This window comes from Leptonotus elevatus, chromosome 4 (assembly GCF_054856555.1).
Source record: "Leptonotus elevatus isolate MCC_2025b chromosome 4, RoL_Lele_1.0, whole genome shotgun sequence".
In the NCBI taxonomy this organism is placed as follows: domain Eukaryota; kingdom Metazoa; phylum Chordata; class Actinopteri; order Syngnathiformes; family Syngnathidae; genus Leptonotus; species Leptonotus elevatus.
This window is the reverse complement of record NC_141242.1, coordinates 23,960,308-24,104,486: the sequence shown is the minus strand read 5'-3', so window position 1 is coordinate 24,104,486 and position 144,179 is coordinate 23,960,308. Positions and strand designations below refer to the sequence as shown.

General features: G+C 38.5%; 6 protein-coding genes across 13 annotated transcripts in view; 1 reads left to right on the top strand and 5 right to left on the bottom strand.

Annotated features, from left to right (window-relative positions):
* ppp6r3 (protein phosphatase 6, regulatory subunit 3) overlaps positions 1–27,262 on the bottom strand; it is a 36,932-nt gene extending 9,670 nt beyond the window's left edge. The window contains exons 1-19 of one of the 4 annotated variants that reach the window (XM_086074937.1): positions 26,881–27,262; positions 25,002–25,160; positions 23,162–23,395; positions 20,710–20,896; positions 20,487–20,624; positions 20,169–20,234; positions 17,703–17,815; positions 17,102–17,215; positions 16,509–16,635; positions 16,224–16,376; positions 15,759–15,908; positions 13,675–13,739; positions 12,495–12,610; positions 10,112–10,197; positions 9,181–9,267; positions 5,967–6,013; positions 4,156–4,210; positions 1,597–1,727; positions 113–228 (exon numbers count right to left, since the gene is read on the bottom strand). In XM_086074937.1, the coding sequence (XP_085931063.1) occupies positions 113–228; positions 1,597–1,727; positions 4,156–4,210; positions 5,967–6,013; positions 9,181–9,267; positions 10,112–10,197; positions 12,495–12,610; positions 13,675–13,739; positions 15,759–15,908; positions 16,224–16,376; positions 16,509–16,635; positions 17,102–17,215; positions 17,703–17,815; positions 20,169–20,234; positions 20,487–20,624; positions 20,710–20,896; positions 23,162–23,388 (1,978 nt within the window). In that variant the 5' untranslated portion in view covers positions 23,389–23,395; positions 25,002–25,160; positions 26,881–27,262. Of the gene's footprint in view, positions 1–112; positions 229–1,596; positions 1,728–4,155; positions 4,211–5,966; positions 6,065–9,180; positions 9,268–10,111; positions 10,198–12,494; positions 12,611–13,674; positions 13,740–15,758; positions 15,909–16,223; positions 16,377–16,508; positions 16,636–17,101; positions 17,216–17,702; positions 17,816–20,168; positions 20,235–20,486; positions 20,625–20,709; positions 20,897–23,161; positions 23,396–25,001; positions 25,161–26,880 lie in introns of all 4 variants that reach the window. The other 3 variants (XM_086074935.1, XM_086074936.1, XM_086074938.1) reach the window with 3 other exon arrangements.
* A 1,620-nt stretch (positions 27,263–28,882) lies between these two features.
* On the bottom strand, positions 28,883–58,277 carry LOC147176320 (septin-7-like). 3 transcript variants are annotated; one of them, XM_086073146.1, is made up of 13 exons: positions 57,982–58,277; positions 55,479–55,578; positions 46,189–46,295; positions 42,153–42,253; positions 41,896–42,030; positions 39,404–39,521; positions 39,185–39,277; positions 38,591–38,687; positions 33,024–33,075; positions 32,660–32,785; positions 31,905–32,040; positions 31,365–31,510; positions 28,883–31,200 (listed from the first exon to the last, which is right to left on the bottom strand). In XM_086073146.1, exons 1-13 carry the CDS (start codon positions 58,018–58,020, stop codon positions 31,161–31,163), a joined length of 1,290 nt encoding a protein of 429 aa, XP_085929272.1. In that variant the 5' UTR covers positions 58,021–58,277; the 3' UTR covers positions 28,883–31,160. The 3 variants fall into 3 exon arrangements, with proteins under 3 accessions (XP_085929272.1, XP_085929270.1, XP_085929271.1); XM_086073144.1 differs by lacking the exon at positions 57,982–58,277 and adding an exon at positions 56,036–56,174; XM_086073145.1 differs by lacking the exon at positions 57,982–58,277 and adding an exon at positions 56,036–56,174 and having other exon boundaries at positions 38,591–38,684.
* Positions 58,278–65,841: 7,564 nt separating this feature from the next.
* On the bottom strand, positions 65,842–66,564 carry LOC147176319 (monocyte chemotactic protein 1B-like). Its single transcript, XM_086074055.1, has 3 exons — positions 66,469–66,564; positions 66,164–66,281; positions 65,842–66,075 (listed from the first exon to the last, which is right to left on the bottom strand). Exons 1-3 carry the CDS (start codon positions 66,533–66,535, stop codon positions 65,961–65,963), a joined length of 300 nt encoding a protein of 99 aa, XP_085930181.1. The 5' UTR covers positions 66,536–66,564; the 3' UTR covers positions 65,842–65,960.
* A 7,303-nt stretch (positions 66,565–73,867) lies between these two features.
* smpd3 (sphingomyelin phosphodiesterase 3) lies at positions 73,868–126,175 on the bottom strand. Its single transcript, XM_086073970.1, has 10 exons — positions 125,945–126,175; positions 103,868–104,528; positions 101,533–101,784; positions 100,049–101,429; positions 87,117–87,192; positions 84,321–84,482; positions 82,338–82,427; positions 81,182–81,245; positions 80,702–80,870; positions 73,868–79,902 (listed from the first exon to the last, which is right to left on the bottom strand). The coding sequence occupies exons 2-10, from the start codon at positions 104,167–104,169 to the stop codon at positions 79,801–79,803; spliced, it is 2,598 nt and encodes an 865-aa protein (XP_085930096.1). The 5' UTR covers positions 104,170–104,528; positions 125,945–126,175; the 3' UTR covers positions 73,868–79,800.
* Positions 126,176–133,188: 7,013 nt separating this feature from the next.
* On the bottom strand, positions 133,189–138,941 carry LOC147176317 (olfactomedin-like). Of its 2 annotated transcripts, none has more exons than XM_086074051.1 (5): positions 138,803–138,941; positions 137,966–138,127; positions 137,648–137,860; positions 135,938–136,070; positions 133,189–135,376 (listed from the first exon to the last, which is right to left on the bottom strand). In XM_086074051.1, the coding sequence occupies exons 1-5, from the start codon at positions 138,839–138,841 to the stop codon at positions 134,529–134,531; spliced, it is 1,395 nt and encodes a 464-aa protein (XP_085930177.1). In that variant the 5' UTR covers positions 138,842–138,941; the 3' UTR covers positions 133,189–134,528. The 2 variants fall into 2 exon arrangements, with proteins under 2 accessions (XP_085930177.1, XP_085930179.1); XM_086074053.1 differs by having other exon boundaries at positions 137,966–138,124; positions 138,803–138,913.
* Positions 138,942–140,425: 1,484 nt separating this feature from the next.
* Positions 140,426–143,588, top strand: olmf4l1 (olfactomedin 4-like 1). 2 transcript variants are annotated; one of them, XM_086074013.1, is made up of 7 exons: positions 140,426–140,577; positions 140,656–140,778; positions 140,866–141,084; positions 142,060–142,228; positions 142,411–142,638; positions 142,793–142,961; positions 143,080–143,588. In XM_086074013.1, the coding sequence occupies exons 1-7, from the start codon at positions 140,524–140,526 to the stop codon at positions 143,531–143,533; spliced, it is 1,416 nt and encodes a 471-aa protein (XP_085930139.1). In that variant the 5' UTR covers positions 140,426–140,523; the 3' UTR covers positions 143,534–143,588. The 2 variants fall into 2 exon arrangements, with proteins under 2 accessions (XP_085930139.1, XP_085930140.1); XM_086074014.1 differs by lacking the exon at positions 143,080–143,588 and having other exon boundaries at positions 142,411–142,540; positions 142,793–142,933.
* The last annotated feature ends 591 nt before the right edge of the window (positions 143,589–144,179 follow it).

Here is a 144,179-nt window from a genome sequence, read left to right as displayed (position 1 = left end):
TGGTGTTTTTCTAGATGCCCAGATTATCATCATATCATCATTCAATAAAAAATTGTACATGATATATCTACACAGAGATACAAATTGAATACAAAAAAATTATGTTACCAACCTGTTTCAACTTCCATAAGGTCTTCAGAGCTAGGATTAGAAGCTTCAAATGCATCTTTCTTGGAATCGTCTTCCTCAGAGTCAGTGCTGTCCTCGCTGTCTGTGCTCCCGGCACTCCTAAGATGTTACGAGACGTGCTTAGGTTTCGAAGCGGGTATCGAGTAATGAAAAGGGCGCAACAAGAACACTGTTAAAACTTCTGGCAAACACCTGGCGAATGTTTGCGACCTACGAGAAATTTCACCTTCAGTGGGATACGGGCTTAAGATCTGCTGTGATGTAATTTTGAGAACATTTATTGTGCACACTTTTAAAGTCAAAATTTAGAGTCTGGACTATTTGTGAAAACAACCAAATAACATTACTGATATTATAAATATTTTATACTTTATATACTTTAACCTTTGTAGAACACTTTTCCTGGCTGATGTACAGCATGAGTGAACCATGATTCATTTGTGGTTTCGGTTCCGTTTAGCGAGTGTTAATTTCTCTCAAGAGTTCAGACACTTATTTGCCTGCTCTTTTGGTGTTCAGAATTGAATGTTCTCCGCTTTAACGCGGTTCCAATGAACGTCTGTGAGAAGTCTACTCCATCACCCAAACACTTAATTCCGGTGTTTAACAGGCCAACCATGTGAATGTTGGGTTAAGTTAAAAGTCAAAATTTTTTATAACTATATCGGACTGTATTATTTGGGACTAAATATACTAGAGGGAGTCCTCAAATTAAGGTGGAGTTCCGTTCCTACGCTGGCGATGTAACCTGAATTTCGACTTGAGTCGGATTTCCCCGTTAAAGTTGATATTTACAAAATACTTTGTGCAGCAAATTTAAAAAACATATTTGCACCACCCGGAAGAGCTGGAAACAATATTTTGTGCTTCCGCACGGACATTCATTAGTGACAGATCGGAGCTATATAAACACGGGAACGTGACACGCATGATGGCGAGCCGACCTGCTGATTAGACGTCTGTTGCTGGAGGTAACAACACAACTTTAAATAACTTTAAAATGGCCTGATTACTGTGGTAAATTAACAAAAAAGGAGGTGCTACGGACGAGGCACGGGCGCCATGAAGTTGAAATGACGTAGGTCGCGTACGACGTAACTCAAGTACTCCCTGTATAACACTGGCATCGGCCCGAAAAGTATCAATTTGGCAAATGTCCTTTAAAATACAAATTTAAAAATCTATACTTTTGTTCAGTGGGTGTCTTTTTTACAAATGTTTAAAATGGCTTGCTATCTTTTATGATGCAGTGGTAATGGTTGAACAAACATGTCGTTTTGGGGATTTCTTGAAAAGTGACGATTTTGGAGGTGCAAGGTTTTGGCCCGACGCCAGCGTTAAGCAAGTTGTTAATAGAGATGCTCATGCATGAATATGTTATGAACAATTATATGTGACAATAACATAAAACAGTTTAAGATGTGCAGTAGCTGAGCCCATGTCCAAATCCATGTGTACTTTTCTGACCTGGGGCGCCTCTGTGCTTCCGGTACAAAGGTGACATCTTTTTCATCCCAGATATCCTCTTCATCCGAACCAGGATCCTCAAACTGCTGGATTTTCTCCCTACAACGTGCTTCAAACATAGCTACTTTCACCTGGGGATATGGGATCATAGAATTAGAAAAACATTGTTCACTAATTATGTGTATTTATTACAAATCATGAGCTGAATGACATACAACTCTAAACTCAACGAGCAGAACTACTGGGAAGGTTATCATTACATTAACATATATTGTATCCTGTTTTTTTGTTTGTCAGTTTACATTCTTCTAAGAAAATATTCAAAATCAATATATTTCCAATTAACATCACTCCAACCTCTCTGGGTGCCAATTGAAATTGAGACATCGTAGTACAATTAATTTTTTTTCGTGACAATTATTTTAATACTTTTAATAACCTCAACAACAACAATGAAGAAGTATATCCATCCATCCATCTAGCCATCCATTACTGTTGTCAAATACATTTAAGAAAAATCTTTAATTTATATACACATACATTTTTAGTTTTTTTTTTAGCATGAACACAAACTTATTTTTTTGTTATAGTTTATCGCATACAAGGACCATGGATTATTTTAAAACTTCAACCTACAAAATCAATTCATTTTTACAGCAGCTCATTCATACATATGGGCAGATAGTACTGTATTTGAACAGTAACATATTTTGTGATATTGCCTTTTCCACCACCACAATGGTTTTAAAATGAAATAACCACAATGTGACTAAAATGTAGGTATTCACACATTTACCAGTTAGGTCTTACAGATATTTTATGCATTACATACAGACTTATACTGTAAAAAGTAAAACTTTTTTTTTTTAAATGACTTAAAAATCCACATTATAGCAGGGATTCACTGACTGTGCAGGTTTGATTGTAAATAGACTGCCATTTTTGAAACAGTATAATTTTCCTTAATACTATGTGATACATTCTCCTATGTTTTGATTTGTAATAGAATGTACAGCTGTGTTCCTGATATACTTATGATCAGTGATCTCAGCTTTACACACTATTTTTAAGCAGCAGTATTACATATACACGCCATACCAAAAATATTGGATCAAGGGCTAATTCCTTGTTTGATGGCTATGAGAGATCAATATTTTGTTTCCATATATTTAAGTGTGGATCAGATATACATCTGAGATTGAACCTTTTGCTTGAACACAGCCATTTATGCCAAACGTATTGGATAATGTGACAAACGGATGTATTTTGTTGACAAGGTGTGTCCTATTATATTGATTATTTACAAGCGATGAATGTCTACACCCAGTCTCAGGCCCTGTGCACACAAAAATACATTTCAGTGTATTTATTCACTGTTATTGACCATTTGGGCAGTTTGTCCACATGGACGCGGTGTTCAGGTGCCTGAAAATGATCGCTTTTATAAACGGGGCCCCAGAGTGGAGAGATCTCAATACGCCGCCGTTTGCATTTCAGTGTAGACAGCACATATGCGTATATTCCTTACATGATGCGTAGTTGTTGTGAAAAAAAATGTGCGGACCACCATCACTGACAACAGTGGAGGATAACTACAGGGTCAAATGAACCCACAACCTTGAAGCTTGTGTCCACTTGTGTCGGAACTTGTATCGTTCTGCTAATATCACGTAACCAGTTACGTTTGAGGCATCATTCATACGTCACAACGCGTATTGACGGCTACAAACTGTTTGCTAGCTGTCATTGGTTTGATAGGTTAATTAGGCGCTAACTTGTGTAATAAGCACCAAACTATTGAATGTGGGGGTTTTGTGCATTAGAAATGATGACCAGTGAAAAGCAACGTTCAAAAGTTTGGATCATTTTAATCTTACACCACCAAATAAGGTTTGTGCTTCCAGCATCGTAAGTGTCACGTGGACAATGCATATTTTCCAAAGCCAGACAAATGGTGAGCGTAAAGAGGAGCCACCTAAAACCATCAATTGTGGAGAAATTTGTATTTTTGAAAAACTAGTAAATACATCTGTGCCCTTTTCTGTTCACACATACTCTCTTTATACTAAAGATGCACACGTCCAACAAATGTACTTTGTTTATTAAAAATGGCAACATAATCTACAGTCTTAAATGTAATACATTGATATGTATCATATTTATGTTACCATTATTGCTAAAAGATAAGAGTGAGTGAATATTTCAGTCTTTAGTGACATAGGTTGCTTTGACTGCCCCTTCGTCCACTTGATGTCCCTAATGTTGCTTTCACTGAAGCACCAAAGCTCCGAATCTATTTAGGCACAATTTGAAGGGAAGACTTGACGCATCATGCTTTGCCCGCCTATTGCTACAGCTAACTGTGATGACCTGAAGCGAAGCTCCACCTTGACATCATGCCAAACAGACAAAACTTTCCTTCTGTGATTGTGTTGAATTACCGACCGTTGTTTCAACTACTCTTCTTGACTCTTTGATGAAGTAAAATTGATTGAATACAACTGGAAATGCACTTTGTCATCTACATTAATATTCAAGATGAATAATGAAGGTACTTACACTTTCATTTGTATTGAGTGAAAAACTGATGTCTGATATTCTGTCAAAGGGAATACTGCAATGTTAAAGGAAAAATGGGTTAGTTAAAAGCTCATTATGTATTATGTTCAATGTGTCTACGGAAACTAAAATATACAGTGAAATGCTTAAGGTTATGACCTCAGCATTTTCATATAGTAACAGTAAATGATCAGAGAAATAAAAGTTTGCATGATTATGCGAGAAAAAAAGTAATGATTTCAACAAAACTTAAATGGGGTGGCACAAAGAACAGACAAAATGTTATTGTAATGTTGATTTAAAAAAAATAAAAATAAAAAAGCAAGTCAAATTCATTTTGAAGATCCCTTGTCTTAATGAAAAAACTGTTGTTTTTCTCTCCACAAGCAGAATTACTCACCGTTTCCTTGTTGAATTTGAATCGCGAAAGGCGCTTCCTGCATTTTTATCTGGTAAAGATGTCCGTGCTTCCCCCCAATCAATCTGGCTTGCGAGGTTAGCGAAATCTACCTGTATTTATCCATCCCAGGGGGCGGCCATTTTGCCATTTCATAATCCACACACACACACAATATCAGACTACTGTATTTAGCCCATAAAGAACTTATTTTTTTTACTTTATTTTCCCTTTAAAGGTCCCAAGCCACTAACATTTTGTTTTTTGTTCTTAATCTTTGATGTTCTTTTATCGAGTTTTCAAGATAATTTAGGTTGTAAATGAGCAGGTTTTCCTTTTTCAAGCTATAGTCGTTATTGACGGGGGATTGGAGCTATGCCAGCCTCCAAGTTATTATTATAATACATGTTGTCTATTAAAATGCATATTGAAGAAAAAATTATATTGAAAAAAAACTGGGAAAAAAAGTAAAATATTAGAAAAGGAAAAGTTCTTAAAATCTACAAATATGCAAATCCACAGGTGTCAAATTGCGAGTACGCGGAGTCCAATGTATTTTGGTCGACCACAAATGTCTAAATGAGACGTTTTCTCAATAATCAAGAATATTCAATATGTAGTGGCCACTATGTCAATTGCGGTGTTGGCTCATCTGAAATTGTTCTTTTTGTCTCCATGATGACGCCTGACAACTTTACAGCCGCACAGCGAGCACCCTGAGATAGGTTGACCAGCTCGGAAGCCGTGGTCTCCGGTTAATTCTCAATTGTGCTCTGACTTCTTTTGTTAAATCCACCTTTCATGGAAACGCCGTGACAGATTACTATGACGAAGCCATCCTCAATGCAAGTGCCCAAACACAGTACAATACTGGTTCTGAAATCAGATCCGCTTGTTTTCGAGGCCTGTCGCCATCCAAATGCTACTGCACGCAAATGACAAACCGCAATATAGCATGCCTCAGGCTCATTTTCAACCCTGTTATTCACAAAATAATGGAAAAAATGACTTTGCTGGAATGGGACCTTTAACATGAACGAGAAACATTTATGGTGTATCAGACAAACAAGCATAGAAGTTATGATGGGTCTGAAGATGGAACCACAAACAAAATCAAAAGGATTCCTATAACACTAAAACCAGGTTAAATTAGGTGGGACAGCACACCATTGACTTCAAAGTGGTTCTGTACTGTCTGGATACGTTGAAATACATCAGACAGAAATTCTGGTAAATGTTTTGAATGACCACAAAGACTGACAGGCAGAACAAAATACAACAGTTTGTCAGCGTATAGGGTTATATTCGCATATGACAATAAGTTTGCCAGCTTTGCATTGTCTTCAGTGTCTTGTCCCATCAGTTTGATTCATTTATTTATTTATTTTTAAACATGTTCAGTGATTGTACTCACTCCAAAACATCATCTGGGTCAGCAAACTCTTCGTCATTGAAGCCAAACTGCTCAATAAAATTGGACGTCATTTGTTGCATCTGATAATCGGAAAACGCCTAGCAAAAGCCAAGACCAATATTGATTAATGATGTACTCTCTAGAGCAGGGGTCACCAACATGGTGCCCGACGGCCTGTTCTAAATGTAGCTCACCAGTGATTCGACATTGTGATTTCCTAGGAATTTTTTCCAAGTCATTATTTAAAATATTTCGAAATATTGCATTTATCTATTTTCTACATTATTAAATCACTCTTGACAATTGTGAAAAATTATTAACATGATCCAAATCTATCTATCATTCATAATGAAAAACAACAATTATATGTGACTGGAGCTAATTTGTCATCTCACAAATGTCTATTAAACTGGTAGCCTTCCGCATTCATCAGTACCCAAGTAGCTCTGAGTTAGAAAATGGTTGATAACCCCTGCTCTTGAGCCTACACAAAGCTAGCCAGTATTTACAGAATTTGATGACTGCACATAGGTCACACTATGTAACACAATAAGATGAGTCATATAACTGCATAATGGTGTCAAAATTATTTGGTAAAATGAAACTCATGTGCAGTTTGTGGAGGAACCGTATTAAATATGTGGACATTTAAAAACACTGCCCCTATTGACAGACATGTTTAGTGTCTAACTAATAATACAGTACTACAAGCTGAGTGAAGCTGCAGCCAGACGTTTACATAAACTCATAAATTTAATAAGTATCACGAGCAATGCCTGTATTGTGGCCATCTTTTGGGCATGGGTTGTTTAGAGTGAAGATTGGGCTGCTGTTAATAATTGGAATCATATTTCATTTTGGTGGTTGTGTGCTCAAAGCATCAGCAGGACGCATACCGATTTAACTTATTTCAATGTATTAATTAAAATGTAATCTAGCTTCAACTCGCACTGTTCAAAACGTTTGTGTTACACGCCACAGAGAGAACCAGATTGCAAGCATGCAAATAGAGACGTCAGGGGGAAAGGTTAGAGTTATGTTGCACCTCTTGAGCAGGGGGGCTTTGCTTAAAGGTGTATTCAAGGATCTTCTCGAAAAGTAGAAGCCAAACGTCCGTTTGTCACTTTTTAAAAAATGTGCATGTGGGAAACCATCCTACTAGCGCTCCTGCTCGTCTGGGGGAAACGCCTACACTCTAAAAATGGGGAGTGATAGTTACTTGAAAAAGCTTAGTAAAGGTTGATGCACTCAGAAGACTCAGAAGGAGTTTAACTAGAATTTCTGATGTGAAAAAAACTACTAGATTTTTTTCAAGAAAATCTCGACTGTGCAGGCTCATCTTTATCAGTCTCTGCAGTCGGCCTGACTTCATAGACGGATGTCCTCTTGCGGCTCTCAGCCATTTTCAAAGTATACGGTGAGATCGGTGGAGCTACAACGATGAATGGCTGAATCCGAGCTCAGCGGCTACATGCTACAAACACTCGAAGTGCGCATGCACAGCGAGGAACGAGCACGCACGACGCCGTTACCGCAGACTGATTGACGGGATTGAGAACCAATCGTTAAGATGATCCACCCGGAAGACGCAGCGACAAAAGATCCTTGAGTACAATTTTAAGGGCACCTAAAAGTAGTCAGGAAGCTGACTAACGTCTCTCCAACAACTAGTTGCCATTTTACACTCTGCCCACAGCAATTCTAAAGCCCAAGTCCTTACAGTTGAGCTGAATAAATGCCTCAGTAAATATTAGAAAAACATTTCATGTTGTGGTATATTCTCATCTTTTATCCACAACATTTAGTTCCCTGAAAACTTAAGGAGAGCAGCTTTGTTGCAAACAAAGTAATAGCACTAGTCCGTCTTGTGATTAAAAAAAACAAACAACTGATACATTTATTCAAACTCTCCCACTATACTGATTAATGACCAAACCAAACAAAGAACAAAGAATGTTAGTGCTTCTTTTGTTTCAATTTTATGATGGTAGGTGGATGGAGGAGAGTTTTGTGTTGAAGAGCAGAGACAAAGCTCTGTTGCAGCGTCATGCTAACTTTAACAAGCATTTTAAGAGGTAGATTGAATGTCAGACATTAAATAGCGGCAAATAGTTTTTATAATATTCAAGCAGTGGTCAAATTTGGCTGGAGGTTCTAGACAGAGATACTCAGGCCTTCAAATTAACTAATTCACTGCCATTGATGGCTATAGACGTAAAAAATTAATGTGAACTATTTCTATTAGTTTAACATTTTTTCATTTCATTTTTTTATGAAAACCTACAAAAAAATGTTTATTGTACATTTATAACATAAAATTTGTGATTAATCGTGAGTCAACTATTGAAGTCATGCGATTAATTACTATTAAGAATTTTAATCGTCTGACGCCCCTAATATTTTATTTAATTTTTAATTTTTTTAATTGTAATGAATCCCATGACTTCACTAGTTAACTAACGATTAATCATACATTTTATATATTTTCTAAATGTACAATACATTTTTTTCTAGGTTTTCATACTCTTGTTAACAAAAGTGGGAAAAAATGTTAAACTAATAGAAATAGTTCAAATTTATTTTTGACGTCTATAGCCGTCAATGGCAGTGAATGAGTTAAAAGGCCCCTTGTAACTAGTGTTGTTCCGATACCGATACTGGTATCGGCAGAAGCCCCGATACTGCATTAAAACAGTGGTATCGGTATCGGTGAGTACTAACAAGCAACATGCCGATACCATTCATTCTGACGCTAATACAGGACTTTGGATGCAGCATATTGTGTCTTGCTCATGCACGACATTCACTCATGTGTGACATGTTCACTGCATGCCGAACTAAGATATCCTTTTGGCCCTTGAATGCTCTAAACTAATGGCAGGACAGCATTTTCATGTTGAGAAAAAAAAAACTTAGGTATCGGTATGGTATCGGCATTGGCCGATACAGCAAAGCTGGGTATCGGAATCGGTATTGGGGGCCAAAAAACGGTATCGGAACAACACTACTTGTAACCTTTGACTTCAGAATATTTCCCTTAACGAGGTCCAGCCCAGCAGTCCTTCCCTGCTTTTCTGAGACTAATGTAACATTGAGTGTATGTTAACGTCTGACCACAACTGTAATATTGTTTGTTTTTGTGTGTGACAATATAATGTACATGCATGCATGCATTAAAGTTAATTGATTGTCAGCCTTAGAATGAGAACCTTACTTGTTGTAGAGACGAGTCATGTTGAAAGCTGCTGTCTTTAAAGTCAATCTCATCATCAGTAGAGGATTGGATCTGGTGTGTAGTCACCTGATGAGAATAAGTAATGACATTGATGAACAAGCTGTGTCCCATGTAAAATATGGCATCACCATTGGATGTAAAAAATTAAATCAAAAATTAAATCCACTTTACGTTTAATATTTGGACAGTGAATGCAAACGTTTGGTGATGACAATCAGTCACAGGCTTGATGCAGGTATGACAAGCTACAAATTTAATGTACAGCTACATTTTATATCTTATTCTCTTTAACTCTATTTCATCTGTCTAGCTGTTCCTGTACTTACACTCACCCAAAAAATGTGTTTTGTGTATTTGTTTTTCAAATAATGCAATCCCTTTAAGTTGTTTATTCAATCCAGACGTATTTACATCTGTATTTACATCCCATTTATGAAATTAATGATCCTCAAACGTTTTTTTTAAATGGTCACCTTACTACAGTTCTGGGCTCTTGTCTCATAATCATTCTTAGTTGTCAAACCCAAATTATTTCAGACTCCAGCAAAAATAAAAATAAAAATACAAAAACGAATTTGCCACACTGTCCCAAGACTTTTGGATGAGAGTGTATACTTTGGAAAGTGAGAACAACTGCTCAGAACAAGAGCCAATCGTCGTTACTTTATTTTGAATATCCAAATGCCGACAATGAACTTGATGCTTTGAGCTGATGATCAACAATAAATAGAAAATTTTGCTGAACTGAGTATCATGCATAGAGTAGTAATTTTGTCACTTCCGAAAATAGACAGAAATTCAACATAATGTCAACAACAACGCTACTTGAGTTTACAGCGATAACAACAGACAAAAGTGTTTGTGTGCTATTAGTTCAAAATTGCACCAAGTGTGCTCATTGATAACTCACCAGGTCAACAGTGTTTCTCTTGTTTGTGTCAGCCAGCTGCCCAGATATGAAGGCCTCCCATTTTTCTCTGTCCTCCACTTTTAGCTCTGTCACAAATATCGAGTTCATCTTCATAAAGTGTATTTTGCAGTTGAATATCACATACGTTCACACACACATATGCATACAGGTATACACAGCGCACAGAGAATGTGAGACTAATTTTGAGGTACAGTGCACAGAAAAAAGTGAATGATACAAAATATAATATTTTAGCTTCTATTTCCGTGTACTGTATTTTAAAAACCATCTAATACATACGTATTTTATTATTTTTAATTTTTTGTTGAGCAAAATGAATAAAGACTAAAGTAATTTATGGATTATAAGGCGCACCTGACTACAAGCCACACTTGATACATTTGGGGAATACTCAAGCTTGTTACACATATAAGCCGCATCCGACTGTAAGCCGCAGGTGTTTTAATGTTACCGCACCGGGTTCCCACTACTTTCTTTTCCATAATGAGGGCGCAAATTGTCTCGCTCTCGTTCTGTCTCTCCTAGTGTATTTGGGTTAGTTTTGCTCTGCCTGACGCTCTTGCGCGTCCTTTATAGTGCGCCCCCTTGTGAGCTGATGGATAAGCCGCACCTTTGTATTAGCCGCAGGGTCGAATGCAAGTAAGAAAAGTAGCGGCTTATAGTCCAGAAAGTAAGTAAGTAATTTGTTACAATTTTGCTGTGAATAACTGCATCAAGTCTGTGACTTATTGATTCACATCAGCAAATTTGGATGATTCTCTTGCAATACTATTCCAGGCTGTCACTTTCAGTTTTGAGAGTTACTTCAGCGAGTAAAAGGCATTCATTAGTGTGTTTATAAATGGAGAACCAATCTGTACTTTCAGCAGCTTGCTCTTCATATTCTTCTTGCTAATAAAGGTTTTGTGTCTTCTGTGAACAAGAGGCAATAGCTTTAACTCCTCGGTTGTTGCTTTAGTCACTAGCTGTTGTCTTAGGGTCTTTTACAGATTTCCAAATGTCAGTTGTTATTTCCCCTGGGTCTACCCGTTTCTTAGTACAAGCATGATTTCTTAGCCATTGCTTTTCATGTTCAGAATTTGATATCAAACCCAAATGTTTTCAATTTACAGCAAAAACAGAGGAATGGGCCTTACTCTTCCAACACTTTTGAAAGGGAGTGCATCTATACATACATAAGTCTAACTATTTTAAATATATATATTTTTTTGTTTCGAACATGCATAAAAAAAATTGTGAAGCAAAAACGTGGGGGGATGAGAAGAAAAAAGGAATTGAAGCAAACAAAAAATATTGTGATTCATCGTATGAAATGCCTTCTGTAGATCAACAAACAGTCCTATTGAGTCAGTAATTTCTCCAAATAAGTTCTGCTAAAGCTAAAGCTGTTGACCGGTTTGCTCTAAATCCATATTGACCGTCAGAGAGTAGTTTATATTTTTGTATGAATTTATGTAGTCTATTATTAAATCGTTTTTCTAAGGATTTTGGAGAATTGTGGAAGAGCGGAGACATACAAACAATGTTTAATAAAATTATTATATCACAATGTCATCATTTATGCCAGAACGGCCTGTTCTGGTGATGACCAAAGTAATTTTTTATCTTTCTTTAAAGGGATACTTGACTCTTGCGCCATTTTCAGCAATAAAAAGTTTGTATTTTGTTAAAAATTAATTAGATAACTACATTATTTTTTGTATAAAATTAATGCCTTTAAAAAAAAAAAATGCAACTTGCTGTCGACCGAGGATGACATCACCTGTGCTGAGGAAGTAGGAATTGACCAATCATGGCTCAGTTTGTGTGACCGAACCCAGAAAACAGGTGAGTCATGACTGTCCGTTACCTACTTCCTCAGCACAGGTGATGTCATCTTCAGTCGGCAGAAAGTGGAAAAAATAGTTTTAAAGGTATTAATTCTACATGAAAAATAATAAAGTTATCAAATTCATTCTGGACAAAATATTAACTTTTTACTGCTGAAAATGGCTCAATGAATCAAGTATCACTTTAATGTAAATACACTAACATATATAACCTCTTTAACCAACTTCATTATTTCTGATGTGAAAACAGTTGGTCATCCATCAACTTTTAAATTTGCCGAGGAAATCTTTGGAGGCTGAACGTAGTTCTTGATTAATTTCCAGTATCCATTAAGCTGGCTATAATTTGGATATAAGGCAAATTCTTATTCCAGTTTCAGGATGCTTGTGGTAGTACGATAGAGGTCGAAATGTGAATGTTTCAGAAGTAATTGGTTCCCGAAGCCCGGAATGCCAAAGGAGGTGTTTTTTTGTTTTTTTTGCCGGCTCGATGGAGTGGCGGCAAATAGAGACATAAACCCTGGTGTACTTACCAGAGATGAGCTGTTGTATCTGCAGTCCGTTAGGGCCTTTGTCACAGTTATGAAGTATTGAATTAGCTATTCTAGTAAGGTGACCCATGTAGCCTCGCCGCCGACCACCTTCTACCCTGCAAAAGAAAATGGCATCAATAAATCTTGGGCAAACAGAGAACCCAAAAAGTAAACCATCCTTTGACCTTTCATGTGTTATATTTACCATTCGTTTGATCGTTTTCTCGTGTTTTAAGATTTGTACTCTCGAGTGCCCAGAAAGCTGCCTCACTGCCTGCATGGAGTCCTACCACGACCATGTAAGATCATAAGAAGCCCTCTCATATGCCCAAAAAAAACAATACCAGTTGAAGCACATTAGCAACTCAAGGAGCTTTTTCTCCATCTCCATCCTGCACCAAAAACGACCTCCTTATTTATCAATGCTGACGTGACATATCAGTATCCTCATCTCCCTCAACATCTCTCTGCTGTTTTTCTATGCCCCGAGCACTACCACCAGGGTTCTCACCTGCTCCTAGCCCTGGCGGCATATCACACCCACCCTCATTACCCTTCACTGGGCTCTCATCAAGTTCACGGCCGGACTTTTGTTGGCTTCCTGTCGCCTTCCTGCCTCACTCCTACTGGCTTCACCTGTCCTCCATTTTAACACACAAAACAATTTCCATGACTTTCCCTTTGCAATGAAAATGAAGGCACACATCGAGAATCCCACTCTGAACTCTTTTAAGGGAACTAGGGAAATTAGTATTGCGAGGAATAGCAATATCTTATTCTTCACACAATAAGAGTAAAGGAAATTTGAAATCAAAATCAAAAAGTGAAGTAGAAAAGATTTTCCAGAAAGTCTGTTCAGTAAATTCATGATGAAAATAGCAACCCCATCAAGTTAATATCTGGTAATAACAGTGGTTCTCAACCCCGGTCGTCAAGTATCCCTATCTAGCCTGTTTGCCATGTCTCCCTCAGCCAACACAGCTGAGGATCGTTATCAGGCTTCATGCAGAGCTGGCTGATTAGCTGATCGTTTGAAACACCTGTATTGGCTGCTGGAGACATAGAAAACAGGCTGGATAGGGGTACTCGAGGACCGGGCTTAAGAAAAAGCAAGAAATAAATATTGCACGTAATACTCCAAATAAATAAAAAATAAATAAATAATAAAAACAATACTTACTGCTCCTTCTCATTAGTGTTCCAAGCGTCAATTATTCTCTGTATGAAATTGCAATTTTGAAACAACTGTTGGAGAGAATTACAAAAAAAGTTAACTTCTAAATTCATCCAAAATATAATTATGTATTGAACACCTTTAGTTAGATTTGTGAAATGAAATGGGAATTGGTTTGGTTTTAAAGGAAATAAAACACAAAACCCCACAAGCAGAATTTATCATCAGACTCTGCTTAAAGGGATAGCGTGTAGAGATGATTTTTCAATGTTCATTCAGTCATAAAAAAAACCCCACATTATTAATTTTAATAATATATAGTCCTATCACATCAACATAAATTTTTGTATAGGCCTATAATCTAGGTCTAGTAAATCGCTAATAATATTGCATAGGTTGTGCCACACCTTAAAGGAGGCCGACATGTTTTGCCGTCACCTTCCTGCTAGAGAAGAACTTTGTGTACATAGTAAGTGGTGTTAGGCTTGCCAAGTGTGGTCTCTCTGAGACACCGCAGTGCACATGCTTCAAAATCCGCGTGCTACAAACTTAGGTCATTGCATTTTATTCACCACCAGAGGTAATGTATACAGTTCACTCCTTGCGATTAATCTATTCAACTGAAGTATAATTCGGAAAGCTTAATCACTTTTCAATAATTAAATATTAATCATCTACAGTACGTAATACATGTAAATCACCTTGTAAGTATAAATGGCAAACACTTAACAACAAATAGAACAGATCTGTGTTAAACACATTTCATTTCTGATAAGAACACATTTCATTGTGGCCTATAACCTGCACAATTCATTTGAAAGTAAAAAGTACAAATAACTTAAGGCACCAACGTACTTACCTTTCAGTGTATATATTTTGCAAATACAAAAATGGAATAATTAACCCCAAATAAAGTGCTTTCTTTTTCTTTTTTTTACTCAGCTGCAACCTTAAGGAAACTATAGTTTGCAGAGAGATAAGTGATAATCAAAAAGCAAAGGCTGGGTTCTGGTGTAAAGCTATGTTGTGATTATATGACTTCTATGCTGCCATTTTATACTTTAATTGTGCAACTTGAGTACTAAAATGTCTCACTTTAAACCGTGTGGTGTACTCTTAGCCAAACACAATAAAACAGCGCAAAAAAACATACAAATAAACAAAGTAAATATATTCAAGATAAAAACGGGGAAAATAGGAAAACGGAGTATCTAACAAATGTTGGATGCTCTTTCAAATATGAATAATGTATAATAGTGACTTGGGCCCAAAACATTTAAATGTCTGGTACTACAGAAAGCTGAAGCTGAAATGGAATTTCATCTTTACGCATGACAACGATCCCTTGTAGGCCTATATGTAAAATTCCATTACATGAAAATAGAAGTTTAGGAAAGTGCCCGCTAGAATAAAACCTTAATTCAAATTAGAAATGCAGCGGTGACCTGAAGAAAGGTACACACAAGTGAGGCCTTCAAAAGAAGTGCCATGTTAACAGACTCCTACCCAAAATAGACGAAAAGCTGAATCAAACAATGTCACAACATGCATAAGCTATATTTAGGATGTGCACACATCAACCATCTTATTGTTGCGCCATGCCACTAAGAGATTTGTTTCCTTTTAAAATTATTATATGACACATGGGAAAGAGGAATTTAAAAATGTATTTTCTGGTCTAATTTTTACATCAGAAAATGAAGATGTTTTTCAACATGGGTTTGCTCACTTATTACTACCTACAGAATATTTTCTTTATACTAATTTTGCCAATGCCCTTCACAATTCTGTACATTAACAAATAGGTATAAAAAAAAGGAAATCTGAAGAGACAGTAAGGCTTAGAAACACATCAATTTAAAAATAAAATACAATAATAAATTTAGCATGGGTCAGGGTAATTTCTTTTGTATGCATCACCAAACCAAATACCAAATACCACCTATGAGTTGCAAAGTTCAGAGTTGAGGAGGCACTCTAGAGACTATTTGTAAACAAGCAATTCAAACTATTCATAATCTGTCCCATTTAAGGCCATATCACACATTCCCACAAGACAGTAGCCCGGTGTAAATGTATTTTAATCTTACATGTCTGACGAGGATGCTCTCTCTGGCATTTTCCTTTTCTGAATCGAGCTGGACTTCAGAGGTGAAAGGAGGCATGACCAAAATCACAGCTGTACAGATTTCCACCTGTATGTGAAGGAAGTTGTTCCAGATGTATCTGAAATACATATCCTATGGAAAAAAATAACAGTGCTATCGTTATTACCCAGTATTTGTTTTTCTCTTGATATCCTAAAACATTTAACTGTGCATGATTAAGTAACATTCCTAACTGTCATTCAAATGTTAAAAAAAAATTAAAATAAATAAAAAAGGCTTCTGTCCCCTTTCTGGGAATCTGACGACAACTTGATACACCTTAAGACCCCCAACAGGCCATTGATGAACCAGATGGCAGACCAAATAAGGACTGTGACAGTTTACTTTAAAGTGGGGTCAAGGGATTATTAATCAGATTTGAAGTTACGTTGAAATTGTAATACTCACAAGTATTACTCCCAAGGTGTTCAGGTGAATGAGCTCTTGACTGATGCAGGGAGTGTTGGTTTGCAACAGACTGACCACTAGTCTGACCACATGGAGCCTCGTGTTACCCACAGGAGGATCAAGCACCCCCCACGTTGTCCTCATCATGTCATTCTGTTTGAGAAAATTCACAAAATAGGACATTTTTCAATCAGTCTCACTAACATTCACAGCCGTGAACAATTTTGAGTTCTGAATTAAGCTAAAATTAGCATAAACTACAATTCTGTCTCTATTCAAATGAACCTTTGGGGGATCCAGCAGTAGTTGATGAAAGTCTTTGAGTCGTGGTCTCACAGCTTCCAAGATGCTATGGTTGACTGAGAATGAAGGGTTGGACATTCGAGGGGAGCATTCCATATGGCCCTCAAACCTTGAAGAGAGACACCCATATCATTCTCAGTGCAGCTGGGCAATATGGCTTTCAATTTATAGCAGAGTTAACAAACATGTTAGCGTCAAAGTCAGTAGCATTTTGTAGAAGCATGTATTTTTTTTTTTTTTTTTATAATTTCTCCATCAGATATCAGGGGGCTTTTGCTCATTTGGTTGGCTGCCACAGGTATTCTGTAACTACTAAAACACTTAACATCAATTTCACACTTCTGATTTTGATATAATGTAATTGTGATGTAATGTTTAAACTTAAACTGACTTTGTATCAAAAGTAGCAGTAGCCCAAAAGAAAAGTGGGGAGTTGCAAGACAGCTTCACCTCACTTTTAAAATACTTACATGGAACTTGTTTTTTTTTTTTGTTTTTTTTACAATGTCTCCAATTAATCTATATGAAATGTCTACATTGAAATAGAAAAGGATGGGAAAGATCACAGGACATACGCTGGTCGTCTTGTCTCAAACAATGTAAGTAGGATCTGGATAACGCTGACAATAGCAGATTCTTTCTTCTCCTTATCGAAGATATGAGACAGCAGCTTCTCCACTGTGGTCTGCCTGAAGACAGAAATGAAGATCCATTACATTTATCACTCCACAGAAATTCTTATAAATGTTTAATTTACTGTCTAACACACTGCTGGAATTTTGGCCAACTCCTTTTTTGCCAACTGCTCCAGGTCTCTCAGTTTTACCAATAATTTTGACTATTTCATTTTTGGAGTTCTGTGTCCAATGGTCAGATTTGGCTTTTTTCCTCAGTTTTTTCTGTGTGTTGTTCCAATACAAACAAAAGAACTAAAGGCGAATAGCAAAGAAAATGTAAATGAGACAATTTTCTGGTAGCAGTGGTCCATTATCTGACAGAAGCACAGGGGTGCCAATGTTTTTGGCCATGGCTGTACTTGATGTGGCTACACCAAGATTATTAACAAAAACAAACAACTTTTCGTTTTGATTGATGAGACAGTGTCATTGATCTAACACGTTTGCTAAGCACTATGTATTTATTTAAAAAGACAACAACAAAAAAACACACACATACTTTTCAAGTGTAGCCAGTAATGGGTCTGGCTGGGGGCACCCCTGGACCTGGAACATCTGGTCTCTGCTCAGTCTGATGATCTCACACAGTGACTGAGAGGCATTGGAGTGTCTCTGTGTGAATAGTACATTTTATAGGAAATACTACTACTACTACTACTTCTAATACCAATAATAAATTATCACATTTTGTCATGCCATACACTAAAATAAATAAATAAATAACTGTGCCCCTAAAATTTCAGGGTAGGGACCACTGAGACCCAAGACAGTAAAAAAAAAAAAAAAAAAAAAAAAAAAAAAAGGTAGAGCCCTTCATTTGAATACACTACAACGACAAGATTTTATGCCCAAATTGATTGTTACTGTTTTGGGGGATTTTGTGCAAATATTCTCCTCCTATTTTGAATTTGCTAGACGCAACATGTTCAATAAATAAATAAATAATTAAAAATGTAATGACAACAAAAGACTGCGAAAGTTATGGAATGCTTAAAAAACACACACACACACTGACACTAACAGGAAGCAAATGAAGTATTCAGCACTCAGGACAAACTGAACATGACAAAAAGCAGGCTCACAGGCTCCCAAAGTAAAGAGTGTTATACGAGTTAAGCAGAGTTGTGATGGGTGGAAGACAGAAAAAAAAAATCGAACTTGGCATTGCAACAACAAAAGCATTGGTCATCAAAAACATAAAAACTGAAAAAAGCTAGCAGTCGAAACATAAAAATACAAACATTTGGCCATGTTACAATTTTGTCATAAGATTTTTGCACTTATTAGCATTAGAACAGACTGTTTAATTGCATATTAACTGGAGCTTTCTTGCTGTAATTTGCTTATACTGTATTTATTTATATCACCAATGTCATGTCGCAGAATTTACAAACCATTCAAAAACTCTTGCAGTTACTAGTTTATTACATTTTTATTAAAAGAAGCAAAGTAGGTTCACTTGAAAACATGTCAACAGAATGTTGCATTTGCATTGACACTAGGGATATACCGAATTTTCGGCCAATGATAATGTTCGACCGAAAATGGCCAAAATTTTGGGCATTCGGCCGAAATAAAATTAAAGCCGAAAGAATACAGTCGAAATAGGATGTTGTGGTGACTAAAGCAAATAAAAACGCTGTAAACAAGCGTCTGTTTGAATTAACAGACGCTGATAAAAATTATACCAATATTTACTATCATTGCTTTTATTATAATTGAAATGCGTCCACACCGCAGACAGGTTGGCTAATGCTACATTAAACACCGAACCGGGTAAGCACACCAAACGTGGAGGTGAGTGTCCGCCTCACTACTCGCTGGCGTTTCACCATGTGAGTACCGGCAGCTTCATTGCGGTTGGTAAAAGAGAGCGCTGCCGAGTACTGCAAAACAGTTCAGTCACTCTTTCGCCTGCAGCGCCTTCCTTTTTTTCTTTGATTCAAGCTCCTCGAGCCCTTCCACTTTTTCACTGGCATTCCGGTGGCCGTGCTAAATACTTTTGCTAATGCTAGTAGTTCAACAGTTTTAAACAAGTAAACACTTACCACTATCTCCGGGTGACTACAGACCTGAACCGGACACGTGTGTGACTTTGCAGTCTGTCCCCAGAGCAGATAAGCTTTATTTATTTATTTTTAAACGTTGGTGAATATGTGAATGTGTGGATTTTAAGTGTGCCGCACCGTGTCCCGCTCCAAATACAAACACATCATCCGAGTCGCACACAACCGTGCCCGCCCGTGCGAACTACATTGACTATAAAGTGCAATCGCACCGCCAGAAAATGCTCACCCGGTTCGGTGTTTAATGTAGCATTGGCCAACATGTCTGCGGTGTGGACGCATTTCAATTTATATTGTGCTTTGTTAGAATGTCAGTGATAAATCAATATTTTATAATAATATTATAATTGTAATTAAATATAATAAAAGCAACGATAGTAAAAATTGCTATAATTTTTGTCAGCGTTTTTCATTTTCAGTTTGGCCCCAAATTTTAATTTCGGTCCATCCCTAATTGACACCAAAGTGAATGTTTCCCAGTGTGAAGGCGGCAAAGTACGGAGCCCCTAAGGTGAGATGGCAGGGGGAAAGAAAATACTTTGCATTCCAAATCCCTTGCAAAGATTGCGAAATAACGCAAACGTTCTTTGTAAGAGGACGCTTTTTAAATTTTTTATAAACGAGTTCATGTGCTTCTGGGTCATCTTCTGTGTGACCAAAAGCGACGAGGATGGAGCGTGTACAGCAGTGGGAACGTTTTCCGGAAGCAACGAGGATAGAGCGTGTAGAGCAACTGCACACGCTCCATCCTCGTCGCTGATGATGACCCGGAAGTACATCAACTCGTTTAAAAACTCGTTTAAAAAAAAACATCTGCGTTATCTTGCGAAGGAACGCAAACATTTTTGCTACTTTTGCGAGGCTCCGTATCAAAGAAATATTGTGGTGAAAGAACTTACATCCTCATCCTGAGATGGTTGTACCATGTCCACAAGCCTCTGAATTATATTCTCCTGATTCAGCCACTGAAGCGAGAGAAGAAAAAATAGGGTGAACAAAGTATTCTGTGACCTATAAGCAAATATAGGGGGTCTTCGGTTTACAGAGCTGTGGTTGTTGTTGATCATGTGCGGCACAAATACAGGTATGACTGCCTGTGGTGACTCGCATATAACAGGTGGTCTATCAGCACACACACTACTATTTATCAGGTCTAGTTTCATTTACGTGAACACAGGAAGAATCAAGAATAATTCCTGGACAATCCTACTACCCACATTAAGGACATCCTGTCGCAACAGTTGTGGTTCAATGCAGGTGAGCATTCTGAGAAGCAGGTCCATGATGGCTGATGTCCCGATGTGTTTGATCATCAGGTCTACAAAGTCCTCCCTCTTCCGGAGGAACTCCACTATCTAAGCAAATAAACACATCACATTGTTCTGGTATGCCCTAACGCTCTGTCCATCCACCCATCCCATCATTTTCCCGAATGCTCACCTGTTCAGGTTTGCGTCCTATAAGAATAGACAAGACCTTAGAGAAGAAGCTGGCCAGAAGTGGATTAAGAGGTGACTCATTCTGGAGAAAGCTATACAATTTCATCAGCAGTTTTTCATCTTCCACTAATCTGTCATTAATTTGGCTCACATCTGACGTAAGCAGCTCACATGATATGTTGGGATACCTGTATTAAAAAAAATATAATAATAAAAATCAGGCAAAATTATTAAAACAGACATGTTGAAGATACATTTTGACAGAGTCTGAGGCATGCCCTGAAAACATGTAGCCAAGGCAAAGGTATGGACTATGTAGTAAGGTTTAGAATGATTGCCAACAAAAATATATATGACTTGATGGCTATTCAACTTCAAGCCTGTCACGATGAAATGTAGAGCAGTGAATAAAATATCTTACATAAATGAAAACTGTAAATAAAATACTCAGGCTTGTTTGAAAACTATAAATAAAGTAGACTAAGGCTTTGTTCCCAGAAATTGCACTGAAACAAATGTTAACACATACAACCACACATCTTTAGTGGCAGAGTAAAATGAGATGTCTTATCTCCTTCAGAATGTCCTCTTTCACATGGTCGCACAAGGCTGGAATAGCTTTTTGTCAAATCTTTGTGCGTGTTTTTTTAGGCAATTCGTAGTGCGTATCTGCAACATTTCTTTAAACGCTGTTTTCTCAACAATATTGAAGGGCCGCATCTCTTTTGCTATGAAGTGAGTAACACTATAGAGAGGTTGTGGTTGCAAGCTGTCGAGAAATGGATGGCCCTCCATGTCCTGTTGTGTTATTTTGTTCTCCGTTGAAGAAAATGAGTGGCATAGTTCGATTAATTAGAGATAGACCGATTATCGGCGGGGCCGATTATCAGCGCCAATATTCAGCATTTTGATGAATATCAGCATCGGCCATTTTGAAGAATCATACAGCCGATAATAGATCCATGTTAAAAAAAATAATCAGGGAACTAATAATATTTAAATTTTCATAGATGCTTCTGACCCTGGGAACTCTCTGCGCCTTTTGTCTTTGTTTGAAATTAAAACTAAGAGAAGTAAAATTTCAAGGCTTCAGATATTTTGACATTTCAAAAAACTTTATTTACAGTAACAAACAATAAGGAGCTATACTTAAGTTTTTTTATTTAACTTTGGAAGACATGTTACTGCCCCTGGAAGATCACTGAACTTTTTGTTAGATTTGTAAAACAAAAATGTCTATCTAAGATTTTTTTTTTTTACTTCCATATTTTATGAACCCAAAATGTTGTTCAATAAACATATGCTTTAAAAAAAATAAGAGCTGGAGTTAGTATTTAAAAAATGTTTGATGGCAATATTTTCCCTCTGAGTGAAAATGAATATCGCCACTCAATATCGGTTATCGGCGTCCTTGACTACTAATAATCGGTAACGGCCCTGAAAAAAACATATTCTCTATCTCTAATTTTAATGGACTTTGAGGTTTGTTGTATAGTGATTTTCTTCATCTTGGCTTGAATCAAAAATGTTCCCTAGTCGCCACAGCATTTGGGTTTGGAATCATTCCATGTGTGCATGCAACTTCTTTTTTTATATGCCAGTCATCAGAAAACTGTCAAAGTTGGTGGCATAAGTAAACAAATGGTAATTCATTAAGACAGGAGAAAACTATCGTGTGACCACTTGTTCTCAAACAATGAGTAGATATAGTAATTTTTGTGACAGGCCTATTCAAGTTAAAGCAAAAAAAAAAAAAAAAAATCTATATTTTTTGAAATTACATTACAACAAATTGAAAGCGGACCAGCCAGTGTATATGCAAGTTGCTTCTCTAAGAACATTTAATTGAGAGGTAAAATGAAAAGTAAAAATAAATTATCATCCATACTTTCTATTGTTTGCACTTGGGCTGGGCTAGTCTAAATAAAGAAAAAAAACATTTTTTAATCCAATTTTAATTGATTTTGCCCTTTTTAATAAAAACAAAAAAATGACAATGACAATTTTTTTTTGTCAAAGCCTAGCAGAAAGTGGTCCTTTAAACACAACCCTTAAAATATTTTAAGAAAATATTTTTAAATTTTGACAATTCAGCATCAATAAACTATTCCCTGAGAAGGAAATGTGTAACAAAATGTTACTATAACATTTTAAATTATATGGTCACTAAACATAAAATGAAAAAAAGGTCCTACTTCCAAACAATTTCACTTTTGTCCCTGAAAATATTAACACAATCCTGCATATAGTACATGCCAGGTAGGTTGCCATGTTTCAGTAAACCTTTTGTTAAGCAAAGGCACAGTCAAAGGAAAAGCTGCTAAGGGGGAAGAATTATAATATATTAATTTATTTTTATGAATAAGAAAAAAAATAAGAAAAGAAAAGAAAATTCTAATAACTCAATGAAATTGATTAATTGCCCAGCCTTAGTTTACGCAAAACAGTCTTACTTGTATTTAATGTTTTCCTCAACATCAGCACTCGGTTCCTGCGTGATGAAGGTGACGAGATCCTCCATGCACTCTGGTCTCAGGAGGAAGTCAACCAGTTTGTGGTTTTGGGCTTTGCACTCTTGCAGAACATCCTCCTCATCCATGATGTCTGTTAGTCTTACATCATCCCTCTCTAGCAGAGTGTCAATGTGAGATGTGGCGTGGAGGTCAAATTTCCAAAACATTTTTGCCCTACAAAAGAGAGACATTTATAGGTGTTTCACATTGCTCAGCAGAAAGCCAGCCGCCATTCCACGTCACTACGCACTGAATGCGTTGCGACGTAAATAACAATGGCGGTGTACGTCCAAATAAAGTTTATACAAAATGTATTAAACTTGAAATGATTTTGGAAAATTAATTGCATAATTATGATAGTAAAAACCAAATAATTCATATAGAGCAGACTTGTCATTACAGTCAGGGTTCCTTTTAAGCTTTGACTTAACCCATTTTGGGCCAAGAGCACATTACCGCGTTTCTACCACTAGAGCTGGGAGCGCTCTAGCGCTCTACTACCTTTATAGCCGGGAGAGCGGATACATCATTTTGTTTTGACCAATTCTCCGTCTCTTAGCCGATAAAATGCATCCAAATATACACACATAACTGACGTAAGGGTGAAGTGGGCCTCGTAGCGTGTCCTGGAGTTTTCGAGTATTCGAGCATTCATGGCTGACACTGTTTCGCGGGAGTTGTGAAATAAATGACTGTGATGACGCGCTGAGTACTTTGAACCAACGGAACCAGTCGACAGTGATTCGATACCGATTAATCCCGATACGAATCTATAAATTGATTATTGCGATTTTTTTTTTTTACTCAAAATTTGAAAATACTAATCAGTAAACATGTACATGTACACTGTAAGATTTGTATGCAAATGTCTTTATTTATCTGAAAATTCAGGCTTATAACTGAGCCACTGCATTTACCAAACAGGTTGCAGTCTGTTTCATGTTTGAACAGCACTGAAATAAAATATTAAGGCTTAATGTACCATTAATATAACATTCTTCCATGCTTAATGTGTGAATCGTAACCCTAAGTAAGACATTTTGTTGTTGTTGTTGTTTAAAAATTGAATCGATACGAGAATTGTGTGCTGTAATATCGCGATATATTGCAGAATCGATTTTTTCTAACACCCCTAATATATATATATATATATATATATATATATATATATATATATACTGTATAATAATAACTTTGTGTGAAAGCCACAGGTGTAAGCTCTCAAATGTTTTTGGAATTATGTTTTCATCTGCTTCAGGGGCTGAGATATCAATTATTAATTGATTTGATCACTGATGATGTAAATGACTTAATATAATTTGTGTAATAAGAAGCTTAGTCAACCCCTGCAGGTTCGCAGTTCAGCAATTACAAATTCACCCAAATATGGATTTTTTCTTCTCACAATTATTAGCAGAAAACCATGCCTACCCATTATATTATATTAAGTGTTAAAAAATTCTGATTTTTTTATGGGTACTTTCATGGCAAAATACTATTTACAGAACAGATATGTATTACCAATTCTGAAGTTATAGCTGTTTAATGTCCCCTAATTCCATTAACAAAACAACAACTTTCGGCTTGTTAGCCACTGGCGGAGCCAGAGGGGAGGCCTGGGTGGCATTCCGTTTAATATCATACAGTGTTCCTGTATTTTTTGCGCTTTAGTAAAAAAAAATTAAGAAAAAGAGAATATTGAATAACAATAAAACATTGCAAATACTTGACTTGTGCATCATACTTGTTGCGTAATACATAGCAACCTTCATCTACCTACCTTTTTGTGGGTAGTCCAGACAGCGGAGCTCAGGTTAAAAAAAAGGTTGTTCTGGGGTGTGATATTTGTAGCCCATTCCAGGTTACTCAGAACTTCCAGGTTAGTCAGCAAATTGTAAATGACTATCACAACAGTGGCGCATATCAAGCAGTACACCACCTATAAACAGCAATGGTAAATGACAATCAGTGTATCACACATCAACATGCATCACGTGAGATCATATTAACGTCGGAAGTGTTGTCACGTGATGTTAATATAATCCATAATATGGCGAGTTTCATTCTATTATTTTCAGACTATGATTATCATGTTTGCATATGTACACATACATTTTGGCGACAATCAGTCACATTTTTTTTTATATATGCCACCATAATGGACCGGTTGCACAACGCTGTACAGTGAACGGGTTGGCTGTGTTGGCCAGTCACTTCCGCAATAAAAAAATGTTCACCCTCTTTCTCAAAGGAAGAATATGAAACTGAGATCGTTCGTAGTGCCATCTAAATTATGCCAATACTGTACTTAACGACGCTATACAGCATTTTACAGCACAAAAGACCAAGAAACAAGTCCAAAATGAACAGTACCATGTGGGTGTGACAATCAGTGGTACTTTAACTTTAACGAACACAACTCGTCACAGCGATGATGTGGACTGGACAAAAATGTCCAATATGGCAGCGTATGGCGTATATTGTCAGCTTCAACCTTTTATTCATGGAATCAGAAGCCAGTGTTCAAATTCTTCACACATACTGCCTCATACATTAAAGGAAAGGGGAATTTTGAGTCGTGTGTTACTTAACTGCAAACTACATGTTTACATATCATTTGTATCATGAAACATTAAAAGTTGAATAAAACCAATAGATAGAAACAGAGACAAATAGAATTGTTTGCATAAATGCTTTATTTTTTAATTTATACTTTATTTATTTATAGAGTTGTCTTAAGTAGAACGCTAAAATCTCTGCAGGTCAGTGTTTTATAAGTTAACAACTGTTTTTCATATTAATTTATGATTGATTAGTCTAACTTATAACACCAAAACGGTCATGTATAATAAATATGTTAATGTTTATTGTAATACAAATCAAATTAAATGCATTACTTGTCTTTGTTCAAATAAAAATAAAAATACATGGGAAGAGTACCTTGAAAAAAAATAATCACATGAACTCACAATATTTGTTGGTGAGCGCAAAATTATTATTATTATTATTATTTTTAAACTGGTGCAGTCATAACAGGTGATCTCGTTTAATTTCTGTGGTGCTTTTCTCGTGGCAGTGCATATGGATGAGAAAAATATAGGTCTAATTCTCAAGATGTTTCAATGTTTTGATTTTGAGCTTGGAAAGGTAAACATTTTTAGAACCTCATGGAGTGGCCTAAAATTGTGCTTTTCAACTTCCGCAGATAGAGATAAACAATAATACTTTTGCACGGCAGAGAAAGGCCAGCCAAATGAAAAATGCGACAAGCAGGTTCAGTCGTTAATGGTTAGCAAGATGTACAGTAGTATAATGTGCAGTGGGCTGGACACTACAGCCCCCACGAAAATGACCATCTTGCTCTGTCATTACAGCGCAAGCTTCGAAATGGTTGTGCAAAATCTTATTTCGCATTGCAACAAGCATGCATTGCTGAAACCTAAAACACAACTGTCAAACTAGCAACAACGAGGATAATCATAAACAAAGCAATTCGACCATCAGCTGCACTAGTCATATCCACAAAATTAACAATTTTACCCCCAATACGTCATTAATTCTGCTTGATTATTAACATATAGTAGGAACATGCATGCATTTTATGTTTGCCGGCTACAGAATCACTGCTGACAAGTCGTTCCTGTAGCCAGTGGACCTACCAACAAATTTGAGAACGGCGAGTCTCCAGTATGAATATTTTCCCACTAGTCCAACAGCAATAATCGGTTCCCAATACAAATACATGTAAAAGGTGATGGGGAAAATCAAACATTTAAAACTGACTGGATGTGACAACGTAAAATAGTTGGCAATGGAGGACACTTTTCAAGATGGCGTTACCCTCCAGTCAATAGCATCGATCCCTTCCCCCACAGCATAGAAGGGGTTCGCCACTCAGGCAGTAACAGAAATACTATTGGTTTAGAACCAAATCACTCAAAAAGGCCTTTGCGTTATATTGGCTGCCATGCTCCGCGTACAAAAATAAAATAACGAATCAAAATTACGCTTGCAGTTTGGTTTTAGATATACCCAAGCCGTACAAAACAAAATGTGACATGCGCCGGCGCCATATTGTCACCCAGTTTTACGTGACGTCACTATGCAAGGTTACGCAGTGGGCTAAATTTCCAAAATGTAACATATGTAAGGTATATTTTTCATAGAAAACTCAGAAATTTATTTTAATATCATCATGCAATGTGGCCAGTTAGTGAACTATGAAATCGAAATAGGCTAAAATTATTAGGATAATTGACCAAGGCTGCCAGAAGAGGGCGGGGTTTGCGGTGGTGATCAACTCCTTTTTCCAAAAAATGCTAATTGTTGACATTGACAATAAATTCATTATTTAACTGTTTAAACTAATGATGCTAGGTTTTGTTTAGTTGATTAATATACTATAGGATTTGCATAGCTTTAAATTTTAATCTGTCATAGCCAGCTGTCTATGTTCACGGTTAGTACCGTATTATCAAACTATTGTAAATATGCGCAGCTTTTCCACCTGAAAGAGATTCAGTCATCCACACCTTATTTTATCTGGATTCTGTTCAATGATCAAGTAATGTTTTACTTTTGTTTCTGTTTATTTTAACATTCAATAAATCCAGCTCATCTAGAAAATGTATTCCATACACGAGGCATTATAGCAATACATTTCATTAAATACATTGGCATTTGCATTAGATGTAGAACTTTGAGAAAAAACTAAACAACTAAATAAATACAAGATAAAAGGGTAAGGGTTCGGATGTTGGATAATAACATATGTGCGCATTTTAAACCTTTATAAGAGCCTTATACTCGTTTCACTTTTCTCCACAACAGGCTGTTACGTTTGTTTTAGCTATTTAGCTTAACATTAAAACATATGTTCTTACTGGCCTTTGATATGAAATAGGCCTATACACCTACACACAAATTTGATAAGCATTTAATTTTTATTGACCATTTCAAGTGCAAATACCAAAATAATACATTTAGAAACGTAGACTACAGCAACTAACCCGGGAATTCAATTCAGCACAGGTGACGCACAGTCCGTCAGACGCTGCACTGCCAGGGGACGAATGCTGATTTTAAATTAATTCACCTTGCTCGATCAGCACAAACCAAGGAGGGAACTTCATATACTGTATTTGTATTCAGTTTATTATTTTAGCACATTTATATCCTCACATTCAAAACACTTGACATATCAATGGACTTCATTCTAGACAGGACATCATTAATAGGAAGTACATAATCTACTATTCACATAATTTTACTATGAGGAGACCTGAGAGTGCCTTTCAAGAAAAGAACACAATTTTGTAGTCAGTCGGAGGCCGCATGGTTTTCTCCAGAAACATGCATACTGTCTGTCAATGTGTGCATGTTGAAGAGCTGCTGTATCAAAATGATCTCCTCCCACATAAATTTGGATCACCATGTTATGTTTACGACTACAATACTTTTCTCATGTGTTGTGGCTCATCACCTTATCAGATTTGGCTTATTGGTACTTGGTAAATGCTCCTCCAGCCCCCACGATCTAAGCACAGCAGTCAAACATCACCCACACACCTTAACTGTGGTACATTTAAAAAATCATTGCAAAGCTCTCTGTGTACAAACTGTTAGTATGAAAAGTTGCTCAAAAAGGATACTTTGGACAAGTAGGGGTTAAAACATTTGTAAATTTTAATATTGTCAATGTACAGTAACAGACAGACCTGATAAAACAAGCTAGGAGAAAACATAAACAGAAGTAAATTTAAAAAAATGAATTTGCCAGAATGTCCAGCAAATTGTAACATTTTTAAGCATCAATGGAAAATACCTACAACTTTTGTAAAAATTGATGGATAACTTGATTGATTCTCTCAGAAAATCAATCATAATAGAGAGGTGTCCTTGGATTCATCAATTCAGATGTGTTAACCATATTACCGTTAGTTATTCACTGACTTTCAAATAACATGTTCAGTGGTTATTTCTGGCAGTAAGAATTCTGTAAAACAAATAAGCAAAATAAACACCACAAACTTGAAAAGGCAACTGAACAGCCTCCAATATGTACACAACATATGTCATCTATCATGCCCAGAAGCAATAGATAATATTTACGTGCTAAGGTTTAGGGTATGTCCCTTTAACATCTGGTTTTAATGCACCAAGAACACTCCATGCAGTATGGAAAACTATAGTAAGATAATGGATTCATATAAGGGTTACTTAGGAAAACTACACGGGAGCGGTCCTTTTCCATTACATATCATAAACACGGTCATAAGAAAATAAAACATGAAGACTCTGGGTAAGAAATAGTAAATGTTGAAAGTATTTCCCTCTGGCCTAAACTTACAATATTCTATTTGACAAGCAAACCTTTGTTGGTTATGTGGAAGCATTTTCATACTATATTACAGTAATATCAGAGATAAGGCTATATGGACTTCTCTAAAACATCTTTACTTTTTTACTTTGCAGTACAGGATGGAGGAAAACTTACTTTTTTTTTCTTTTACTTTGTCCAGTCCTTGACAACAGTTGTCAGTTACATCGCAATATAAAAGCTTTTTTATTTTATTTTTATACATAATAATCATGGTCATTTGTAAACTCTGTACTGTATATCGACACCAATGAGGCTTTTGCATAATACCCAACTTGGAAACACACAAAGTAAAGACAACTTTGACTGCAGTTAGAGATCCTTCTGGCCCTCTGAGCTGTCTTGACTTTAAAACACAATTTAATGTAACACACTGAATACCTTTAGACCTAATCATGTAAAACCATAGAATGTCATGAGTGGGTGTTAAGTAATTCACTTGTTTTTCTTTTTAAATTCTTATTTGGTAAACAAATTATTCAGCAATTAGAAGAAAGAAACCAATACCGTACACGTGTTAATTATCAGCACAACATCAGTTTGCTAACTAACAGTTAACCCAGATGGTGTCGGCTCTTTCGATGATTTCTCTCTTCTATTAGACGACAATACTTCAACCATATGTTTTGAAAAGTTATTGGCTCCAGTCTAATGTCTAGTTTAGAAGTGACCGGGTCTTACTTTCAACCTGACTTCTGCAGCAGTCCCCTGAGTCAGTTAACTTGTAGTACTTAACAAATGTATTAGACCACCACGCCAATGTACAATTTATAATAGCTGCCCAAATTACCAGCATAGCAATATAAAATATCCCAAAATTGTTTTTTGTTTTTTAGGTACAGTATAACAGTAGGCTCTTTAAATGTCATACTTTTTTTTAAATGCTAAAATACAATGGTTATTATTCCTGATTAAGATGTCAAATTATTATTCCAGAGTAGAAGGAAATTGTTTGGAAATGTCTCATTTCTGTTCAAATTGCTTAACTACTTACTGAAAGCTCAATTAAAGAGTACATTACAGTATTTCATAATGCTTGACAGTCTTTTTTCATTATAATGAATTGGTGGTCTAATACATTTTTAAGCATTGTACATACACCAAGCATTCTTCCAACTTACTCCCAAAGACATTTAGTGCTCTAGGGTGGAAATAGTTACAAAGAGTATAGAAGAGTGGATTCAAAGACTATCTTGAGAGCACAAATACATGGTCCCCACCATGTTTTACCGCTAGACTGTAGCTCAGAAGAACTCGGGCTTCTCCTCTTTGTCTGGACAAATAAGGGGAAAGACAAATTTACAAACACATGAATTCTCCAACAAAATCACAGGTGCTCATCAGAATTAAAAGGTAAATATTTTGTGTGACTATGTGTATATGGAATGCATGTCACATTTGAAATGACAAAGAATAGAATGCTATGCTATATTAGTAACTGTGTGTGTGTGTGTGTGCGTGCGTGCGTTTGTTGAGTGTGAAAGAGAGAGAGAGAAAGCGAGCGAGCGAAAAAAGGATTTTAGGGCCACAGCTGGTACTTGGGAGGAATAAAACTAGTCTTCAAAAGATTTTTCCTTTCTTTTTGTTCTTCTCCATTGTCCTAGATGAAAACAGGAGAAGTTGTTTAGAAATCAGGGCCACATTTCTCCAGTTCACACAAAAGTGCACATATGCGCACTTTTGTTTTATGCGTATTTTCCCGTCCACACACACCTTGCATATGTTGTTAAAGAAAATAGATGTTTGAGTGTGTTTGTTACTTACTTAGAGGCATCCAATTTCTGCTGCTCAAGGATTCTCTGCTGAGCCTCCCAGTTGGCTCTCTCATCTTCAAACACTCGTCTCTTCTCCTCAAGCTCTTTGTACTGCGCCTCCAGGTTCCTTTTCATTTGTTCATGACGTCGCTCCAGCTGAAAGTTGGAAAAGCAGACTCATACAGTATAAAACCACAAACTTGACCCCATGAGTAGCCCACAGACCTGTTCTAAAAAAAAAAAAGCTCACCAGTGATGGGGCAGTTACATTTTGTAGGAGTGTTGCAGAAGGGAACGTTTGAAGATGTAAACACTGGCAGAGATTTATAGACACAGTATAAAGTGTTGTCTATTGATTTTTCTCTGTTTCCCAATTATTGTTCTCATGAAGAAAATAATTAGTTATTAATAACATTTTTATTATTAAAGGTGATTTGAATGCTTTTGTAGTTGTGTATCAAATTTGTAGACCTTTACATCAATCAATACCCAAGTAGCGCTCACTTTCAAAAAGGTTGGTGAGCCCTGATATATAAAAACACACTTGTACCTCAGCCTCTGAATCCTTTAGTTTCTGCTTCTTCTCCTTAACCTTCATTTCAAAGACTTGTTCCATTTCTGCCTCCATCTTCTTCATTTTCATCACATGTTCCCTCCTCTCCTCTTCCATCTGTGCCAAGGGACTCCTGTTGAAAATGACATCAGATTTTTTTTTTTCCGAAGTTGCATCTGGGGGTTTCTGGTCTACATGTATACTGTATAGAATACTGTACTTTATTATACACTGTTTGTCGTGTTAAATTAATTAAAAAAAAATCACTATAAAATATTTTCTACCACGCACTAACTTTAATAATTTGCCCCTGTATCTTAATTGTTGTAGTACCACCTCCGTGAGCCAAATGGAATCTTCTGATACTAGTAGATGTTGCTCAATATTAGTAGAGCGGCCTAAAGGTTTTTTATTTTTTTTTATTTTGTTTTTTTATTTTATTTTGTCCAACGTAATTTATGCAGTGTGAAAGAAAGCACAATTGAGCATTACTGGGAATTCCGCATGAATGTCAGGAAGCATAGGTCGTAAACTTAAAAATTATTTGCCCTAACAATTTGTAAATCGATTTGTGAGTGTACCAAAGTTTTACCAAGAGGTTCCACATTAATTGCTCCATTTTGTACTTTTGTATTATACCTCAGACAGTGGATGGCAACACGTAGTCACGTACAGTATTATAACGTTTATTATATTAATTTAGGGCACATGAATAAGCAGTGTTTTAGCTTAAGAGAAGTTATGAGTCCTACTTAGTAAGTTGTCCTTTGGCCTTGGTGTTATCCACTCCATTACAGGTGACGGCAGCAAGTTTCTTGCTGCGGTAATTCTCATAGTGGACATTGTTGGTAACATCCTTCAGATCCTGCATGTGGGTCCTGTTGATAGGGGGGAGGAAAGTCGTATATGAAGATTCAATGTGATCCTTCTCATTGTTGTGCAAGAAGACCAAAATCAAAAGGAACTGGACTTTATATAATAGAATCACCTCCCAAGCATGTGGGCGTGGGCTGTTCTGAACTACTTGAGTAGTTTGTGTGTGAAACTATAAAGTGATGTATTCTTTAAGGGAAATTTTGCTTTGACCAGTTTGATGCGGAATCCACAACTTCTCACCTGATTAACATGTTGCGCAACACAGTAAAGTCGCAGTGCTCCCCATTCTCCACTGAAACACAGAAAAACAAGTGGGGATACAATGATCACACTTTTATTAAAATGATGGTGAGCACGTTTTTGTTGTTGATTGTAGTCAGTGAATAGAGAATGGGCGGGGAGAGAGTGTTTTTAAGCTTTGGCTTCACTTTCGCAATTAGGGTTAACTGTTGCAGTTAATGTGAAAGAAAAACATTTCACTCTGTTTTTGGTTATTGATAACATAAGTAAAAAATATATTAAAAAACAGGTTTGTGGTGGTGATTAATGCAGTTTATTAGTTATTTTGACTGACATATGAGTTACTCTTTATAATGAATTCATACAATTGGTTGTAGATGTGGATATCATTGAGATGATTTACCATGATAGCTTGTCAAAGCGAACATACAACAAGCTTTAATACGAGGTTACAAATCTATGGGCAAAAGATATATTCAGGCACAATGGATTTGAAACATTCTTTAATGTTTTTGCAGATTGTGCATCCTGAAAGCCTGCATTTCTAAGATGATGATTGTAAATATAGGGTCCTTAAAGTGTTATTAAAAAATCATATTCAGAAATCTGCTAGCCGTCTATTACAACTTCTGATCTGTTAACGTAATATCCAATATTTCTGATCCTTACAAGTTTATTGATCCTCAATGGTTCTAAAGTCTGCACTAGGGAGTCATCGATACAGCTAGCCGATGCTCTATGTCTGTACTCGTACTCGGGAAAATGCTCAAATACTAACAGACTGGCACCACCACTTCAGTAGCCTGACAACTTCCAAGTAGGCAGAGTAGGAAACATATTAGCTGTGTGAAGACACTTCTGTAGCCCCAGATCAACACAGATAAAAACTTTTTATTCACTTAGTTAGCTGACTGGAAATTATGCTCCACAAAATGGATAACCTCCATTTGTAGGGTGAAGGAGGCCATCCGGTAAGCCCCACGTTTCAAGCCCTGTCACTGGCTCCGCTTGGCTCAAGGCCACCAGCTGCGCTCCTGTCACAAAGCCTTACACACTGTCTCGGCAAGTACTCAAATGCAAGTACTTCTGCAAAAAGCGGTATCGGTAAATCCCTAGTCTACACAAAACAGGGCTCTATAGAATAATACTCCATTTCTTTTCAAATGTAATTGCACACCTCGTTCCCTTTAAAGGTGCATTAGTTCAGTAATGATTTATCTTGGTCTGTGTTTATGGAACAAGATCTTAACAGGGATGTGATGTGTAGACCCTCCTAAATCCAGTGTGCAACATACATTTTAAGGACTTATGTTGAAATATCAAAACTAATTGCACAATGTTGGTTGCTAATCTAAAATAAATCCTCCCGTATCCAAGTTGTGCCTTTGCATATCTAAGAAGAACCCATCTACAGTTTGACCACACAGATAAGATTGTTATAATAAAAATACTTTTTGTTCCAAACAAACAGTTTCATGATGGGATAGTTAGTGAGGTTGACTACAGTTTAACTACATAGCCATGGTTAATGATCAGATGGGATTCTGGAAAAGGACTGCAGATAAACTGCTGCTAAGGATGAATGATGTGGTAATATAAAAAACATACAATCTCCAGCCTCTTCTCCATTAAAAACGCTGCTCCTTATTGGTTTAACTTCCAGTCCACTGGTAGTCAATCATCAACAGGACAGCGAATAAGGAGGACACCTTACCATTGATGAAACTTAAGCAGTCTCGCCCCTTGGCCTCCCAAGCCAGCCATTGACCTCCTGTATCTTCTAGAGGGAGCTCTGACGAAGGGGAGGGGTATGGTTTTTCGGTTACACTCTGTCCCCATCGGGGGCAAAATCTGGGTCTGGAGTAACTGGGGTTTTAAAATATCAGATGCCGATTCTGGCCCAAAATCAGCCCAGATTTGGCCCAGGTCATCATCATAACCTGCATGTATCCAAGTTGACTGGCTTAGGAGTGCAGGGGTTATAAAGGGAGTGGGATAGTTGGGTACTTATAAGAGGATTTGTGCATGAGCAGCTGGGGGAGCAATTTTAAGGAGACAAACAAGGATCTCATGGATTAAAGGGGAGAAAACTAAATGACTTGTCAATAATAGTAGTCTAATCCTATAGGCAGAAAATACCTGATGAATTATTCTTAACCCTGTATATATCTAGTCTATTTGTCAATCAGTGATCATTTTCAAGAATATTGTCACTGTCCATCAGGTGTTTTGGGCCTGAGGGGTCAATGTGTAGTAATAGGTTTGTTTTTTTTTTAATGTATGATGATAAACTACAATAATGTGAGTTAAAAGTGTAAAATCTATTTTTTGAAACATGCAAAAGCATGCCTGTTTGTGTGTTTTGGATCACCCAGGAATGCAAATGAATGAAAATAATGATAAAGCCATGTTACATTAATAACTTACACAGACTGCTACAATATGAGCTCATGAGCCTATTTACAATGTATGAAGATCATGGATCCCAGCTTTGTTCAGTGATAACAGTCTGGCCAGCATTTTAACCTGTGCATGTATGTCTCTGTTTGATCCAAACACAGATAATTGAATCACATGATACATCAGGGAGAACTGTAGAACTGTACAACTTATAAGCAAAGATGGGACCCACGGTGTTAGTGCAATGGATTGCAGCTTCAACTTTAAACAGCTTTTTATTTTCTCAAAGACTAGCCACAGCATCAGACCTGGGACAAAAAAAACCTGATGTTGCTTGAAATAACATATCTCGAGAAGAACGGACGAAAACAAAATACAATACCATTTGCATGAAAAATATTCTTGTCTGATTGTACTTAATTTTCCAAATGAAAGACGCCAGTAAGCATTTATATGACCTTGGTATACAAAAGGCTCTTTTTCCTCATTGCTATTACATTTAGCATCAACTAAATATAGGTCAAATGCCAGGAACAATAATTTGCCACTTCTTAATACCTGATAAAAAACAAAACAAAAAAAAACATAACATTTGCTCAGCTAAAAGTTGCGGACCATCAAGACAAATTTAATATCTCACAGAAGTCAACCAAAGTAATTACAAGATGTATTTTCAAAACGCTGATTTTATTTAGTAAGGGAAAGAAGTCTACGGTAAGGCGGCCATTTTGCCACTTGCGGTGAAGTGAAAATGACATCCCAATTTTTCAGGTCTTGAGTAACAACCAATCACAGCTCAGCTTCAGAAAACAGATGAGCTGTGATTTGTCATTGCCTGAGCCCTGAGCAACTGTGATGTCATCGTCAGTTGACAGCATGTGGCAAAATGGCCGCCCCCTAAGATGGATACAAATTGCTGGACTTTGCTTCATGATTCATATTCCACAAATGTAATAATAATCAGAATAATGTTTAGACTATTGAGTTTAAAAAATATATATAATTGAATTGTATGAAAGCAAGGAATTTTTCAATATTTGAATGTTGCAATCAATATAATGCCCAAGTCTGATAAAAGCATCGGTTTGATCATCAGCCTAATGAGGTGGAGAGGAAAGGATGGTGATGGAAAGATTAAGGTCAGGGATGCTCTGATGGGGAATTGAAGGTGACAAAATGGGGTTAAAATAAAGACAAGGCTGGATCTGTTTACCAAATATGCCCTCTGTCAGTCATGGAAAAGAATGAAAGAAAAAAAACAGAAAAGGGAGAGAAAGGAAAGAATGAAAATGTGAAAAACTAATTAATTATCATCTTTCAGACAACTCGAGCATAAATAAAAAACATGACGAATATCTTGGATATCAGCTGGATGCTTAGTGTAAGAAATATATTTCAAGACACAGAAGGTCCAGCCTCCTTTTCCAGAATCCCTACCAGGACAAAGCCAGAAGGAATGTTCTGATTTGGTTGGGGAGAACAAAGTGGGAGTAAAAGCAAACAATGTATTAACTGACATGACTAAATCAAACTAACTCAAAATGCAATACTATTCAGAGAGACATTCTGTCTGCAACTAGTATTTTGCAAAATGCCTGGACAACTAATCAAATTCAAATCAACATCACAGAGTAGTAGAATGCAATTTTCAAATTGTAAAGGCTGCAATTTTGAAAATAATTCACATCGCTGGACTTCATAAAAAAATAAATTATATATATATATATATATATATATATATGTATATATGTGTGTGTGTGTGTGTGTGTGTGTATTTTATTCTGAATATGTTCAGTGCTTAAAAAGTGTAGTCCACACATTTACAGTACATAAGATTGTTTCATGTTTTGTTAATGACAATCACTTGTTCTGGTAGAATTGTGTTGTCACAGTGAACGTTTAAAAGACTGCGCATCAAAATGTTTAGTAACTTCTAGGGGTGTCAAAATGAGTGCGTTATTTTTGAGTTAATTTAAAGTTCCTTTAACGCCACTTTTTTTCAACGCATGATTAAAGACCGTTCCTTACTTGGAAAGCAGAAGACACGTCCACATCAAAATTTAGCAGTAATTCATTTAATAATAATGCATAGATTTGTGGAGACTGGGGTCAAGTTGTATTTTAAGTGCAGAATTTCAAAAAGTTACTTAATGTTAAAGATTATATAGCTCTTAATATGAAAAGAAACATCCACTGAGCTGTCACCGTCTTACAAATGCAATTATGCCATCTAGTGGCAGAAAAATTACCTCAACACAAATCAATATTACACTCATTTTTTACAGTATAGTACATATTTTTAATTTGTTTTATGAATTATGAAATTACTGTATCAATGGCTAAAAGATGCAGCCATATTTCTATTACTTAATTAATTGCAAATATTATCTGTTCTAAATGTACAATAACCATTTTTCCCACTTTAAGAGTATGAAAACTTAGGGAAAAAATGGTTATTGTACATTTAGAACAGATAATATTTGCAATTAATCATGAGTTAACAAAAGTCATGCGATTAGTTACAATTAAAGATTTTTAATTGCCTGACACTTCACAACTCTAACTTAAATAGATCAGATGGCTGGGCGATTATACAAAAAATTATCACAATTGCTTTGATTGATTGATATTGAAATCACAATTAATAAAAATTATTATTTATTGATTTCAAAAGTTGGTATTTCTTCAACTATGAAAACTCAACTACTCAAAACTACCATCATAGCCTCATGCCCATTTATCCCTGCATGTTGAACATGTTATTCTTTAACATTTTTTTTTATTAAAAAAAAGAAGAAAAAAAAAGATTATTTTTCAAAATCATTCAGCCCTACTTTCCAATTGCAAAAACTCAAACGACAGTTAGCTAAAACAGCCCTTATATCCATAAATCTCCTATCAGAGGGAAAACTGAAATGATCTGAACTGACTTTAATAAACATATTTTTCCAGATCACATTTTGCCAAGATTTAATTTATCACCTGGCAGTTAATACATTTTGAGAATACAAAGGGGATTTGCGAACATACTGGTATAAGCATATGTTCTGGAACATCCTATTCAGTGAACCTACAAAAACGCAAATTCTATAACATCCAAAGAGTAAAGACATACAATGTCTGAAAATTATCTTTTCTCTCTGGCAGATGACCTGCTTTACACCTACCTTCTGCCACACCCCACGGGTACTGACGACCTCTGACCTTCTTCCCATTCACTTCGATTACCACGTTACTGCCAACCACAGCCAGTGGCATCTTCTCCTGGGGGAAAAAATAGTCTTAATATTTTGTTTGATGGAATTTTACCATCATATGTATTGCAATTGGGTTGTCACATGGCATTAAAGACTTTATCAATGACTGACATTCCCATGCAACTCTGGGCAACGTTGAAGCTACATACCGGTAGATGAGTTAAGGAAGGGCCATGTCCGCCATTTCTTAAAAGTGACTAAATAAAATATATTTTATATATATTTGTAGCCAAATGTTTAAGAAGAGATACGTAAACACTTTCGACTGGAATCATTTGAAAGAGGCAAACAGATACCATGTTTTGTTTTGGCCAGTGGTAGCAGTTACTAGGGCGTGTTACATGATTGATCATTTCTGTAGAGTTATTCAATGAGTTTGTCTAGAAGCTAGAGCTAAAACTGGGGCAAAACGGCAAGCAATGGAATTGAACTAAAGGACAGACTGACCTTTGGCATTTTTTTATTCTCTCGGCAGATTACTAACAACATTTTGTGGTCCAGTACCTTTATCTTCCGGATCAGCTTGTTGTCCTCATCATCGTCTGAATCTGGGAATTCATAAATTTTGATTTTATGCTCCTGGATCTCTTTCATTATCTGCAGAAAAGGAAACATTATCAAAGTCAAACATACATTTTATCCCCCAGACATTTCAGATCAAGCAATTTCAGAAAAAAGTACGGATAAAAAAGTGAGAATGGTTTTGCTAGTGATCACAAATACCTGTTTCTTAAAAAGCTGGCATTCCTCTGGGGTCAAAGTGTCAGCTTTTGCAATAAGTGGAATGACATTGACTTTGTCATGGAGCCTCTTCATGAACTCGATGTCAAGAGGCTTTAGTCTGAAGAATAAACAGAGACAATGGATGGGTGGAAAACAAAAGGACCAACATACATGCAACAATTCATGGTAATATCAATAACTGAAGAGGACTACAAAAAAATTGCACCAATTATGTTTGGGGATTGGATGTCTGATAGTGTAAACGCCAGTCTAAGAGTATAAATGTGTACAGCAGAAAAAGTAACCTAAATTAAGAAAAAAATCTCGTAAGGTTCCATACTCTTTGGAAAGGAACGAATACTTCCATTTAAGAATAACTGTCCCTCCTCCCCCCATCAAATAAAGATAGGCCTTCCTTCTTTTAACAGTGGTACTACAGCAAGTACATTTCAGTAGGTCACCAGCAGGGGGCCAAAGCAATATGCACTCAAAAATTATGCTGGTTCTAGAGAGGATGCATTTTTAATACAATGACAAGTCGGACACATTTATTTAAATTGATTTACTTGCATGGTTACGCAAACACTACTATGAATACAATCCTGAGAATAGCCCAAATAAGGTGTAGTTATGAGAGTGCACGGGTCCTTAAAAGGGGACATATAGAAAATTAAGAAAAATACAAATGCCCATTTCTAATCTGAAAATCTGTCAGTGATCGAGCTCTTCTGCACTTCACAGTGAAACAGTTTTTGTGTTCGCCCATGTTATGGACAAAACGCTGCATTAATTGACAAGTGTAATTTGTCTGCTTCGTTTGGTGGCTACAGCGAGTGTTGATAAATGCACATATTACTGTTATAATAGTGTAGCTTCTCAGAAAGGACACTTAGCATAATTAATAATAATAACAATAATAATTACATTGCAAGAAAGGAGATATGATTTAAAGAAAAACATGCCACATATATGTTGTATCAAGACACCCGGGAAGAGTTTTTCCACAAGTATCAAATTATGGCTGAACCTGTTTACTACATGTAAGACTTGTCAAGGCACTCTTTCAAATATCTGAGCTGAGGTGAAGAAGAAGCCAATTTGTGAACCTGCGATGATACGTACTTATATTAAGTATCATTCAATGACACACATGGTTGACCACAGGGAAGGTGAGCTTAGATCAGCTCAGACAAAAACCTGCAAGTAGTAAATGTTCCCTATTAACCAAAAAAATAAGCAGATGCAGGTTTTCATCCTACGTATTTAAAATGCTACTAAATGACTAAATTGGGTTTGATCCATACCATTGAGATGAGGCACAGCAGTGTCAGATGACTAAAGAGTTCCAAAAACACTCCTGCTGGACCTGTTTGTTTGTTTGTTTGTTTCCCTGGTACAGTGTACTGTGATCCATTTCTGTAGATCATTGTAGTCCTTTTAACAAACTCTAATCTCTGGGCCAATCACAGTTCCCCCCCAAATTGATCAGATGATCAGAACTAGATTACACCTACAGCGTGTCAAATATAATTATTGGACTGGTATATACAACAATGTTCCCTGGGAGGTATGTATATCAGTAATAGCATACAATAACATAACAATTATTAAAAAAAATATACATTATTTTTTTTACCTGATTCTGATATCAATGATCATAACACAGTACAACAGACATGCTGAATGACTAAACTTTATTAGCTGACAACCCATAATAGTCTTGTTTAGCTGGTGTTGCTACATTACTAAATTATGGCCCAAGACATGACCACGGGATTTCTTTATAAAAGTAAATCATGCTGCACAAAATTCAATATACCTATTAACCCTTTTAGTACTCTTATCATAGCAGTCTGCCTGTTTTTATTGTTTTTAGGGGGGTTCTCTCGACGTAAAGCTCCGCTCCTCTGCTTTCAGATACGTTGCCGACACAAATGGTTCCGTAGATACGTTGATTTGTAAGACATGCGTCATCTCCTGTGTCACTCTCCTCTATGACACAGTGCGCCCCCCTCCTCCACACATGAAAATCTACTAGCTACTAGTAATGTATGTGGAATTGATGCAAAGCTCTGCTTCTCTGCTTTCAGAAACAGTTGGAATTGCGTTGCTAGCAAAAATAGTTCCGGAGTTACGGTACTTTGAAGTTACTCCTCTCTATGACACGGGACTTCCCCCTCCACACGCGACAATCTGCTAGCTACCGTAATATATGTGGCATCCACGTAAAGCTCCGGTTCTCTGCTTTCAGAAGCCATTGGAATTACGTTACTAGCCCCAGCGGTTCAGGAATTACCACGATTTGAAAAACAAGCGTGTTGTCCTGTCGCCGACGACAGTTTTGGATTTGAAGGGTTAAAGTTAAATATTATACTGACTAATTAAACTGTTCAGTCTTCTGTGAACAACTTGTCCTATAGCACGTCAACATGATTTCCAGTGTTTCCTAATTTGATACATCCAAATACGATCTGATTAAATGTTTGCTCTACCCGTGTCCAGAGGGCGCAATAAAGTATAGACAGCAGTGGACCCTGTTGTCTGGCATCGATCTGCGGTTCACCCTCGATTCTGCATTCAGGAAGTCCTCACACTTGCTGTCAATATAGTTGATAACTGGCTGCCAACTGAAAAAGGAGAGAGCATTAATGTACTGTATATAAAACAGGAAAAAAAAAATTGAATCATTTCTATAGTATAACAATTGGACTGAGTGAATCAATGACACATAAACAAGAAAGATACTTACCAGTTACTATTGTCTACGGCATCTCCAAATCCTGGTGTATCAACAATTGTGAGGGTTAGCTGGACGCCCCCTTCTTTAATAAGTACCTTAGACTGCTCCACCTGAAACACACAACCCATCCAAAAAATAACATGATCCATTAACACATTTGCTCCCAAAAACGTATATAGGTTCTATTTTAAATATTCCCATGGTGCCAAAAACATATTTATACGTTTTGTTTTTTTAATGTTTTTTTTATGCTAGAGCATACAGAGGGCGGCTTCGGTGCAGCCTTTGAACTGAAGAGAATGGTTGAAGCAATGGTAGTTATTACAAAAATGGCCAGCAGGTGGCAGCAGATTACAAGAGATCAACCAGGGCCATGTTTTAAAATAGGCTTTTTTCCTCCAGTGTTTTAAACAGATTTGTGAATAATGATGAAACTTAGCTATATTCTAATGCTAATTGCTGCAAAATGTAAACATACTTTTTTCCTGATGAAAGACGAGACTCCAATCATTCTTTTGTTAGGTTTCATGTTTTCATAGCAATAGAACACAATATTCTGGAGCCTTGCAAAATCTGTCAAAATCCAGTAAAACTGCTGGGATCGAAGGGGATTGCTTCAGTGAAAATGGCTGTGAGTGAATTAGTTAACAAGACTGCAATTTTAGGTGCACACAGTTGGTGAGTTGTTTATCCTGCTGCATCAGCTAAAAAAAGTTTACTATGCAGGTTTAAAATCAGGAACTAAGACATTTTAAATCAGGCTTCTGTGAGCGAGTAGCCAAGTACAACTTGGATATTGGCGACATCTAGATGCACATGCTCATCTAAAAAACAAACAAACGAAAAAAGTCCTAGTGGTGAAGGTTTTTTTTTGTTTGTTTTTTCATGATTCCATAATTCTTTCTTCAGATTTTTTGTTTATTTCTTAATGCCAGAAGGAACATCTGTGATTTGCTTTTTTCCCCTCCTAAATTAAACATTTAAATGATCGTTTTCCAGAAGCGGTGAACCTTTTTCGGGGTTGTATTCTGTGTGCTCTGGAGGAATAATGAATAATGATTATCGCAATAGCTCAGTTGGGGACACTTTCTCGCTTTGCTCTTAATCACGGTGCATCTCTTTCAGTAGACCTCAGTGATAGCAGTCATGTTGCAACACAATGTAGTACTACACTAAAAGTGTGCAACTCTAAATTTGGACTTGCTTGTTGTATTGTAAAAACTAGAGATGTTCGATACAGACAGTTACCAGTGCGAGTACTAAACTCTTGAGCAGTCACCGATACAAAGTACCAGTACAGTAATTTTTGGACCATAAGCCGCTACTTTTTTTAAACTTGCATTCGACCCTGCGACTAATACAATGATGCGGCTTATCCATCAGATCCCACTATAAAAGAAGCGCAAGAGCATCATGCAGAGCAAACCAAACCAAGTGAGCCCAAACACAGTAGGAGAGTCAGAACGAGAGCGAGAAAATTTGCGCCCTCATTATGGAAAAAAAAGTAGCGGGAACACGGTGCGGTAAAATTACAAACCCAATTCCCAAAAAGTTGGGACACTATACAAATTGTGAATAAAAACTGAATGCAATTATGTGTTTCCCTGCTGCAACGCAGCTGATTCCAATCAACAGAATCGTTAATAAGCTTATGCAGAGCTTGCTGATGAGGTGATCATATATCAGCTGTGTTGGAGAAGGGAAACATCCAAAACCTGCAGGACTCCGGCCCTCGAGGACCGAGTGTGCCCACCCCTGACGTAGAGTAACAGACAAAACAATCAAATGCGCTTCCACCAGTAAATGGCAGAATGTACATTTGGGATTTTGTTGATGTCAGCACAAGCTCGCTCCCTCACTATTAGAGTGGCGAACAAGCCCTATTTGAATGAGGTACCGGTAATCTGCCAGCTATCTTTAACTGGATAGGTCTTCTGTATGCAAAAGTTGAGAAACATTGGTTGGGCATAAGGTGGGCTAAACACAACTTTGCCTCACTTAAAATTTGATTTAAATTCAAGAAAATATACACTTTTACATTCAGATTCAGTCCCGCCTATTGTTGATCTACCATTTCCTGCAGTTGCTCTGCTGAGGTCTTACTAGCCACATACTTTCACAAGGACATCTACTTATTTTAGGATCACCCCTTTGACTAACTGCAGCCCTCATGTTCTAAAACAAACATTCTTCAGCTTCCACAAACCTTGAAATCAACTGTCTGTACAGCTGTGCACGCATTAACACGCACCCACACACATGTACACACTGCAGTAATTTGACATTGCTCTGTTCACAAAATCAACCAATGTTGCAAAACATGTCAGCATAACCAAAATCTGATGTTTGGATGATTTCTGTTAAGTCAAACAGAAGGACAAATTCCTCAAAAATGTTGGCAGGCCAAATACATCATTAAAACACAACATGATCTTTTGGAATGTAAGATTATTCTTGAATATACAGTTAATACATTGACCCTGTTCCTCGAGTAAACAATAGGCTTTACACAATCAGGATTTAATGTTTACATCTCTTATTTAAAAAATTTTAAGGTTTGAAATTATTTTCTTTTTAACACACAGGTGCGCGCGCACATAGCAAAACTGGCTAGTTTATTTAATTGTCAAAGTGCATTTTTTGTATTCGCCACAGCTTTGAAAATGGTGGATGACGTCGTGATGATGCGGTGCAACGTTTTCCCATGAGTTTCCACAGCTTTAATATGGTTGTAATAGCATCCCCAGCAGCATTTTTTTAGCGCGGAGGAAGAAGACACAGTGTCGTTTGATCGACTAGTTTTGCAGCTGGAACGGATTTACTACTGACAGAGACGTCAACATTAAATAAAAATAACACACATACTGTAGTTAGTTCTTTTATTTGACGAGAATAAAATGCTTTTCAGTCAAAAAACTTCCGCAAAGCCTTTCCGTATCCGCTTCGACGGTACGCAATGACGCTAAAAATTGATTTACACTAGCACCGAACAGGACAGAACAAATTCTCAGTGAACGAGTTTGTTTTTACTGTAATGTCCTATTTTGCGAATCCGATCAATGACATCATAGATTGATAGGGCAAATTATGACATTACAGGCGATCACTGAACATACATAAAATGTCACTTATCGGCCAATCACGATTAGGGATGTAACTATATCCAAACATCACAATACAATATCACGATATGAAGGCCACAATAGAATAATTATTACAATATTGTGGGGAGGTTGGCCATACAAAAAAAAGTCACAATATGGGGGAAAAAAAGAGCGCATACTAAAAAAACACACACACACACACACAATATTGTGCTTTTGTACATTACAGCAATGAAAAATATTATTTAAAAAAAATTATATATATATACAAGCACACATTGAATTCCTACACATATTGTTCACAAGCATATTACGTTCCCCTTTATCTGACCATTAGCATGGATTTTAAACAAAGAGCCAAAACATGCCTTGTGATTTTCACCGAACTTAGCTTTTCTCTTCTCTCCCCTGATCCACTTTCAGTCATTTCTTTCCCGAATCCCACCCTTGCTTTTTTTCCCTCTCCGCCCCTCACAGCTACACCAGATGCATGCCTGTCTCCTGCTCCGTTTTAACATAACCATACAAGGGAAAAAAATATAAGGCACAGTGTCAGGAAGTTTCCCTTAGTTGCCATGCTATCTTTTTTTTTTTCTGCTGCTCTACTTCTTCAGATTCTCCTCCTTTTCACCTTGATTATTTTTAGCATGACATGGTTCAAATAATGTGGCTTTGAATGGCCATGGAATTTCATTTAAAGAATATTTCACTAAAATCATTCAAACTTGTAAAGTTTGTAAATTACAGTTCCAGTAACCTTCACAACGTATAACCTTTCAATCATTGCTGAATAGTCTCAGATCACAAAATGTGAAAATGTTCCCAAAAAAATTTAGACTGTACACCACAAAGAAAGAAACTCTTTGCCAGAGAGAAGAATGAATATAAAATACAAAGTACTAGTCAGATGCAATTGGGGTTTAAAGAATGCTTTGGCTCACCTGTACAGTCTTCTTTATACGCTGTGATGGTCCAGGGTAGTCCTTGGAGTAAAGATCAGTCAGAAAGAGGGAGTTAATAAGCGTTGATTTTCCAAGCCCAGACTCACCTATGGACACACAAAGGCAAGTTGTAAGACGAAGGTTTAAGACTAATGAACTATTTTGAAGACATGAATGATCAATATTGAAAAACCTCGGGTGCAAAGTCAACAATGCCAACAATTTAGAGAAAGCTGCCATGAATTTATTGCTGTAATACTGAGGTTGTAAACAGAAAGAAATTGTTTTTAATATTTCACCTTTATACACTACCACAGTGGCTTTAAAGTGGATTAATTCAAAGGGTTTCACAAAAATATGGCTTTTACCATAAAAAACAAAATCTGGAATTTTAAGTAGAATAAGTCTAATTATCCGGTGATGAAAAATATTTGGACATTTGACATCATTTTAAATAAAACCATATTATTTTTTAAATACTTGGATGGAAATCCTACGCTGCCATAATGTGCTATATGGAGCACATGCTTGACATCACCTAATTTTGGTTTTACTTGCTGGTGATGCTTCGCTAGGCCTTCACTACAGTCACTTTCACTAATTGCTTGTCTGTGGGTCTAAATGCTTGCACTTTTTATATCCACTGTATATGATATGCTTGAACATTTTGATGTTAAAATATACTCTTTAATTCTCTTAAGTCAGTTTTACTGTAATCTTCAACTGTGAATATCTATTATGTAGAGACTGCGCGGGTAAATCTTCTTTTCATTTCCCCCAGGTGATCTTATATATCTTGATTTCTTGACGGCGAAGTGTGATAACAGGTGCTAATGAATTCTTTCAGTGTATAAATGTGTTTTGATAAGTGTGTGTTTTGTTTGTTAAATTTAAGGCATGTGGGAGGTGTAGAGCTGTTTAAAAAAGGTTTCTGTAAGGTCTCTCCATTATAGCTCTATTTTTGACTATTGCCGGTGGGTCTCTGAGCTGCATCCCTATGGCAATGCTAAGCTAGGAGGGTCAAAGCAACAAATTCCATATATCTGGATAAAAAGAAAGCAAAAAGGCCAAGGATGCAAATACATTTTGTTGAATACGGTTGCTTACAACGCCATACAATCACTTACAAAGGAACTTGAAGTAACCTTTCACAGGAACATTCGCTTTTCTCAAATGGTATGTTGATAGCATACACTTTTGCATTAACCAAAAAGGGTAAAACTAATAAAAATTGGTTGAGAAATGAGTTAGTTAGAAGTTATAACAGATTTTCCATGTCCAAGCATGGCCTTTGATGGAAAATTCACCACTGCCAGTCATGGCAGTCAGCTTGACTGCTGCAGCTAATGCTACAGAACAAACGGAAATAGTCCTATCAGGAGCCAGTATTTTGGTTAACTCAAGCTTATAAACTGTTGTTAGGCTAAAGTTCATGGCGTTTGTTCATGGGAAGTCCTGCGGCTTCCCAGCATAAGTATAACTCATAATTAGGTAGAATTTTTAGAATGAGTATGAAATTCGAAAAACAGAATTGTCTGCTTTTTACTGGTACCTTTATGTTGGTGATTCTCCATGTGGATATCTTAGACAGTGGCAAGGTAATGAGCTATTGTTTTGCTTTATTTATAGATAATTACTGACTTCTTTGTGGGTGTACCTTTTACTTAATGTGATTTTTGAACACGACCCTGTTTTTATTTCATGAAAATTCAACTTTTAATCAATCTTGGAAAGGGGCCGAAGTTTGACCTACTGAGCCATTACTGCTTCGTATCTCGGAGTCGCCCTTGTGCGAGTTCCGACTAATTTTGCTATGGCGGGCCAAATATTTCAGATAGCGTTCGGGTTTTCTATAAAATAGCCCTTTGTATGGCTCCCAAGAAAATACCACGTGATTGACCTGAAAGCCCTGGAAAGTGTCATGATTCTGGCAGCATCCACAAAGTTCTCGCTGGTGGGACTGGCATTGCGCCATCGCATACTGTATTTGTTATTTGTAATCGAGACGAATGAATTATTTTTCCTCAGTTCTCAGGACTGCCTCCAACTCTAAGACAGGAAACACAAAACACAGATGGGCTGCGTGTTTATTTAGGAGTAGGGTAACTGCTGAATGACCTGTGTGCTTGTCTGACTGGTTGCTTTGATTTGGCTATGTCAGTTGAGAGGTTAGTGTCAGAACTGACGCCAACCTGACAAAACAAACAGCCCAAAATGAAATGAAAATATTAAAATAACAATGATTTAAATCATGAAGAGGTGGCAGCTAGACTCAAAAACTCAAACCCAAATAGTCACTGTTGTACCGTTTTAATGGAATCTGTAGAACCATTTATTATTTCAGTTCTGGCAGGTATAAATAAGCCCTCAAAGGGAAATTCAACTCACACTCAGCCTGTATATTTGTGTTGCACACCACACAAAGAACATCACACACATGCAAGAATGAAGGCAAAGAGATGTCAGCGTGAAAGGGGTGTTCAAACAGTAATGCACCTCTTGAGTTGGAGGGGTGGGTTCAGTGCCTTGCTCAATGGCTCAAGTCCAGATGAGCTATTGCCACCCCATTGCTGCCTAACCGATGCATTGAGTTAGCAGCAAAGAAACCATCCTTAACTGTGAGCTTAAGCATTCAAATGTCTCATTGTCTGTAAAAGCTAGCCTATGATTCACTAAGCAAAGGTCATGAAAATATGAACATAGCGCTCTCAGAATTCATTTCAACATGCAGTCTGCTCTGTACAATTACAAAAAGCAGAATGGAATGTTAGAAAGAGCCTTTAGTTAGAAGCTTCCTCTTCACTCGTGAGGCAGACGCCTTCACTAAGATTAGACTAGATTGTTATCGGCCAAGACTTTTTGCACAAAAAAAATAATACTGCACCACCTCCATCCGTGTACATTCCTGCTTCAATTATATCAGTATCATCCATGCACTTTTTTGTAAACGTACCCTGTTCTGAGAGACAGTGAAGCTAAGGCTTATTCCAGCTTACTATGGGTGAGATGGCCGGAACACTCTGGACCGATGACATACTGCACACAATTTTAAATCTATGTTACCAATTCAGCTACTAATACAATTTTTCGTGGTTTGGGGGTGATACCGGTCCTAAAATGAACCGGCGTAGTTGCCAAAATGAGAATGAATATTAAACAGTTAACATAAAAAAATTATTCATCGTGCATATATTTTTAAGCAGACATTTATACAATACATAGCAACAGGGAAAAGAGCAAATACAGAAACAAATCTCAAACTAATCAGAGCGACAACAAGTCGATTTGGCCTATTTCTCCTCATTGTTGCCCTAGTTCTGTCGCATTTCAGCTCATTCATTAACTCAATCAATGAGGTTGTTTTCGATGGCGGTGGACTTAGAAAATCTTTATTTTTTCCTGAGGGTCAATTTTGATTGCAAAAGTAGATTACAACCTTACAAACACACATGCGCGTCACAGGGGAAGAAATTGACTTCAGGTGCAGGAAGATGAAAATGAAAACAATTATGAATCTATTAATAACAGCATGTGGGCAGAGAGGAAAAAGTGAGACTTGGAAGTGCTGCACCCACCCGACAGCCAATGTGGTGCACACACTGCAGTGAGCAATACGCATGTGCCATACTGTAGTTTGAGGGTGTGCATATTTATGCAACCTAGTTACTGTTTTTATTTTCCTCTTTAAATATTGCAGTTTGTCTTGAGTTGAACAGGTTACAGGTAACATTAAAGGTGTAAAAAGTTTTGAATTTTATTTTTTTACACCATAAGACCTGGCATTTGAACAGGGGTGGGTAGCCTTTCTATATCCACTGCATGTAATCCCAAATACCACTTTTTTATATTTATTTTTTACAACTGACAATATTACAATTCAGGTTTATTATTATATAGCCTTTAAAGGTATATATCACGGTATGTTAAGCCCTTCCACAGTTAACTATAGGCATATAACGATTAAAGCTTACCTTTGAAACCATGGCGATGTAATTTTTTATGAAATATTAGGTATTTTGCTGGCTATTTTTCTAACGCGGAAGTAAAATGCCCGGTTCAGTAAAACCCCGCCTCTCCCGGTGTCCGAGCACTCTGGACCGCTACGTTCGAGCACGCCTCTGAATGGCCACGCAAAGCCAGCCATTGCAGCACAACTGCGTCTTCTTTAAATATGGAAATTGGATGGATGCTCAATTCTTCAATATTAACATTTGAAACAAAACAGCTCCTTGCCGCAAGAAATCGTAGTAGAGAAGGAAGGGAGGAGAGGGAAGAAGAGAGACAGGGAAAAAAAAAAAAATGAGTGTGACACAAACCCGGGACCTTCTGCTTACAGGGTGAGCACGCTAACCACTACACCATTCGTTTAGCTTGGTCCAAAAGCGCAGAGATTTTATTTGTAGTTTACATAAGTGTCAGCCACTGAACTTTTCTGGGAATTTAAGACGGCCAATTGGCATTGCAAATGTGAAGGATAATTGATTGCTTTCAATTCATTTGGACAGAATGTTTACTGATAAAGGCTACTTTTATTACTATCCTGCGAGCATGGAGGTCTCGAAAGTGGAGGTGTGTTTAGTCCGCAGAGGCGGTGGGGGGGTGGGTCGGCACCTAATAACATCATAGAGTGAGCACCTGCTCGCTTTCTCGGTTTGGGAGGGGCTGGTGCTTGGAGAGTAGAATGACCTAGAATTTCTCATAGAGGGGCAAATGGAGGAAAACACCACGTTGGTGATGTTTTTTGGTGAGGAATTAGCATTTGAACATGGCTAAAAGCTCCAAAAAGTTACTTTTTCCCATTACTGTCCCTTTAATTACCAGTCTCAAAGGTCTTCACAGGCCCACAGTTGACAACAACTAGCAGTGCAATATATGCTGAAATCCATCATCCACGTGATGAAAAATAACAAACCCAAAACTGCTAATTTATAAAAAATATATATATATTTTAGTAATGCCACAGGTCTGCAGAAGGTGACCACCTCACATGCCAGTGATGTAAGCGCCTTTGTGCGAGATCCCTTTGCCATGTGAATTTGTGATGTGAATGATATGGACTAATAGAGCATGAGCCAAGACAAAATATTCTTCTCTTAACCACTTAACCTTCTATATGAGTATTCCTGGAGCAGACGTACTTATGTATGCAATGAAGTGTATTGTTACCATTAACAACAGTGCATAAAAGGTGAAGTCAGTCAGGGTTTATTGCATTTGCACCCTTCAAATTCTACTTCCAAGCCATACTAATTAGTACCAAGCACAAACATGTACCGGTACTCTCTTTCACATCATGCAGGGACATTATGGTTTGAATCAATGGTGCCAACAAATATCTGTAGTGACATCGGAGCATAAGAGATTGACTGTTAGAAAAGATAATTCTCCTTTGTCGAGGACACATGGGACAAAGCAAAACAGTGGACAAAGGTAATTATCCCGCAGAAGAATAATTATCCCACATCAACTCAAAACTTGGCCCAAACCTGACCACACATAACGTACTTTAAAATTGAAGACAAAGTGAGTGTCGGCTGTGATCCGCTGAGCTTGAGAATGAATCAGAATCGGCACGTGCCGGGCCACAGCATGCATGTGTATCTCAAAATAGCAGCTGCAAAATTAGGATATGAAAAATGAGGGGAAGAAACTTCCCTGAAGTGGTTTTGAATTAGCAAGCAGAAACAGATCAACGGTGTTGTTGCATATATTATAAATACATCATGGCTTGAAATAAGCGGATCCGCACTGCAGTTTATAACATTTTTATTTTGTGTCTCATGAAAACATTGAAAAGCAAAACTGAGAATCACAGATTTTAAAGTTCATCCGATAATTGAAATGTGGAGAGAGTCCCAAAAAGCTTTTCTGGGACGTGGCGCAACATCCATCCTGTAGACCTATCCATCCTCGCTGCTTTCCATTGTTCAAGTAAAATCAAGGCAAAATCAGTGCTACTTAGGCCACACCGACTAGCTAGTAACAAGCCTTGGCTGGCTGGCTAGGATGACTGAACAGGTTCCGCAGTGCTTCAAAGTCGGTAATCATTGCCGTCCATTGTGGCAAATTAGCTACATTTCTCACAAAGAGGTGACGACAAGTAATTAACAGAAGACAGCGAAGCCTTGCTAACTGCTTAGCAATCATGACATGGAATAGTGAAACACTGGAATTACGGTATACGCCATCACAACTAAAAAGAAAACCTCTTCCGTAGTCAGAAACGGAAGTTTTGTCCAACAGAGACTCAATCCCTGCCATCAACATGGGGTACATTATATGTTCAAAACCAGGTGTGTTATGTGTTGCAAAGCAATCAGCAGCCTATGCTTGAACTGCTTCCATCTGTACTGCCTGACGCGTTGGGCTCCGTCACTCCTTTTTTGGGCCACTTTGAATAACTGAAAGGCACATTTGAACAACGCTCTGAGTTTCCCAACAGTCGGACTGAAGCGGTGCACGCTCGTAGCGTATTTCCGAATGCACCCACAATGAAGGTACTGTCATTTGTTATCATGTCTTTTGTTATGAAGGGTTTTAGAGGCATTTTAAGTGCTCAATCCATGTTTATGTGAACATTCCACAAAGATGGTGGTTACTTGTCACATTACTGCTACCATCTTCATTCATAAAAGGAATCTAACTCACCCCATTCTGAGTTTCTTTAGGCAATCAAGAAAAACAAATATAGAACATGATACATGTAAGGTCTTGTTACTCTGTTCTATTGAAATTTGTGCATTGCCAATGGATCTCACTAAGCTCTCCGGGATTTTCTGTCATAACTGCCAGCTGGACAAGACACAGGAAGCAGATTTCCCCACTCCCATAATGGCAAAGTGAGAGGAAGAAGAGTTGGATAGCGGAAACACAAAAATCAGAGGACTGAAGAAAATAAAACATCAGCGGAACAGTTTGGGACCACATTCCATTTTAGGGTGTGACCAAGTTAACCAAAGCAGCTTCATTCCATTGTTTCTTTCCCCATACAACTTGGGGGATGCTTGGTTCAGGAGGTGGTTGAGTGGTCAATTAGGGTTCCAATTCCTGTTTCCTTTGTGTCTTTTCAAAGTTAAGCCTAGAGCAAGACCACAAACTACCAATTTCTACATTTCATCAGTGGCAAATTTGTTATGCGTTAACTTTAGACAGAAGATACAATATGCCTGACAATGCTTGGTAGTTGCGCTATTTAAGAGTGGTCTTTGTAATGTCCACTGTACGACTGTCACAAACGAATCTTTTTCGTTGATTCTCATGATTACTCGGGTAATCTCCCCTCAACCCCAACACACCCAAATCCATGTGTGAGAGAATATATATATATAGCAGATTGATTAACGGTTTACTTCCTCTGAATTGTGGGCCAGTCCGTTGAGTAAAATTGAGGAAAATTATCATAAACTAGCACCACATTGGCCCCAAAAGACGCTGGCCAACTCTATGCCCAATGGCCAATCGAGCCCTGAACCAGTATTTATTTTAAATTAAACTGGGTTGTACACCTTTCGGTCCCTGTTGCGGGGTTCTCTTTATGCTCTGCCACTACCCCGCCGGGCATCACATGAAACTTATTAGATATTTATTTAATTTGTTTTAGCACACAAGGCATTTCAATCAGATTTAGTTCTCACTTTACATTTGCTTATGGTCCTATTTTGTCCACTGATAAATAATGATACAAGTGTGTCATTATTAATGAAACACAAACTTTCAGTCAAGTGACCTCTGAGGTGCATGAACAGCGCTTTATTAAGGGACGCGTAAACTATGCCCATATTTGGTCACATGTTAACACTGCATGTTAATGCTCTAATGATGATTAATCAAATTCATTTGATTTATTGTCCAGCCCTAAAAAATAAAAAATAAAAAAGACAAATAATAATTGTAAAAATTTAACAAATAAGATACAATAAATATTTTTTTTTTACAGTTTTAATGTGTGCAAAGATGCAATGCAGCAAAGGTGTGGCTGAAGCAGAAAGAACATGCAAGTGAATTTAATATGTTCAAGAATAAAGTTTAGTTTTAAAATCAATATTTTGTTATGAATCATGATTTTAGTATCAATAAAAACAATCGCAATTACTATTTTTTCCATGATCGCCCAGCCCGATGTATTGTACAATGTTTACCTAGGCTCCATGCTCCTCAAGCAGTGCTGTAGATGAATATTTATTTGCATGTGATGTAAACAAGCTACCACAAATTATCAGCGGAGTTGCAATTGTAGGAGTAAGTCACTCTCTTATCACACAAAACTCATTAAATCATACTCTCTTGCATGCACACTGCACCGACTTCTTTTAATGAACTCGCTCAAAAGTAACCAATGTCACATTGCTTAATCCAACTGTTACATTATTGTAACTGGTGGATTGAGCGTGAATCGATTAGTCAGGATGACATAGAAGAAAGGTGACTGTTGTGTTATCATCTCGGCTGTAGTGTAACAACAGAGCTAACTCAATACCCAACCTTCATCAAAATAACAATGTAAATAATATTCTTCTTTTCCTTTCGGCTTTTCCCTTCAGGGGTCGCCACAGCGAATCAGTTGCCTCCATCTAACCCTGTCCTCTGCATCCTCTGCTCTCACACCAACTACCTTCATGTCCTCTTTAACTACATCCATAAACCTCCTCTTTGGTCTTCCTCTAGGCCTCCTGCCTGGCATTTGGAAACCCGTCATCCTTCTGCCAATATACTCACTATCTCTCCTCTGGACATGTCCAAACAATCTCAGTCTGGCCTCTCTGACTTTATCTCCAAAGCCTCTAACATGTGTTGTCCCTCTGATGTACTCATTCCTGATCCTATCCATCCTGGTCACTCCCAAAGAGCACCTCAGCATCTTCCTCTCTGCCACCTCCAGCTTTGCCTTTTGTCTTTTCCTCAGTGGCACTGTCTCCAGACCAAACAACATCCAGGTCCAGAGAGTAAAAACCCCATTACAGTTTGGCTCTAGCCACAGGTGCTTCGACTCAACCGACAGGTACGGGAGCTCATTAAATAAATCTGCTGGTTGAGAAGAACATGTGGACTCTCCAGCTCAGACAAGTGATATCTTCGTAAATTACTATGTGTGGATGATTTGCAGCAAAGCCAAACTGGGCCAGAAACCAATGCATGATTGTTTTTTTTTTGTCAACTCCTCACCTTGAGCAGATGAATGTACAGAATGGCTCAAATATTTGGAGTTCTTTCAACGAGTGTTGATGACCCAACACACACACCTTAAAAGCATGCTGAGAAGAGTAGACAAGTGTAAAATATTTCTCACTTACCAACAACCATTAATGTAAACTCGAAGCCTCTTTTAACGGACTTCCGATAGACCTGGTTGGGAAGATTAGCGAATCCCACATAGCCCTCCAGGTTCCGCTGCTGATACACAAAAGACACAAACACATTTATTTAATGGAAGTAACTCAGTACAGAAATAATCTACATGTGAAAGTTTTTTCTCTGCCATAAAATATCATCAATAAACCATTATTGATGCAAGAAAACTGTTAGACATACGCGTATACAAAGGCTTACAAACAGGATTGTTTTGACTCGTCGCATCTGTGAACAACGAGTCAAAACAATCCTGTTTGAAATGAACCTGCAATTAGAATTGCTGTGTCTTGCAGAAACAATGCGACTTTGAACTAAAGAGCTCCCGGCAATGCACAGATGAAAGAGGTGAAGGGACAGACCTGGGAGAAGCAAGATTAGGGGTTGCTGATGCAATGAAATGAATAGAAGGAATTCAATAGTGACAAAAACATTTACACCAATACATACAGAGGAGTAAAACGAACACAACATGTAACATCCCATTGTGTAAATATCCTACATTTTGAATAATCTCCATGTGCTGGGATGAAGGTCTCAGGTCAATAGCGGCTGCTATCTGTCTGATCAGTGGGGTATTGCCCAGGTCCGCTTCCCTTCTGTATGACTCCCCATCTAGCATTGTACTCCCAAATAACCCCCTGCTGCACCCACCACCCCCGCCTGCCAAACTGTCCTACACGCTAGGAGTGGCAAAAACAATTGATTGCTGGATTGCCCGTCTCTGACCAACCTTTCAGGCTCTGCCACGCATAGTGTGAACTGTGAATGGAAAAATGCAGTTCTGCACTCAAATGATAGACAAAGTTTCATAACATGCAGTCAAACTAAAAAATAATGACAAATAAATAAATAATTGGAAACCAACCAGTGACCAGTGAGATGCACTTGTGGTCTCCGTCAGTAACACAATACTAAAGGCATTCAAGTAAAATACAGTTACTTTTATGTTGCTATCAGAGTTTTGTAGTATCTGAAAACAGTTGCTTTGAAGACTTTTACTCTTCCTTCATCTCACTCTCCCCCATTATAGTCACTCAAACTGAAGCCTCTTTAAGTCTGAATAAGAGTCAGGCGACTCACTTAAAATCAGGATGATTTTCAATTTTTTGGAGCCTGCACAAAGTGGATGCACAGCAGGCTAAACTGGTTAAGAAGGCCTGGCGTCTGAATTTTGTCAGCACAGCCACACTGTACATGCTAACACAAGTGTGACATCCAGTAACGTTGCACTACATTAGACATCAACATCCACAGACATCCAACAATGTCCATTATGGACAGAAACACTGCATTCGAAAAACAGGACTCAATCCATCTGCCTTGTCAATATCCTCGCAATTCCAATAATCTAGCCTGAAGCACTTAACCGATTCCATATTTGATTGGGACTCACTCAAGTTGTGAGTGTACGTGGGAAGGGAGAGTTGCATACCCTTACATAATAGGCCCTCTTTGATGATCTTCACACTTTCATGTACAGCTCAGATAATATGACAAACTGTATAGAAGAGATTGTTTCCCCAAGTGAACAAAGTGTGAAAGTGGCTTGTAACAAATATTAATGAAACCGTGCATACACACAAAGATGTGTAGAATAACAGATGTGAAGCGAAAAGGGTTTCAGTCTAATATAGTTGCTAAATTTGGATGTTGAGCTTTTATATTCGCTTTGTAATGTAGTACACCGGAGGAAAGATATGTAAGAGGAGATGAGAAAGTGAATAAAAAGGCTGGAAAGCTCAGCCATATTCTTCATGTGAACCCTTCCCCCAGTCCAGTCTGGTGATAGTAACTACTTGGTTCACTACATTACACACATGACATCACACATATGCACACGAATCCAGTGCTGATGATGCTGCAAGTCCCTCTGTTCAATTTACATTGGCAGCTTCTAATCATTTCGTGTCGATTCTTAAAAAAGCATTTTAAAGTAGGAGAAGAATGCAGTTTATGTGGAGCTTGCGTGCATTCCTAATTTCTGCCACAATGAAAACACATTACCGTACTGCATTAAATGAATTAAAATTAGCCTACCAAATTATATAATCCATCCATCCACCCATCTCTTACAACAATTTCATTTCATTTAAATAATGCGTTCGCTGTAGTTAAACCAACCCCGATTTATAATGGGAACCTTTAAACACTATTTTTTTAAGTAACTTTCGAAGGCACGGGTACAGCGATTAAATATGTCATATTGTGTGTTTTACGTTTTAAGAATGTGTACTTTTAACGAACGACTACGCGTAAACGGCCGAATTCTCAAAGGTCTTGAGTGCATGTGAGGGAACGAAGCTAACTGGGGCTGCTAACGTGAGAAACCAGTTTGGATGACAGGATCGAGACTTTGCAAAGAGGGTACAGTTGTTATTTTTTCCTGCAACCATACAACAATTTCAATGCCTACACGTGGCTATTTCGAAGAAATACATGACTTACAGCAATGTTGGGAATCGCAGTTTCTGGTCGCTCGATCATTGTAATGCTGTCACCGCCCAGCTTGCAATGGACAGTCACCGAGGCATACACCGAAAAGCGTCCAAGAGAATAACGGAATGATAAGAAATGTGCAGATGTTTTTCCCAAGTGTACCTTCTTGACAATAAACTAAACCACGGTGCGTCAAACTAAACAAAAAAATATATTTTAATGGCCGCCAAACGAAAATCCTGACACCGCGAGCAGACGAATCTCAGAGAAGAAAATACGCTGCTTGATTTTGTCCACTACTGCTTTACCATGAATGTACTCAATACTGTTTCCGTCTGGACACTTCAATATAAGACTAGATTCCGAGGTCAAGTGGCTCTTGAGCGCAAACATTATTGTGTTTGAGTTCTGATTTAATAAAATAAGCTAATTTATAGCTACATTTAGGTGTTTACTTTTCTATTTCTTTTTTTTTAAGTACAACAATACCCTATAAAATCGTGTTTTAATAGAGAACAACGCAAGTAACGTTGAAGCCGTGCGTTTAAGATTTCACTCTTGTTTTGAAAACAACTTTGGTAAACTTCCTGTGTTGTGTGAATTTTGTTTTAGCAACAGGAAGCCCTAGTTTAGTCCTGAGTGAGCAGTTTTGTGATAGTAGCAAGCGCTTCTTTGTAGAAAGTCATGGGGAATTGTGGCACGCAAATGTTTAAGAAGGCGAGTTAAATGCGATGACTGTATTTGGTGGGAAAAAATGATAGTTATCTGTTGAAAACAGCAATTTCAGTAAAGATTCTGTCAAAAATGAAAAGTGCAAACTATGCCATATCCACCCAACGTAAACATGATCAATTAAATATTAGTCAAATTGAGTCCTGAATCCTGTTTTATATTTTTATTTTTGGCCTAAAATCGTTTTTTATTTGTCATTTCACACTATTTTTTTTAAATTCCCAATTAGACCGAAAGAAAGAATAATACATGGATTGGGAAGAAGGATTATTATTATTATTATTATTATTTTCAATTAAAAAAACATGTCATCTTCATAGAAATATTTTTAATTTAATTTTTTTACCTTCAATGCATTTAATTGGCGAGCATTTGAGAACACAAACGTGTGCTCAATTTAAGAAGACGGTTTAGCATTCATTCATTTATTTTCAAATATTTGAGTAAATAAAAACATAATTGTTTCCCCCGAAAACACAATCTATTTTATTTTTAAACAAAATATAGAATATTTGGTACAGTAAGAAACATAAATCACGTTAATAAATAAACATCCAATTAACATTCTTCTTCTGTTTTAATTATTGTTAGCAAGTCACATTGTCCCATCACTAGTGAGCTATTTTTATAAGAGACCCGTGCTACTCATATTGTCCTTAGGGCTAACTGGTACACACTAGAACTATGGTTTTTGTTGTTTTGTCTTGGTTTATTTTAGGACAATCAACATAGCAAAACGGCATGTATGCTGAAGTAAGTGCAGTTGCTCTCTGTCATCATCTGCCCTCTCACTGTAACTACTCACCCCTCCCTTCCCTGTTTGCCAGAAGAAGGGGAAGAAAATAGGTGGATTGTTTACTCAACTCTGCAAGCAGCAGCCAATCAAATTGTGCCCTGCTTAGAAATCCCCTCAAAATAGAAAAGAAGTCCATGAGACAGTATTAGCAGTTATTGAAACCTCGATAAAAACAACAACAATATGATAAACCGTCAAATTGGTAATCGGCCCATGCCTGATCAAAAGTAAGTCTAAAATCTTAACCTTCAAATTTCAAGACACAAAGTCCTCACTAAATTTCAAATATGGCATTACTTTTCAATTTATTAGGGTTACGCAAGTCAAGTTTGATGAAGAATCTCGAGCAGGGGTCACCATTGTGGTGCCTGTGGGCATGAGGTAGCCTCCAATTACCACGAGTAGCCCGAGAATAGTTCACCATTGATGGGACATTGTCACTTTCGAGGAATGTTGTACTGTAGATGTGTGATCATTTGAAAATGTGAACACTAGCAGAGTTTTATTTAAAAAAAAAAAAAAACACTGTTGCGTATCCATCGATCCATCTTCTACCGCTTATATGGGGTCAGATCACGTGGGCAGCAGCTTTAGCAGGGAAGCCCAAACTTTCTCTCTCTTTCTCCTCTCCCAAGCCACATCATCTAACTCCTCCAGGGGGATCCAAGGTGTTCCCAGGCCAGCCAAGAGACAAAGTCTCTCCGGCATTTCTTGGGTCATCCTTCGGGCCTCCTGCCAGTGTGACATGACCGGAACACTTCACCAGGGACACATTCAGGGGGCATCATAACTAGATGCACGAGCCACCTCATCTGGCTCCTCTCCAGCTGCTGAGGGTCGATTCCACAGAGAATGAAATGCATCCGCTGATAGAGCACTATTAATTGAATTGAATTTGCAAAGGTGGGCACTTCCGTCTCTCAGTTTGCCTATCATTGACGGCTGCCCACCTTCTGGCGAGTACTGGTAGTAACCTTTCGCATTAGTCAATACCTAAGAAGCAGCGTTGGGGAATCTATAGTCGAGAAAGTATCAACCCTTTAGCCACAAGTGCTACTCAACTGGCAGGTATACAAGCTCGTCTCCACCTGTTGAATAGAAGCACCTGTGGCTAAAGAAAAATTGTTTCAGGGTTTTGGCAAGAAGTAGCTCTCGGTTTGGAGGTTGGTGATGCAGCCTGTCCTCGAGAGATTGGTCTTTGTCCAACTGCGCCCCCTTGTGAGCTCATCGACCCAATTCAGTTTGCCTATTAGCCTGCCATTTGCGTGGGGGAGAAAGTGGGGGGCAGTGAGTGTGAGGATAACGTTCTTGAATTTCTTCATGACTTTCATCACAATACAACCCAACCTGCTGAGAAACTGAAGCGTGCAAGGTCTGCCTCTCACCTTACCCAGTATGTAGGGACTGCAAGTCTGACATGCACCACCAGGGCACAACAAGAAACTGTCTTTTACTCTTCCGCCTGTACACAGCGGATTTCAGCAAGCGCACCAATGCCTGTCACCTGCAGATGTTCTTTAATTACTCTGCCATTGTTGACCTCATCGACGGAGATAACTGGGAGTGAGAGTACATAGAACTTTGGATTTTCTGATGGGCTTTGGGATGGATTTTTGCTGGAGCCGTCACTCTTTACCTGCGCTGCTGAACATCCAGTGAACGAACGTTAAGGAGAGACTAGACTAGAGCCTCAATTTAAAAGAACAACAAAGTGGAATGGTGAGACAACACAGTGGCTAGTGACACCAAGTGGCGTTCAGCGGGATTGCACTTTATCAAAGTAGAACACCATTTGTGGAGTTATTACTGAGTTGAGAAAAATTTGCCCCAAAAGAGCAGGAATATCACTACCGTGAGATTATTATTTACACACATTATTTTGAGATTAAAACGGAGTTGTATTTAACCCTTGGTAGTGTCTTTGAACATTTAGCCAGAACAGGGGTCACCTACTTAAAAACAAAAACAGAGAGCTACTTCTTGGGAATTGATTAATGAAAAGTATGGAGTTAAATATGGTGCAAAACTAACTTGTAAATTTTTTTTGTACCTGTAGAAAAACGTCTAAATTTGTATCTGTAAAAGTCGTGATTTGTACCTGTAAAAAAAATTGTACCTGTAAAACATTGTTTTGTATGTGTAAAAATTTTTTGTACCTGTAAAGATTTTTTGGGTATGTGTAAAAAAAAAATTGTATCTGTAAAAAAAAATGTGTACCTGTAAAAGTCATGATTTGTACCTGTACAATTTTTTTTGTACCTGTACAAAAAAGTGTAAATTTGTATCTGTAAAAGTTGTGATTTGTACCTGTAGAAATGACAACTTGTAGTCAAAGAAGTCGCCACTAGGAGTCACAAGTGGGTTTTCTGCTGCTGTCCAGTCACGTGAGTTTTGCACCAAATATCTCGCTACAAATGGTGCAAAACTGATTCGTACTCGTAGAGCACCGTGATTTGTACTCGTAGAAGAAGAGGGCGGGATCTGGAGGATTTGGGCGGGCTAAAGCTCAACCTCATTGGTTGAGCGAACGACAGTGGGTTGAACTCAAATGACGCCACGTTTTTATCATTAATATGCACAAGTCCGAAATTCCAAACAAACAGAGTAGCCACAGCAGTTTACGTGTCATTTTGGAAGAGGACGTCCCAGGCGTGAAAATTTCAACATGGTTCAATATACAAACACCGCGTGGAACAGCTTAAACGTTGGTTGACATCCACAGCACTCAAAGTGGGCAGAAAGAAAGTAGTTTTAGTATAAAGGTAAGATTTATTGTAGGATCATAGCTTGTAATCTGGTGCGAGCTAGCTCATCTCATGTTGTTAATTGTCACGAAAACTGAACACATTGAAGTCACGATTTTTATTTCAAGATTTGAAGCCTACCACTGTAAACATACGATCAATAGCTTGTACCTGTAAAAATAATAATAATAATAATCTAAAAATACCTCATAAACTGCTGCTTAGTGCTTAGATGTGAAAATTACTATAGAGCTACAGATTACAGAACCCCATTGAATGTTTTACAAGATGACCTAAACCTATAACCAAAAGTGGACAGTACTCAGCTACTTGTATTTGACTAACATTATATTTAAGTATCTGTACTCTTGCTGTCATAATAAAATGAAAACAAAACTTTTTTTACTGCGAGTGAATCTTTAAGCCGCTACAGGTATTTTAACCTCAACCCTTTATCCTCTGTATTTAATCATTTAATTTAGAATATTACAATTTCTTGATAAATGTCAGTATTTTTGCAATGTATACTTTGCAAACAGTTAAAAAAAAGTCTCTTACACTCTTAGTTTACTCATCACTCACAGTACTCAAATATTTTTATATTCAAGTATTTTTTCAGCACTTTTAATTTCTACTTGAGTTTAATGTTCCAATGTAACATTACTCTTATTTGAATATAAATATTGGCTATTCTGCTTTTGAAAAGCTAGTCTATCTGTATCACTAAGATGTGAGCAGTGTCACTGTCACACAGCTACTTTAACAAAAGTAACTAGGTCAAATGTTAGTTTATTTATTTTTAATTAAATGAGAATCTCATAAGTTTCAAAATCTTGCTCAATAGGTGGAGACAACTGCTGCAGACACTGCTGAAGCATCAGTGAAAAGGATGACCCACTCCATCAGCAAGCAGCCAAGAGACAGGAGATGACACCTGGGGGGTATTCCATCAAGCCGGATTATGGAAATTTATTTTGCAGAGCTTCTGCTGATGTGAATGTAGCAGGCTGTGGTCCCCTCCCCCACCTGTGGCAGTGGCCTTAGTCTTTTTTTCTGGTGGCTACAATGATGAGCAACATATATTTACAGCTCAACACCTATTTAGTCTTATTTTTTATATATATTGTTGTAGGCTACTTGCCGATTTGCCATGATCGCTTTTGGCTACTGTTGAACAGTGAAGAGTGAATATGTCGGTCAATTTGAAGTGCTTTACATTAATTCAATAATTAATAACACTATTAATGTGAAATACACATCTAACATGAAACAATTATAACTTATACATTTAGTCTGTCGGCTATTTATTTTATTTTTTTGCCAATGATATTTCCCTCGTCTTATTGATAGCAGCAGTATTGCCTTTTTCTTGAATTGCTCATACAGCTCCATCAATAACTTTTGTTCTGTTTGTGAGAAGAATACTGCTCTCGTTTTGCTGTCTTTTGACATAATTGATCGCAATTTCGCCTATCAACTCATCAGGGCTTCTTGTCTACCCCGGGAGCGTGCTACGTTAGCCTTGATTAGACGCGGCTGGAAGGGTTAGTGGAACGACTAGGCGCTTTATTCGGAGATGGTGTTCACTTCCAGCCTCGCTTTCTTTGTATGAGCCTCGCTTTCATTAGCTGCGTTGATTAAACACAATAAAAAAGAATCATAGCTTCCTAGCTGGGTCATTATCGAAACACAGCCACTGACATTATACGTAATCGGTTAAACGTTTAGCTTTATCTTGTTAGCCAGAAAAAATGAAGATTTTGTCATATCTTAATATCAGAAATAGTGGTAATACTGATAGACACAGACATTGTTTATAAACATTTCCATTTGCATTATTTTTATTTGGCTTCAGTGTTGAAGGCAAATGTGTATGTTTACAAGTGTCAAGAATGATCATTTGAATTTCACTGCAAAACTTGTTTTAACAACACATGGGATACTGTATGTACAGTATAAATATGTCATCATGAACTCACATCATATGAAAGGGTGTCGATCTTAATATATCTCAGTTCAAGTGTACAGGTAGTTTTTGAAGACATTAAAGAAGTGCAGGGACAAGCTATCGATCGTATGTTTACACTGTCTCAGCTATGACAATACAAATGGCACAGGTAAAAGGAAATACAATCAGGACAGAAAATCTTGAAATGAAAATCGTGACTTCAAGGTATTCAGTTTTCGTGACAATTAACAACATGAGATGAGCGAGCTAGCACCGGATTATGAGCTATGACCGTACAATAAATCTTACCTTCATACTAAAACTTCTTTCTTTCTGCCCACTTGGAGTGCTCTGCATGTCAACCAACGTTTAAGCTGTTCCACACGGTGTTTGTATATTGAACCATGTTGAAATTTTCACGCCTGGGACGTCCTCTTCCAAAATGACGCGTAAACTGGTGTGGCTACTCTGTTTGTTTGGAATTTCGGACTTGTGCATATCATAAAAACGTGGCGTCATTTGAGTTCAACCCACTGTCGTTCGCTCAACCAATGAGGTCCAATGAAATCCTCCAGAGCCTGCCCTCTTCTACTACGAGTACAAATCACGGAGTTCTCCAAGTACGAATCAGTTTTGCACCATCTGTAGTAGGGGTGTTCGAAAAAAATCCATTCGGCAATATATCGCGATGTTACAACTTGCAATTCTCGAATCGATTCGATATGCGGCCTAATCGATTTTTAAACATCAATTTTTTTAATGGGAATAATCAACAAAATGTCTTACTTAGAGTTAGGATTCACGCATTAAGCATGGAAGAATGTTATATTAATGGAACATTAAGCCTTAATATTTGATTTCAGTGCTGTTCAGACATGAAACAGACTGCAACCCGTTTGTTAAATGAAGTGGCTCAGTTATAAGCCTGAATTTTCAGATAAATACATTTTCATTCAAATCTTACAGTGTAGATGTTCAAGTTTACTGATTTGTATTTTCTAAATCGGAGTAAAAAAAAATAAAAATCTCAATAATCAATTTATAGATTTGTATCGGGATTAATCGGTATCGAATCGAATCGTGAACTATGAATCGTGATATGAATCGAATCGCCAGGTACAAGGCAATTCACACCCCTAATCTGTAGCGAGAGATTTGGTGCAAAAGTCACGTGATTTGACAGCAGCAGAAAAAATACTTGTGACTCCTAGTGGCTACTTCTTTGACTACAAGTTGTCATTTCTACAGGTACAAATCACGATTTTTACAGGTAAAATTTATATATATATTTTTTTAATACAACTAAAAAAATGTGTACAAGTTACTTTTGCACCATATTTACCTCCATAGAAAAGGGCTACCAGTTTGGTACACACTTCGGAAATAACAAACATACTCCAAATTATTCTGAATGATGTTTTATTGATACTGTAATTATATTCATCACACATCATTGTAAAGACAGTGATAATATTTTACGCGTTAAAAGGAAGGTATCATTGAGTGATGACGCATACAATATTAATGATTTCTAATAAACAATGATTTGACAAGATAAAAAAAAGTTCAGCACTTATTTCTATGAATTTCTGTAAGTGTATACATTTTCAAATGATCTCTTACACAACTTTCTTAGAAAATGACAATTTCCCAGCACTGATAATGGAACAGACCCTCGGGCCACTCATGTGCTCCCTGCAGGCACCATGTTGCTGAGCCCTGGTTCATAATATATCCAATATCCACAAGGTTTGGGGTGTAGTGAAGTTTACAAGGGATTTGTATTTCCTGGGATTATTTTGGCATCAAGATCGTTGATGAGGTTTTTCACCCATGAGGCTGAGGACCTTGCACACATGTGACGACCAAACACGGTCTTCAGCCTGTAAGAATATAGAAACAAGACAGTTGGTGAGGTTTGTGATTCAGATGTGATGATAACGCTATATGTCTTCACAATTGGGTACCGACCTGACAGCAGGAATGGGGCACTGCTGTGGAGTCTTGACATAACTGACAACTTTTTGTGAGGGAATAGGGCTGTCATTGAAACGGTAGCAACAGCCTTTTGGTCCAGAACCCCGCAAACCTACAAAACAAGAGCCTGAAATCAACAACTCAAAGAATACACAACTCAATAGCACATACAATCAATAACACAAGTTAGATAATACTTAATGATACAATCGTATGAGAAGCTGGATTCCTTTTGAGATGGGATCTTTTCTAACTCACAAAATAAATTCAGCATACAGTCAACAGCATCACATTCTTACCTTCACTCAAAGTTACAGCTACTAGCAGCACCACCAACACAGACAGAGTAAGATGAGAAGTCATCATGCAGTGTGTAATGTTTAAAGCTGCTTCAGTTTGTTCTCTCTACTGTGTCATTTAGCATAGTTTGCATCCACATTATATAGAGAAGATGAACTGACTGGGGAAGATCCCAGCTCCATTTTAGGACTTTGTCTCGCTCTGGTTTGTCTCAGGGGGTTTACCGGGATATATGGACTTTTCTTTCTTTGTTCTTTGAGAGTTCATCTCACTTCTCAAAATGAAAAGTCATGGATAAGATCAACAAGGGACTCAACAGGGGCAAAGGAGGAAGTATTGTGTATAAGCTTTCCCAATGTAGTTTCTTTGCGTATGAGTCATAATTGGCTGAAAACAACTTTACTCTCACCTCCTACATGTCACACAGTCACATGGACTTCTGTCGTCAGAGAGTTATATGCAATGGTGTGTGTGCCTATCTTCCGAATAATCTCCAAACATTTACGTTGAATAACAAGAGACCTGTAGTTTTTCAAGGTTAATATAACTTTAATAATTTGTACATGAATGACATCAATACATTTTTAGTTTATTTTTAAGATGAGCCATTGCAGACAATGACTGGCTGGAACCTGTGACATTACCAAATTGTTTCTCTCTGGAGATGTTTTGTCTGTCCTGTTGCCTGTATGTGGTTTTGCTGCCTTCAGTTTGGTCTCATAATAACATGTTGTTTTGGGTTTAGATTACTGAAAATTATTCAGGTTCTTAGAGTTAAAAAAATAATAATTCTGAAGATAACCCAATGCGTTGATGACTATTTTGTTTGCCTTGCAAGTTAAGATGTAAACTGTATGTATGTTTTATTTTAATCAAATTAGTGCACTATTTATTAAAAATAGGTGCGCTGGACCGGCAGCATCTTGCATTAAGCGATAGTCTTTAAAAGTCTCGTTGCATAATTTGAGTTGTCTTAAGAAAGCAAAGTAAACAAGTTCATTTTGGAAGAGAAAGTGACTATTCCAAAGCGGAATTCTTAATGATGTTAATGAAACATCTAATAACCCTCTAATTCAACTGTTGAACTGTGAAATGATCAATCAGATCTTTATAACACAACAGTTAAATTAATCTTCTTGTAATATATTGTTAAATGCCCAAATGAAATGAAAATTAATAACATTTAACAAATTTGTATTTGTAAATATATGTACATGATACTCTAAAAGTATAATTAATTTTGTAGTGTCGTATATTACATAAAATATAACAATTTGTAACATACATGAATTCTCATGCAGCATTCATTCCATAGTTTCAGCTTTGTGTTACATGTGTTAAATGATTTGTCAATCAAGCTAATAATTATTTTGTAAATGAAACAATATATGTTGTTCAGCTCCAAGAAAAAAAAGTTTATTTGTATACAGGCTCAAGGATATTACAAAACAATAAAATCAAATTATTAGAGGCATTTATTACTGATGTCTATTAAAATATGTTGTCATTGGAAACAATAATAACAATACTTTTCACTTTGATAATAGTGGGAATTACAGTGCAATTTAAATTAATGATTTTTTTTTTTGTTATGACAGTGCATGTGTGTAATCTGTATTTGGTTTCAGGGTATCACACATTTACACACATCAGTATCATATGTAAATTTTTATTGACTTTCCCCTTTTGTAAAACCCCCTCCAAAAAAGCAGAACTATTCCCGTTTCACTTCCCAGTTTGTTTTGTCCTGACATTTTGTTGATGTTACTGGATTGCAAACATGCTCTCGCTCTCCAAGTTCCATGCAGAATATATATATATATATATATATATATATATATATATATATATATATATATATATATATATATTCAACAAAATTATCCCTCCATTTTTTTTATTTTTTATTTTTTTTTAAAGAGCTCAGTATTCAGTATCAGTTCATTCGGTAATGTCATCATCATTGCTCTTTTTTTTTTTTTTTTTTTTTTAATATATATATATATATATATACATATATATTTTTTTTTTGTATGTGGGTAATGTCATCATCATTGCTCTTTTTTTTTTTTTTTTTTTTAAATATATATATATGTATACATATATATATATTTTTTGTATGTGGGTGAGTATGTGTATGTGCGTGCGTGCGTGCATGCGTGTATTTGTTAGCTCACCAAAAACCTATTAGAAAAAATCCCATACCGTTCACCTAAACCGAACACCGCCGTCAGGAGACCCGAGGGGACCAAAGAAAACCAAGGAAGGTGAAATCCAGCACCGACCAGACACCACCCACCGGGCCACCCACCAGAATTCTTCCCCAACCCCAGAAACATCTAAATTCCAACAAATCCAAAAAAAATTAAATCAGGGAGACCTCAAGAGACCGAAGGAGAGACTGAGGAAAGGAAGGAAGGACAGACAAAGCCGAGTGAGATCCACAGACACCAGCCTCCACCGATTCAATGACCTGAGGAGGAAGCAGATTGTGTCTGAGTTTCGATAGATGCTGGTGTGGTGGATCTGGCATGCATGAAAATCTCCACTAAAGAGGGGAGCCGTCGACCCCTGCCAGGACAGAGCAAGCGCAACACCTCAGGGCCCCCCAGGCTGCGGCAGCGCCAAAGGACGACCCCCGGGCCCCGCCAGGGCCACCGGCCGGAGAGCAAACCCAGCAGCAGGAGCGCCCCCCACCCCAACACGGCCCGCGCCCCCGACCCAACGCAGCAGGACGGGGCACTGCAGGCCCGCCAGGCACCGCACCGGCCCGCAACCCCCGCACTCCCCACGACCCCCCGCCCCCCATCTACCCCCGCCATCCACCCCAACCCAGCCCCAGCCGCCCCCAGGTCCCCAATCCCCCAGACACCCCCCACCCCCAAAAAACTAGATGGGGGGGGAAGGTGGCAGGGACACGGACAGGGGACCGCAGCACTGCTCTATACCGCGGTCCCCAACCGATGGCACCCCCACACGCCCCCCCCCCCCCAGTTGTGTGGTGCATTAAAATTGGAGGGGAGTTGTAGGGTGAAGACGGTGTTTCCACCCTACCCCACCCCCCCAAAGTGTGTTATGTGCCCTATATGTTTATAAACGTGTATTGTGCAAACCTAGTGTAGTGAGTTAAGAGGAGCGACCAGCGGGGCCCTCCCCAACCGGGCGGGGGCAGGAGGCGCACCCGCCCACCAAGCCCCCACCCACCCCACCGGGACCCCGGCGGGCATATGGGACCAGCCCGGCGGGGCGTTAGGGCTCGCCCTCCGGATACTGGGGCCCGCCCGAGGCGCCAGGACGCCCACCGGAGCGGGGCGGGCACAACACCAAACCCCAGCCACCCCCGCCGGCCCCCGGAGCACCGAGACCCGGGCCATGGATGGAGCCCCCGGCCCAGGGGAGGGGAAGGAAGGCGTACCGGGGAGGGGGAAGGGAGGGGGGAAGGAGACGACAAGAAGGGCAGGGGGCAGCGGCAGGGCCGCAGAGAGAGGGGGAGAGGAGGAGGAAGGGTGACGAGGGAGAAGGGACAGGGAGGCGGAGGACGGGCGGGGAGAGGCGAGGAGGGAGAGGCAGCAAGGGGGAGGAAGGGGGAGGGGAGAGGGAACCACGGGGCACCCCGGCGGCCCACAGGCCCCGAACCGCGTCGCCGGGCCCAGAGCGACGGACCGCGCCGGAGCGGCGCCGCCACAGACACCAGGGAGAGCTCCGCAACGCAGCACCCCCCAAGAGACCCAGGGAACGGCCAAGACGCAGCCGCCACCCAGCAGCCAACAGAGGGGCAGACCCGCCCATGCCCAGCCAGGGGGGGACAGCACCCACAGAATTAACCCACTGGCATGCCGTGAATCCGAATATCAACCCCTAGTGCCCTTCGGAGGCGAATCCGCTTGATCCCGCTGGCAGCAGCCGGGTTCCTGACTATAAAAACACACAACCATTAGTTACAAATTGCCAAATACAGAAACATCAATGCAAGTTATCACGCTGCTGTGGCTCTCGCTAACAGGCAGAATTAAGTAACCAGGTTTAGGTTAAAAAATTCTATATACGTAGACCATGTTTCTTTAAATTTTGACATTTGGCAGATATTTTTTCCATTAAAATGTGATTTATGAGGAGGTTAGACCATTGGTCGATATTCAGAGTTTGTTTATTTTTCCAGTTAACAAGAATTGGTTTTTTTGCGATAGTAAGTGCTACAAGTATAGATTGAAATTGTTTATGTGGTAAGTCAGTTGTTGTTAAGTCACCTAGCAAACACAAGTTTGGAGAGAACGGTATCCTACAGTCCAAGACAGCGGAAAGTTTTTCTAAGACTTTAGTCCAGAAACACATAACCGGAGTACATAACCATAAAGCATGAAAATAAGTGTCTGTAGTGTTTTGTAAACACTGGAGACAAATGTCGGAGTCTGAGAGTCCCATTTTCTTCATCATATATTGAGTAATGTATGTTCTGTGAATAATTTTATATTGGATAAGTTGTAAATTTGTGTGTTTTGTCATTTTAAAAATGTTTTCACAAACTTGAATTCAAAAGTCAGATTCCGGAGCTATAGACAAGTCTGTTTCCCATTTCGAGATGGGTAAAGACGTTTTATCAGTATATGAAAGTAACTTATATATTTTTGAAAGTTTTTTTGTTGTTGTCGGGGAAAGCTTGGTAATATCTTTAGCTAAAACAGGCGGTTGGAGCGTACCCTGAAGTGTTGGAATTTGTTTCTTTATCATACTTTTAACTTGCAAATAATGTAAAAAATTTCCGTTTTTTATTTTGTATTTTTGGAGCAAGGATGTATATGATATAAACATATTATCTGAGAAGAGATGGTGGAGATGTGTAATTCCTTTCTGCTCCCACACACTCAAATAAAACGATTGGTTGTTAATTTGAAAGTCGGGGTTATGCCATAGGGGAGAAAGCCCACAGGGCTCCACTTGGGCTTTTGTAATTTCTAGTGTCTTCCGCCAGGCAGTCAGGGTGGCGGAAATCATTGGATTTTTAAAACAGTTATGTCGCTTAATCGATGTTGTAATAAAGAGTAAATCTAGGAGTCTGAGGTTATTACAATCCTTCTGTTCTAGTTCCAGCCAATAGTTAGTATCTCTATTGGGTTGTGCCCATAAAATAATATATTGTAGCTGGTTGGCTATATAGTAGTGCATAAAATTTGGTGCCTCTAGACCTCCTTTGGATTTATTTTTCTGAAGAGTAGATAGACTCATCTTTGCTTTTTTTTTTATTCCAGTAAAATTTTGTAACGGCTGAGTCCAACAACTGGAACCAGTTAGCCGTAGGTTTAAATGGAATCATTGAGAAAAAATAGTTTATTTTGGGTAAAACTTTCATTTTAATAGTGGCTATTCGTCCTATTAGAGAAATAGGAAGATTATTGCAGCGCTCCAAGTCACTATAAATGCTATCCAGAAGTGGAGTAAAGTTTAAATGAATTAAATCAGTTAATTTGGGTGAGATTTTTATGTAAGTATTTTAAATTACCTATAGGAAATGAGTAGTGTGGGTCCTGGCTTGCAGGGTTCCATGAATTTTCTGTAATAGGTAGAAGTGTTGATTTTGTCCAGTTAATAGAATAATCTGATAACTGTGAGAATTTAGTTATTAAGTTAAATACGTCCCCTAACGAAATAGCAGGCTTTTCTAAATAAAGTAAAATATCATCGGCATATAGATTAATTTTATGTTCTGTTACCCCAGAGTGAATTCCTTGAATCCTTCTTTCCTGGCGTATGGCTAATGCAAGCGGTTCAATAAATATTGCAAATAATAAAGGCGACAGTGGGCATCCCTGTCTTGTGCCTCTCTGTAGAGTAAAACTCTGAGATATAATGCCATTAGTAGTAACAGTAGCTTTAGGAGAATCATATAATACTGACACCCAGTGAATAAATGACTTCCCAAAGCCAAATTTATTTAAAACAGCAAAGAGGAATCCCTCCATTTTCTTAACCGCTTGTCCTCACAAGGGTTGTGGGGGGCGCTGGAGCCTATCCCAGCAGACACTTCGGGCAGTAGGCGGGGTACACCCTGAACTGGTTGCCATCCAATCGCAGTCAACAAAATCAATATTTATTTTTAACAAAGTTTCCTTTTGGCTAATGAAGTGTGTCTTCTGCCCAGATTTAGTCATAACTGTTTTAACTTCCTTATTTCCTCAGTAGAGCTTTGTTCTGCGGATATATCCTCGCCATGAGCGATATCGCTATCTCTGCCAGGTGTAGTCATGACTGAATAACTTCCGCTATTCCTCAAATGGGCTTTGTTCTGTGTTTGAATAGTGTCCTTGAGTATTATCGCATGTCCGGTCAACTCTGTTGAACTGTTTACTGGAAACTGTGTGCTACCGCCCTTCAAGATAGTATAAGAATGTTGTAAGTCCTCTGTAATCTTCGCACTTGTGAGAAGCTACAGCCATTGTCTGTAACTCACTTGTGCCCGGAATATTCTGTAGAAATAAAACCTTTGAAGGAACTGTTCATCGATCTCCAGCCTGTATTCAGATAACCAACATTCTCACTACCCGAAAGAAAACGAACACGCGGAGGAAAAAGCTATCTTCCAACACTAAGAAGAAACAAAAATTAATCTAGGTGTCAATGCAGGCTTGCAAAACAACAACAACAACATCAACAACAACAAAATCAACTAAAGTCTGTTCTGATTAAAAAAGAAACACTTTCCTCCACGTTGGGTGTGCTTCATTTCTGGGTTCACTCAAGTGCTTCGCCAATCTCTCTTCACTCTTTCTCTGCTCATTTGTTCAACCATGCCTGCTTTAATCAAGTGGTTTAAGCAGCCACACCTGTTGGGGTTGTGAGGCATGCTGGGAGATGTCTGGATTAGTTGGCGACCATTTTGCTTTGTGGTCCCGTCTTCTGAAATGGAATGCTGCATCTTTGCGCTATACTGTACCTCACCGTGTGATGCCACAGTAATGTGTATGTGTAGATGTGAGTGTTTACTGTATAGCTAAATATACGTAGTAGGCCTATAAGTAACTGCAAATGTTGCAAGATGAACCCTGAATTCCGTGAACCCTTCTGTGGTTATAAAAAGCGATCTGTTCTTCAATTAAGTAACAACAATCGACAAACACAGTCTGCTTAAACTATTACCACTCAATTATATGCTTTCATAATTTTATTGGAGGCAGTGGGCACAATATAAACCTTAACATTGCAGGCTGGAAAAAGCATGTGAACCTTTAGGATTCATCAGGAGTCAACCAACCTACAGTAGATTACTGTGATGTGATTGGAGGTGTTGGCTAAAGCTGCCCTGCCCAAAAAAAATACACACCAGCCTTGTTTGCTATTCTCTGGAAGTGTTCGAGGATGTAAACAAATAAGCTCTGAAGTACCTACAATTAAGAAATGACGACTTGCATGTTTTCTCTAAAAACCATGATATTCATCATTCCATGTTTAAACAGATTGTCTATAAATTAAGTTCAGCACGTTACTTTCCCCTCATCTGTATGAGCAAGGAAAATCCTAGCATGTTGGCTAAAAATTACAGAAACTTCTGGCATATGTTAGCATTAAACAAGAATGGATGTAATTGGAGGTTACCGTGCAAAACACTGAGTCACTGGTTTGACGTTTGCAAAAGAGCGTTGTGGACATATGATTGAAACCATAGTGGAGTTGTTTAGAAGGAACGCACAACCATCAAAACCTTATTCCACCTGGAAAAATCAAGGAAGGCTCAGGGCTTGAAAACTGCACGCATTGACGGAAAAATGAATTACTCAGTTCACTAAAACATTAATCAGGAAAATTCAAGAACATCTGTCTCCTAATTGCAGCTAAAAAGACAACAAGTGACAGGACAACAATGCGCAGAACAGAAGAAAATCAACAACTTTGTGGGGTGGCCCAGTCAGATTTCTCATAGCAACACAATTGAGATACTGTGGCATGACCTCATCAAAATTGGTTTCAGGCTATTGCTGCCAAAGGAAGCTCACCCAGTTATTCAACCGAAAAGTTCACATAATTTTTCCACCCATCCCTGTGATGTTTGCATGTTGTGTTCAGTAAAATCATGCAAGTGTGGTGACCCACAAGGGAGTGTGCATTCACCCTGACTTGAAGGGAGGGGACCCGGTTCAAAGGGATGATGAACATAAAAGTGTTATTTTCTTCACAGAGTCCTAATCGTTTGTGTGGTATTAGTTACATAAAACTGTGTGACTTACAATAGATGAAGATCAGATCACAGTTTAGGACCAATTTATGCAGAAATACACGTACTTCCAAAGGGTTCTCATACCTGTTTTGCACATGCATACTGTATATATATAACCCAGAGACCTAGACTAAATTGTATTCTAACATCATAATACTGTACAACAAAGCTATGATTAAATGGGTGCATATGAAAAGTACAGGAAATGACAACATTAAAAGAATACAGCAATTAAACACATAGAAGCAGATTTTGAGAGACAATATTTTTTAAGCAAATGAAAACAAACTTTATTAAAGAAAAAAAGCTGTGATTCTTCAGTTACATTACCAAACCAAGCATGACAAAGTAGAAAAGAGAAGACATAAATCATTTAAAAAGATGATTCATTTCAAAAGATTGCAGAAGACAAAGTTAGAAAGGAGAGTGAAGCGAAACATCTCTTCTAATCTGATGACAAGCCTAAAGCTATTTAACATTTAATACAGCTCAGAAAGCGAAAAATACCTGCTGTTGTTTGGCTCACTGCAGGCTAGAAAATATAAATTCCTCTACATAATTGTAAAATGATTTCACAAAGGGGAGAAAAGACATGAGCCCGTTACAAGGCCCTTGAAAATACAGTTAAAAAAAAAATGGAAGTATTGAAGATATGAGGCCAAATTGGGCACTGGCTAAACCCTTGGTAATTGGGAAAAAAAAGAATGTGTCAATCGAGTGAATTCCATGGACAATTTTAGTGGGAATCTACTCCTCAACCCAACTGTAAACTTTATTCCACATGGATTCTTTTGAACCTGATTGCAATGCAAGGCATCATTTGGTGTCTGTATGGAACTATAAAAGCTTTGACCATAATCTAATGTGAACCCAACAGCACAAAGTGACAGTGTGATGAATGGGTCATTGCGTATGTACAAGAGAAGGTTAGTAAAGATGACAAGACTTATGAAATGTCTAAAAACATTTGTTATTGTTGTCATTATCATTAGACAATAATCCTTTATTTAAGGAACTGGTTCTTAACCTGGGTTAGATTGAACCCCAGCCCCACTTGGCCATCATTGGTTATCACAGGTTTTCACGCTACATTGCTTGGCTTATCTGTTCTGCAGGGAATTTGGTGCACTCAGTAGTCTACTTGTGGCTGTTGTGATGGTACGTCGTGTGATTTCTTTAACATTGTAATCCTTCATGCTAACTATGTCAAACAAAAAATGAAAGTAGTTGGACAAATATGTGCAATATGAATTCACGTGTAGCGTATAACAGAACACATGGTGTTCCACAGGGTTCATTTCTGGGGCGTCTGGTGTTTTCATTCTTTCTGCTGCCCCTAGAGTCTATCGTAGTCCCTTCAGACCCGCATTTTTTCTGCTGGGCAAATTATTATTTTTTTTTTTTAACTGATTTTGACTCTTTGCCCCACATAAGAATAACATGGATTTTTTTTATCGGGGGGTTATCTCATGTTTTATTTGTTATAGTGGACGCCAGGATAATATGGCTGTAACATGTTGTAAACTTACCAAGCTTATATGCAAAATTTTTAACATGGAAACTCATGCAAATCAACTTGCAATTGTGATTGGTTTGTTAAGATCCAATCAAACTGGTGGGGTTCAGTACCTCCCAAAAGGTTAAGAACCACTGATTTAAAGATAATTCTAATGCCTGGTGCTTGACTAACTTAATTTTACCCCTTGCTCCTTATTTATTTGGTATCAAAACATACACATATGAACAACATTTTTTGGTACCCATCTGTTAATGAAATAATAATAATAATAATAATAATAATAATAATAATAATAATAATAATAATAATAAAATATTTTGTAATGAAAATTGACCAATGAAAATTGGTTCAACAGAATTATATAAAAATAAAAACTTGATGAAAAAAATTATGGTACTCTTAATTTGTTGAACAACCCTTTGACGCAATTGTGGCAATACCAAGAAATATTTTTTGTAACTTTTAGTGAGACTTCTGCACCTATCAGCAGGTGTTTTGGCCCACTCTTCATGATGAAACTGCTTGCAGTTGTCTGAGGTTTGAAGGGCGCTTTATCCAGATAAAAATTTTCTGTGCCTAAACAATGTTCAGTAAGATTTCGATCAATGCTCATAGAAGACCACTTCAGAATATTCCAGTATTTTGCTCATAGTCATTACTGGGTGTTTTTTTAGCTATGTTTTGGGTCTTTATCCTGTTACAAGATTCATGACCTGCAAGGCTGCAACTGAGACTGAGCTTTCTCACATTGTGCACTACGTGCAGCACATTTCTCTCTAGAATACCATGATAGTGTTTGAATTCCATTTTATGTGCAGAAATTCAAGACACCCTGTGCAAAGCAGACCCACAACACAACAGAGCCTCCTCCATATTTAACAAATAGTTCCAGTTTTGTATCATCTGTCCATAAGGCACTCTCCCAGAAGCTTTTTTGGATTGTCAACATGCATTGTGGCATTTTTCTTTAAAAAAAGTGTTTCAGAAAATGGATGGATGGATTGATTTTCAACAGTGGTGTCCTTTTTGGTCATCTCTCATGAAGTCCACTTAAGCTCAAACAACAATGGATGGAGCAATCTGACACAAGTACAAAGTACCTTGACTTGGAGTTCACCTTAAATTTCTTTAGAGCTATCTGTCTCTTCAATTTGTCATCAATTTTCCAGGGCGGATGGCTAAACTTCCGTGGATCTTATATTTGTGAAAATGTGGAACAGCAGTCACTGGAACATCTTCTTATAGCTCTTACCTTAATATAATTGCCTATAAGACAACTCTCTCCTTTGCTTCATCTGGTCCATGTTCAGTGACTACTTGCCTGTCTCATCATCTTTAAACAGGGCAATTGAAGACACCTGTGATGCTAATTAGAGGAACACACCTTGGTTGAACAGGTCCCTATGGTCAAATGATTTTCAATTTTTTGTAGAGGTACCATTACTTTTGCCTAGGCCTGTTTCATGAGTTTATTTTATTTCAAATAATTCTGCTTAACCATAATTCAAATGCATTGTTTAATTTTCATTAGATTATTATTATTGTTATTATATTTATTATTATTATGTCATTAACAGAAGGGTATGAACAATTTTGGCTATGTGTGTAGTCCCATGACTACTTAACATACAAGGAAAGGTTTGATCCAAGTTAGTATCTTCATTGTTACCAAAGTGATTAAATTATTGTGACACTGAAATATAAGCATTTTGGGGAACTCCCCCACCCCCATTTTGTACATTTTCTTTATATATTAAGATTGTATCAATGTAAATGAAAACCGTGTAAATCGTGCACCCTTAAAGGATCTTAAGGAGTATTAAGAGCAGCCAGGTGGCATGAGTGCATGTTGATCTGATCAGAGCACATTGCTATTGTTTACCACACATTACATTATAAATATGGACATAGTCAAAAATCAATAATCCATAAATTCTGAAATGTCTAAAAAATATGTATGACATGCGCACACATTTGAATCAAAACTTACAAAAAAGTGCTCAAAACAATCAAGCAAACAAGCAAACAAGCAAACAAGCAAACAAACAAACAAACAAACAAACAAACAAACAAACAAACAAACAAACAAACAAACAGGTAGACGGTTCAATGAACAGACGTTACAAATTAAACTTGATTGTTATTGTTCCACAAAATGCAATTCAGAAATCTTTTCCCCTTGTGTAATTAGTATCTCATACACTTACTATAATAAACAGCCAAAAAGAAAGATGACTACTCAAGTTTAAGAGTGAACAAGTGTGTTACTTTAAATTTAAGCAATGGTGTAGTGCGGAGTGCCCCATGCACCCCTCTAATCTCTATTTGTGACATCCTCATAGGCCACATAAGAATATAAATATGAAAGAACTGGGTAAAACCACAATACAGTATTGGAATAGTACTCAAGATGGTTTGTATAGACCCCACATCCTCTTTTCATTTGTCCCAAACCACGGGCCACGTTGAGATAGTAAACCAGGATCTCCGATATGGCTGTTAGAGAATATATGGCAGTGTCAGGTAACATTATCCTGGCGGAGTTTAACATACAGGAGAGCACTGGTGCCCAGAGTACTTGTATATTCTAATAAAAGGGCATATTCCAAAGTCATATCCAAACTCAAACAAGCATGTATCAAGTTACTATATTAAAATTGTAAACGGATGCCATTTTCCATCATGCATCAGCAAAGCTTAAAAAACGCTTTTCTTTATTTCACTTGTCAAAGCTGTAAAACATGCTACAACAATTCAATTGGAATACCCTTCCTCATTTTTATATTATATAGTTATTCATTTAAAAGTGGTTTATATTGTATTAAACAATGATTTGAACCCCCTACAAAACAGTAGAAATCACATTATATTAATTTCTTCCGCAATCTTTGTATTTGTTAGTTGTTAAAGAAGACACTTGTTGAGGTGGGGGTAAGGTAAGGTAAATGACTGAAGTGACCAACAGCCTCTCAGGATAGGAGCATGACTCAGTGACACACATGGTCATTGTCGAACCTAGTAGCAGGCCATTCCCTTATTACCTCCCCCAAGCACAAAACGCTGTAAATAACTACTCAATCATTTCACACAATTTTGTGGAGCTGTGCTGCATGGATCAAGGAACACTGTAATCCAGGAAATGTTTGTGCAGATCTGGATTAAGGTGCACTTTCCCTTCATGCTGTTTGAGTCACGATGGCATAAACGGGCAAATCCACCCTTGAATCAAACTGACAAAATCCTTCCATTTGTAAACCCCAACATCATCCGTGAGTTGCTTGCTAAAAAACAAACAAAAAAAAAACTACTTGTGACAATGTATTCATGGTTGGAGTGCAATAGGAGGGGTGTTGTCCACGGATGACATCAGACACAATGTGTATTAGTGTGCAGGGTGTTCCTATTTTGTACTGTAATTGTCCCAACTCAGTCACATCAGTCTTCCTTTCTTTTATATTATATTCCATATAAATGAGATTATCGTCCGTGTTGCCCACTTAAAATTGTCCTTCAAAAGCTGTTCTTTATCCATAAAACATCAACTGTTCATCTCCGTCGTCCGTCATCCTTCAATGGCAGTATATTTGACAAATGCAGGCGGTCGATCTAAGAGTCTTCCTCCCCTGTGGAGACAGCCAATCGCATGGCCACAGGCAGATGATCCGTCAGGCCAGCCAACTGTGTTACAAAGCTGAACTCCTCCATTTCCTGGAAAAGAAGGAAGAAGATGAGAAGGGAGCAGTCAAAATGATCCTGGCAGATTAAACATTTTTCACGTGTTTTTAAGTGCAAGAATGAATACTAAAACAATGATGTGGTTTATATGGGAAAAAAACACTTAAAATGTAGGCTGTCATTTGTTATTAAGGGCACATAAAATGTACTCAAGTGACATAAATGGAGGTTACAGTCACCATGTTCTGACACAAGGTGGCATCAAGCAGCAGTATGTTCAACATAACATCCATCCATATCATGTTTTAGCTTTTCAAACCCCCAAAACAAACCTTCCAGTGTATTATCCGCCTTATTAGATTTATGACATATTAAATATCTAGTTTCCACTTATGACTAGGAGGACACCAGTTTCCACATTAACAAATTATCTCTTGGAACTGCAGGCATTGTTAAGCAATCATCCCGACTGAGTAGGAGGTGTATTGTTATCTTAAACAAAACAATAATTTAAGATTTAACAAACCAGGCGTCTAATGTGTATGTGTGTGTGTGTGTGTGTGTGTGTGTGCGTGTGTATCTAATTGTATTTGCAAATTTCACTGCAATTGATGCCTTTGAAGGCTTGTGGTTTATTTAAAAACCCAACTCATTTGCTAAAATGCCTTCATTAAAACCATGGCACAGTTGTTTCGCTTGTTAAGAGGCATGCCACATGTGCAACTACCACTGACTACTATTGACCAATAGTGGAGACTTGTTGGGTACACGAGAGATTTGCATAAATAATTCTGAAGACTGATTGTATTATAATATTGTTCCAAAGCCATACCAATTTCCAGTCCTGTTGCAGGCCCTCGTCGCTGTACAGGATGTAGTCAATCCGGCGACCATTGCCTTTCAGAGGAATCTTCCTTCCCTTCTGGCTGCTGGAGGGACAATGGCTTTTACTGGGCGGAAACACCAGGTACTCTTTTCTGCACTCCTCGTTCTCCATCACTCTAAGGTGGCATAAGATGTGAGAGCTGTGTGAAACATTTGATGAACATCTACTACACAGGGGGAAAAACGGTATAAAAGCTGTGATGCTCATTCAAACACAAGAAATGTATTAAATGAAGGTACAATAGTCACAGCAAAATTGAGCAAGTACGTGGGCACTCAGCACTAGCTACAATAAAAATATAAATGCATATTTTATTCACAAAAACAGTACTTATACTAACCTATCTACTGTATTACTCACAGTCATCACTATTTAAAAAAAAATCGTATTGATTTAATCCAATCTTATGACAAAATTTGGACTTACTTTTGTAAGCTTTCCGGAGAACTGACCTCATCATCGTAAAGGCCACTGGGATCCAGCAGTGTACCTTTTCAATTGTAGTGAAGAAACATATTACAATGCTTCAGTATACAAACAGAAAACACATTATCACACATAATCAAAATAAAATGCATTGCTAAGTCATCTTCATTTCAGTATATCACTTAAAAGACACCTTTCATTTAATATGTGTAAAAGACCAACCTAATTTGGTAGTATTTTTCCATTTTGCTCATCCCCTTTAGCTGTTCTTAGATGAACTTCCCTGAATCCCTCAAGGGCACCGAAACAACACACTTCTAAAATTATAGTTTGAATCAGGGGCACATTACTACAGAATATAGAATAAAATGAAAACCCATCATAAACTAGTGTTAACATAACAAGCTGGTTTACACATGGAGTGTGGTTTACAATTGAAAATGGAAATAAGAGTCATTAGACCTTATTCTCATTATACAAATATAAGCCTTGAAAGCATTTAGAATATAACAGACTTCAGCATAATCCAGCACAACTAATTAATGCTAGTTAATTTTTATTTATAGAACATCATGGAAATTTAATCAGATGCCAATTCCGGGTTTTCCATTTAATGAAATGCTAATAATACATACTGCTTGTGCCACTGTGTATTAAGTACAAAGTAGGACATGGGCGGGCGGGCTGGCTGCCGTTTTGGCTATTGTGTTCTTTTAATCTATATCTTTTTTGGGTAAGCTTCATAAAATAGGATAATCTTCCTCTCAATCTTTCATTGATTCATTCTTCATTTCTTTATTCCCTATTTTATATTGACTTTCGAGGGGAAAATCTGCTATGTTGGTTCATTACACAAAATCCCATCTACATAAATAAGGCCTCAGTGAACAAACACACACTGTCCCTGAAATACCATTGGCCTAAATAACACTTCCTATCCAGACCAAACCCTCTGGTTGCTACGCCGCTAATGCCCCTGCATCATCACTGTACTAGATGGATTTCATTTTAAGAGGTGGGAGAAAGCCAGATTCCAGTATATCCTGCTTGGCTTTTATTGTTTATATCAAAGATGTATCCTGTCATTTGAAGTTTCCAATCTGTAAGAGTGTCTAGCGAGAGACAAGAGCTGTGCTATGTGTGTGTGTGTTGTTACCCAAAGCCCATGGTTTGTCCTCTCCTGGCCCCTGGCGACACGGGTCCTTGTATATAGAAAAAAGTGCATGTTGTTGTTCCAACTTGTCCTCTGTGGGAAGAGAGGTGGTGGTGATGGTGGGGGAGATAATCACATCACAATCTCACAAACAAATCGCATATTCAGATGGACCTGAAGTAGGATTCCAACATAACTATTTACATCCTCAAAAAGAGCTACAGAGCTGATGCTTTATGTGGTTTGTGAGGAAACACAGCCTGTGACAGGAGCTCATTCATTGAATCAGTTTTTACATCACAGTCTGGCTTGGCAAAAAAAAAGGACAAAATCAGACTGCAACGAATAGTATGGACAGCGGGGAAAAATATCGCCGCCTGCCTTGCCACTGGTATGCTGCAAAGAACTAACAAATAGTCAAGGAAAGTCTATCGAACACTGCACACCAAAACCAACAGATATTCTAACAACTTGCTTCCCCAAGACATTAAAAAAAAAAAAAAAAGAGTCTTATGATAATTGCGAGTTTGTCATCATGTTGCACACTTATGTTGTATGATGATTACGGCATTTGTCCTTGCAGTGTTGAAAAATTTGGGGGAAATGGGAATAAAATATTGGAAGATTACAAAAAAGGAAAAAAAAAAGAAAAAAATCAGCAAATCCATGGTAGCTGAACCGTGAGTATGAAAATGAATGAGCAGAACATGTGACGGGATGCTTGGTTAAGATATGAGTTAAAATAAGCGCTTCACTAAAAAGAGGCCATCGGTACCTGATTGGCTGATCCAGTTGCTGGGTGAAAGTTGCGTAGGGTGGTAAGGGTTGTGTCATGTGACAGGCAGCTGTTAATTAACTGCACTTGTGTGTACCAAGTCCAATGATTTTTTAAACTGAGGCCCCGTCCACACGAAAGCCAGTTTCAATGTATCTTCACAAGTTTCTTACCGTTCGTCCACACGATGGCGCGGTTTCGGAGCTTGAAACCGATCACTTTTGAAACCGATCACTTTTGAAACCGGACTCCAGAGTGAAAAGATTTCAAAACGCGCCCCGTACGCGTCCGTCTGGACACCATATGCAGGATACTCCTCCAGTCATGACGTAATGGTCGCAACTCGATGACGACGCATTGTCGCAGATTGATGACGTATGCGGCAATTCTCGCGTGACTGCGCACAAACCGTCAGTCTGTCAACATCAATGGCAGATAGCCGTGTCATAGTCGTTTTGCGCAGCCTCCTTAGCTTGCTTATGCTTTTGCAGCAAAATACTTTGCTTCTTAATATCCACGTTCAACAAGCAGTGTTGTACTTGAATCACCCGCCATTGTCACTTCTCCTGTGTTCGTCTTTTTCATGTTTTGATACATGCAAAGCCATGTTTGTTCTGTAGATTGCAATACAGTAAAAAAAAAAAAAGTGTTTGTCTTCTTCGCTGATTCTTCTTCTGCGCTTTCTGTTAACTCCCTGTGGCTGCGCTACAGCGCCACTCCAGACTTGGCATATACATTACAGCCGTTAACCGTCCTCAGCGTCTTCTTTTGGACACACGCAAGTCTTGAAATGCTTCTGTGTGTACGAGATTTGTTTGAGGAACGAAGCCGGCTTTGCTTCCGTCTGGACGGGGCCTGAGATCACAGCTTGAAGAAATTGCTCTCACGACTAAACCATTGGAGATACTAATTCCACAAAGGATGACGAAGGCATTCATGCTATTGACTGTCCAGACCGTTCTCCATATCTGAGTCCAGGTTGATTGATCCGGAGGAGACAATTTGTTGTCCCATCAGGGGCACGCTATATGTTGTAGGGAGTGCATGCAGGCACTCAAGGCTGCTAATACAGACATATTACAAGTTGAAGGAAGGAAATTCATAGAAGCTAGTCAAACACACGCTACCTGACTTTTCAAGCGCTAAAATGCTTGGATATTAAATTGAAAACGTCCTTCCACAGAATGGTTTAATTTAGCCTGAATGCATACCTGAAGAGCAATTGTCAAAATTGAGGTCACCCAGAATGACATCAAAGGCCACAAGGTCTTCAAGAACTTTCTCCCCCTCAGGATGATGTGCTGAAGCTTGGCGGAACTCTGCCCCCCACTGGAGCAACAAGTCCAGCTGTTCACATCGTACAGAGGCATCACCTGGCAGAAAATGCAGGGAAGAAAGGTCAACTTTGTGTTTTGTCATCTGTCGTAGTTTGAAAACAAAGGAAAAGAAAACACATTGATCTTGTACTGTTCCATTGATCTCACCAAAATTATTTTATTCAGTACACAACAAAAAATACCATGTAATTGTAATATGCAATTTGCATATCTCTGGTCTTTCTTGCAGTGTGAACCATGCATCAGAACTGGACAACTTTTAAAACGTGGGTTTTGCTGGGGCAATCTATGTCTAATTCCTCTTGCCAAGCAGATGAAATAAGGTGCATACGGATGAGAGAAACTCAACAAGGGAGGTAGGTGCGAAAAAGTCTAATAGTGGATGGTGTGACAAAGTGGTGTCAAGATATTTACGAAATTCACCCCCACCCACCCCCCCCCCCACCCCCTCTAAAGCACACCTATTGAAGGCCCTGTCTTTTGTATGCAGTTTGTATTTGTCATATAATAAATCCCAAAATACAAACACAATATAAAACTCTAATAACTGAGAAGAAGAAATATAATGCTGTTTTCCGCATTTCCGCAGCTGTATCTCTAGGTCTGCTGTGGCCTTGACACAAACACCAAAGGAGAGCAGAGCAAAAACCTTATTTTCTTTGTCCATGCCGCTTACTGGTATGTAGAATAGCAAGGTGCAACAAAGGTGCATTAAACCTGAATTCAACAAGCTGCGTAAAAGGGAATACAGTTTATCAGGCCAGCGTGTACTCTGCAGGGTTTTCCCCAGAAAACTTGCACTTACACACATTCACAATTTAGAGGCTTCAATGAACCCAAATTACAGGTTTTTCTTTTGGAGAAAGCTGGAGTATCAGCTGCGGAAAACGGAATCCCAACCTCACAATTGTGAGGTAGGCGTGCCACTGATTGTTAAATACAAATACTAAATCATTGAATGGGAAAGTGACATGACGTGTGGGCAGGCTTGGGGAGTAACGGAATACATGTAACGCCATTATGTAATCATATTGCAAACATTTTTAACTGTATTCCAGTACAGTTACAGGAAAAAACAGATTACAGGTACGTTTATTAAAAATGGGGATTACTTCGAGGGATTACAATTTCTACGATGAGAGAGAATGCAACAGAGGGAGAGAGAGAGACAGAGAGAGAGAGAGAAGGATAGAGCGAGAGAGAGCGCTATCTATCTATCTATCTATCTATCTATCTATCTATCTATCTATCTATCTATCTATCTATCTATCTATCTATCTATCTATCTATCTATCTATCTATCTATCTATCTATCTATCTATCTATCTATCTATCTGTCTGTCTGTCTGTCTGTCTGTCTATCTATCTATCTATCTATCTATCTATCTATCTATCTATCTATCTATCTATCTATCTATCTATCTATCTATCTATCTATCTGTCTGTCTGTCTATCTATCTATCTATCTATCTATCTATCTATCTATCTATCTATCTATCTATCTATCTATCTGTGAGGGGTGGTTGCTTTCAGTGACAGTTCGAAAACAGCATATGGCCATCTATCAATCAATCAATCAATCAATAGCCTTCATGCTTTTTAATTACACAAGGATTTTTGCTATTTGTAGAATGCCCGGGTCCCTATCACCCGCCAATAGCAGGGGCATATTGTATAGAATATATATTGTGGTGATATTTATTTTATTTTGTCTTCATGCGCGTACTCAAAATTGGAGTAATCCAAAAAGTAATCCAGTTACATTACATTACTTTAATATTATGGTACTTGGATTACGTTACTAACTACATTTTTTAGCAAGTAACTTGTAACTGTAATGGATTACATTTTAAAAGTAACCCTCCCAACCATGCGTGTGGGTGTAAAACCTGATTACGGGGTTTTCCCCAGGTACTCTGGTTTTCTCCTACAGTCCAAAACATGTTTGGTTGACCGAAGAGGCGAAGACGATTACCTCGGAGGCATATATGTGTGTGTGTGTGTGTGTGTGAAAGATTGTTTGTCTTTGTGAGTCACGTGATTTGCTGGTGACCAATCCAAACCTCACCTCCCTCTCTGGGATTGGCGCTTGTTTAAGTGTGACCATGAACAGAATTAACATTAGAAATAGGGTGGATAAAAAATCAATCTAACTTGAATTGAATCTTTTACTATACAAATACATTTGATACTCTTTTATACTCTTTACCCCTGCGATTCCTCTCCCTTATCCCCATTTCTTCTCCTCCCCCAAAGGGGTTATTCTATATTTAGTAACCGCCCTGGCAGTGCTATGTTTAGACCTGCGAAAAACGCAGAAGTAGCTCAACACAGGCAAGGGTGGGAGACATGTCTCGAGTAAAAAATGAGGGAGCCATTGACCAGAGCTTTAAATAGGGCTGTGGTGCCTTAAACAGCTTGAGCCAGTCGCCATAGGAACTGCAGGAGGAAGAACGCAGAAATTTCAGTGCACACATTTATGTGGCTTTTTGGATGTACAACCACATACAGAACTGAAAATGCGTAGTTCTGGTCTCCCACTCAGAAACAAATATACATATGTTTGATGTTGTCGAAACAAAGACATTAAAATGTAAAACTTAGCTATATAAAAGGAGTATGGAGTAAGAAATGCTTTTGACCGCTGTAAATCATACAATATAATTGTACCTTCTATGGCGTGGAGGTGGGTGCATGTGAGATATCCCACAACCCTTTGTTCTTGATGGGATGTTCCCACGTGAACCTGGAGACACAAATATGACATGATGTCAACAAAAATAACCATCACATTGTACGTTACAGGAAATGTTTGAAAGATAGAACAATACAATCAAATCAACAAGTAGCTCATGGCAGCACGTGCTTTATTGGTCAGTGGGGAGAAGGTACACCATGACCATAGTCATGGTAATCATGAATAAAAGGGAGGTTTTTGCAATATAGTATATTGTATCATTTATCTCGGACAGGGGTGTGAAATGTACGGCCATGTCAAATAAAAAATGAGTATTGTTAGACAAATTGACTTTTAAGTGTCCCAAAGACGTATTTATACGTTATATATATATATTTTTTTTTCTATGCTAGAGCATACAGAAAGCTTTGATGCAGCCTCTGAACTTCAGAGAACGGGTGAAGCAATTGTAGTAATTACAAAACGGCCAGCAGGTGAGAGCAGAGCAAAAGAGATCAACCAGGGCCATGTTGAATAAAGCAAATTTACCCACAGTTTTGTGAATGATGAAACTTAGCTATATTCTAATGCTAATTGCTGCAAAACAGAAACAGATAGAAATATACTTTTTTTTCTAATGAAAGAAGATACTCTAATATTTATTTTGGTAGGTAGTATGTTTTTACAGCAATAGAACACAACATTCTGTGGGCTTTTCAAAATCAGTAAAAATCCAGTAAAACAGCCAGGAGCGAAGGAGGTTGCGTCAGGGAAAATGGCTGGGAGTGAGTGAGTTAATCAACCAGCCATAAACAAAACATATACATTTGTAATTTCACAAGCAATCGTTAGATGAGCAATTAACTTAAACATGCAATTGCCCTGGATGTCATTATTTCACACACAACCTAAAGTTATGGTTTGTTTAAAAAATCAAATAAAAACATCGACCATCATAAACATGCTAAATACGACACACTGGTAACACAAATACATATGACAAGGATTAACGTCCTTATAACTTAATTAACTGTGCCACACAATGCATTCTGGGAACAATATATATGCAGAACATGGAAATATAACACACCTCATAGGGCAAAGTGTTGTCGCGTTTAATTTGCATTCGCGTTTCATTTGCATTCGTGTTATTTTTGGAACAATATATTTACAGTTGAGCCCCCTATTTAGTGCTATTTTTGCTGCCTTGAATTCGTAAGTTTTTTCTGTGGACATTTTCTTAAAAAATTATCAATATTCCAGATAATTAAACAAAGCCCAATCAGAAATTATTTTAAAAAGCGAGTCTCTTTGAGCTCTGAAATCATTTTATTTCCTTTCAATTCTGTCATCATAGGTTATTCAGAGAAGAGCGGAAGTAAAAACGAGACATGAGCAGCGACTTCACACATCAGCCAAATCAAGCTGATTTACAAAAGCCTCAATCAGCAAGCGCCCAAGGCGGCTCTAACTAATTACCTGAACATTGACATCAGATGAGGAGTGAGCCAAGATTTCATCTTTCATTACTCCCACTAGCTTGATCACTTTACTTTTTCCTTGATGACAGAAAGCAGAGAAGACTGCTTTTGGGTGTCATTCAAACCATAAAAAAATAAAATAAAATAAATATTTTCATTGTAATTTAGGTTGATTTACAGCATATCGTACAGAATCTTGCCTACAAAATGATAGTTTGAGAGAGTATTTGGCAGTCTTCGGTGTTTAACATCAGTGCATAATATATATTTTGAATGCATCTAAAAACAGGACGGCTTCTGCTTCTAACTACGGAACAGTTTTTTGTTTTTTGTTTTAGTTTAAAATGGCTTACTTTAACTAGAATGCCACATCAGATTATGGCCAAAAGCACAAAGCTGGGCAGTTATTGCACCTTTTGGTGCTGTAGATCCTTGTTATGGCGTAAGGATTACACACTTCTACTTTCTTTTGGTGGTTAGAAAATACTTTTTGTACATTGTTGCCATGTGGCCACCAGCGGTAATGCACCAAAAGTAGGCCTACTTGCCATCTGCCAAAACAAAGTCAACACGATTAGGGAATGGGGATTCTTTTTGCTAGTCTGAGCTTTAATTATAATATATACTTTATAAAAGTCGCACCCGAGTATAAGTCGCAGGACCTGCCAAGCTTTGAATTTTGGGTGTGTGTGACTTTCTAGTCCCCAAAATACAGTACATTATAGACCCTAAGCAACAAATTTATCTTAAAAAGTTATTTTCAACGAGTCCCTGGATTTTAATATGGATCAGAATATTGTGTAATATCGTCATATAATATTGTATATAACCAGCCCTTGCATCTTTTGTAGTTGTATGTTAACTCTAATGTTGGCACAAAATATTTTGCTTAACTGGTTGTGTGTGTTTATTTACTGTGTGATAATATAGTCATGTTTGTGTTCAACTGCGACACCAGTAAAAAAGTTGGTAAAGCCACATTTTCACCAAGTAATACACGTCAGGTTAGTACTCTCCAAACGGCTACTGCAGTGATAGGGTTGAGCCAGACACAATGCAGTCAATAAATTGATCCATCATCACTGTGTGACAATGGGAACAGAAGAACTAAAATGTGCTGTGACGAGCAACATTTTTGTATTTAGAATTTTGTGTACAAACAAAAAAAACTACCAAAACACACAGCAAAGTACAAACCTCCGCAAAGAGCTACATATTATTAAAAATTAACAAATACTGTATGTTGTGGAGAATTGTGTTTGTTTGTTTGGCCACACGATGGACACTGTATGCTGAAGCCACATACAAATCCAAAACGGATACTGTAGAGCTCAGTCCTATACACCAGTTAACCCCTGTTGTGAAAACACAATGTACAGCAAGTCAACCACATGCCTAATTCAGTTACACGAAGCCCATTTGTAAATTCCTGTATCCAAAATTTGTTACAAATTGTAATGGTTTAAAACAATTATTGACCCATATGCAAATTTTATGGAGATGTGCAGTACAAATAATAAACTGTGATCAAAACAACCTCTCACTTTTTCACTTCGAAAAAAAAAAAGGTACAGTGTGTAAAAGTTCACCACTAGATGTCGCTAAATAATAGAATGCAGCCCAAGTGCGTGCATTTCGAAGCATGCGCACTACGGTGACTCATAGAGACCACACTTCACAAGCCTACCACCAATTACTAATTGCCGTGCGCAAGTGAGCATCTCGGTGAGCGACGGCAACTTGACAGCTAGCGAAACCCTGGCGAGCAACACCGAAAGACAGAGCGGGCCAAAGTTAGCTGGAACAGCTAACAAGCTAGCCTGAGCCTGGATCGAGCGGCTAGCAGGAGAAGCTAGGAAAAGCTTGCAAGAGCAAAGCAGAGGGCGACAAGCTGTGTGAGCCCGAAATCATGTGACTCAGCAACGGCCACATGCAGGCACCAGCTGTGGAAGGTAAGTGGCGGTTGAACCATTGGGTGCAACATGAGCGACAAGCACCAAAAGGGCTACTTACGTGTGCGAAATTGCCCTTCAGGTAAGGAAGATTGCGATGAAAAAATGTACGTTGACGTCCATTCATCCATCCATCCTCTGTACCGCTTGTCCTCACAAGGGTCGCGGGGGTTGCTGGAGCCTATCCCAGCTGGCTTCGGGCAGTAGGCGGGGTACACCCTGAACTGGTTGCCAGCCAATCGCAGGGCACACAGAGACGAACAACCATACTCACAATCACACTCACAATCACACCTATGGACAATTTGGAGTGTCCAATTCACCTGCCATGCATGTTTTTGGAATGTGGGAGGAAACCGGAGTACCCGGAGAAAACCCACGCAAGCACGGGGAGAACATGCAAACTCCACCCAGGAAGGCCGAAAAGCCCGGACTTGATCTCACAACCTTTGCACTGGGAGGCGGTCGTGCTAACCAGTCAGCCACCGTGCCGCTGTATGTTGATGTGATAGAACATATTTATTTTGCATATTAGTGAAATCAAAAGTTTTTTTTTTTTAATGACTTATTACTTCACCAGTTCTTTTAAGCTTAGTAAGTGACCTTGACATGCATGTTCTTTGAGTCAGCAGGAAGCAATTCATGTTGATCATTTTGGCTGACCACAATGATAAAGGTCAAACAGTATGTGTTTTAGATGTTGGGTTGGGGCATGGAGGATGTCAGACAATTGTCATTCAAACCGACAAACAAGCACGCACGCTCCCCAACCCCCCTACACCCACACATATGGTAGGAATAATTATAAGAGGGGATAAATGTTGAGTCTGAAAAGCTTTAATTACTGAGCACTGGTTCCCTCTACAGGGAGACAGTTTTAATTAATATTCAATCTCTGCCTCTCTCTTCCTTTCTCCCTCTCTCTTTTGCTCCAATCTATTACCTCTCCACAAGATGCAATTCAGACAAATGCTGCTGACCTGATACTGCTCTCCAGGTAGATATGTCCACTGGGAAATTATGATAATGAGTATGTGCAGCCTCTGGGTTACATTTTCCGGAGAACTAAATCCATTCGTGACGTGCAGCTTTCATCAAGTTCATTAATAAAATAAAACTGCTCAAGTTGATGTACAGAATGACCTTAGAAAGTCAAACTGGACAATAAAAAGCTATTTTGGGTTTGGACCCAGGTCAGTCAAACTATGTGCGTAGTTTCATGCGGATGTATATTTGTTTTTGTTATTCTTTGAGGTTTGCGTTCATACATACTCTAGAGTAGATCCAGATGCCAGCTGGATGTTTGCCAGCTTGTTGGGGCACCTGGAGTGACCGCGAATATGAGAGGAAGGTGAGGCCAGCTTTTAAACTGCAGTGACGATCAGCAGGGCTAATAGGATGAGACGGTCAGCATGCAAGCTGGTGTTTGAGTGTGTCTTCATTATGAGTAGTAGATGGAAGAATCTGTCTGGACACACAAAACTAAATGTTTGCGCGCGCGCACGCACGCACGCACACGCATACTCATAAATGTTTGAACATGTAGAGCCAGCTCAGCAGGAACTGGCTTACTTCCTTCCAACTTACACTCGTGCCCCAACTTTCACTTCCCATTTTGTCACTATTACAAGATTAGACCTCTCCCTGCACCCCTGTCAACCCCTGCCAAACTCTCTCCACGTCTGCACAAAGGTCCTTCGGTTCTGTGCAGGTCAGCTGGCAGGGGCTCTCCCTAAAATTGATGAGGGTGTCCGCCCTGGCAAATACCTCCTGCATTGGCACATTGCACTCTAAAAAAAGAATTGTTGAACCAATTTATAGTAAAATTGCTTCAAGTGGTAAGACACCATTGAATTACGTTAATCCAAATGAATATATTAAGTTGAATTAATTATGAGTTCATTAAACTTAATATATTCACTTTGGATTAATTAAATTCTATCGTGTGTTACCACTTAAGCAATTTTATTAATTTGGTCAACAACTCTGTTTAATCTTAAAGGAATGCAAGATTTATGAAAAACTATTCATTTCAAGTCTTCCCTGAAAAAAATAGTCCATTTATGTTGCTGGCTCATAGTGAGTAGAAGTTAGGGACCGTCTGCAAGTTGCGTGTTACAGAGGCTCAAGTTATTAAGTTAAGTCACCATTGATTCACTCTGGAAATATAAGTTGTGGACAGTCTCTAACCTGGACAGGAAACACCCGGCTGACTTTCTCCCTGCTCGGACAGCTACATGTGTGCTCAGCGAGTTTTAGCCAACATTAGTCAAGGCCACTCCCCACCGTCCCACCCCCACACGGAAAGACATGAATCCGATCAGAATTGGCGCAGTAGTTGGTATAGAAGACGGCATTTTTCATGCACATTCAACATTAGCAAACTTCCAAAGAAAGGACAACCCAGCACTCTCAATGGGCCTCATCCACTAATAAGTGTGTAGAAATTAGTACTGTCAAATGATTATTTTTAACGAGTTAATTGCACAGTTTTCCGTAATTAATCGCAATTAGTGATTAATCACATTTTTCTACTTCAAAGCTTGTGACTGCTATTTGAGTAAAATCTCGAAATTAATGTAAACATCATCACATATAAAGTTTACAGTCTGTTCTAACAGCTTTCTTTGATCATTAAATGCATCTCCTGTAAAATACAACTGTTAAACTAAACGATCAAAATGGATTCAAACAAACAATTCTCGGAACTTCTCGCTTACATGTTTAGTTCTGCTCACGCGCACCAGTCTCCAGCAGCATTGGTTTGCGAGGCCCAGTGGAGGTAATTTGAGCAGGGAATTTTGCACTGAGATGATACACCAAAGGCCTACAAATAGTATGCTATTTGAATTTGGCTCTGCAAAGTGCACACATTACTTAAGAGTTCTCCAACAAGCATCAAGTAAATAAATCAGAAAGTAAAACAACCTCTAATCCATGTTCATTTTCCCATCAGTCATTCCTCCAAGTTTAGCTGCATACTGAGTTAACTGAGTATTTTTTTTTAAGGCTTTAAAGAATTTAAACTAATCTCCAGAGTTAACGCTTCAATTTTGACAGCCCTAGTAGAAATGTAAATTACATTTCACGCATCAAAGCCAATTTGCAGAGGTTTAAAGTTATGAGAGGTGGCACTAAAGCTTTAATGAATTTCTTAATCTTTATTTTATTTTCAAAAGGCTGATATAATCGAAAAATAACTTGCTAAATACAGAAAATGACTACATATATAATGACGTCAATCTGCAACAAAACACATTGTGCAGGATTGAATAATCTACTTGATCCTGAAGAGTCAGCCAGTACGACACAAATTTAAGACGGATTGCGCATCACCAACGTTATATTAACTCTTATGTGCCTGGTTAGTTGCTGTATATTTCTACATTTAAGATTGTGGTATTTGCACTTTAAATGGTATATGAAAACAAAAGTATTCCATGATTGAGTGACAACATTTGGAATATTTTTTTAGTCAAATATTTCATATAGGCTAATTAATGAATCACAAACTTCTGTGTCAAACATGCATGATTAAAGCACAATTTTGTGCGTTAGGATTGTAACTGAATGAGGCCCAGTACTCATGGACCTGTGGCACTTGTCACATTGTCAAAACATTTCAGCACTTGAGAATACTTCTCATTACTTTCCAGGACCCCCTGCAGTTCACATGCCAGCAGCATATTAAACCTCTGGAGAAGCAGAGAAGCACTGTCAGAGTCAATTAGGACAAGCGTAATAATTTGCAATTGCACCTGGACACGACAGCACGAGGACTACCTCACTAGCCACTCACAATACATCAAGGTGGATAAGTGTGTCTCTCAGGTCGAGTCAATCAGCACTGGAGTGCCCCACGGAACCGTTCTGGCACCTTTCCTCTTCTTCAATCTCATCACGTCAGATTTACGGCTCAATTGTGGTTCATGACACCTGTAGTTTATTGAAATGCCATCTACTTTTGGACACATCAGTGACGACAGCAATGAAGGGGAGTGCAGAGGACTAGTTTTGAGCTTCATGACATGGTGCAAAAGCAACCATTTCAAAGTCAACTTCAGCAAGGGAGTTGGTGAACAAGTGGCGCCGCTAATGCAGTCATCGTGCAGGCAAGAGGAAGTGGTGAAGCACTTTGGCGTATACATCATTAACAAACTCAACTGATTGCACAATGCAAAATGCCCTCTTTAGGAAGGGACAGAGCAGACTTCTTGAGCAGACTCGGATCAACACCCAGTATAGCCTTTTCATGTCTAACTTCATGAATGCTTTTTAATCTTTTTAATCATTTGAGCCACTAACAGGAATATAAATATTTGAAAAAAATCATCCATCCATCCACCCCCCTCCAATAAATAAATGATTAAATAAATAAATAAATACAATTCTTAATGAAATTCAATTTGAAAAATGATTAAAAACAAAAAATTTTAAAGCGCAGTGTTAATCGTTTGAAATATGATCACGTCATGTTCTTTCAAAGAAGCACACACAACTGATGGAAATGCCAAGTGAGCTGGCTGCTTTCAAGCTTGTTGGACATTTGGCGCCTCCATGGCAATGAGCAAGAATTCCTTCTCCATTTGGACAAACATTTTACACTTTCTGGTTGGCCTAGAATGGTACGATCTGAGTTTGTGGCTCTGCAAGGTGAAGGACAAAATCAGGGGGATGTTAGACAACTACCTTTTCCATGTGCACAACTTAATACTTTGTTCTAGACTCACATTCTTTTTTTTTAAATCTGTTGCTACCAAACACGCAATAATGTAAATTATCAATTGAACCAAAATGTTGTACAGTGTTTAGTTCTACATTTATGTTATATTTAAACTAGTATATATATATTTTTAAATCATTGGTAATGATAATCTTATTAATGATCTCATCCAGAAACCACACATCATGTATGCACATACATGCACACAAAAGAGATGAACACTCACCGCAGCTGGTATCATTATTTATGCTCAATGGTGTCATTATAGCTTAGCAATAAATACTTTTAGAGAAAGTGTGTGTTTTGTTTAAATACACAAAAACAATTTCAAATGAGGAAGGGTGTAATCTAGGAGCTGCATTGGAAATTCCATCTCTCAGCTTGATGCCGCATTCGTTTGTCATGCCTTAAATACACCACTTCCCGTGCTTATGCAACTCAACTTTAAAAGTTGCTCTTCAACTCTTTAAGACTACTACACTTCATGTCATGTCAAATTGACTCTTCCTGAATGCAAAAGCCACTGATGCACTCTTGCACTAAGTGCAGTGGTCAAGTAGAAACATCCTGTATTGCTTCTGACTGTAAAGGGAAACAAGACTAAACTTTTCTGAATAAAAGAATGGAGAGGTTTCAGGTTCTTTATCAGCATCCAAACCTAATTTAATATAATGTGTGAATGTAAAATGTACATATACAGTAGTTACTATAAAACAAAATACAACAGACCAGACAGCTCACTGATGATCAGATGCAGTTTTACCAAATGCAGAAGTTGGTTGCACTTAAGGCAGGGTGACCAGATGTCTCTATTGACCGGGACAGTCCAGGTTTTAAGCCTCGTGTCTTGGCAGATTTCGAATACGTCATTGTATTGTCCGAATGTTATGCAGATTCTATCCCGTCGTCCCGTTTTTGCCATGTGTATGTCAATCGCACAGTTATCTTTGTGATTCATACAATTAACCAATTAATAGGAAATTTAACTGTTACATTCTTTCCAATTTTCACATTTAGTTTGCCTTCTCATTCTCATCAGCATCTGCTCGCTGGCAGGCGTGTTTTCATCAAACCGGAACTAGAACTACTTCCTGCTTTCATGACTCATGGCAAATGTTGTCCTACTATCCAAATGCTGTGATCGTTGGTGTTGAACCCAACGCAAGTTGAGCTCTCTGGCGGCATATTATGTTACAAACTTACAATGTTACAACAAAATACAAAGCCAGCTTCCAATAGCTGCCGGGACCGAGCAAAACAGGTTGGATAATGGTGAGTGCATAGTATTGTTTAGCGCTGTTGAACTGTCAACCAAGCTAGCATTTAGCATTAGCTAAACAACAAAATTGCCCCCAGCGTCAACGAATAGGATTGGTCCAAACAAAGTCAGCAGAGAATAGGCTCCAATTCCATGTGACCCTGAACAGAATTATTGGCGAAAGGAAAAGCAGGGTTAGATAGATGGAGGAATGTTTATTTATGCATATCTTAGCTAGAACTGATTTATTGGTTTCAGCATGTTTAAGAGGTAACAACGAAGAATATCAAAGTAATTCCCGTGCGCCTTTGATTTTTCTCTTGGTGTCCCTTGGAGGAAAAATTTGGACACTCCTGTTCTAATAATGACATCAGTGGATAGTAAAATTAAGGCAATCAGAGCGATCAAATTCCTGAATTTAGCTATTAATTGTTTTTACGCCTATTAGCTTAGTCCTTCATTTAAGCGCTTGCTTTCGCCCTACAATTTTTTTTTTTCAAAAAGAGCTCAGTATTGTTCATTCGGTAATGTCATCATCATTGCTCTTTTTTTTTTTTTTTGTATGTGGGTGAGTGTGTGTATGTGTATGTGTATGTGTATGGGCGTGCGTGCGTGCGTGCGAGTGTGTGTGTATTCGTTAGCTCACCAAAAACCTATTAGAAAAAATCCCATACCGTTCACCTAAACCGAACACCGCCGTCAGGAGACCCGAGGGGACCAAAGAAAACAAAGGAAAGTGAAATCCAGCACCGGCCAGACACCACCCACCGTGCCACCAACCAGAATTCCTCACCAACTCCAGAAACATCTAAATTCCAACAAATCCAAAAAATCAGGGAGACCTCAAGAGACCAAAGGAGAGACTGAGGAAAGGAAGGAAGGACAAACGAAGCAGAGTGAGATCCACAGACACCAGCCTCCACCGATTCAATGACCTGAGGAGGAAGCAGATTGTGTCTGAGTTTCGATAAATGCTGGTGTGGTGGATCTGGCATGCATGAAAATCTCCACCAAAGAGGGGAGCCGTCGACCCCTCAGGGCCCCCCAGGCCGCGGCAGCGCCAAAGGACGACCCCCGGGTCCCGCCAGGGCCACCGGCCGGAGAGCAAACCCAGGAGCAGGAGCGCCCCCCACCCCAACACGGCCCGCGCCCCCAACCCAACGCAGCAGGACGGGGCACTGCAGGCCCGCCAGGCACCCCACTGGTCCACAGCCCCCGCTCCCCCCACGACCCCCCCCGCCATACAATTAACTGACACTCAGTCCAGGTGGTACTTCACCTCTCACCCAAATTAGCTGGGGTCCGCTCCTGCTCTCATGCAACCCTAATGAGGACAAATGTTATAGAAAATGGTTTGGAGGACATAATTAGGCTATCAAGAGTGTGGAAAAGCTTCTGAACCTGCACGCCAATCAGGTTCTGTCTCCTCAACTAACTGGTCCCCTCTGTCTTATACTCTACAGTTGCAAGTCCAGGGGTCCATTTCACAAAGCATGTTTAACAAACACCGGGACTAACCCTGAACAGCGAGTTGACATACACTGAGAGCGGAAACTCTGCGTTTGCGGTTCCAGGATCAACCCAGAGTAGTTTCACCTGACGTTGCCCTCTGCTTCCATGTTATTTTTTTTGTTTTTTTACCCCTCTCAACTGAAAATCTTAATGCGATCATATGGCAAATTTGAACATGTTTTTAGAAAAAAAGTGCAACACCGCAGCGGCTCCCCATAGAGGAAGGCGGTGTGGGAGAACGTTGCTGGTCGGCTCAATGCGTACATTTAAATGTAGTCCAATGCAATCACAATAATATTACAGGGGAATCCTGTTGAATTGTAGCTCAGTAATTCATTTCATTTAGGTGCTATCCTGGTTTTCCAGTTGTACTAAAGCCGAGCAGCAGGCCCTCTACAGTGTGGTGAAAACAGCAGGGAGAATCATCGTGACAAGCCTCCCGGAGATCAACACCATCTACACCACCCGCTGTCTGAGGCGGGTACATAACATCCTGCGCGAGCAGCACCACCCTGTACATCACCTCTTCCGTCTGCTACCCTCTGGAAAGAAATATTGGTCCATCCGTGCCAGGACCACCAGACTGGCCCATAGCCTCTACCCTAGCAGTGAGGCTGCTAAATGAACAACCCCCTCTCCCTCTCTGCTACCTATACATCTTCATATTCCACCACTGCAATAACTATGGTTTAGGTCTTGCATTGTTGCAGCTCCAACACAACTATCCACTCTGTTCTGTTTATTTCCCCATCCCCAAATTCCACGGACTAGCCTTTAGCACTATTTTTGTTGCACAAGAATACTATGAATGACTGTCAATCACACACTATGCCAGTATTTGGGGCTCATAACGTTATCTCGTTATTTGCAATGACAAATAAATATTGAATTAAATTGAATTGAATTGAATTAAATTGATGGATTAAGTTGTGTACGTAGATGATGGACTGTGATGTGAAACAGTATCGTTCAAAAATAACTCTCCAGAAATGCCAGCATATCTATGCCCGGTCCGATAACAATCTTGCGACAAATATTTAATTCCCTGCGCAATATTTCGGCACCTTCATCAATAGGGTCATTGTCAAAAGGACTTGTCATGTTCGCAACAAAAGTGGACTTTACGCTATAGTCTATTGGCGTATTTACACAAAATCCCGCCGCAGCGGACTTTATGAATGAGAAAACAAGATGTCGTGTGTGGCAGAAAGGAGGCGGGGACAGAGAAAACCTCAAGGTACATTGTGAAAAACCTGCCACCGACCAGGTTTGATTGATGGACAATGTTACTATGGTAACTGACCGAGAGCTTAAATTACCTAATTTTATGAAAGAGGCTAGAGTTACCTCTTTTCCTCTGGTGTAAGTTACCTCCCTTTCTGAAACGGAAGACGTAGAGTTTCCAACATTTCAGGGTTTCTTGACTCAGGGTTCTGACTAAAGCTGCTTTGTGAAATACACCCCTGGACACTCTCAGCTGCCGACAGCCGACACCTCAACGTTTTCCTAAGGGAACTGCCTATGAAATGTCTGATGGTAAGACTTTACAACAAGGCCGTGTACGCAAGGGCCGGACGTCCAGAGGCAGCCTCAATAACAGCCACTGCACTCCCAGGCTCTCCTGGGTTTACCAGGTTGTGGTTTTCCGCTTCTTGTCCTTACCTCATCAACCAGGCACAAGACCGGACTTTTTTATTATTATTATCAGGGGCTGGTTGCTACGGCCAAGCTATGGCCAGGCACTTACAAGACTAGACTAGAGATTGTTCGAAATAAGATCACGTTTTGGTTATTGTGGAAACTAGATTTCACATTTCAACTTCTGATACATCTGCAAAGAGATCTTCCTTCAAGTTCAAAATTTTATAAAACTGATATTTATCTTCCATCCATCCATTCATCTTTTCCGCTTATATGAATACATCAAAATAGATAAAGGAAACACACAGTACTAACACAAACAGGCAAAAGAAAATATGAAAGAGAATCAATCTCTGACCTTGGCATAGAGTGCTCCTTTGGCTGCCAGTGCATCCTCTCCTCTTCCATTAGGGTAGCACTCATAGCGAGCATCCAGGATTGGGTAGCGACTGGCTAGTAACAAGCCACTGTTTAGGAATTTGAACCTGGAACAGCAGCCCTTCCAGCCGTAGCGCCCAACATCACTCAGCACATAGGGAAAGTAGCGATGTAACTGCTGCCGCAGTCGCGTTGTTGAACTATGATCAAACACTTCCTGCAGGGCAAGGAAATCCAAGTTGGCAGGGAAAAATGCAGAAATATCATGGTCGAAAGTCTCATCTCCGTGGCGGCGTTTTCTACCAGGGCGTTTAAATATTGAGGTGCGAGGCACGTGGGAGAGAGTATTGTTCGAGGATATCATTCCGCAACCATCGTTACCATAGTACCGAGAAAGAGATTCCCTTGAAGCGGTCATACTGCCCATATCTCCTCCTGCCAGCTCCCCTGACTGATTGTTCCCTGTCTCCTCCTCGTGGGGGTCCGGCTCAGGGGCACTGATGCTGATTTGAACACCTGAGGTGTGAAGAGGACACTCTGAAGAGGATTTACCCTGTGTCTCCTTTCCATGCATTAGGCAGTCATGATTAACTTGCGTCTCTTTTCCATGTATGTGGCACTCATGATTTGCTTGCGTCTCCTGTCCATGCATGGGGCAGTCATGATTAGCTTGCATCTCTTTTCCATGTATGTGGCACTCATGATTTGCTTGCGTCTCCTGTCCATGCATGGGGCAGTCATGATTAGCTTGCATCTCTTTTCCATGCATGTGGCACTCATGATTAGCTTGCGTCTCCTGTCCATGCATGGAGCACTCATGATTAGCTTGCGTCTCCTTCCCATGCATGCGGCAGATATGATTAGCTTGCGTCTCCTGTCCATGCATGTGGCACTCATGATTAGCTTGCATCTCTTTTCCATGCATGTGGCACCCATGATTAGCTTGCGTCTCCTGTCCATGCATGGGGCACTCATGATTAGCTTGCGTCTCCTTCCCATGCATGGGGCAGTTATGATTGCTGAGGCCACTATGCACACCTGTAGAGTGCATTGGACATTCTGGAGCCTCTGCCAAAGTGTGCATGGGGCAGTTTGAGCTGTTGTTAGTCTCCACAGAATGAAGAGGGCAATCCGCTGTTGTGTTTCCCTCGTCTGAGTGAAGGGGACATTCAGAGGTTCCATGAACTCCTGCAGATGGATGAACTGCGCAGTCTGTAGCCCCTGCGGTGTGAATGGGACACTCAGCGAGTGGCTCATTTTCAGTGTCTGCTGGGCCATTCACAATGTGTGTCTGATCTGGCCGCTGATCCAAAGAAGAGGTACGACGAAAACCCGTGGCTAGACTGCTGAAGGAAGCCGCACTGATGGTTGAGAAACACAATGTGAAAGAATAACATACGTCAGTGTATCTTAGACACAAAACTTACTTTTCTCTTACAGTGATCACTAGATACAGCTACATACCTAATGGAAGTGTTGGTTGGTGAGTCAATGTAGATTTTAATCTGAGGACGACAGGCACCATTTCTGATCCTCCTACCCACTTCCCGTGCTCTCCTCTGGGTGTCTGAAAGGTTGTTGAACCTGGCCAGGGAGTCGGGCAGCAGGCAAACGTTGGCACTGCAGAAACAGAACGCCTTGCCCTGGGGTCTCCAGTCCCTGACCCCAACAAATCCTGATGCAGCATCGTCTTGCTCAGCATGGCGCTTTTCTAATCTGAACAGGACATGGAAAACTAGTCTGAATCAACAAACAAGAGGCTTGATCTTTGGATATTGATAAAAACTGCTGGATTTTGCTGCTTAATTTATAGTCCATCCCTCACTAATAGTTGAAAATTATGCTCAAAGTTGGTGTTGCCTGGAGGACCGTTGGGCTTGCGAATGAGGAGAGGGTTGGTCGTGGCTGGCTGTGATTGACAGCAGCAGTGAAAAGTACGATCTAAATAATTTCTACTATACGACAATCTATGCTAAATAAACTAACCAAATGCTATGCTAATAAATCACTAACCTGAAAATCGGTATAAAGATGTTTGCAAAACAGTACTTCTCCAACTCGCTTAAGAGGCATGAGACTGAGCCAGTGTATGGCAGAGCGTAGTGACCTAGTAAATCACTTCTCATCCAATAAAACCGGGTTCACACGGCAGGAGACTTATCCTGGTTTTAGCCACAAATTTCCCCGCCCAACAATCGGAAGGACGTGCTAACATCCAATCGATAATCTCAACAGATAATCCTGCCGTGTGTGGTCTGTTCAGTCCGATCTCGGCCGCTCAGAAGGTCGTTCTCAAATCGGGATATTCAACATGTTGGATTTTTTGGCACCGTGTGTGATGTGCCCTGAGAACAAACGAGCACACAAGCGGTTGACAGGGAACGGACGTGCAGCCAATCTGAAAGCAAGGCGGTGAGGAAGACAGTAGGGAATCCAAAATCAAAACAGTTATGGCGCAGCAGAAAGTCCGTGCTTGTGCTGTTTACACTCCTTTAAACAACGCCTTTTCTTTTTATGTTGCTTTTTTTCTGCTAAAAACAAACTAGAAAGTATCGCGACTGGTCCTCCATGTTTGTTTACTCTGAAGCCACGTTTACTCTCAAGAGGTTTTGTGAGATTTCCTGTCTAAACACGAAACATTCATGAATAAAATCAGTTCATGTGTGACATGTTGATTGTGCCGTGTGGCTGCACACCACACATGGTACGTTCAAAATCGTTACTCCCATGATTTTTTCTCGTCACGTGTGGAGTCTCTCACAGTTTGTAAGTCGGCCGACTTGCCGTGTGAACCAGCTTTTAGAGGAAAAACAGCCAAATTGTGTTTATCCCAGTGTTTAACCTGAACATGGCGCCACACAGACGGTTTTTGACCCAAATTCAAGCTTTAAACAAACATGCACTACAATGTCAAAATAATGACAAGGACATGTAGACAGCATTAGTAGACACCCATTTATCAGAGAAAAAAAAAAGTTGATTTAGTGTTGAGTATGCCTTTAACTCACGACTTCTGGGAAAAGTTCAGTTCATGGCTGATTTATGTCATTTGTCTAATTTTTACATTTTATTGTAATGTGAAGTCAGCAGTTACTAATAGATCCATTAGAGATCCATTCATAGATAAAGCTTCCTTGCCTGACCTTGTCTATTGTCCCCCATCCAATACTAACACTGTTAACGGTAACAAATTATTTCCATTGTTTTGAAAGTTTAAAGGTTTGAAATACTTAATTGGCAAACATTTTGCACCAATTGCTTATGTTAACTTCAGAGCACACAGGTCACTTTTGCCATGATTCTAAAACAGTCACAAAATTGTGAAAACAAAAGCCGATCATTGTTTCTTTGTTTTAATAAACCAATTCCCAACAACCTTGGATAAAGATGAATAATTCATTAATAAGAGTAAAACAATGTTGCTGATGCATGCAGTTCAACGTCAGGTGACTAAATTAGCCATTTATTTGTTTTGAAACTCTAAAGAGATTAATGTAAACTAGCACTGTTGCAGTGATAATACAAACTTTTTTGGACCATCATTTTACCTTGCAATTTACAAGCTGAAAAGAACACAAACAAGGGACTTGACTATTGGTTTAAACATTCAACATGTAATAGTGTAGGTGTTGCGGGTGTGCATGCTTGTAATACTGCATATTATGTACAGTAGATATAGAAGTAGAAATGGAGATCGACACTAAGAGAGAAATATGACGGCAGCAGCATACAAAAATCAAAACGTACACATTTTACATCTACTGACTAAAAAGCATGGCAAATCAACAAAAAGACTAACCTGTGGTAGGTGTACAGGTAGGGTTGACGGATGGCCTGCAGAGGAGCCCAGATGACAAAGCCCAGCAGGGCAAAAGGCAGAGAGGCGAGGAGAAGGAGCAAGTAAAGCGGCACCATTATTAGGACACACAAAGTGAGGAGGGAGCACGGATCCTGAGAACGCTGGCGCTTCTCGAGTGAAGTGGCCAGGCAGGAGGCCAGCAGCTGGTCCAGGAGCCAGTAACAGGGGAACACCAGGCTCCATGACAAGCCATCCAGGAAGTGAAGACAGGAACTGGAGTAAGGGGTGATGTGGAGGACCATCTCTCGCTCTTATTCTTACAAACGTCTTGTCACTTTATTCACCTCACACACTGTCCACACTCACAGATTAAAAAAACAAATTATTTCTGTAAACAAACACTAATCTGAGCGATTACAAACAAAACAAAACAAAAATCTTGAAACGACCCTTCAATTTGGAAAAAGCTTTACTACATGATTTGCATATTTGTGTTCATAGGTAGTTTTCTTCAATTATGCCATCCACACAAGTTAGTTAGTCTAGTCTGGGAAGAGGATTTGGCCATGATAGGTTTGTTTTCCTTGACGATGGAGCTATTCTTGCATGGACTCCAGTGACCTCAGGATGAAGCCATTTAACAGCACCATTTTCTCAGGACCTACAAATTGATGGCAGAAAGAGGAGAGCAAGAGAGGGAAGGGGGAAATAAATGACAGAATTAATCAATGACTGCTTTTTAATTGAAATAGAATGCTTGTGTTTGTTTTTTAAGATGTGTTGTTATGTTTACTCTAGTAACAGCAGCTCAGCACATTCATAGTTTTTATTGTATATATGCTGTCAAATGTAAAAATAAAATAAAATACAATGAAATTACACCACAAGCTCAATTTATTCTTCTTTTCAAAAGATGAAAGCTGAGCTAAAGCACAAGTTACACAAGCTTGACCTTGCCAAGGGAGTGACCCTGACTTTATATCCTTCCACATGCAGTGACAGACATGCATCTTAGTGTCTTGTATACCACAGAAAAACGGTTTGCTGTGCTGTCTGAACCTGAGGAGCTACTAATTAGAAGTAATGTTGCGATGAGCCAAACAATGTAGTTGCGGCTCACATTACGGAAGACAGCTGTGCCAAATATGTCTGCTGGCAGTACTCTTTCACTAAACATAAGATTGAATCAAAATAAAACAAAACAGAGGAAAACAAATCGCTGCCCCACCCCAGGCCTGAATTGAAATCAGAAGTCTGAGGTTTTCAAGACAAGGAGCTGAGTTCATGGACTGGACAATCACAATGGCATAAAGAAACAGGTCAACTAAATCTGGGATAAAATTTGTGATTTCATGCCTTATTCAACAGTAAGTTATTTTAAAGAAGTCATATAAAAAATATGTCATGCCAATACTACAATACACGCACGCACGCACACACGCACGCACCCCCCCCACACACGCGCACACCCCCCACACCCACACACGCGCACGCACACCCACACCCCCCCCCACACACACACTTGTACTTAATAATTGTGAGGACATTCATATACATAATGCATTTCCTAGCCCCTTCACCTAACCCCAACCATTAAAAATGATTGCCTACCCCCATTCCTTACCCTAACCTCAACCATAACCCAATTCAAACCTAAACTCTAAAACCAAGTCTTGACTCTCAAAAAGAGGTCTTGAGTCAGGACCGGCCAAAATGTCCTCACTTCACAAAAATGTCTTCAATCTGTTGATTAAAGATGTATTTTGGTCCTCACAATGTAGTATGTACAAGTACACACACACACACACACACACAAACACACACACACACTGACGTTAGACAATACTCAACAGGCTGTTGTCATGGCAACCCAGTCACCTTTGGTACAGTACTGACGTGACTGTAGTGATGAAGCTCAATTTGTCACACATTGTAATGTTTCTTGCTATATGTTGAATAAACACACTCAAATTATGTGAGTGCCGATACATTTTGATACTTTACAATGAAGAAATGCAGGTTTTCATCTTGGACTAGCTTTGTTGGGAATTTAATTTATAATTCGTTTCAATCACTCATCACATACAAACTTGTAAAAGAGTGGAGAAGGTCATCTCCTCTCACAAGCAACTTGGCTAAAGAGACTGTCAGCGAAATTGTAAGCCAATGCAATAATGTGATATGTATCGCTCGGTAGGTTATACTGTGAGAGGATGGTAAGCACAAGTTGTAGTCTTTACAGGACTTGTAGTTACCAAACAGTTTGCTCAACCCCTCTACAGTCCTAACAGTGTAAGGCGCTAAATGAGGCAATTTATCGCCCAATTCACACTGACTGCGGATTCCACGCGGTGCGTTTTCCATACGGCATCCGCACGGACTGCAATTCACACCGTGTGAGTTGCGTGAGCTTTCCGTGTCCGGAAAACTGGGGTTCACGTTGGAGAGTTGAGTTCACGCGATAACAACCGTGTATATAAAGTCCTATTGGTAAACAATAGCCACACTTGCCTGATGTCACATCGATATGCTTTTGGACATTATTTCTGGGACTTTTACAATGGCTCTTCTACCATGGGTAAGTACGCTTTGTGTTTATACAGTGTTATTTTGTCATGTTTAATTTATTCTGAGCTCGTTTTTTGTCCTAAATGTCGGACTCATGTCATGCTATGTAGTTATCTAGCGCCAGCCCCCCCTCCAAAAGAGTTTGTAAACGATTACAAAAATAAATAAATACTGGATCTACCTTGATGCTCGACTTCCTTTCCGGCTCGTGTAATGTCTTTAGCTTCATGGAAATTTGCATGTGGTGTCCGGAAAAAATTGAAAGCTTGCGGAAACCTTCCGCAGCGCCACATTCCTTCCGCACCGCATACGCCCTGCACTGCAGCTGGTGTGAATTGACACGCAGACTCGAATGCTTTCTATTCCTTGCGGTGGTCGTACAGAAAACGCACCGTTCTTCTCCAGATCTTTTTTAACCCACTTCACAAACACATTGGCTGCATTTGTGACACCATTCATATCCCAGCTGCTTTCCTTTATAGGAGAATTAAACCTTCAACATTTCTTGTCAATAATATGTTATATGTGACCTCACTAGTCTAAACATAACATTTTGATTAATATTACATTTGTTCGAATATGAGTGATGTGGCAAAATCCAGCCGTTTTTATTTATCTCAGGGGGCGGCCATTTTGCCACTTGCTGTCGACTGAAGATGACATCACAGTTGCTCAGGTCTTACGTAACAACCAATCACAGTTCAGCTGTTTTCTGAAGCTGAGCTGTGATTGGTGGTTAACTGAGATCTGACCAACTGTGATGTCATCTTCAGTCGACAGCAAGTAACAAAATGGCCGCCTTCTGATACTGATAACAACTGCTAGATTTTGCTGCTTTACTCATATTCCACTAACGCAATATTAACCAGAATACCGTATTTAGACTAGTGAAGCAGCATATAACATATTATTGTCAAGAATGGGTTGACTTCCCCTTTAAGCTGTCTTGGGCCCCCAATACTAACCGATGAGTATTTAGTTGGTCCGTGCTACTAATCTGGAGGTATCTGGAGAGTGGTGAGATGATCTGAAAGGTCATCAAGCACAACTATGCTGTCAGCACTATATCATGCTTCAGAAAATTCTCAGTTTACCCATTACAGTATTGTGTTGGCAGTCGCTTTGATTGTGACATTTTCAAGTATCGTTGAGTTTAATACTCCATTCCTGTCACCTTAGTCTGATTTCCTATCAAATGTATCGCCAATCATACAGTGGTGACCACATGGCCCTGTCTTGTAAAATGAGATCTGCTGGTACAGATCTTAAATTATTTTTTTGAACGACATCTCTCCCATCTTGACAGCTTACATGCCAACTGCAATGCACAGTTCTACTCATTCGTCTCATATTGAATTGATTATAATCATGACTTACAATTACCCAATATCCCTTTGGGCAGCAATCCATATAGGCTGTGGTCTGGCGAAGCTTGTGCGTCGACACCGCCTGTGTCTACTTTTGGATGAATGTGGATTGTGTGCAGAGCCGATGTTTGTTCTGTGTAATCCAAAGCAATCAGTGTGTAGTGGAGCTATACGTCACGCGGATGTCAGTTGATCATCTGTCTCTATGTTAAACACCAGGACAGGACAGGAGGCACCCATCTGGCTTGACGCAGCTGGTTAATGATTATCATACAAGACATTGTTGATTAGCATGGAGCTTATGCCAAAGGCAGCTACACAATGATAACACAAATAAAATACGATGATAAGAACTTTAATTAAAATGACAACTTGTAAATAGAGAGAGAGTCAAGTGGCTACATCAGGCAAATGTTTCATGTGTGACTGGTAGAATTCCAGCACAGCTTTTTACTCTTTAAATTACAGACCTGACAAACTCTTTTGCACCAAAACAGAAGACCAAAGCAGGCAGTAGCCCTTCCCCCACAAGAAACCTTTATTTGTGTACGCCAATCAAGGACACCGTGGCATGAATCCAGACAGACACTTTTTATTCTCGGTACATTAATCCATCATACCTTGACCCGCAATGAATTTCTACACGAGTATTCACTTGTAGTACGTCAAGTACAGTAAGTCAGCTCTAGCACACAATTTACATATGCACCATCACCCACAGAGATCGCTTAGCTCTTACTGCTGGCAGTAGCAGACACAGTATAGATTATTCTTTATTGATTTGTTCTACATTTGTTAAAACTAACAACTGCCTGCTGTGAAAACACGACCACACAGGAGATTACTACTTCGCAGACCATGCTTGCAAATACAGCACCCACACATTCCACAGTCCACACACACACACACGGCTACACATCTACTGTACAGCACATACAATGTGTCAGGATTTGTATCACAAAAGATTTATTTCAAACAAAAACGATGAGTTTTTCCCTTAAATGTAGGCTTGGATTAGCGTGTTTGGGAATTTAGCAGATGGCTGTCACTCACTCATTCACTCACTCGTCTGCCTGTCTGTTTTGATACCCTGTCTGTTTCCCTCAGTCTCAATTGTGATCAGTTTTTTTTTAAATTATTATTTGGCATTTTCCAAAGTAAGTACTTCAGTTTTTGTTTGTTGTACAGTATTCTTGTGTTTTTTAAATATATTTTTAATAATATCAGATATTGCTGTGTTTCTTTGATTAGGTGTGGACTGTCATTCCAAGATCTCCCACGATAGGTGAATTTCCACAAAGTAGAGGCTGACTTCTTTTTTTTTAACACGCTACTTTAGCCATTACGAGCCGTAGTCATGTCAACTATTTATTATTTTCCACAACAAAGATTTCCTGCACCAAAAGGTGCATTAACCCACCAGGATTTGCACCTTTGGCTACAAGGCGGCGTGCAGTGATAATTTCGCCGAAAAAAACTCAAATAGATGCAATTCATTAAGACGATGACAATAACGAAACTGAGGGACAATTTCGTCAATGACTAAAATGAAAATCAAAACAAAACTGACGAAAATTCACAAGATCCAATCAGAAGAAGGAATGAAACGCGGGTGGGAGAAAAGAACCACTAAGAAACTGTTCACTGCACTTTATGTAATGTTCAAACATGTTTACATTCATTGTGCAGCTGTAAGAATAATCTCAGGCAATTATGCACTTTAAAAAAAAAAGTAAAAACTACATTTTAAGACAGCATATTATTGTCAGTTCAACATGTTTCATTGAAACGTTTAATAAAGACACCATTGTGTTAAATGTGTCTTGCATGTTAAACTACAGAAATAGTTGTATAATTTTCTGTATAAAAGTTGAAATGTATGCTGAAAGAAAACATCGACTAAATTGTCAATTTAGTTTACTAAAATTGCTCTGTAGTTCATTGACTAAAATTGTGTAGACTAAAATTTGATTAAAACTAAAATGCAATCAGATGTCTAAAATATAGCTGAAACTCAATTTCTTGTCAAAATTAACAATGGCGACGTGCAATTGGGATCATGGTAAGCCGTTTAGTCAGTCGCCTCAGGTAAAATGTATACTCTACTGGGTTTAAGTCTGGAAAATGACTGGACCAACATCAAACCTTTTTGGTTGCATCGTTTATATAATTATCAAACAAAATGCTTCTGTAGAGTTTTGATTTGATTTCGCAGCTGCTCATGTGTTACTACATCCATGAAGATGAGCGCAAAACAGAACAAATTTTGTCAAGGCTCATCTCTGTAATGGTTGACCAATTTTGACATACTCTTTCTTCTTCATCCTACAAGTGGTCTGCATCATTTAGCGTAGCATCCATACTTTTGTTCAAGATTCGAGGTCCTGCCCTCTCAGGGTTGTTGCTGATATTACCAACAGATGTTTTCGAGTTGGTATTTACAGCCCTTTGAAATGTTTCTGTCATTAAAGGCTGTTGTTTCCCTTTGTCTACATGTCAACAATAGTTCTGATTTGTCTTCTCTTAACTTCACATTGCCCTTTTTACTTTTGGCTTGTTATTGCCTCCGGTTTCTATATTGGTTACTCCTACTTGGTATAAATGCCTTCACAGTGCCCATTGACAGATAGTTAATGATCCACGAGATTTCTGGATGACCGGAAACCAGTCAATGTCAGAAAAAAAAAAGGTTGGGGGCCGCTGATGTAAATCATACTTAAAGTAGAAATAACTTTACACTGTCTAAAATAAGACAGTTACATAACCATTTAAATAAACGCTGTAATGAAGCTGATACCTTTGTGTGTTTTTTTCTCTGCGTGATATTTTTCACACAAACCCACATCTTTAAGAAAACAATCGTTTGTGGCTATATAAATTGTTTGTTATCCACAACAAACAGTGGCAAAAAGGATAATAAAAAAGGACACAGAGCACATGAAAGACAGGAGGGGGGGGACACTAGCTGGCGGACACTGTCTCTGTGTGTGGTGAATGTTGCTATAGAAACGGCCCAAAGTTCATGCCATTGCAAACACAGGCTGAGTTGCTGAAATGCACTTTTTACAGAACACAAACGGCAAATGTTCAGAAGACCTGCTTTTATTTTTCCTTTTATGTGTATAATATTAAATAAAGAATGTTGCCATTTAAAAGTTAAAAAGCTTGCATCTTAACCAACAAGGTTAAATTCCTTTAGCTCTGTGGGCCTCAAAGTGAGAGGCATGCCTCCCAATGGGTGTGCAAGAGGACTTCAGAGGTAGGGTGGCCAGACGTCTGGATTTAGGCCAGACAGTCCTACTTTTCATTCATGTGTCCTGCGTCCTGCGCAACCAAACCAACACTGGTTTGTCTGCCTTTTAAAGAAAATGAGCCGCGGTTGATTTTATGTGACCCAACATCAGCCTAACCCCACGTTTGTCACAACTGGTCTGTGATTGGCCAAGAGTTACTTCAGTTAAAAATCTCATATATCATTGGTTCAATAAATGTAAACAAATCTCCATGTGTGGCTCCATCTGACTAAGTCATTTCCCCGCCGCTTTCTTTGACAGCAGCAAAAAGGCAGCAAAAAGGCAGTGCGAGCAAAAATGCCCAAACGCCGGACATCTTTTAACAATTTCCTGGCTAAAAGCAGTCGGGACTGGTTTCTGCATGCTTTGCCGGTGTGATGTGGACGTGAGCACGTGACACCTCTATTCAGTGAAGCTTAAAAGCGAGGCGAGCAGCAGGTGCTTCTTCATTGAAGACATTTTTTTCTTGTTATTTGCTTTTCAAAATAAGTTATGTTTTGTGGCACGTTGCACGTTTTATGGAAGCATGTCACTGTTTAGTGGTTTAACCCATTAAAGGGAGAAGAGCGCTGGAGCGCTCCCGACTTTAACGGTAGAAGGGCGGTCACGCGCTCCCAGCCTTAATGGGTTAAGAACATGGTACTGTAAATTAAATAAATTGTCAAAAAGAAGTTTGACTTTTTATTGATAATTTTTACCATTTAGTTACGCAAACATGATCTATAAACCATGCAAAACTTTATTGTTGATGAAGGGAAAAAATAAGTTCAGGGTGGAAATTTCCACTGTGGCTCTGAGCAACCATCACTGGAGTGCAAGCCGACTTGTCCAAGGCCTGTGACGACATGTCACAGGTGAAGAACGACCTAGCTGCATCCAACATCGCCACAAACAGAATGGCAATGAACTTGTCTACAAAATCCACTCAGATTTTCTGCGTCCCTTTGCATTCTGGGAACGAGAATTAATAAGCTTCGGCTTCATCCCGTCAGCCCTTTTTCTTTTCAGGTATGATTGTATATGAAAAGTGATTGTTGTAAATTGTCTCTATGATTGTCCAAAAGGAAAAAATGAACAATGAAAACAAAAAAATACACCGTGAGTCTGATGTACAGTGTTCCCTCGTTTTCCGCTGGGGTTAGGTTCCAAAAAATACTCGCAATAAATGAAATCCGCGAAGTAGTTATAGCTTCATGTTTTACATTCATTATGAATGTTCTAAGGCTCTAGACTAAAAGCCCTCACCACACAGTTTATACACTTTTCTCATCAAGGCATTTACATTTTCTCACATTTCTCTCGTTTAAACATTCGCAATGTTCAAACCTTCATACATTTTATATAATAGGTACATTGCTGTAAAAAAAAAAATGCATGCAAAATTGCACAAAAAAAATCTGCGAAACAGCAAGGCCGTGAAAAGTGAACCGCGTTATAGCGAGGGAACACTTATTAATTTTTTTAAAAGATGTCCTCTTTATTGACCTGATAGAAGTGGCCACCCTATTCAGAGGAGGCCCAGCAACTTAAAGGGAAGTCAACCTTCAACATTTCTTGACAATAATATATTAAATGTGACCCCATTAGTTTAAACATGACATTCTGATTAATATTACATGTATGGAATATGAGTTGTGAAGCAAAATCCAGGGGGCGGCCATTTTGCCACTTGCTGTCGACTGAAGATGACATCACAGGCAATGAAAAATCACAGCTCACCTGTTTTCTGATCGGTTGTTACCTGAAGCCTGCGCAACTGTGATGTCATTTTCACTCTACAGCAAGTAGCAAAATGGCCGCCTTCTAATATTGATAAAAACTGCAGGATTTTGCAGCTCAACTCATATTCCACTAACACAGTATTAAAGCTGCAATATGCAACTTTTTTTCCCTCAAAAATTACTTTACAATAAGCTTTTTATTTGACCATTTATGAATGAAATGCCTTCTAATTAGTAGATTAACACCTTAGCTGTTCACAATGGGTACTCCTGCAAGCCTCTGGCTAATAGTTTTCAGACTGGATTCGGGTTAGAATTTCCCGCGCAATATTCTAGGTTCAGTAGCTTTAACCAGAATACTGTATTCAGACTAGTGGGGCTGCATAGAACCTATTTTTGTCAAGAATTAAGAACAAATATTCAGTGCTAAGGTAACGTCATTTAAGCTTGTATGTGAAAGTAAATAGAGGGTGTGGTGAGCAAAAATAACAACTAAATTGACACCATTAAATCCGACTGATATTACATATGCATAAAAACCATGATATTAAATCTGGTTGTAGCCCATGATTTAAACGTGAACGAGTGTTCGGTTGAGTATAATGGTATTTTTACAAATCTATTTTTAACCTCTGGATAATTTTTATGGTCACACAAAACACAATATTGCCGTTCGACCTGTACTTGAAGAATCTGCTTGTCTTCAAACCACTCAGCAGTTTTGGTGCTGCAACTCTTGTTGATTATAAAACTGCCCACATGTGAGGCTGAGAATAGAAGAAGAATGAAGAGGAAGTTGAAAATCGGGTTAACATGCCGCACCGCAGCGCAGCCCACCCTGTCCAGATGTCATCTTTAACCTCAGCACCTCACTAATTACTGTACAGAGCTGCCTCTCGCCCTCTCTCATTCCTAACCAGCCTATACACATTAATTGAGGTTACCACATAGCCTGTGGTCCACGCAGTTCATGAAAGATTGTGTGCTGTACCTTAAAACTCTGTGTGGTCTTTGTAAACACTTCTTTGAGGTCCCTTCCGTGTGCCAGTTCGTCCACGACTCTTAAAAGTCATATGTTTGAATAGCATTGGGTATACACATCTTGTCTCAAAGGACTAAGCTGCGAAGCCTTCTTTGGCTTGCAAATGTCAAATCTACACATTTGTGTATATTGTATAATAACGTGACTGTATATTATTTGTTTTCATATAGGTGTGTTTATTTACTTGGTCCTTGTACAAATGTTTGTTTCGGCTGGAGCTAGACACACACACATCTCTTAATAGGCTGACAGAGAATTGCTTAATTTGCTTCTGTGATAAAACGGAAATAAAAGCATGACTAGCTCCCATTTACCATTTATTTTTGTGTCCTTTCACTTTTAGTTCCAATCGATAAGTAGTGCAGTTACAAGCAGCACTAACACTTCATTGTGTTGTTTCCTTACTGTCATTTTGATAGACAGACGTGCCTTAACGGCAAGGCCAAAGCAGGAAGAAGACGGTAGTCAAGTGCTGATGTGCATTTTATGTGTGTGCTTTTTTTCAACTAAGTTGTCACGGCGACGATAGTTGTTATTTTTTTGATGGAATTTACAGGTAAGTTGCACGCGGTTGTGCTTTTATGTCACACAAATTACAGAGCTCAATATTTGCTACGCTTATTTGTTATCAGCCATACATTCTGTATTATATTGTAAAATTATTTATTTTTACAGTGATGTATGTGTGGACCTGTTTTGTTTCTTATTCGGGGAACTATTGTGATTGAGTTTTATTGGCGGAAGGATACCTGAGGTGATGAGGCGAATGATGGGACGGATTGAGACCGTTATGTGGTTGTCATTATGAAGTGAGGCTACTGAATACATTTGCTGTGGAGCCATTCCCTCCGTGTGCTGTTCTTTCCCCACAAACTTCACTTGGAACTATAACACTCCCAACCACACAAAAATAAAGTGTTACAGTAACGTCACCCTCTTAAAATAATGGTCATAAATGCCACCTCTGCTTAAAGTTGCAATATGGAACTTTTTTCCAAAAAATTACTTTACAATAAGCTGACCATTTATGAGTGAAATGCCTTCTAATTAGTAGATTAACACCTTAGCTGTTCACAATGGGTACTCCTGCAAACCTCTGGCCAATAGTTTTCAGACTGGATTTGGGTTAGAATTTCTCGTGCCCTGTCTGCGGATGTGACGTAATGTGCGTGGTGTGTATGTGAAGAGCGGTATTTGCAGTTTAATTTTTTGTCAGCAGGTGGCAGTAGCGATTCAAAATGGAATATTCTACGTTCAGTAGCTTTAAGTTGGCAACATCAAGTTGGTAGGTTAAACAGATCATTCAATTCTACCCCTGAAATGAAATTCACAATAAATAAAATATTTGGTTCAATTTTCTTGTTTTCTGAAAATAAATTAACCACGATCTAATCCATTATTTAGGAAAGTGACAAAATATATATATTTTTAATCATTCCATTAGGCGGTGGTGGTGGGGGAAGGGGTTTGACCTCGCGCAATAGAGGATGGCGAGCAGATGTACTTCCACCATGTCGGGACTCTAGTACGCAAACAAAAGATGTTCAGATATCACATCTAAAATATTTGACTTCACAGAAACAAAATTAAGTGACTCATCATTTTATGCTGATGTAAACAATAATTCTTATAATAATTTTGTGCCTTGATCCAAATTATTTTCTTAATATTTTAGTTACTGAACCAAACAAATTTATTTACTTTTAACTGAATTGACATATTCACTTTGACACCAGTTAATTAATTTATGTAAAACCAAATAATACTTCTCACGCCATCTAAGTGGGGTGAAATTTGTTCGCTAGATTTGACCCATCCCCTGAGAGAGCAGTGAGCAGCAGCAGTGGCTTGTGCTCAGGGATCATTTGGTCATCTCAACCCCCAACTCCAACACATAATGCTGAGTGTCAAGAAGGGAGGCAAACAGGTAGCATTTGATCAACTTTTGGTATGCCCCAGCCGGGGATTGAACCCACAACCTCCTAGTCTCAGGGAAGACACTCTACCACTAGGTCACTGAGCTGTTTTTTTTTTTGGGGGGGGGGGGGGGGGGGTCAAAAGAATCATTTGTATTGTCCATCTTATAAACTTGATGCAAAAAGACACTTGGCCAATATATATACTCAAAATACATTTATTAATTTTAAAATATGAGCCATATGCAACATATGAACTAGAGATAAGGTGAGGATGGAGAGAGAAGAGGAGAAAGAAGATGATGGAGAAGGCAGAATATCCCATTTATAATATCCCATGGGCAGTCTATCAAAAGATGTCAGACAACAACAACAACAACTAAACAAATTGTCTAACAAGCAAATGAGCCCGGACAAACACACGTGGTAACAATCTGAGCTGTAATTAAACAATATCAAACGAAAGACTGCTTTCTGAAAGCAGTTGACCCTCACACTAACAAATTCAAAACACTCACTCAAAGCCCAACAACATAGCATAGCCTTAAATGGCTAAAGCTACCGTACAATGCCATGGTGGAACTGATGTGCTGTCGTTTTCAATGCGCATGGCAAGTCCATTTGTCTCAAACTAAATATATTACCTGAAGGGCATGAAGAAAAAAAAATAATTGGAAGGAAATCAAAAACTTTGTTTTGGGTCCTTTGGACGTACAAATCAAAATAGATGTCTGTCATTGCAAAATAAATGGTTTTCACAATCAAATCAATAACTTTATCCTGTTTTGAATGGAAATGATTACTTTCAATAAACAACTTCACGTAACAATTCTCACAGTGTTAGTATGCAGAAACAGAAAATAAATGAAAAGTTCCGCTTTGATTGGTCATGATTAAAGTCACTTGTGACAACTCCAACAGCGGCGCAGCTCTCCCTTTTGCGGCCTGCAAATTGACCAACATCAAGTTTAACCCACCTTTGCGCAATTATGCTGCGTGCCGCACCGGATTTATGCCAGCCACGAAAAATAGTTTTTTTTGCCCTAAAATTTTGTTCATACTGAATCAAAAATTAGATTTGGGGTAAAGTAATAAAATTGACCTTAATTAGTTTATTCCAAGGTAAAAAGTTACTTGGATGTAACTTTTTTATTTGGCTTGGGAAAAATAATAGTCTTCGATTTATATTAAATTGATAATGATGCTTTCAACCAAATCATGTATATAAGAAGAAAAACGAATGATGTAGTCTTCTATCATTTAATCAATAAACGGGGCAGATGACTAGCGGGCAGCACGCACATACTGTACGTAGTCACACTGTTTCCAAATATAAACCACACAATAGAAGATTAACTCAACCAAACCCAAATCCTGCTTTCTGCCTTTCGTAGAGGTAAAGGCAGGACTCGAAGTGGAAACATAATCTCTCTGTATTCACACAGTCTGTTCACACAGACCTGCCAAAAGCAGCAGGCAAGCTACCCCCACTGCACACATTCGCTCACTATATATTTGCACATCTGGACACACTAAATATAGCTTCTGAGAAATAAGCAGTGTCCAGAATTGCCATTAGAAGGGGCTTCATTCAATCGCAGTTCTTAGAATGACTTATTTCCAAAGGGCAATTAATTTTCCATACGATTTTTTCCGTTTAAATAAATTGATGAGGTTCTTTGTGGGACTCGTGCTACGCAAAACATCAATTTCTACAAGCCACAGCAAATGAACTTCTGCCAGTTGATTCGTGATATTGACATACAATGACACGGCTTAGCAGCCATCAGACTGGAATAACATTGGTTCAATTGATGCCTCTGCTCATCATTGGATTTTACATCGCCACCCGACTGCAGTTTGGTGAGGATGATAGTCGGTGTGTGTTTGTGATGTTTCTACGTCCATACATTTGTGGGTTTTTTTTTAATGACAACAGATTGTATATGCCTTATTAACAATTTTAATATTCGTAATCTCCTCTGTGTCGTATATGTGTGTGTGTCTGCTGGACACAGTTGACCTTGTCTAGGTTGCCTGCCTCATATTGTGAGTCATTACAACGAGGCCAAAAAACATGATGTAATATGACAATGGCTAGTATATTTCAGGAAAGATCCAACAACAATAAAAGACACATTGAGTTCATCCTTGGGGGGATTTTCAAATCCATACAATCTCACTCTATTCCACATCCAAACTGGACTTCTGATGACCTCTGTCATTTCCTGCAGGAAGTAATGACGAAGCTACAAACTGATGACCCGCTAAAGTGATTCAAGTGGGTTATTTCATTAAAAAGAAAATGGTCGATGCTGTCATTTTCCCAATTTCTCACTGGTCTGCTTTCTGTTTCTATGTCCCACAGTTACCTGGGTGATGGCTGGTGGGCGGAGCCTCCTGCTGCACACCTGTTGGCCATGATGATCAGCAGGGTCAGATTATTCTTCCGCATTGCTCACTTCTATAGCTTGTATATACCTGTTCTCGTGTCTTCTGCTTTTGGGACTTAATTTGAGTATTCCAGTTACCTAGTACGTTTGTTATAGTTACTAGTTTCCCTTCTTTATAATCTTGTGCAGATTAGGTCTGTTTTTCGCCTAGAACTGTGGGACATGGAAAAAGAAAGCAGACCATTTGAAATGTGTTTGTAATAAAAGGATCACATAAAGACTTTCCAAATGAAGTGTTCCTTCTTTTTTGTAGCAATCTAGAAACCCTGGTAACCAAAAGGTTGTTCAATTTACGGTGGTATTTATTGAAGAGGTAACTGAAAACGTGATCCTCATCAGGGTAAATTTTCAAGCACACCATGAACCAAATGAAAAGCGAAGCGGCTTTGAATTTGTTTTACCTGTACAATTAACTGTTTCTAATATGAGAAGGATCTCAATGTATAGTTAAGCCCCGAATTTTTCAGAGAGCCACATTCAGAGTTAGTAATATAATAAAAAGAAAATATCTAAACCAGGCACTTTTCAAAGAGATTCTTTCATGCTGCTGGTAAATGAGCCTGGTTATATGGTAGTCTGAATGATGGGAAGGAGAAATGACGGGAGAATGGCATCCATTAGAGATGAAAAGAAAGGAGTTAGAATGATAGCCATTTGAAGGCAGAAGCCTCCTGTACAGCAGGAGTGCTTAAATTGTTCCCATGGACAATTTTAATAATAATAAGAGGCAGGTGCCACTTTGATATTTGTCTTGTTTTATTTATTAAATGCACTGAAACTAATCAATCATTGTGGGCAAAGATATGCAGACAAGCCACAACAATATGACCACTACCATTGTTTACTAATGCAAAGTAATACAAAGGCCTTATGAAAAATTATGCCTGTAAAGGTAGTACATTTCCTCAGATTTGTTACATATTTTTCTCTGTATAAAACACTCTTCCATTATTTTAGCTGTAGACTGAAACAATTTGTGTTGTGACTCGGAGCTTGACTCGCTCCTAAAATCCCAATTTGCTAATTGTGCCGACGTCAGTGTATTTCCCGGAAAATCAATACAATTTTACCTAAATAGTCAATTGAGAGGACTTAGAATCTGCGTTGTTTATTGCATGCTTTGATGTTGTGAAATAGGTGGTCCTCGCTGCACACATCCTAAATGCTGGATGGGTTAGCCTGCATGCTACTTGGTACACTAGCTAGCTATCAGCAGATGCAGTGCTTTTTTTTTTTGTGAGTTCAGCCCTCAGATTTGTGTTTTGTCACCTAGACTATGTTTATACTATTACAAGTGTTACCAATATGAAAAGCAGAGACCAAGTAATTGTTAGTTGAGATAAAAAAAAATATATATATATACACTTAGTGCCATTGCCCAAACATTGACTAAAGCCAGTCTGACCATTGTGAATGTTTGGAAAAACAGAAACTAAGTGAAAAGTGTCACATGTCAAATGGGTACACCAAGAAAAACAACAGCAGTTGATTACAGAAACAGTTTGAGAGCTGAAAAGAAAACAACTGTGATTCGTGATTCTGTTTTTCTCAGTGCATTTGGAACATTCTCATACTCAACTTTTATGCTTCACACTAATAATGATGCCGGTTTCTTGCTGGAGCAGCACCATAGTGTAAAAAGAAGTGCAATACAGACAAGAACAAGCTTTATGTTACCATTTAGCCTAACATTTAAAAAGTGCCAATAGAATAACGATTTGCGGACTGCATATGTGGCCCGCGAGCCAGACTTTGGACATAATTAACATGCAGCTGTGAGATGAAAGCGAGAAGGACCAGGAAGAGGGTGGAGGACGGACGGTAAGTGTATGTTAATATAAAGCTTGTCTCTAATCAGTTCTACAACGTCCAATTTGGGCTAAAACAGTCAAATGCTGTAATCATATAGTGGCTGGAGCACTAAATGCGTGTCCAACATAGCCTTCAGGCTCTGGAAGAGGGTGGCTGCATGCATTCCCTGAACATGGACCAACTTTTCGGTTACATTGCTCACTTTTTGGGCATGAAGGAGAAATTCAAGTAATTCCTCAAGCTCCTCCGACATTTGTCATTGTATTTCAAAGCATGTCTGATTATTATACATGTAAAACAAGACATTAAAACAATGTCAACAATATTTATTGTTAGGCTCATTAAACCAAATGACTGTTCTTCCAGTTGATTTGTTTTAAAATGCACAACAAGACTCAAACATATTAAGGTGAAGTTGTCAGGCGGTAGATCAAAGGTTGATGATGTGCCTTTGAGTAATTTGGGAGTTCCGTGCCTCCGTCAAGCCCACAGTAGAACTCAGGAAGCAACTACTGCCTCACTAATTACAAAGTATGCTGATGATTAAACAATACATTATTATAAACATTAAGTAAATTACAGCTCAACATGCCATTTTGTAGACTTCAAATTGCGGGTCAAACTCGCGTGGCATTATTTACAAAATTTCCCAATAGCAAATTTTAAAGCTTTATTTAGAGCTTGCCAAATGGTACTTGGGAGCCCTTCATTTAATGCAGATTAAAGGCCTTCTTTTGCTGGGCATACCCTGCAATGTGATGACCAGATGTGGTCAAAAGTAGGCCGACTGAATAGAGGATCACGGTGACAAGCCAATGAAATAGCTAATCCCAAAGGCTTTCAGAGAGTGTCTGCATGTCTGATCTGTTCTGAAACGGATGGACAGCATATCACCCAACAGTATGCACTTTACAAATGGAAAAAAATGAACTCAGGTCAGGTGTACTGTATGCAACGTAACGTCCCAACATCACATGTTGAAATGAAGGTTCAAATGTAACTCCAAAGGTGATTGAGAAGAGTGTTAAAACTACTTTCCTAATTTGAGAGAATATATAAGCATATATTTGACTGTGTATCAAATGATACAGTTGAGCTCAAAGTACAGTTAGATCGATTGAGATTCAGACACCTCCATGTAATACAATATTATCATTCAGCCGCAGTGGAATATGTTTTGGGGGAAAAATGGGTGTTGACCGGTGGTGATGAGAAAGCATCGTTGTGCGGTAAATTAAGCTTCCAAGGAAAAAGTTCATCCGAGTCACTTTCAAATATTTGCCTAAACTACAAAAATACTACTGTATGAAGCAGGTCAAATTAAGCTGTAATATTCAGTTCACCAATACGCAAACAACACTGCGTACGGTGCCATAAATATACTGTTGCTCTTAATCTTTCAGTTGGCTGCAATCGGTTGATAAAAGCTGATTTAAAAAATTCATCATTATCGACAAAACTGCCCCAAGCAGCCTCTCCTGCACCTCAAGTGTCAACAAGGGAAAAAAGCTCACCACTGGCCTGGCAGAAACAAACAACTCAATGAGGAGAAACAAAAAAGCTATTCAGAACATGCAAAATGGTGGAAGTAGAATATAGATAGAGAGGCCTCTATTTTCTGCGAATGGGTGTGAACACCAACATACAGGGGAGTGCATGACAGGGAATACAATCGACTTGACTTATGGCCAATCAAAGGGACTTTTTCCATCTCCAATGGGCTGATTAAAAAAAAACTACTACTACTGCTACTAATAATAATGCATTCAATAGATCTTAATGAATTCTGCATCTAGATGGTTTGATTCCCAATGTTCACAAATGTATGAATGAAATCAGTCTGACATCCACCACACTTCTACAGAGCTCAGTATCTGTCTGCCTGCGCCCTGATTAAATTCAGAAAAATCACCCATGACCAATGGTCTACCCTGTGTCAGTACTTAGATATGGTCTGAGCAGGCGTTCTACCAAAATGGCAAACATGCACAGCGAGCCATGCCCTGGCATGAAAATATAGGATCCGCCAGTATTTGTACTCTACATGAATAGAGAATCTTATGTGAAAGTGTGCAACATTATTTAGGATAAATGCTTGAATTTTACTAGAAAAACACACAGTTATACATCAAGAATTCCTGTCTGTCCACACTGGACAGTTTTGAATGAATCATTTATAACAAGTTGTTTACGTCAGGATGATGTCTTATGTATGTCATTTTTCAAGTAACAGTTTGCTTTCGGTTTGATATTACACAAAGCAACAATGTGAGGGAAAATAGATTTTTGCTTTTTAGTGTACGTGCAGTGTATCAGATATAAGTTGAGGAGGAGGAGGTGTTGAGTTTACACATTTTACTTCAGTGTTAAGTAACAGCCCACCTTTCAAGAAGGAGAAATGCTCTCTTTAAAGTAGTGATGGGAAAATGAAGCTTCATGAAGCACTTGTGATATTTTTTGACTCCCCTAGATGGTGCTCTTGGTTTAAATATAAATATAGTGCAAAGGAAATTGATTACATTTCCACTGCATCTTTCAACCAAGAGTGCCATCTAGAGGAGTCAAAAAATATCACAAGTGCTTCATGAAGCTTCATTTTCCCATCACTACTTTAAAGGTATGCAAAAAAACTGTGTAAGTAGAAGGATAGTATTGGAAGGTTAAAATACTGATCATATGGCCTCAAACTTGGATCCATAATGTGACACTGTGACTTTTAAATTTATTTTGACTGAAAAATAATTACATGTCATTGTATGCTCTACTGTACTTTTATGCTGCATTTTCCTATGTTGTTGTTGCTGCTGTTTTTTCTTCAATATGTAAGCTTGCCCACGAAATGTTTGTTCATCTAAGGGTGTATTTGATCTCCAGTATTCAACGTTTAAAGGTTCATTCAAGGATTTTCTCGAAAAGTAGAAGCCAAATGTCCGTTTTTTACTTTAAAAAAAAAAATGCGCATGCGGAAGACCATCCTTCCAGCTCTCCTGCTCATCCGGGGGAAATGCCTACACTGTAAAAATGGAGAGGAATATTTACTTGAAAAAAGGTTGATGTAGTCAGAAATTCAAAGCAAATTTTACAAGGATTTCCGATGTGAAAAAAACGTCACTAGATTTTTCCAAGTAAATCCTGTTGGGAACGTGCGAGCTCATCTTCCTCTCCATCAGTCTCTGCAGTCGGTCTCAATTCATAGACGGGTGTCCTCTTGCGGCTCTCAGCCGTCTTCGAAGTATGCGGTGAGATCAGTGGAGCTACAGCGATGAATGGCTGAATCCGAAGCTACATGCTACAAACACTCGAAGTGCACATGTGCAGCTAGGAAGGAGCACGCACGACGTCTTTACGGCAGATTGATTCAATCGTTAAAAAGATGATCCATCCGGAAGACACAGTGACAAAAGATCCTTGAATACACCTTTAAGTGTTTTGCTAAACAATACGCAAATATCCTTTGGACCAGTGTTTTCTAACCTTGATACACAGTAAATTTTGTAGAGTACAATTTACTGTACTCTGAAAAGACCGACTATATTTGGTCCCAGTCTAGTAAAAATTTCAGTTGGAAGAGAATAAAATATTCAGAGAAAATGTAAATATGATATAAAAACTGTATATTTTACTCTGTTTGGACTGGGATATAGAATACAGTCTTTTTAGAGTAAAATCTACTCTACAAATTCACTCTGTAGAACCAAGGCACAGTATATAAACAAATGGAATATCCCACAAAAAGTACATACTAATCACAATGTACAAATTAAAATGATGTACTATAAAAGACTGTTTGGTTGACCACAACGTTATTATTCCGTTTTATGAATAACAAAATGTGGATTTGCAGATGATTAGTGCTTTCTGCCATCTTGTGGATGAGGCTATAATTGATCTCCCTGGCACTATTTATCGCTGGCGGTAATAGATGAACAACTTGATACATTTTATACAATTTTCAGACCAATTAAGTGAAATTGAATAAATAATAATCTCTTATGACACATTAACTAGCATTTTTTTGTGAGTCAACCCAAAGTAGACATGGTTGTTCCTTTTAAAATGTCTATTCATATTGTAGAACCGTGCCTTGCTTAAAAGTGTTAAAACTTGCCTGATAATTAAATATTCAGTCCGCATTATTATTTTATATGACGCTGTCCACATTTCCTGATGCTTTACCTCCGGCACTAAGGTGCAGAAACCAGACCCTCGGCTATCAGGTGTTGTGGGTCTCCATCCAACCTGTCTGCTCGCTTACCAGTTTGCTGGACACAATGATCACTTTGGAGAATCAGTACTGTTCCCAATTATGGAGACATGATCATATATTATTCCTATATAATAAATATGTTGTCAATGTTTATTCCATTTTGAAGATTAAAAAAATATATATTGTAATATGTTTATTGTTACTGATTACAATGACTTGCTGTATCTTATTTGTTATGCTGCCCAAAGACATGGCAAAGTGCCCTGTGTAATTGAAGAGGCCAGCACTCATTTTCTCTGATGCGGTTTAACAGTGCAGAATGTTGAACTTGCTGAGGGCTTTTAATTGCAATATTAATGGAGTTCAATCAAAGAGGTTTGTTCATGCGCCTGGGGTTTAACAACTGGCAAATAATGCCTCAATGACTAACAGAGTTTTGACGGGAACAGCCAACACAAAGCACAGTACATGACATCCTGTAAAGGTTAGTCTCAAGATTATGTTGAAAGATGTCGACATATTGCATAACCTTCTGCTTCTCCTTAAGAAGGGTGTCGTAAAATCATTATTATCAACACAATCAAAATAAAGTATGGTGTTCTAACTAAATCCCAAGCTTTGCTATATCTCAAAATAATCACACAAACCCACCAGAAAACAAAAACAAAAACAAACAAATATTGATTGCTTCTACGCTAGAGTCATTGTCATTATACTGTCATTATCTGCCATTGTAGTAAAATTTCCAGTTTTATTTTCACCCTATAGAGTACATAGAAGACTGCCCTTAGATATGAATAGTGTTGCTACCATTCCAACAGAGACATTCAGCAACACCTGAGTTAGCATGAAACGACTAACGCAAAAACAGTCTGAGGTCTTGCTCACTGGTGCATGTGACCTACATGAAAGGAGCTTTGAAAAGGGAGGATGCACATCGTTGGGAATACATTTACCAGCTAACCTTTTAGAGCCTTACATATTATTATACTCTATAAATACATCTGAATTTGGAGATGAAAAGTGTATTTCAGACCATATTATCTGGGGGAAAGACAAACTCCAGTATTTACATTTAATAGTTTGTTTCTTTCTCTGTGATATCCTGTTGGTATGGTTGTATTTAAGAAAGGAGATGCAATAATTACCAGCGCTATCGCCTTTTATCTAAAAAAATAACACTGGGAGGAGCTAAATTTATTTTTTCAACAGTGTGTTTTTTTCCCCACCGGAATTAATGATGTGCCCTCTGGAAACAAAAATAACACGAGTGGGCACTGCAATATTTGTCTTACTTTGATTATCTTTCTCTGGGCTGTACCCACGCACGAGAGAGAAATGGGGGGGGGGGGCGTGAGAGAGAGAAAGAGGGAGCGAGAGAGAGAGCGAGAGAGCGAGAGAGCGAGAGAGCGAGAGAGCGAGAGAGAGAGAGAGAGAGAGAGAGAGAGAGAGAGAGAGAGAGAGAGAGAGAGAGAGATGGTTCATGCAAATATGAATCAAATATTGAAGCCCCGGCGGTTCCGCCGAGCTTTAGGCGCGGCTGGAGGTCCACTGACAAAAGACACGTCACAAAATGCTTTTCAACACACGGCTAGGAGGAAGCTGAGCTGACTGGGAAATAATCAACTGTTCATCACCAGCAACAATCAACTAGTTGTGCTCTATTAAAAAGAGCACGAGAAAGATAAAATGACTTACCGTATTGGGAATCTCTCCTCCATTTGCCGAAGGCAAAGGTGTGCACCGTGCGTGCGGTTGGCGGCTGTCCTCGTGCGCGCGCGTGTGGTAGTCTCCTCAATGAACGATCAATGAGCGTGTGCGAGCCCAACCTTGCAGAACCAGCAGCTGGGCAAAGACCGTGTGAGCTGCAAGACTGCGAGAAGGAGAAAGACGACGAGCGCGTTATCTGTTCAGCACCGCACGGCTTCGAACAGCTCCCAAATGACGTCACTGCCTGGCCATAACGCCACGCCTTCTCTCACATTGACCGTCCCAGAGAGAACTTGAACCATTAACAAAGAGACGCTAAAAAAAAGTAGGCTCATTGTAACAATAAAAATAAACACACTATATGTATAACAACAATCCTACCTCATATTATTCATATTAAATGGAAGTTTCAATAAGTTACTTTACCAATATGACGGTAATAAAGCCATATCCTTCACAATGATTTATTCAGGAGAATAAATACATTTTAACACAACAATCCAAGTTCTCAAGCAAACGTAATAGTTTGAGACTAACCGTCGCTGCATTTCTCAATTGCATAATATTAAATCTTAAATACACTTCTGCTTGCTATATATATTATTCAACAAACCAAACAAAAGAAACATTTTGAGTCGGTGTAGGTCTTTCACAGGAACAGACAATCAATAGCACAATCAAATTGCTCGTATTGTATTTATGATGGTGTTTGTGTGCCGATCCAAGATATTGCTGTTGGTTTAATATGTCTTTATACAGAATGACTACTATGCTCATGATATGCTCTAAAATGACAACTTCTTGATGATTTATAATGACAATAACCTCAGTGTATAAACAATTAATGTATTTTAAATAATCCTATTTATCGAAAATGACAGCTTTCTACATAATTAAACAATGAATAAGTCATGTTGAATTATGTAAAAAGTTGTCTGTTAGATCAACATGAACATTATGAACGTTGAACGTCAACATGCACTTCTGAGTAAATGTCAAAATTCCCACTCACAGGCAAGTGGTCGCAAATGTTTGCTAAATAATATTACCAGTCAGTGAGAAAAAGCTAAAACAATAATGAGAGCTTTAAAAATATATATTTTTTGCCTACTGCAAAGATCAACAACGGCTGTAATAAATTAAATTTAAAAATACCTCTCTGACAGCATCAGTCAAACTGAAAAGGCAAAATAACTGGTACAGATCCTGTATTAGATGATGTTATAGAATGTTTTTTTTTTTTAACTAATGTTTCCACAACTATGCAAGGGATCAATATGTAATTGGTTTTCCGAGACAAAGGAGAGAGAGAGAGAGAAAAGAAAGAAGCGGTTTGGTCCCTCACCTTGCCTGAGGGTTGTCTGGGTCAAGCGTGATGGTGATTGGCTGGAAGAAATTATATGGTTGACTTCCTTATAGTGAGGCATGTAGCGTCAATCTTGCCTTTAAATGTTGACGTTACTAAATACGATACACATAGTTTCTATGGTTCACTGTGTTACAATGTTTTCCTTTGGTCTGGTACCTCATACATGTGTAGGGATTGTATGGAACTTAATGAGGAGTTGCACTGTGTGATTAGTAATGTGTCAGATTATTACTATTACTGAATAGAGGCTCCTTGTGCTATTGCTGGGCTCATACTACAGTATGTGACCTGCACACACACACACACTCACACACACACACACACCCACGCCCACGCCCACCCACACCCACACCCACACACACACACACACACACACCCCACACACACACACACACACACACACACACACACACACACACACACACACACACACACACACACACACACACACACACACACACACACACACCCCCACACCCCCACACCCCCCCCCCACACACACACACGCACGCACGCACGCCCGCCCGCACGCACGCACGCACGCACGCACGCACGCACACACACACACACACACACACACACACACACACACACACACACACACACACACACACAGTACACTTGCACTGTACTAATTACTGGTCCTTGGTCTTCCGGGGAACATTTTTCCCAGTATTGGTCAACCACAAAGGCGTGTTCAGAAGGAAAACATGCTGTGTCTCTTATTTTCTCTCAACTGGTACTGAAAAAAAAGGTTGACTTGCCATTTTTATGTAGCGAACTGTGTGGCGTTTAACCACTACAGCTTCTTCGCCATCAAGGCGCTCTTTCTTTTTAATCTACCGCTCTGGAGTGGGGCAGGGATTAAAATATGCAAACTTTTGTCTCAGTCTGTCTATCACAAGGGTTCTTTTTTCCCTTTTATCTAAACACAAGGTAAACATAATTTGGGTCTGGAGAAGGACCATTTTTCTTTCCGTACATTTTAACTGGACAAATTGCTTGGCCAACAGTTGGTGGTGGAAGTACAGAAACACTTCAGGAAATTTCTTTTGGGATCAAATTGTGTGTGAATCCCCTTTGCCAGATGGACCCATCAAAACACAAGTGCATGCAATCTGTTTTCATAGGCTACAATTACATTTGAGCATTGATATACAATGTGAAGGTTCCACTTGGAAACACTTTTTTTTCAGGTTCCAAACAGCATTGTAGTGAAAACACCATGACAATGGTGTTCATTCATTTTATGTTAACTCCAGATTTGTTTAAGTACCTCATTCAGAAGAGCATTCACCAATGAATGTTGAGTTACAATTTACAGCATTGATGATATTTAGTTTTAAAGAAAATGTAAGTGTTTTAACAAAAAGAAAAATGTATATTTTTGAACATGAATGTCAAACTTCCCACTGTTAATATAAAAATACAGATGGAATGAATGTTCATTTTTTTTTCTAAAATAGAACTTTGCTTTTATAAATTACACGACTTTACACGGTCAGTGTCTAACATGCACACATCCATGCACACAACACATACACACGCACAAACAGTTATGTAACACTTATGTAAAGTTAGGTGAAATGCAATAGTATCTAGTTAACAATGATGAATGAATGTACCTTTAACATTTATTATATTCAACGTGTTCACAGTAATGCAGCTGTGAATTACACAAGTGAACAGTAAAACGATCCCATAGACTCTCGGAACTACCCCCCCCCCCCCCACACACACAGTTTTCACATCCACCCAGTCATTTTCAGCCGAGGGTGGACTGTTTCCAAGTTTTCCTCAGAATAACCTTTCTGCAGTAATTATAACTTTAAACTCCAAGGCGCCTTGTCATTACAAGGCCTCATTTAGGAATGAGATGACCCCACCCTACTTCTTTTCTGTCCGTTTCTGCTTTGCTTTGTTTCATTCATTTTCATCCTTTCCGATACCTTAACAGTTTTGTCACAAAGCACACGCCTCATAATTTAATAATTTGTTAGAGCATACTCTGTTTAAGCTTTAAATTCTAATCCAAATTCACATTCTCTCGGCAAGCTTCGTCCAGGTTGTACAGATCTGTCCAGTGGTCATGCGCTTTGCATACTTTATAATGTGGTGTGTTTTCCACTTTGCGCTACAGTAGTGGGCATCTAAGGAACAATAGTGGGCTTAGAGCTTTTGCCATTGTGGGGATCTAATGCTCAATGAGGTAGGCGCCTAATGTAAAAAAAAATGAAAATCTATGGTGAGCATTATGTAGCATTATAGGCTAGGTGGCTCACAAATCAGATTGTTTCTCTTCCTCATCCAAACAGGAAGTGCAATGAAACCAATGTTGTACATACAATTTGCAATGAAACAGGGTGTATTTTTGTAAAGATGAACGCTCAGTCAGCCTTTCTTAAACCGAGAGGTTGAGACCCAAAATGGTTTTGAGTCAATCGCTTTCATTATGTCATTTGATTGGTTCAGAGAAAATACTGTTGTCTGATGTTTCATGTTGGTGTCTGTCAGTAACTATACTCACTACCTTGCAACTATAATAACTGTACTATTCTCTAAGTTTTCACACTAGATTTGGCGTGTTTTATAGGTTAGGGTTAGGACTCTACACCAGCTAGGTCACTTTTTCTTCCACATCATACCTTTTTAATGTGTGGCCAAAGTGCCCTGCCTACAATTGTCTAACAGTGAAGCCAAGTATTTATGTTGATAATTCATCTCAGTAATGGAGGCATATGGACAGATTACATCTACAGGCTGCTAATACTATTGGAGGAGGGGTGATGGGAAGGTTGTCTTGAATGGATTAACATAACTCTGTCAACATGTATTTATTGTCATGTGCAGAAAGACATCCAATTATGGCCTACTATTTGTCAGTCTTATTTTGTCTGCATATTTCTTATTTTTTAGTTGCTATACAGTTGCTATGTCCCTTATAATGATAATGTTTGATAATTATATGTTTGCTACTCTTAATTGGTCTGGTCTAACGCAAATGCCCCTTATGATGCGAATGTTTTCAGTTGCAAATTGCAATGTTATTTGACAGTTTTATTTTGTAGTTTTACTATACAGTTGCTATGTCCCTTATGATGAGAATGTGTAATGATGATGTGTTAGCCATTCTTAGTTTGTCTAGTCTTTTGCAAATGTCCCTTATGACGAGAATGCTGTCAGTTGCTATGCAATTAGTCAGACTTATTTTGTCTGGTCTTTTTCTTTTTTTTGTTGCTATACAGTTGGCCCTTTGATAATAATGTTTAACGATGATGAGTTAGCCTCTCTTAGTTTGTCTAGTTTTATGCAAATGTCCCTTACGATGAGAATGTTGTCAGTTACTATGCTATTTGTCTAGGCACTCTTATTTTACTATATAGGCTTTTATTCTGTCATATAGAATCGTGCCTTCCCCTATCTGAAATTTACGAGTCACACTTTTGTCTGTATGTCGAGGTTCCCCAGCTAAGGTTTCACTCAGCACGTTGAGGTCTTCTTAACCCTACTTGTTTCTGTCTTTCATGTGTTCTGGAGTGTGTGCATGTGGTTACTTTGTACTTTTGAGTTCGGAATCCACTCCTCTCAAAGTTCTTAGTCAAGATTTGTCGATCACATTTTTTCTTCAAAGCCACCTGAATCCTGGGCTGCTTTCTGTTGTTACTTTGTATTTTTGTATATAAAGACACTATTTCCCGACTGCCGTGTCTTTTCTGTGTTTGTGTCCTAAATCCACACTTCACGTGACAGATTGCAATGATGGCAATTTTATAAACAATGAAAATAGTGGTGCAATGCACAGTACTTATACCCAAGACAAGGCTTCTATATAAAGGCATTATTATTATCATTATTATTATTATTTGTATTATTATATTATTTTCATTATTATCAAAAGCAGCCAACATGGGGCACAAGCCGGCGGTGCAAGCTGTAGGCCAGTCCCAAGGATTGGGGGTTGCGTCAGGAAGGTCATCCGGCTTAAAACTTTGCCAACCAATTATGAGCATTCATCCAAAGAATTCTAGACCTGATGGGTCGTAGCTTGGGTTAGCAATGATCGCCATCGGCGCCTTTAATCTGTAGGCAGGTGGAAATACAGCTACTTTGTGTCGAAGACTAAGGAGAGGGGAAAAGCGGGTTCATAGACAGAAAGACAGGAGGAAAGTCCAGAACATTGGCCTGTAAATGGAGACTTTGAATGTTGGGACAATTACAGGAAAAGCTAGGGAGTTGGTTAACACGATGATTAGAAGAACGATAAATAAATTGTGTTCCAGGAGATCAAGTGGGCAGGCAATAAGGTTAGAAGCTTGATAGCAGGGTTCAAATTGATTTTGCCATGATGTAGATGAGAAGAGATATTGAGGAGGGGGTTGTTTAAAGTTAGTTAAGAATGTCCTGGAGGTGAAAAGAGTGTCAGATTGTGTGATGAATCTGGCACTGTTTAATGAAATTTGTGGTTATACCCCACAGGTAGAATGTGAATTAGAAGAGAAAGAGAAATTCTGGAAGGAGCTAGATGATGCAGTCTGGACATCCCGGGCAGGGAAAGAATGTGGATTGGTGCAGATTGTAATGAACATGTTGGTTGAAGGAAAAGTAAAGTTAGAAAAAAATATGCTAAGCCATCAGAAAAATAAAATAAAATAGTTTTAGAAATTGTACAAGAATCGCTGTTGGGGTTTAAGCAATCAGAAAAAAATTGTAAATTGCCAATTATTGGTAGGCCCTATAAAATTTTCTAGATTATCATTGCCCATTGTAAATCGTTAGGGTACAGGGCCATCTGGCATACAGGGCACATGCCTGGTGGTCTTTTAGGGCCGATGCTGTGCTTTTTAATTATTATGTTCCTACTTTTTACCCCCAAAAACTGGCCCACCATTTACAGGGACCAGTCCGTTAATCAAGTTTGAATATAGATAGCAAACTGAAACATCATCAAAAAACATCTGTAGCAGAACTACATTTAGGCTGATGGGCCTTAGTGAAAATGCCAGGGCAGATTTTGTTGTGCCAGTCCAGCCCTGTTGGGAAAAACTGCAGCAAATTTGCAGATTACTTTTTAAAATAGTGTAAGAAGGCCTGAAGAAGGGCCAATACAACCCACTGGCCGATTAATTGGTTCTATGAAAATAAATGGAAACATGAATATTAGTGATATGAGAAAAATATGCATTTTCGGCATTCGGACGAAATAAAATTGGAGCCGAAATAGGATGTTGTAGTTACGCGAGCAAAAAAAACCCTGCTGCAAGCAAGCAAGCAAGCGTATGTATGAATTAAACGCCGGGGTGAGCGTTTCGCCTCAATGTTAATTCATAAACAGTAGCTGAAAGCTAGCGTCTTGAGGCTAACCCAGTTGATGCTATCCCAAATCAGCGGCGAGGAATAATGGCAATGGCACAAAGTGTTAGCGGAAAGCAGTATCGTGATCTCCGTATGGTGTGTGCGCCAGCGAGAGAAGAGGACGCGGAAGACAACACAAGGCAAGTGTGTGCGTGTAGCAGCTACGCGCTAGTTTACAGCGATCGAACTTCTTATTCTGCAACTGATGGGGAATCTGAGTGATATTAAACATCGTTTTTTTTTATTTTGATTTAAAAAAAATATATATATATTTGATTTGATTTATTTTTTAAATTATTTTTGGCGTTTAGGTTTTCGGTTTTTGGCCAAGCGTTTCTCATTTTCGGTTATCGGTGCATCCCCAATGAATATGTTTAAGCCTACTTAACAAGCTATTCTAAAAATCCCTACTGTATAGTGCTAATTGTGAGGCATGACACACAAGGCCAATGTTGGTTACACAGCGTAACAAGAAGCCCAATAAACGTAAATCAAGGTAGTTTTTCTTTGATCATTTTATGTGGAATCCAATTTACTCATGAACCAGGTTCACTTTGCATTGTTAAATCTTTTTTTTTTTCAACACTTGTCATACTTACAATTTTGGAACAGCTGTCTGAAAAACGAGATTAGAGGATTCAAATTCACAGTATCTCATTAGAGAACACCCTCGCCCATTTTCCATTCAAAGAAACATCAAATCAGCATAACCACACACATAGTAAAGAAGTAGCTCTTACGTTCTGTTATAAGCCATACGATTTCTGTTTTGGTTTCTGCAAATGTGCAGGGAGCAGCTCTGTCATTATGAGAGCAGAGCTTTGGGCGTATCTGAGTGGAACCCAGCCAGAAACTAAAATAAATAAATAATAATTAAAAAAAAACAGCTGTCGATGTTGGAGACGTCAAAGGTGGCTCACATTGCCCCCTAGTATACTTTTCCTTAAGACTGCTTGTTACAAGCAATGCATTTGCAATTTCGCACTGAGGACAACAGTAGGCTACATGGGGAAAGCTCAGTATTTCTGCTGTCTGAAGCCATAGACAACCATACCCACTTATTAATGAGCCTTGTGGCGCCCTCTGGTGGCAAAACCGTTGCCTAGCCTACCTCTTCCCCATAGAGTATGTTCAAGTTTTGGGTCGATGCCCTTAAGAGCGTTTATCCTAACGTTATTACCCCCAAATGAGCTCAAAATCAGCATCACAAATTTTCCTCTGCATATAATATTAAGTGGATTGATTTGTTTTAAACAGACTAACTCTGTGATGAAGGGCTTTAACCACACTGTCTTACGTTTATTCATTGTTTTATGTTTTTTTTTTTTTTTTTTAACGTTAAACAAAATTTGCCAAGTCTGAACATTAGTCACTGACAACTGTTCATATATTTGTGCCCCTTAAACAATGAAAAAATGACTTTCAAAACTAGTAAGAGAGCACATTAGAAAAAAAAGTTTATACTTGGATATCAACTTGCCAGAAATTTTCCACACTTCTTCTTTGAAAACCTGTTGTTTGCTCAAATGCAGCGCCGATTCATCAATGTTAAATTCTGGAGGAGATAATTTTACAGTAAAAGGTGTTCAAGACGGGCCTCATATACAATATTTCAAGGTTATGAATGGGGCACAATAATCACGTGGTACAAGAAATAACATTCAGATACTACTGTACTTATTTTTTCATTTGCATGTTTATATTTATGGCCTATAAATATCAACTGTAATTATGACTTTACTTCTACATTAGCGTAGGTTAGTGATGGACTACGGTACAGTCTGAGATTCACGTTACAACAGAGTACTCACTGACTCAGAGGACAACTGCATATATTGTTGTAGTACAATTTTAAAATAGTGTTGTTTGATAGGCGAGAAGATATCCATCGTTGAACATGTAGAGCTGCCTGTTGACTGGGTTGTAACTCAAACTTGCAACTCCCTTACTGATTTTCTCCATCGGCAGCGCAAGTGTATTGTCCTCTTTGCCTGTTGCCGTATCAAAGGCGTAGAACACCTCTTCATGGAAATCATCCAAAGCGCGAGTGGCATACAGCACACCACATTTCATGAACGCATTGGTTGCTGCCTTCTTGAACAGCCTGGTTTCCCACATCTGTGTGATATTGAGCGTTTCAGCTTCACTGTCCCATGACAGTTTGCTTATCACAAGATTACCATGGCTTCTTATGGTGGCATAGATGACCCATAGCCCCGTCTCATCGACTTCCACGTCCACATCACTGAAGGTCTGACAGTCAAAGTAACAATAAGGGAACTTTCTGTAATCCTTCCCAAGTCCGGGAAGTTCGACCCTTGCGACAGCCTTGTTGTTCAGATCATAGCGGCAGATATCTGCGGAGTCATAGCAGTGATAGTACAGAGCCTCTCCATACAGGACAGCACTGGGGCCTTCGACAGTATCGGCATGGGTGTGGGATGGAGCTATGGTCAAATCTTGGTGGTTTTCAGAGGCCATGAAGTCTTCGTATGATTGGTAGATTCTCAGGATATTGCCTGACATTTGTTTGTTGGGCAAAGGCTGAATCCATAAGACGTTTTTCAGGTTTTCGCTGTCCTTTTGCGCTTGTTGGCCCCATGAGCCAGCGATGATTGTTTTACCATATGGACTGAGTTTAGTGATGACCGGTGCACTGATGTAGGACATTAGACCATTGAGGCAAAAACTTTGCTGACCTGGAAACAATTAAGGAAATGAAAATCATATTGCAAACTCAAACTGTTTAACTTATTCACTGCCATTGACGGCTATAGACGTCAAAAATTCATTTGAACTATTTCTATTAGTTTTCCACTTTTTTCATTTTTGTTAATAAGAGTATGAAAACCTAAAAACATATATTGTACATTTAGAACAGATATAAAATTTGTGATTAATCGTGAGTTAATTATTGAAGTCATGTGATTAATTACAATTAAACATTTTATTCACCTGACATTATTTTAAAAAAAAGAAAAGATTATAAAAAATTAGGGGAGTCGGGCAATTAAAATGTTAATTGTAATTAATCGCATGACTTCACTAGTTAACTCACGATTAATCACAAATTTTATATCTATGTACAATAAAAAAATTCTAGGTTTTCACACTTGTTAACAAAAGTGGAAAACATTTTTTTACTAATAGAAATAGTTAAAATCAATATTTGACGTCTATAGCCGTCAATGGCAGTGAATGAGTTAAAATGAAACATCATGGGTATCCACATGAACACGAACTTCAAACTATGATAATACCTTTAAAATCTCTGGGGATTGACAAGCAAGACTCAACACTGTTTTTCAGGTAGCGGAGTTTCTCTTTCACACTCTTCATGTTGATTGAGTTCACCACTTGCATCTTGTCAACGTCTCTTCGCAGTTTGTAGACCTACAGTGAAACAAAGGTTCCATAATATTGTATACAGTATACGACTCACCACAGGTTTACAGGTGAACTTAAAAGGTAACGACTAATCATAGCTCACTTGTTTTCCGAGTTTGGTCATATGATGTTCCATGAGCTGTGATTGGTCATTACCTCAGCCCTGAGCAACTGTGATGCCATTTTCAATTGACAGTAAATTTGATATGAAATTCTTAGGTGTAATTTTGGATCATAAATAGAAATGGAAAGTGCATATAAATTATGTCAAATAAAAGATCGATTGCCATATTATATAAGGTGAAGGGTCTTTTGAACCAACATGCGCTGTGTATTTTGTATTAATCTTTGGTTGGTCCTTATATAACATATTGTTTGGAAATATGGGGGAATGCATATCCCACACATACAAGATCAATATTTATTCTACAAAAGAGCACTGTAAATGATAATAACAAAATCAAATAGTAGAGAACCATCAAATTGGTTATTTATTCATTTAAGAGCTTTGAAATTTGAGGACTTGGTAAATTATAAAATTGCACTTATAATGTATAAATTGTATTATAAACAGCTGAATATGTTTAAGAAAAAAGAATAAAGATACCACCTCCAAGGGAAGCAACATTTTGACAGAATAAAATCTATTCTAGGACCAAATTAAAAGATCAATGTATTTTTATAAGTGGTGTGAAAGTATGGAATCATCTTGATGATGACTTGAAAGGATGGCAGACAATTATAAATTTTAAACTTATAAAGTTATCTTACGGTTAAACACTGGGATAAACACAATTTGTCTGTCAGTAAGATCAACAGGAAGCCAGACTCTTGCTCCACCCCTCACTAAGATTTGCCTTATGATCAAAGGAGGTTTTGCCTGGATGACCGTTGGGTTGCGAATGGGGAGATGGTTGGGCGTGGTTGTAATTGACTGCAGCAGTGAAAACTAAAATCTAAATAATGTCTATGCTATGGAAAGCTACACTAAATAAATGAACCAAATGCTATGCTAATAAATTACTACGTAGCAACTGACTAATGAGGGAAAACAGCCAAATTGTGTTTAACCATAAATTGGCGCCAAACATACGGTTTTTGCCCATAATTCAAGCTTTTAACAAACATGCACTAAAATGTCAAAATAATGTCCAGGACATGTAACCAGAGTTGGTAGACAACAGTTTCAACAGTATATCAGAAAGAAAAAAATAGTTGATTTAGTGTTGAGTAACTCTTTAAATACCAATTCTAAATGAACCAGTATTATTTGAGTCATGTGTCAAACACCAGTTATGATTGTTATCATTTACTTCTTTGTTGGAGCAAGTTACTCAAATGTTGAACAGTTGGACATTCAAAAGTTTACAGAAGGTCAGTTTAAGTTCACCTGTTGGAGCATTTTAGCTTCATCATGAAATTTCATGCCAAATATCCCTAACTTTTTGTATCGTATATATTCTTGTGCTCCAGACGAAACTGATATAGACATTTTCTAACAACAGATTTACGATGTAAAAAAAAAGACGATTATATAATATTACCATTTGTGATTGGTTGCTACAGTATATGGTCTGTCATACCTCTTTTGATATTTTTGTTGTTTCAGGAATGTTCACTTGAAGGGACATTGTATTAATGTCAGTCTCCAGCTGGTTGAGCTCTTCACCAAGCAGACGCAGCGATAAGGCAGCATAAATGCCCCTATCATTTAGATAGCGGTAAGGCTCCAGCCGTGCTGTTATGTCATCAACCACTGCACGAAACTCAGGGAGACTCTGATTTGACAGATGCACCTAATAGAAACGAAACACTTCTTGGTAAAAGAGGTTTGCTGAAAACCAAATCCTAAGAACACGAACAGTTATCTGTGTGACAAATGAGAACTGCTTTTACTTTACCTGTTCTTGTAGCCGTGTAAGGGAATCTTCACAAGATTCTACTTGTTGCAGTGTGGCTTCGTACTTCTTAGCTGGGAACAACCACATGTTGGTGTTGACCTCGCATGCACATGAGCCATTTTTCATCTGACCGGACACATGTTGGACCTGGCAGTCACCCTGCTATCAAACATAAAGTAAGCAATGTTAGACAAAGGCCTTGCTTCTTAAAAAACAAAACTACAAATTGCATGAGAACGCTGACAAATACAAGTACTCGGACAAAGAAATGAGGACTATGACACTACATGGCTCAATATTAAAATGCTAAATTTCCCCTGGCACTGTGAGCCATTTTACATTACTGCATTGGTTAGGGTCTGCATTCATACAGTATCTTTCTGCTACAAGGTCCATACTATAAAATCACTTTAATGTACTGTTGTTATGATGGGTGTTCTGTATCTTCATGTACCTATACTATTTCATAACTAAAAAGTGTAGAGCGACAGAAAAACACACATAAAATTGATGTTCACGTCGGTCGTTGTGGTTAAACATGTGCTCCCACTCATGTTTAGGTAAACTACCTCCCAAAGACAGAAAACATACAATGATAGGTAAATGGAATACTTTTATCATTCTGAAAAATACATGGATTAGATTCACAATGTAATACGCATCAATTCTTGTCACATAAATCACAATATTTTAATAACAGCAACAACAATAACGATAAAAATATATTTGACCTTTTACGTTCACACATTTTTGGCACAAATAAAGCTTAAAAAGGCAGTACAATTAAGTGAGTGAAGATATTTTAGTTAGCATCAGCATGGAACAGATGATACTCACCGGCACCGCAGATGCCAGCAAAGACAGCAAGAACAGCATGTTGAAAACCGAAGAAATGACGAGTGAACTGACATGTAATGGAGCTGTTACTATGATCGTACTACGCTTCCTCCCACATCTCTTGTCTATGTTTAACAAACCTGCTAATAGTTTGCCAAACTCAATTTTTGTTCCAGCTGAGTCAGCACACAAGCAATGAGAAAAATTTACGAATTTCACAATTGTTGTGAAACAAGTAGCTTCCTTAATTTTCACATTTTGGGAAATGACAAATTTCCCACAGTGGGAGACAGCAAATAGATTTTTCTTCTCACGACATTCATTATATTTAATACAGGCGGTAAGTGAGGGTGACAGACCAAAGTTTGATCTAAATCATGTGCCGGTTGCCTCCGAAGATTTCAAACACTGTTTTAATTTGGGAAATGACGGCACGCTTAGGGTTTGATTCGCAACATGGAACAAATGGGCTTAGTTGTGAATTGTTATTTTAATGTCTCCGTTAATGTCTTGTTTTGCCTTTTTTTCCTTCGCTTGTCTTTGTTTTACATGGTCACAAAAAAAGTACTGTTTTTTTTTGTGCACATATGTCTTATTTGTGCTGTTTCCACAATTAAAAACAAAAACAAACCTGTTCACATTGTAAAAAAAAACAAAAAACTTTTAACAGTCATTGGCCTTTTCTCTTGAGTGTCCCCCGCCTCTCCATCTTGCTGTTGCCTTATTTTTGCACTGGCACTTATTTTTCCACGCAACTATCTCCTGCTTTAACATATATTCTTATGTTATTTTAAAGGAAGTAATCATACATCTTCAAAATAATGTATAGGCTAAAGCAAGAGACCAGTGGCCCAATTTTTGGTGGAAATACATCAAACAAAGTCCAGCACTAGCATTACCTGCTCATTAGTGACACAGTTTAAAATGTATTTTCGTCTGACAACAACTAGCAAATTTCTTATAGGGGAACAACTTCTGGCCACCTGAAGGTTTTGTCCACCGTGGTGAGAAGGTGATTGAACCCGCAGGAGGAGAAAGGCCGTGGATATGGGTGCGCAGCTGGCTCGTGGAGGCCACAGAGAAGCGTGGCGTTGGCGTAATCAGACAATATTTTCTCTCGATGCAGTCTGCGAGAATTATTCGGCTAGGCATGAATGCAAACTGGCCAAAATCACCACATTGTTGCCAACCACCCTTGGTCAGCCTTGGTCACCATTTGCAGGTCACCATTTGCAGGATGGAAGCTCATAGGATGTTGGATCATTTCATCCTTGGATTATTCTAAGAATTATTTGAAGTAGAAGTTTAGTCCATGAGAACCTGGGTTTAAGACTGCCGTTGAGAAGAAGAAATTGCAACTAATTGTTGGCCAGATGCTTGTCTGCTGAGTATTATAAATACATTTCAATGATCAGTAGTACGAGTCCTAATAATATTGTATTATCCTTTACTTTCCAAGTGAATGATGAAGCTGGTGGATAATGTTTTGGGAAACAATTTTTTAGTACAAAATGCAAACTTGGATTTCACCTGTTTTCTTCACATCCGTTTTCTCACATCGAAAGCAATCCTCGGTTTCTTGAACTGAAACCAGAAGGAGGAAGTGCTCATTTACAGGATAGGTTCCTGATGTAATACATCAACATTCAAAGATGCACACATGCAGAATCCACATGCAATGCTAATAAGTCAGTGGTGGTGTTCATTCTCTCAAAGGCATCATGAAGGTCTGCGCCATCTTTTTCCTGTGTTCTCTGTTCAACACTACACAACAGGTGAGATTTAACATTATGAACAGTACAATGGCAAGTTAAATTCTAAAATATGTTTGTAACTTGTCTCTGTTTTATCAGCTGAATCTAAAAGATCGTTGTGTATGTGAGCTGTCTTACAAAGAGAAGGCGTTTCCTCATGAGACCCTCAACTTGGTGAATGACAACGCTTTAAAATGCTCTCAAACTGCCACCCCACAGAAGGTAACTCGCCACAATTTCTTGATACTGAAGACTGTACTGTTTTATCATTAATTGCAAAATAAATAAGAATGTGCTTGTTCTTTGCAGGCTCGAGAACTTGAAAGTCTTCTGCTTGGTTTGAAGCTCCGTCTGCCCCAACTGCTAAATGATGTGTCAATACTGGAGAAGGAGAATGATGGCGAGCTATACGGAGTTGTCAGCCTCCAGGTGATAGAAAATGAACTCATTGAGATCAATAATATGGTTGACAGGCTCAACAGAACCAACCAGGGACACCAGAACTTAACTACTGACACTGGCCGACAAGTAAGTTGACATTTGTGTTTCAGTATAATCAGTTAAATTGATGTGTAAAGCATACAACAATCTACTCTGCCACAGTACTCAGAAGCTATTTGAAATTAGTGTCTACAAAAAAAATCAAAACAAGAACAAATGTTAAGCAAAGGTGCGTTTCTGTAAGAGGTGCCAATTTGTGGAATCATTTTGGTATTGACATGAAAAGTCACTTGCTGACTTAAAAAAATTATTTAAAAGCAAAGTTCAAGAAAATTATTTAAATCAGACTTGAGCTGGCAAAACAGCAGAAATTGTGTCATTTCTTTCAATGTATCACTATGAGTGTAATGAAAATTGTATACGTGAATATGAGGATGAATTATTATGGTGTATGCCTATGAATTACATGTACATATGCTACTGGCAAATGTACGTACATGTCAGAGTGCAGTTGTATACATGAACAGATTTATACATTTTCTTTCATTGAAATATATTAACCTATTATTGTATCTATTGAAATAAGTCAAAATATAAAGGGTAGGACTAGATACGTTTTTTAACTTCTTCCTACTCCCTTTTGAAGATGTAAACTATTTTCTTTCTTCCTATTCTTGTTTTTTCTTTTTTACTCTAACTTGTATTTTATACTTGTAATGTCTTTTATGGTTTTCTATTTTTATATGTTCACTAAACCAAACAAACAAACAAACAAACAAAGTCAGGTTTTTTTTACAACAATTAACAGTACTTTTATAATGATGTCAGTGATTAGCTTGGAATGCCTGACTTACAATAGCTGACTAACCTTTCTTGTTACTAATAAACAGCACATGGAATTTCAATATTCTCTAGCTGCTTTTTATTGTTCCATTCCTACAACCTGCTAAAAAAAAAAAAATGTATATATATATATGTTTTCTTATTTCACATGTCAATTGAATGTTTCTTCATCCTTGAGTTCAATGATGTCATAATTCTGTTGTTGTTGTTTTGTCTCAGGTGGTGCACCTTAGAGCAGAGTTGCAGGAGTTGGAGCAATATGACACCTTAAAGGTAGAAATGAGACGTAAAGACAACCAGCGACTAAAAAGAGCCCTTGACGAATGCAGGGAAAATAATGACCACAATCCACAGCCCACACATCATCCAGACAGTTTGCAGACTTCAGGCAAGATTCATCTTCAACTGTTTCGTGATAGCATAGCCACAAGAAAACATCAATCATTTATTTTCCTTGATTCCTATTAACTAGAGAAAAATAATAATTCAGAGATATGTTGTGTCGTACAAGGTTGATATTTGTAAATACATTTAATCACTGTAGCAACCTCCCTTTTTTTTGTACTGTAGGTGTCTGTCCCCATGGCAAGTTTGTGAACATTACTGGGCCAAGATTCTACTCAACAGGAGAATCTACTGTTAACCACAAGTATGGAGGCTGGGGCCGTGACCCGGAACCTGATTTGGGGAAAGAGAACTGGTATTGGCGGTTGATTCTGAACAGCAACAACATATATGCCAACCAAATCAGTTTCTACTCCAGCCTGAGTTCTCTGACCGTAGGAGTAAAGACACCAGGTTATACAGCGACTGACCATGGCACCACTCCATCACCTACAATTCCAAAGCACATCTTTTTTTAAATATCTATAAATCAGTTTTCTGTATATATATATATATATACTTGATTTTAGCCATATATATAAATTAAGCCACCTTTGTCTCATTGCAGGTAATTTCATCATCCATCCTTCCAATCCAACCACCAACACCATTCAGGGACCAAATGTTGTTCTATATGGCGGGGCCTTGTTCTACAATTGTTACAACAGTGACCAACTTTGTCGTTTCAACATAGAAACCAAAACCATTTCCACCGTGAAGTTACCCAAAGGCACCAGGTACATTTGGACATTTGTCATGTTATTTTATACACTATATTTGTAATGTACAATATGTTCAAGACAACCAACCCGTTAACTTAAAAAAGCATTAACAACAACAACTCTTTTTAAACAGGTATAACTCAAAAGGGAATTTTTGCCATCTAAGTGAATGCTACTTATACACTGACATGGACCTCGCAACAGATGAGTCAGGTGTGTGGCTCATCTACAGCACAGACCAACACTTTGGTAACCTGGTATTGTCCAAAGTGGACATCTTCTTTCCAGAAGATCCACCTTCGCTCAACCAAACTTGGCACACCTCTGTCCATAAGCAGACAGTCACCAATACTTTCATGGCCTGCGGTGTCCTCTACGCAACACGTTATGTAAATAAGGACATGGACGAGATTTTCTACTCATTCGACACCTCAACTGGGGTAGAGAGGTTCGATGTTGGCATCTTTATTAAAAAAATGTGTCCTAACATTTACTTCCTAAATTACAGCCCAGTGGACCAGATGTTGCATGTCTACTGTGATGCCTACATGGTCTCCTATAAAGTTTTGTTTCAAGAAATTGAGTAAATACTACACGCATAAGGCAAATAACCTGATAATAAAGTTACTTCTTTCCAGGGACGCCACAGCGCATCATCCTTTTTCATCTAAAAAAAACACACGCACACACATGCACACACACTTATTAGGTTGTCAAAATGAGCATGTTACTATCAAGTTAACTTAAAGATCCCTTAATGCCACACATTTTTTTGGGGCTTATTTCCGCTCACAAAGCAGCAGAGTGAGCAGACCCTACCACGTATGAATTATTCATCTAGAACTACACTGCACTGCACTACAACTTGTCTTAAGATGAGAGCAACATTGGAGTTGCCATTTGGGCAATAAATTCAGTTTCATGAAGACCACGATCCATCCCCTCCACTTTCGAAGGGTTTCTGCTTGACGGTGAGCGCCTGCGAGCACACGTTTTGCTGCCTTCATCATACACAGCGCGGTTTCCCCCCGCTGTGGTCGATATTCTCCCAGGCTATAGGAGGCAGTGAAGAGCGTCTACGGCATATGAACAACACTTCGTCCCATTAGAAGTAGAAAACAATTTTATTTATTTTTTCAATAAACAACAACTTCGGCAATTTGGGGTGAAAGGTCTACATACATTTAACAAAATAAATAAAAACAAAGAATCGGGAAGTAGAAAACACTGTTG

Excerpts from the sequence above, each read along its gene's own strand:
- LOC147176320 (XM_086073144.1), bottom strand. The coding sequence starts at position 56,155 with ATGCTAGATGGGGAGTCATACAGAAGGGAAGCGGACCTGGGCAATACC. Across the intron at positions 55,579-56,035 it reads ACATGGAGATTATTCAAAAT|CAGCGGAACCTGGAGGGCTA; the intron begins GTAGGATATTTA and ends TTTGTGTATCAG. Across the intron at positions 42,031-42,152 it reads GCCGTAGACAATAGTAACTG|TTGGCAGCCAGTTATCAACT; the intron begins GTAAGTATCTTT and ends CTCCTTTTTCAG.
- olmf4l1 (XM_086074013.1), top strand. The coding sequence starts at position 140,524 with ATGAAGGTCTGCGCCATCTTTTTCCTGTGTTCTCTGTTCAACACTACA. Across the intron at positions 142,229-142,410 it reads AGACAGTTTGCAGACTTCAG|GTGTCTGTCCCCATGGCAAG; the intron begins GCAAGATTCATC and ends TTTGTACTGTAG. Across the intron at positions 142,962-143,079 it reads AAGTTACCCAAAGGCACCAG|GTATAACTCAAAAGGGAATT; the intron begins GTACATTTGGAC and ends CTTTTTAAACAG.
- LOC147176319 (XM_086074055.1), bottom strand. The coding sequence starts at position 66,535 with ATGATGACTTCTCATCTTACTCTGTCTGTGTTGGTGGTGCTGCTAGTA. Across the intron at positions 66,282-66,468 it reads AGCTGTAACTTTGAGTGAAG|GTTTGCGGGGTTCTGGACCA; the intron begins GTAAGAATGTGA and ends CTTGTTTTGTAG. Across the intron at positions 66,076-66,163 it reads TGCCCCATTCCTGCTGTCAG|GCTGAAGACCGTGTTTGGTC; the intron begins GTCGGTACCCAA and ends ATATTCTTACAG.
- LOC147176317 (XM_086074051.1), bottom strand. The coding sequence starts at position 138,841 with ATGCTGTTCTTGCTGTCTTTGCTGGCATCTGCGGTGCCG. Across the intron at positions 138,128-138,802 it reads TGCTGGCATCTGCGGTGCCG|CAGGGTGACTGCCAGGTCCA; the intron begins GTGAGTATCATC and ends TATGTTTGATAG. Across the intron at positions 137,861-137,965 it reads TTACACGGCTACAAGAACAG|GTGCATCTGTCAAATCAGAG; the intron begins GTAAAGTAAAAG and ends CGTTTCTATTAG.
- smpd3 (XM_086073970.1), bottom strand. The coding sequence starts at position 104,169 with ATGGTCCTCCACATCACCCCTTACTCCAGTTCCTGTCTTCACTTCCTG. Across the intron at positions 87,193-100,048 it reads AAGGAGCACTCTATGCCAAG|GTTCACGTGGGAACATCCCA; the intron begins GTCAGAGATTGA and ends TTGTGTCTCCAG. Across the intron at positions 80,871-81,181 it reads TCTCCGGAAAGCTTACAAAA|AGTGATGGAGAACGAGGAGT; the intron begins GTAAGTCCAAAT and ends ATGCCACCTTAG.